The sequence below is a fragment of the Peromyscus leucopus genome, chromosome 7, assembly GCF_004664715.2.
Source record: "Peromyscus leucopus breed LL Stock chromosome 7, UCI_PerLeu_2.1, whole genome shotgun sequence".
Classification (NCBI taxonomy): domain Eukaryota; kingdom Metazoa; phylum Chordata; class Mammalia; order Rodentia; family Cricetidae; genus Peromyscus; species Peromyscus leucopus.
In genome coordinates, this window is record NC_051069.1 from 95,156,753 (window position 1) to 95,274,463 (window position 117,711).

Below are 117,711 nucleotides of genomic sequence, written 5' to 3' on the forward strand. Positions count from 1 at the left end.
GGATGGTAAGTCTGGTGGCAGCTAGGAGAAGCATATCCTCACTCCTCCTTCTTCCTCTCTTCCCCATCTCTGTAATCCAAGGCCTAGGCTCAACTCATTAGCTTTCAAAGAGGGCACTGTCGTTTTTTAATGGGGCATTCATGGGGACCCAGCAGATGATGGACACACGTGTCCCCAGTAAGGAACTTGTCATATGCTAGAAAGATAGCTCAGAGGGTAAAGGTACCTGAGTTCAATATCCAGAGCCCACAGAGTGGAAGGACACAAGTGTCCCCTGCAGGCTACCCTCTGACTTTCACGTGTGTACCATGGCATGTGCATGTGTATACACACACTATAAATAGAGAAATGTAATAAAAACCCTCTTACAAGGTTGTCATCCACCGGGCCGTGGTGGCGCACACCTCTAATCCCAGCCCTCAGGAGGCAGAGGCAGGTGAATCTCTGAATTCAAGGCCAGCTTGGTCTACAGAGTGAGTTCCAGGATAGCCAGGGCTACACAGAGCAACCCTGTCTTGAAAAACCAAAACCAAAACAAACAAACAAACAAAAATTGTCATTGTTTGTGCTCACGTGTTTACTCCTCACTGAGTCAACTGTTCAGTTGTTGTTCTTTTTTCTTTTCTCTTTCTTTTTTGACAGAGTCTTACATAGTCCAGGCTGGCCTCCAACTCTCGATTCTCCTGCCTCAGCTTCCTGAGTGCTAGGACTGCAAGCATGTGTCACCACGTTTGGCTGTCCAAAAGCATTTGCTGGACCCTGCTGAATGCCCAAGGAGGGAGGAGAGGCAGAACAATGCGGGATATTCAGACAGCTTGGGGTTGATAGCTTCTACCCGGGCAGGAGGACCCTAGAACTTCCTCCACCTGGTGGGTTTGTCCTAGCCTCTGCCAGTCAGTACCCAGGACCACGATGGACTGACAGGGGTCCACTCTGGCTTGGAACACTTCTCCAAGTGCCCAGCCTTCAAATTCAAATTGGTTACGTGTAAGAGATGTGGCCTGGGCCTGGTGAATTTAATCTGGGCCCTGTCCGTCTGCTCCAGACCATGGTGGGAACCGCACAGAGGTCACCTGAGTGTATATAGTTAAGTGCCCAGCGTTAGGATTCTGTACATGCCCAGCTCGGGGTCTTGTCTGGCGCCTTATTACGTCGTCAATGGACAACTGCGTCCCAGCCCTAAGCCGGACTGAACCCCATGCTCTCTCTCTGCGCCTCTCTGTTTCCTCTCTGCCAGGCCTGGCTTCTGCCATCCCCTCTTCTCTCTAATAAAGCCCATTCTAACTCTGGTGGCCATGGCTCGTGACTTCCGCCAGACAACCAGCGCCATTTATCCCTTCACCTAGTAAGTAAGGTGTTTCATGAGTTTTCTTCCCTCCCACCCTGTTCAGCAGGGCAAAGGGCAGGCCGTGGCACTGTGTTGGCTTCCTCTGCTCAGAGGAAGCCAAAGCCAGACTCTGTCCCTCAGTTTCCCATTTATGTCAGTGAGACAGAATCACAGGGGTCCTGCTATTGCAGAATTTAGCCAAAAGGAAACATGCATAATCTGCATGGGCCAAAGCAGCCTATTCACCGAGGACCAGGTGCCTGTGGCCTGCAGTTGCGGGAGCAGGCATTCACAGCGTGGGGTGGGGGTTGAAGTGGGCCCAGGGCGGAGATGTGATTCCTCCTATGACCTCTGAGTGACCCTGGGCAATCTCCTGCAGACAGCTCCTTCCAGCTCCGCTCTCTGGCCACTGCTTATCTCCCTGATAAATGGCCCAGTGTCCTTGCAGAGGCAGAGCTGTGTGTGTGTCCTTTAGAGCCTTCCCTGCCTGGCCTGGGCAGAGCTGGGTGAAGACCTGGGCCTAGGCACATGGCCTGTACTCCAAGAGTTTGCCAGGTAATAATAGTGCTCTGCATCTAGGGAGGTTAGCTCTCCCCAGATTGTCCTCATGACCACGGTCTGAAAGGAGAAGCAAGGTTTGGCCTTCCAGACTCTGAAAGAAGCAAGGTCTGGGGCTAGAGAGATGGCTCAGCAGGTAAGAGCATTGGCTCCTCATCCAGAGGACCAGGATTCAATTCCCAGTATCCACATGGCAGCTCACAGCTGTCTGTAACTCCTGTTCCAGGGGATCTGATGCCCTCATACAGACATGCATGTAGGAAAAACATCAACGTACATAAAATAAATAAATTTTTTTTAAAAAAAGAAGCAAGGTCTGGTTCTTCCCAAAGACCCCTCATTCTGTCTCTGAGTGCCTATTCCCTGCATACCCCAAGACATACATCAGATAGTCTTGGGTCCTCCGATGCACAGAGCATTGGGCTGGTGGTAGGAGGAACTGGGCATTGCTTTGAATTGTGACCTGTACATGACTCTTAGCAACCATGGCTGGGGACTGGATCCCATCAACGGGGCCAGAGATAGGGCATCTGTAGAAGAGGGAGGACTGTGCCTGTCTCTGTGGAGTCTCTTGGTCCTCACAGCTGTGTAAACACATCACTGGAGAGTCAGGACCAGGCCCCCACCAGAAACAGGAAGGTTCCAGAAGCCTGCAGACCCCAGCCAGCCTATCTATCTGTCCGCAGAGGGCAAACAGCAAGAGAAATAAATGTCTTCCCTTCCCTTTGGTCAGAGGACCAAGCAAGATCCTGCTTCTCCTCCTGGCTTTAGCCTGATGCCCACACAGGCAAAGGCAGGTTTGTCTGTCTGTCCACATGCACAGTGCTCATCCAACCAACAGCATAAATTGCAGCTGAAGGAAATCTATTGATGGGTGGATGCTGGCTCCATATGCTCGGGTATCTGAATGTTTTCATTCAGAAAACTTTTTTGAGTTGTGAGATGGGGTCTTATAAACTTACTATGGAGCCCAGACAGGACTTGAACCCCTGATTCTCCTGCCTCCACTTCCTAAGTACTAAAATTACAGGTGTGTGCCACCATGCCCGACTGCAAATAGGTTATTTTGTTTAAAAAAAAAAAATTCTCTCTCATTTTGTAATGAAGGGGCCACCAACTTAGCTGGTACCACTGCTGTTGCCAATCACTTCACGGCTGCCCCTAAAGCAGCCACGGGTGACACCGTCGAAGGATCAGAAGCATACGTCTTTCCATGGGTTAGTGCTAGGTTATCCAGCCAGTGCCATATGGCAAAATTCATTTCTGTACCTTCCAGTCTCGAACGGCCCCATTGGAAGTAAAGGTGGAGCCCACAGCCAGATTTTAAGGACATTGGGAGGACCCTAAAATGGCTTCCTTTTATATTCAAATCTTAACTGTGTCTTATGTAAGTTACTTTGCCATTGCTGTGAAGAGACACCATGATCAAGGCAACTTACATAGGAACGAGTTTATTGGGCTTATGATTTTCAGAGGGCAAATCCATGACCATCATGGCAGAGAGTATGGCAGCAGGCAGGCAGGCATGGTGCTGGTACAGTAGCTGGGAGCTACATCCTTAGCCATAAGCACGAGGCAGAGAGAGCTAACTGGGAATAGCGTGGGCTTTTGAAACCTCAAAGTACCTCTCACTCCAATGACATACGCCCTCCAAAAAGGCCACACCCCCAATCCTTGCCAAACAGTTCTATCAACTGAGGACCAAATACTCAAATATACATGTCTATGGGAGCCATCTTCATCCAAATACTATAAACCACCTCTGCGGATTTTCTCAACATGTGGATATGGACTAACATTGCCACTCTTAACAGCTGGGTGCACCTGAACTTGCATTTTTGTTCTAGAAACACTGTGGTTTCTACATTCATTTACTCAGTAATCACGTATATTTATTAAGAACACATTCTGGACTCAGTCTGTGGGTAAAGTAATGAGATAGAGCCAAGAAAATCATGGTGTATTTCCTAGAGTGGAGTCTGTTATCATCAGACTCTCTCTCTGTCTCTCTCTCTGTCTCTCTCTCCCTCTGTCTCTCTGTCTCTGTCTCTGTCTCTGTCTCTCTCTCTCTCTCTGTGTGTGTGTGTCTCTCTGTCTCTCTGTCTCTCTGTCTCTCTCTCTCTCTCTCTCTCAAGGATCTGAAGGTGTTGAGTGCACCGTGGAACAGCGCAGGGGGCTGTAGGCACAGGGACCTATCAAAGCCTTAGGAGCCTAGGAACTGTCCTGGGAGTGTTATTAAACAACAAAATGAGCCAGCACCTTTAATCCCAGCACTCAGGAGGCAGAGTCATGCAGACCTCTGTGAATCTGAGGCCAGCCTGGGCTACCAAGTGAGTCCCAGGACATAGAGAGACCCTGTACCAAAACAAAAAACAAACAAACAAACAAACAACAACAAAAATAAACAGAAAAGAAAACAAAATGATTCACAAAATGGAGACGCTCCTGCTCAGCATCCTGACGTCATCAGAACATGCTGACAACAGAAGCAAACACCTGAGCGTAACCAGCAAGACCCTGGGAACAGTCAGCCCTCACCAATGAGGAGCAGGCCAAAAAGTCTGCAATTACAAGATGAGCCTCAGAAGACTAAAACCAAGACTCCAGGCAGCTCAGCAGACTGGTCTCCAACGTACCTTAACACACACTCGTCACGTACTCTAGCAACGAGGGACCCTTTCAGTGACTAAGTCTCCCATAATATCCTGACTCTGGCCTGGTTCTCACTTTGGGACCACTGAGTGTTTAGCACCCTGGCTGACCTGGCTAAGTGTGACTGAGGCCATGACCCTCAGGCCAGCACCCACTCACTGTCCCTCTCCTGCCAGTGGACGAGGACACGCTGGCTGGCTGTGTACTGGGCTATCAGACTGACAGCCCTCTTGGCCACCTCCACCTACTGTCCACGAGTCCCGCCTCCAGATACTGCTGGAATCACTTAGAACTAGATTGTTACACTTATTTGTTATGTGTAGCAGGAATCTTAAAAGTTCTTGTTAATTAAATCAAACCCGAGGCCAGTTATTGGGGTCAATGCTGGTAGATCAGAGAGACAAAACAAGCCACAGCTAACCTCACCTGGCCAACTTCTCAGCTGGTCCTGTTTCCTCAGACTGGAAGCTTCTGTGTCCTCATCCAGAATGAATCTCAGCTGAACTGCTGCTCGAAAGCCTGAAGCTTAACCAGCCACATGCTTAACCAGCCAAATGCTTCTAGTTTCTGGTCCTCACACCTTATATATCTTTTTGCTTTCTACCACCACTCTCTGGGATTAAAGGCTGGCTTTCTGGGATTAAAGGCGTGTGTCACCATGCTTGGCTTTTTCCTATGTGGCCTTGAACTTACAGAGATCCAGAGGGATTTCTATCTCTGGAATGCTAGGATTAAAGGTGTGTGCTATCACTGCCTAACTAGTGGCTTTTCTGTTCTCTGACCCCAGATAAGTTTATTAAGGTACACGATATTTTGGGGAACACAATATCACCACAGTTATGAGTTGTGCCTCCCCCCTTTATGTGTGAACAATAAACAGTGCATTTGAAAAGGACACCTGACTGTGACTCCAAGGTCAGTTTGAGAGAGCTAGGGACTGAGAAGCTGGCTAAGAGCACAAAGTGGCAAACCGGAAGGGAAGACGGGCCTTGTGGTGACACTGGGTTTAACCTCAGGACTCAGGAGGCAGAGGCAGGGGGAGCTCTGTGAGTTCAAGGCTAACCTGGTCTACAGAGTGAGTTCCAGGACAGTCAAGGATACACAGAGATCGATCCTGTCTCAAAACAACAAATCAACAAAATAACAAACAAGGAAGGGAAAAGGTTCCAGACGGAAAGACAAGCCTGGCAGCGCCTGATGGCCAGAGGGACCACTGAGGTGGAGGCAGAGAGAAGGTGGAGCCAAGCCTCACACAGGGCCCCATGGAGAGCCGTGGCAGGCCGACCTGAAGGAGCAGGAGGCCAGTGGTGACTTTGACAGGCTCCTCTCTGGTTGCCAGATGGAAAGTGGATTCTGAAGGGTTTTGCTCCCAAAAGTCTGGGGCAGGTTTACTACTGTGCCCGGGATTCATTGTCACAAGCTGCCTCCCTTGTGGCTGTCTAGACTGAAAGCTCCAGAGGGCAGACATCAGGGTTGAGTTTGTATTTAATTCTTTTAGCTCTTCTCCTTCGCCCTCTCCCTCTCTCTTTGACATAAGGTTTCATTATTGTAGCTCAGGTTAGCCTTAAACTCACCACCTAGCCTAGGTTGGCCCTGAACTCATGATCTTCCTACCTCAGCCTCTCAAGTGCTGGGATTCCAGGTGATTAGAACTATGCTAGGCTGGCACCTAGTAGGTTTCTAGAAGGCCAGAAGCATTACAGAGCCAGACACACAGCAGGGGCTGACAGAGGGGCTCACTGATCAAGTATTCATCTATCTGATGATGCCCCTGAAGGTGTCTGTGTGGCCCGGCCTCTACCTATGTATGGGCTGGTATCCACAACTTGGTCAGGCACCATTGGATCAACACAGGCAGGATGTATCCGGTAACAAGCTAGGCATTCAGAAAGCAAGCTGGGTACTTCCCATGCCCACATGCTGGCTGTCAAGTGGAGAAGCTCTCACCTGGAACCCCACAGCCATATGGTCAGAACTGCCGGCACCATCCATCAAGACAAATCAGTCTGGCAGCCGGAGCCACACAGGCTGTGGGATTCAGGGTCCTGTCCGGAGTCGTCTGTCCCCAGGCTTTCTCAGGCAAAGGAGGTAAAGGGACGAAGATGGGAGCTGGGGGTGGCTGCAGATTAGCTTCCAGGGAGCCATGGCTGAGAGCTTAAGGAGAACAACCCCTCATCCAGAAGGATGGCCCAAAGCTGGAGTTGGGCAAATCCAAACTGGTGAGCAATGAGCCGCCTAGCAGGTGAGCTGTGTAAGTCAGAGCCACGCTGGAGGAGCCTCTAGCTCCTCTCCATCCCTTCATGCATCCTTTGTCCCACTGGGGCTTGAGAAACCATGTCCTCCTGCCCTGCAGCCAATTCCTGTGATTGTGGTATCTGTAGAGGAGGGTGATGCGAGACATCCCAGAGAGCCCTGCTCTACCGCCATACCTCTTTACACCACACACACACACACACACACACACACACACACACACACACACCCCTCTCCCATTGTGGTCTCTTCCCCCTCCCTTCTTTTTTTTTTTTTTTTTTTTTTTTTTTTTTTTTTTTTTTTTGGTTTTTCGAGACAGGGTTTCTCTGTGTAGCTTTGCGCCTTTCCTGGAGCTCACTTGGTAGCCCAGGCTGGCCTCGAACTCACAGAGATCCGCCTGCCTCTGCCTCCCGAGTGCTGGGATTAAAGGCGTGCGCCACCACTGCCCGGCTCCCCCTCCCTTCTTGAGGAATCAGATTCCTACTCCCACCCGACCCCACGGCTAATGGACAAGGTCCTCAGATCTGAATGCACCAGTAAATGCTTCCACCCACTCCTTGTGTCTACACCCCAACTCTGTTCCTCTCGCTTGTGCTCTGCTCCCCTGGAATGGTCTTCCCCTTGGTCTCAGTTCATTTGCTTCTTCTTTCTGGGAGTCCTCCCTAACCTCATCTGGAGTTCCCACCACCTCTTGCTAGTCCCCTACCAAAGTTACCCCATCCTGTAATGGTCTGCTCACATGACTGCCCCTTCCTTGCCACTCAGTGTTTCAGAGTCCAGCACAGGATCAGAAATGACCTCCGAAATGCCTTTGAACTTGGGGTTGGTCTTGACTGGACCTCTTTGGCTTCAAGCTCACTGTCCAGTGCCTACAGAGCACAGCCTTGACCTGGATACTGATGGGGGCTCGGGACTTGGGGACCCCTGCACTCCGAAAGGGAGGGTACATGCTTAGAACTCTTTTGTAACATAGTCCTCATTTGGGAACCGGCCAAGTGAGGGCATTTGAGAGCCGGAAACAGGAAGGCAACTTGGCTTCTGTTCTCCTGCCCAATCTCCGATTTGGAAGAGGTGCACCCTGTAATTTGGAAGACTAATTTGGTGTAGGGTTAGGAGAAAGCACTGTGTACCAAATGATGCTGCCAAGCTGGTGGAGAGCACTTCCTCCCGCTGGGGACCTGAGATCTTCACCTTCAGTCACAGGCCACGCTGCTCCAGGACCCCTCGGAGACCTGAGCTGGGACTCCAAAAAATGTGGGCAGCCAGGGCTCAGGCATGGAAGGGGAGAGAAGAAGAGGCCCGGCCCCTGCGACGCGGTGCTCTGCAGGCATTATCTCCACCTGGTCAAGGGCACATTAAGGACCCAGCATTTGATCACTGACTATCTAAACGGGGGCTTCCTAGGGACAATGGGTCCCAGACATCAATAACCTGCAGAGGCAGGGCTGGAGAGATGACTCAGCATTTAAGAGCACTGGCTGTTCCCCTGGAGGACCTGGGTTCTGTTCCCAGTACCCACATGGCGGCTCGCAACTGTCTATAACTCCAGTTCCAGGGGACCTGACACCCCTCTTCTGCTCTCCTCAGGCACCCCCTACATGTGGTGCACAGACACACGAGCAAAACGCACACGCACCTAAAAAGAAATGAATCTTAAAATAACCTGCAGAGGGTCTCCAGAGAGCAAGGGCCATTCCCAGGCCACCCACCCAGAAGATGATGTACTTTTAACTGCTGGGAAAATGGACGAAATGGGCACTGTAGTAACCTGCCCCAATAGTGTCCTCCCTAGACACCCCGACTCTAATTCCCGCCACTTTCCCAAAAGCACTGGAAACATTTAGTGTCCCTTCCACAAAGTCACACTTATTGAAGGCTACAGGCCACCATCACACTTCCTCCAACATCTCTGTTGTTTGAGACAGTGTAGTAGGCCCCGGGCCTTAGCACAACTGACTCCATGATGGAGGCACCATTCGGGCTGTAAAAACCAGCACATAGACACCACCACCTACCAAAACTAAAACAAAGACCTAACCTATCAAAGTCCATAGCTCTGGGGAAATCTCTAAATGGACTAACCTCACTTTCTGGCTTCTCTGGTTCCTCTTCTGGCTAACTGTTCTTGTTAACTGAAGTATGTCAACCCAGGACATGGTTTTTGAGCTTAAAAGCTCACCCTGAGAAAGGCTCAGGGCTCCACTGGGATCCCAAACACCCAGGGTAGTCACCAGCTGGCCAATAAAGACTTTCTATGGGCCTAAACCCATGTCCAAGCAGTCTGCTCGGGTAGATACCCCACAACAGACAGGTTCTTCTGTGTAGCCAAGGCTGATCTTGAATTTGGGTCCTTCCTGACTCAGCCTACTGGGATTAAGTCATGCATCACTGTTGTGTAGCTTTCAGCATTAAACGTGTTTCAACCTCTTCCCCTGTAAAGTCCTCTGTGACTGGCAGGCTGATTCCGGTCACCTGCCTTGTAGGGGCCTGGTGGCCTTCTCATCAGGACACGGACTCGGTGAGCACGATTGCTTTTGTTTTGGCCCAGAGCCCTGCCTAGGGTCTGGCTTGGCATAGCTGTAATATCTCATAGACAGAGAGGCCGCTCCACTCATGACTGTGTGGCCCTGGGCCAGAAGTGGTACTTCCCTGGGCCTCAGTTTGCTTGTCTGTGGGCCAGATACAGAGCACTCATTAGTGAGCACTCTGGAGTGAGGAGCTGGCTTGGTCTGGGCAGTTCCTAAGCCTCTGACAGCTCAAGCCCTCCTTCCTCACGGTGCAAGCCTCCTAGCCCAAGCACAGGTCAACCAGTGTGTGTGTGTGTGTTGGGGGGTGGGGGGTATCAGCCCTTGTATGGCAAAGCTGGGCAGTTGCCTGGAAGCGCAGGGCAGGTAAAAGCTGAAAACCGTGACTCTGATAGGGTGTCAGGTGACAGGATCAGTCAGAGTGGGACAAAAGACTCTTCAGAGAGCCCTCCCCCAACGTGTATCAGCTCTTTTAGTTGAAAGACCTAGGTATCCCGGGGTAGCATATCCTCCCCATGCTGTGCCCACCCCCCACCCCCCCAGTTCACCCACACCCTAGCAACTCTGAAACTCCTGCTAACTGGGCTCAAACCGTCTGTCGCTGGCGCTGGTGATTCACACGCTCCGCTCTTCTTTCCTCTTCCTGACTAATTATAGCTCTTGCGTGTTTTTCCTCCTGGAAAAATGTCTTCTTGAAAAAATATATTCCCCAAGCCAGAGGTAATTAATTTGGTGAGCCTCACTGTATATATTTCTGACTGACTTTGAGGACAGGCAGGTTCCAGGTATGGGGGTATATACTGAGCCACAGAGGAAGGACTGCTGTGGAATGTGAGGTACACGCACATGAGGGTAAGTCCCAGGAGCTCAGCCCATCCCTCACGCCCCCTCCCCCAGGTCCCATCATGTCTTTAAGGACCCTGAAGAATAGCAGTCACAGTAACAGTCATCTCTGCTGAACACTATGTCCTGAGCTTGAGAGCAAAACACCTGCCATATGCGTAGACATTTGTACCCTGGTCCTTGCTCAAGCATGCCTGGATATAGCTACAACTCTTCAGAAGAGGGCCCGCAGTCATCACACCACAGTCATCAGTGACCTCAACACAGATGGACCCCAGGGAAATTAGGCCCTCCAGATTAAGCCTTTCCTCTCTTGCCTCTGGGGAATTACAGCGACTGTCCTGGGACAGGTCACCACTGGCACCTTCCAAGCTTCTCCAGAGCTTCAGCGGGTGTCTGAGTGGGCAGCCTGGCATGGAAGGAGGGCCCAAGAACAATCGCGAAATGGGCAGTCTGAGTCTGGATCAGAGAGCACCAGGCAGAGGCAGAGAGGAACAGAGAGCATGGGTACCATCGGAGACACAGGGACAGAGAGCATGGGTACCATCGGAGACAGAGAGGGACAGAGAGCATGGGTACCATCAGAGACAGAGGGACAGAGAGCCATGAGTACCATCGGAGACAGAGGGACAGAGAGCCATGGGTACCATCAGAGACAGAGGGACAGAGAGCCATGGGCACCATCGGAAACAGAGGGACAGAGAGCCATGGGCACTATCGGAAACAGAGGGACAGAGAGCCGTAGGGTACCATTGGGGACAGAGGGACAGAGAGCCATGGGCACCATCGGAGACAGAGGGACAGAGAGCATGGGTACCATCAGAGACAGAGAGACAGAGAGCCATGGGCACCATCGGAGACAGAGAGGGACAGAGAGCCATGGGCACCATCGGAGACAGAGAGACAGAGAGCCATGGGTACCATCGGAGACAGAGAGGGACAGAGAGCCATGGGGTACCAGCGGAGACAGAGAGGGACAGAGAGCATGGGTACCATCGGAGACAGAGGGACAGAGAGCATGGGTACCAGCGGAGACAGAGAGGGACAGAGAGCATGGGTACCAGCGGAGACAGAGGGACAGAGAGCATGGGGTACCATCGGAGACAGAGGGACAGAGAGCCATGGGCACCATCGGAGACAGAGGGACAGAGAGCCATGGACACCACCGGAGACAGAGAGGGACAGAGAACATGGGGTACCAGCGGAGACAGAGAGGGACAGAGAGCATGGGGTACCAGCGGAGACAGAGAGGGACAGAGAGCCATGGGTACCAGTGGAGACAGAGAGGAACAGAGAGCCATAGGTACCATTGGAGACAGAGGGACAGAGAGTCATGGGGCACCAGCAAAGACAGAGAGGAGGCAGAGAGGGAGCCTGAACCAGAAATAGGTTTGGGCCCAACTCTGAAACATAAGAATAAAACCTAGACAGACAAGATAGGAGCTGGAACCCAGTGAAGAGAGAAGTTGGAGTCCTGGACAGAGTCACAGGGACCACTGAGATGGGTGGGAAGCCCAGATCCTGTGCAGCGATGTTGTGGCTTCTACTAAAAGCCCAGGGGCTAGGATAGGGCCCAGGCTGAGGACCACTGAGAAGAGAGAGGAGAAGGAAGACTCAGGCTCAATGCCTTTATAAGCTTAGGGCTGCTGGTAAGGCTTCTGTAGGGCGTCTACCCACCAACCCCACAGCTCCCCAGAGTTTTCTTGAGTGTGAGCAGCAGGAAATATTAGATAGAAGGATTTATTGCGGAGATGAACAGATAGAAAATAAAGGACAGCCTCGAGAGGGCCTGGAACCTATTCCAACGGGCCCCAACTGTCTCTGCCCCAGGGTTTTTATAGAGATGCCAAGGGGTGGAGCAAAAGACCTCCTCCCCCAGCACAGCCAAGTGCAGACCATCTCAGACACGTGCACTCAGGCCGGTGGTCCTGATCATCCTCTATGCGGACCTGCTGGGTAAAGCCATGAGGAACCCGAGAACGGGCTCCCACAGGCTTCAAAGAGAGACTTCAGCTATGAACACAGTACCTTCTGTCAGTTCAGGAAGACTGCTGGAGCATCCCCAGGGCAGGATGCACTCTGGCCTAGGGTTTAGGAGAGCAAATGCTAATGGAGCAAGGGAGCCAGAGGAGGTGGAAGCAATCCTATTCCAGGACGGAGTCCTCTGAGCCATGCTCTGGACTGTCTTCTCTCCACTCTACCACAGAGACGAAGACTGGCCTAGGGGCTTGGAAAATCCAGGCAAGGCTGGACACCTCATTTCCTGCATGGGGAAGTGCAGTCAGGCCCGGACCTCCTTTCTACCCCATTCCCCAACTGTCATTAAGAAATATATCATCGACCAGGTGTGGTGACACATACCGTTAGTCCCAGCACTCAGGAGGCAGAGGCAGGCAGATCTCTGTGAGTTCAAGGCCAGCCTGATCTGTGTAGCAGGTTTTAGGCCAGCCAGGGCTACTTAGTGAGACTTTGTCTCATAACAAACAAAACCAAAATAGAAATATGTCCTCTCAGACAGGGATGGTGGCATAGGCTATGATCTCAGCACTTGGCAGGCTAAAGCAGAAGGATTCAAGGGCAGCCTGGGCTACACAGTAAGTTGTAGGTCAGCCTAGGGTACAGAATAAGAGTCTGTCATTTTCTTTTTGTAATTAAAAAAAAAATTTTTTCCTGGGTGGCGGTGGCACATGCCTTTAATCCCAGCATTCAGGAGACAGAGCCAGGCGGATCTCTGTGAGTTCAAGGCCAGCCTGGTCTACAGAGCAATCCAGGACAGGTACCAAAACTACACAGAGAAACCTTGTCTCAAAAAAACATATATATATAAAATCTTCCTGGGTGTTTTGCATGCATGAATGTCTGTGCCAGGTATATGCCTGATACCCTGAAAAGGGTATCAGATTCCCTGGAACTGGGGTTATTGGCAGTTGTGAGCCATCTTGTGGGTGCTGGGAATAAAACCCAGGTCCTCCAGAAGAGTAGCCAGTGCTTTTAACCACCGAGCTACGTCTTAGCCCTAAGATTCTGTCTTAAACAAATAACAAACACCTAGTGTGGTGGGGCACACCTACAACCCCAGTTTTCAGTAGGCAGAGACAGGAGGATTACTGTTGAGTTTGGGGCCAGCCTGGTCTTCATAGTGAGTTCCAACCCAACCAAGCCTATATAGCAAAACCTTGTCTCAAAACAAAACAAGACAGAAAAGAAAGAAAGAAAGAAAAGAAAGAAAGAAAGAAAGAAAGAAAGAGAGAAAGAGAGAGAGAAAGAAAGAGAGAGAGAAAGAAAGAAAGAAAGGTGTGTATGTACAGTGCTTACATATATATATGTATGTATATGTATATATGCATGCATACATGCATGCATGTATAGCCTCTCTGCCAGCTCATAAGACCAGAAAGAAGCCTATCCTTTCTTCAGGTTCCTTAGGCCAGATAGTCTTCCTTACCATTGTGTATGACTATGCTTCTTTCCCTGGGCCCATGAGGCAAGATCTGTGCCCTGCTTAGACCCCTCAGCACAAAGCCTGTCAGATCCCCAGGACAAAATTCGATGCCCTTCTCAGACTTCAGAACAGGGTCACCTCCTCAAATTCCTCAGGACAGGACCTGCTGCTTCTTGGACTCCCCAAGAGTCCCCAAGGGCTTATCTCCTCAGACCCCTCAGAATAGAGCCCTGATGCTCGTTCAGACCCCTCAGGGCAGAGCCCATCAGCTCCTCAGGTCCTTCCTCAGACCACCCAGATCAGGGAAAGACCCCTCCCCCAGCTCCAGGCCTGCAGGCTCTCTGGCAGCTGAGGAGGTGTTGACAGCTTGTTAACCACAGGCAGACTGCCTCCGACTTCAGCTATCACCTCCCCCAACTTCTCCGGACACCTGACATGGCCTCCTCCTGGCCCGGGGTCAGGGCCCAGTGCCCAGGACCTTTTAGCCAGGCAGCTGTCAGGATCTCCGGCACGAGGAATCTCGCAGCCGCTTTCTTGTCTGGAATCTCCTGGCCAAGTCTGTGCTCTTCTGGGGTCTGCGTCTGAACTTTGGAGCATCTGTCGTTAGAAAGGAGAGGGATACAAGAGAGAGCAGGTGGCCTTTGGTGGCCTTTAGCCCAGGAAGTTCGAGGACAGTGCTGAGTCCCAGGAATGGGGGGTGAAATGGCTGTTGAATCTAGGTCAGGGCTTTAGTCAGCGCACGAGTCAGGAGGGCTGTGAACTGCTCACTGGTGGTCTGGGCAGCCCACTGCAAATACACGATGGCCAGGGATTTTTTTAAATGGAAATGGTTTTTCATGGGCCTGCAAAACAAACCAGAAAACTTCCTTTTGTAATAACTAGACACAGCACAGTTAGATCAATCCAGCTCACACTGGTAGACCAATGCCACCCACCTCAGCGTCTTTATCTGTAAAATGGCCTTCAGTAAACCCTTTTCCACAGTGTTCTGAGGACAAGGTTCTCACCTGCAGCGGAGACAAAAATGGGCAATATACTCTGGGCAACCCAGACTCCCCCTCCTGGCTCCAAACCATTCCCTACAGCCGTCTTGCTCCTGCCCGGCACCTAACGGTGTAAGCTGATAGGCAGCCCTTAGTTACCATCCTAACCCACTGTAGCCCAGAGGACCACACTGAGCTCCTCGGGAAAGAGAAGCCTGGATGGGCACTTGGAATCCAAGACCTAGAGAAGAATCCCCGCCTAGAAGAAGCATGGTCAAGCCCCTCCCTCCCAGCCTCTGCAAAACTGGGGGACTATTGCCTGCGTGCCTGCTTCCTCTGGCGTGGAAGCCACAGGCTACGGCCAGAGTTCTTCCCTCTTCCGTATCTTCACTCTGCTTCCCTGCCTTCCAAGCTCTCCTGACCTTTGGCCCCAGCTCCTTCAACAAGATGAGAGGGAGGAGAGATGGCCACCCCCCATCCCAGACCGTTTTTAGCCCCCTGGGAACTCGGCGTCCTCCCAGCAAGGGTGCGTGGGTCGTAGTGGGTATTAATAGCTTGGCTGGAGGAGGTGACGGGGACTCTCATAACCAAACTCGGGAAGCTTCACATACTAGGCAGGCCAGACAATCCTCTTGTCCCCATCTCGCCTATGGGCTCTAAGCTTCATCATTTCTGTCCCCCAGGGGCTCTCTCCGCCCCACCAGCTCCCACCCCCTCACACATGCCTCTAGCTGCCCCTTGGTTTGAACCTTCCACAGTCCTCTTGGGCCAGAGCCCTGGTGGGTTGGTGGCTTGAGGCTGCTCTGTGACCTGCCCGTGGGAGATGAGAACAGAGGGGCCTGTGACAAGGCTTTTGCCTGCACCCTTCCCTGTCCCCTGGCTGGCCGCTCATTCCTGCATGCCTCCTCCACCTCTGGTCCTGCCGGGGCTATGATGCCTAGGCCTCCCATGTCTGTCCGTGCTCCGTGGAGCATAGGAAAAAGTGGGGAAACTGAGGCAGAAGAATGAGAGTCTGGAAAAAGAGCCTGCACATTGTTCAGGTGGGCAGCTCGGCCAAACGAAAGGTACTCTGGGCTGTGACTGGGGACAGTGTGCTGGCCCGGTGTTGGTATGGGGTAAGCACAAACCCACACCTGTCGGGAGCACTCATCCGTCGAAGGGATTGCAGAAGCAGGCAACACCAGAGGAACATGGTCAGTGATGGAGGTGACCCACAGTTCAGCCACCAGCAATGGAAGCCTGGGGTAGTGGGTATCCTGAGGGCAGGAAAACAGAATTGGAACCTCTGAAGTGGGGCTTTGGTTCTAGCCCTTTCAAAAGTTCAACCCCTGGAAGCCCCATCTGGCTTAACCCAGCAGCCTCTCTGTTCCCAGCCCGGCTGGTTTATTTCTAGGAAATGGGACCGTTTCGGGGTCTCTGAGGGCCTCCTTCTCAGGCAGCAGCAGTGGACTAACATAACCACCTGACCCCTGACCTCTAACTCAACCTTAGCCTAAGTCCTAACCTTGACCTCTGACTGAGCTTACACCTCCACCCTCATCAGATCTGAGTAGCATTCCTGCCCTCTGACCCCTGACTCCAGATCAACCTCTGGCTGCCAAGCAAGATAAAAACTTGAAACCTCTGACCTCTGACCTCAGCTCCAACTGAAGCCTCATCCCTGCAGCTAGATGGATGCAGGTGACCTGACCGGTGACCTGACTGAGCCTCAAACCAGTGCCAGGCTTAGGGAGACTGGTCTCTTTCTCCCTTCCTGAACCCCTATCCCTGGCTTGCCCAGTTCCCCAGCTCTGGGGGAGCCTCTGTGCTCCTCACAGCCACCTCACCCTGAGCCTTGAAGCAAGATGACACTAGGCATCTTCATACCAGGTGATCTGTGACTTGGGAGAGCAGAGGCTGGAAACAAAGGCCATTTCCGGGATGAATCTTAGTGCTTTAGACTGAGGCCAGCAGAACCCAGTGGGACAGAGGGAAGGAGGCAGACGGACCCTCAGACACACAAGTACTGCACGATGGGCTATAGAGGCCCTTAGACAACCTGAGACTAGGACAAAACTCCCCTGGGGCAAAAAGGCAGACACCCATACCCCCAACCAGAAGGGAACAAATTATAATAACACACACACCCTCAACTCCTACACCTGTTTTTCTTTCTAGTAAAGGAATATGTATTCCTGGTGGCTCAGAGTAGAAAGTGAGTCCTGGTTCCCCTTCCGAAGAGCAATGAACTGAGCCAAACTGCACAGCTTCAGCCTGTAGTAGCCTCTGTATTCCCATCTGTAAAATGGGACCCAGTGCTACCTTCATTTCAGGACTTTACAACTTCCAAATGCAATTGTGGAGGCAGTGAGTCTCCGCACATGCCCGGCACACATAGAGAGCTCAGATGAGCTGCTTAGGTGTGGTGGTGAGAAGTGAGGCCAGGAGGGTCAGTTTATGTCCAGCCTCAACTACATAGTGAGTTGAGGCCAGCCTGGACTACATGAGATCCTATCTTAAAAAAAAAAAAATCAGGCTGGGTGGCAGTGGCACACGCCTTTAATCCCAGCACTCAGGAGGCAGAGGCAGGCGGATCTCTGTGAGTTTAAGGCCAGCCTGATCTACAGAGCAGGATCCAGGACAGGAGCCAAAACTACACAGAGAAACTCTGTCTCGAAAAACCAAAAATAAACAAATAAATAAATAAAAACAAAAAAAGAAGGGAGAGCTAAAATCAACTCGGATTATGAGGCAAAGACCCCACCTGACGCCTCACCTCTGGTACTTGACTCGCCCTCTGAGCCAAGGGCTCCTGAGAGACACTCTTTGGAAACCCTGAATAAGATTCTTGGCCTGCAGCAGAAGCAGAAGCTGGCAATTACAGGAGCTGGAACAACATGGAATTTGTCAGCATGGAATTAGGTCACAGAACTCTTAAAACCAAGAAACTACAGAAGTCTCCCAAACTCAACATCCTAGGGGACAATGCTCATCAAATTTCCTGACCAAGCAAGAATGGCACAAACTGACCAAGAAAATATGATTCCTGCCTTGCATCCGCCTGGGCACTCTCAGATTCTCCCTGAGTGGCCTGAACACAAAGAGAGGGATAGGGCTCCCTGGCTTCACCATGGTCTTATTTTTTTTATATTTCATTATGTGTGTATGTATGCATCTGTGTAGGGGTATGTGCACATGGGTGTAGGTGCCGCAGAGGCCAGAAGAGGGCATCAGATCCCCTGGGGCCAGAGTTACAAACAGTTGTAAACTGACCAACGTGGGTTCTGGCGACTGAACTCAGGTCCTCTGCAAGAGTGGTATGTACTCTTAACTGCTGCTCCGTCTCTCCAGCTCACTGCTATGGATTTGAATCTCATTTCCTGGGGATTATTCTTCTCTGCCGGCTCAGGTGCCCTGATGGTCCAGCTTCTTCTGCACCACATTCCTAGCCTGTCCACCCTCTTCTGACTCCTAGGATACCACACTCATCTGGGTTAATCCTCGGGACTGTCCCTGCCGCCATTGGCCTTCAGGATAGTATACTGCAGGGTGGAATTCTGACACACATGTGACCACAAGCCCTATCCTCTCTGGCCCCCCTCACACATGCAGGAGGTATTGGCCTGTAGGAAGACTGTGAGCACTGGCAATATGTGGGGACATGTGAGGACACCTACGGTACACCAGGGTTTCACATACATAACTGCTAATCCAGGAACCCCAAGGACCAGGTATGGGAGTTACATACCCAAGACCACTTTGCTGAAAGTGCCAAGGGAATTTGGAGAGGAAAGGAGGTCTGAAGCTGCTGTTAAGCAGGTGAGGATTTAAGGGCCGGCAACAGACACCTGTGGCCTGATCTCTGGAGCGTGGGTGGGGGCGCTAGCCTCCACGATGGCTGGCTGAGCCCTGCCCCTTGGTACCAGTCCCGCATGACCTTTCTAGGTGGTTAATGAGGGCCCAGACACCGCTCAGTAATTGGCCTCATTAGGCAGCTAGGGCTGCCCAGGGGATGGGGTGGCGGATGCTGGGGCCCTGTGGGGACAGGCCAGACAGCAGCCTGTTAATTACCTGAGAAATCAGACAATTAGGCTTTCTGCCACCAGAGCGCCCGCCTGTGTCCTGCTGGCCCCTAATTACTGAACGGCTGCTGAGCAGACCAGGAGTGACCTGGATTTGGACCCGGGGCCAGTCCCTGCAATTTCCCTACCTCCACTCTCTGCCTCCACTACAGGCTCCGGGACTTGGTATCTTTTTCAGGGACCGACCCCTGCAGACCCCTGCAGACCCCTGACCTCCACTCCCTTCCCAGCCCTGGACCCTCTTGTCCTATCTCTCCTGCCAAAGGCAGCTCGGAAAGGGAAGTGATGGATGCCGAGGTGCCTTACTGCGATGGGCTGAAGTGTGTGGGCTGTGGGAATAGGACCCATGGCTGAAGGTCCCTTTGTATGACTTCCTCGGGATAGAATAGGTACCAGACTGTGCTCAGGAGCAGGAATGTCTGAGGAGGTGAAGTTGAATGCTCTCCTGGGAGCTTGGATGCACCCCCAGGAGCTGTGTAGGTGGGGCTGGACCTGTCCTTGGGGATCCCTTCTATACAGAGGGAAGATGGACTTGAAGAGAACAAGCCTGTGGTTGGGGAGGTATGAAGAGAGGGCCATGTTGGGAATTTCTGAAAACCTACCAGAAATGGGGTGATGAGGCTGAGTCAGGTAAGGACAGTGTAACAGCACATTTGGGAGCCTGGAGGTGGATTCTCAAGCAGCTGTGTGCACTAGGCAATTGCCTGGAGAGAGCCAGATGGACTCTGCCCTGGATTGGTGAGTGGGAAGCTGGGGTTGCTCAGTGGGCAGAGCAGAGACATGGGCTGTGCCTCATCCTGAACATAGGAGCTGCTGTCTGTCAGGGTCTGAAGGAGGCTGTGTGATCATAAAGAACCAGCTTGCTGGAAATACCTGGGCTGCTGCTTCCCACACTGAGGCTTTTTGCTGGTTGGTTCTATTGTGGAACTGAAAAATCTCATCCACTGTCTCCCTGGAGGATTGGGGGAGGGGGGTGTCCCAAAATTACAGGCTACTGAGAAGGGCACGCCTAGCCTGCAGAGGTCAGGAAGCTAAGTTGATCAGGCTAGGGATGCCCTCGGTTAATAGTATGCATGAAGCCCGAGCATCCTGGGCCCCACAGAAACCCAGGCACTCTGATACACATTGTAACCCCAGCATGCAGGGTGTGGAAGGCAGGAAGATCAGAAGTTCTAGGTCATCCTCACCTACATAGAAAATTTGAGACCAGCCTGGGCTACATGAAACCCTGTCTCAAACAACAAGAAAAAGAAATAGTTAAGATCACCTGGCCAGCTGGCTGGAGGGAGCCCCAGAGAGGCACCCGAGGGCCATCCTGGCCCAGCAGAGGCAGCGCCGTGGTAACACGATAGGAGAGACAGGTAGGAGACTAGACTGTAGTGAGAGGCTGGACACTGGCATTTGAGAGCTGACGAGAGCCACGTGCATCCTTGTCTCTAGGTGCAATTTCATGATGGGGGGCGGGGGGAGTCACCTGGAGGCCTTGCCCCCAGCATCCTCCAGAGAAAGGGGATAGATAAGAAGGCTTGGTGAGCTTCCTCTACATGGAGGCTGGATCTTGAGACTGGTGGTGGCCCAAGCCAGAGGCTGAGAGCGGAGTCTGGAGCACACAGCCACTGAACTCGCCTCTGTCCTCCTCACTGGCTGGAGGGCAATCCCTGTATAACCACACTGTGCTTTGCAACCCTAATTGCTTAGGTACCCAGGTATTTCCTGATAAACACGTGCAGCACTGACCTCAGAGATGTGGGACCTCAAGGCTTCTGCCAACTGTTTCCCAGAGAATCAGCCCTGGGACACACGGACACACACAACCTGTAGCCCTAACTGCCTGCTGGCTTCCGAGCTCAACGGGGTGGAAACATCATTATTCATTAGAACAGTTCGTGCCCTTGTACCTTCAGGGCTCCATTCCAGACACTACAGTCACTGTCTCGTTGATCTTATTCAACTGGCCACATGTTTTCACCTATCACCGCCGAAGGCAGGCAGGGCCTTGCTCGCATCATCTCCTTATGGCGGCTGGCTTGGCGTACAATACACAGAGGGAGCCCTGCGAGTGTATGTTAGGGGAATAGGATGCATGTGTATCGGGGTGGGGTGGGAGTGGGACAGTGTAACATACCAAGGACTTGAACCTAGGACCTGCACTTACAAGTGCTGCCTATCTTCTCCGGCACTTAGTCAGAATCCCCTGAAAGATGTTCTGTACAATGGAGCATCTTTGACCTGTGCTCTCACAGCTAGCTGACACTGGCCAGGGTGGACCACCAGGTCCTCTGTGCGTGCGTGCGTGCGTGTATGTAAGCGTGTGTGTGTGTACATGAGCGTGTGTGTGTGTGTGTGTGTGTGTGTGTGTGTGTGTGTGTGTATTCTGTTGTTTTAGTGCCTGGCCAGAGACCCACCAAAAAGGTGGCCTGGAGAAAGATGATACTGCAGCCGGGCAGTAGTGGTGCACACCTTTAATTCCAGCACTCGGGAGGCAGATGCAGGCAGACATCTTGAGTTTGAGGCCAGCCTGGGCTACAGAGCAAGATCTAGGACTGCCAGGGATACACAGAAAAATCCTGACTTGAAAAACAAAAACAGAGGAGGAGGAAGGAAAGAAGGAGAGAGGGAGGGAGGGAGGGAAGAAGGAGGAGGAGGAGGAGGAGAAGAAGAAGAAGAAGACCGTGATGATGATACTGCCTAGTCCAGAAGCTCCCACGTGATGTCACTTTTAGGGTCCACAGCTGGCAGGGAGCCAGCTGGGGGAAGGGCAGTTTAGTGAGAGGGGTAAAGGGAGGGGGAAGTCAGACAGAGCCAGAGCCAGACAGCATAATGCTTTCAGAGCCTACAAACACCCACCCCAACTCAGCTTCCACCTTCTCCATGCCTCAGCTCACAGTCAGCCAGACCTAGGTACAGCTTGCTTCTGCCAATCACTGACTGCACTCAGACAACCTGCTTCCTGTTGAATCCTCCGCTGACTCACCCCGAATCAGGGGAACAATGAGATAAATCCACAAGTTCTCTGGCTACAGATTCCAGGCCTTGCAGGTGTTCCACCAATGATGGCTACTCTGCATTGCCCCCCTTTCTAGAGGAAAAACAGAAGCCCGGAGAAGGGTAAAATCCTGAGAGCACTGACCGGGCCAGGACTAACACTTGGACCCGCTTGGACCCATGGCAGCATGCTGACCACAGTGAGTCCTGGTGGGAGAAGGTCTGGCAAGGCTCAGCCGCTGAAATCTGTGGTTTCATTTGGCTGTGTGGAGAAGTCGTTCATGATCAGGGACTCTGTCTAGTGCCCCATAAACAGGGTGCCTAGTTACCCTCACGAGGACTACCCTGAAGGGAGACTCTGCCCCACACACAGTCTGTCTCCAGTTCTCCCCGGAGCACTCCGAGTTCCTTCTTGACGCTGAACCCTGCCTCCCCCTCTGCACACCAGGCCTTCCGGATCAGCTATCTTGGGCCCCACTCTTGGCCTAAAGCATCTGCTGGATGTGGCTAGACACACGTCTTGCCTTTGAGGACATTGGACCAGGATGGCCAACACCTTCTTGGCTCATTCTCAGAGCCGCACCAAGGTACAGGCTGTTCCTGGAAGACTGTAACATGAGCTGGACCTGGTGGTAACTGTGCCCATGGCCCACACGGCCTAAGGCAGCTCTCCAGCCAATGACTGCAGGCTGTGATGTGATTAGGCTCTGCAGGGTTGGGCCCTGGCAAGTCAAGGCCTAGACCTCAGGGATGGTATTAGAACCTTATTCTTTCCTCACAAAAGGAGCTAAATGCCATTAGCCTTACCCCTCAGCCTCATGGAGCATCACAACTCTGTACCTCACTTATAGTCTTCAGTATCACCTTTCCCAAGTGAGGGGTTGTATATCCCAGGGCTTGAGTCGTATGGGCTTCTGTAGTGGTTTCTCTCTGCCTGGCCTGTGACCCTGGGAGAAGGGCCATGCCATCCTTATTCTCCTTCCATAGATGAGGTTGTGAAAATTCAAGAGAGGATGGTCCATCGTCTGCAATCACACATCCTTCCAACTAGGCTCAGCCTGACCCTCTGAGCAGGCAAGTGCCCTAGCTGCCACCAATGAAACAGAAGGGCACAGCCACCGCTAGCAGATGGACTAGAAGCCTGGGGAGCCAGGCTGAGTGGTCGGGCAGTCAGAGGCCTTGCACTAGGGAGAAAGGCGTAGACATCCTGGTTGGACCTATCCCTTTGCCTACTCGCCGGACAGGGTTAAGAGCTCTACATTCTCATGGGGGTGACGGCAGAGGCAGCAAGGACGGTGGCCGCAGCAGACAGCCCTCAGGAAAGATGCTGGCTGCAGAGACTCACAACTGTCTCGCAATAATCTGTGTCTTGTTGCTGTCACTAAGAACTGACAAGTCGTGGATGCTCCCCTAATCCTTTCCAAATGCCTCACTCCTACCGTCAGAGTGGAAAAGATCCCCAGCCGGAAACCCTGTGTCCGCCTCCCCACTGGATGGAGAGCTTGAGGCAGGTAGTCACTGTTCTCTGTCATAGTTTGGCAGCTAACACAGAGACACTCAATGTATGTGTGCTAAATGCAGGGGTGGTTGGCCGGATGCGGATGAATCGATGGTGTGTGTAGTTCCTACAACTGCTGTAAGGGGTTATCACAAAGTTAGGGGCTGGGGCCGGGTGGTGGTGGTGCATGCCAGTAATCCCAGTACTAGGGAGGCAGAGCCAGGCGGGTATCTGTGAGTTCGAGGCCAGCCTGGTCTACAGAGCGAGATCCAGGACAGGCACCAAAACTATACAGAGAAACCCTGTCTCAAAAAACAAAACAAAAATGTAGGGGCTGGAAACAAAGCAAATTTATTCTGAAAATGGTGTCTCCATGGGCTGAACTCTGCCAGGGCTGCAGTCCAGACTCTCAGGGGGTAACCATTTTCTTGCCTTTCTGGGCTTCCCATTTTCCTTGTCTTCTGGTCCTATTTCTTCATCTTTAGACTCAGACATGTTGGCCAGGTCCTTCTCACACCGTCAACCTCTCTGGACCTCTCTTCTGAGATCCTCTTCTCCTCCTCAAGACCCCTGTGATTACATTAGGCCCACTCGGAAAATCCAAGATAATCTCCCTATTTTGACTCCAGATAATTAGCAGCCCACATTCCATCGGCCACCTTAATCCCCTTTTGCCATGTTAAGCAACAACCTGGGTTCTGGGGACGAGGACATCTTTGGGGAGCCATTATTCTGCCACTCACACATGTTAGTTGTATGACTTGTGCATGGTGGGTTAAATGACGGACGGTTGTCAAACTGTGCGCCTGCGGTGTAGATGAGCAATTTAAGACAGACTGTTGCCTCCCATCTTCTGTTTTCTGTTCAAGCACTTAACGAGCCGTAGGCAGCCGAGGGAACGTGACCAGGCCCTGCTCCCCTTCCATTGCATTTTATCTCCCCATCTGACCCTGGCACCCTCAGACCTAGAGAACGCTAGTCCACCCGCCAGCTTGGCCCTCCAAACTGTGTCTGGATCTACTCCTAGTGCGTGAGAGAACACGGGACATTCGGCTGGGGAGGGTCCCGAGGAGTGTGGTGGTTTAAATGGGAAGTACTCCACATACGCTCAGAGAGTTGAGTACTTGGGTCCCAGTTGATGCCACTGTTTGGGGCAGGTAGTGTAGCCTTCATGGAGGCTTCGAGCGATCGTTCACAGCCTGACCCCACATCCAGTTCATTCTCTCTGCTTTAAGCATGCGGCTGAAGATGTGACCCACCACTGAGGTTGCTGCCATGCCTCACCATTGTGATAGTTTCTCATCCCTCTGCAACTGCCAGCCCAAATAAACGCTTCCTCCTGTAAGGTGTCTTGGTCACAGTGTTTTGTCCCAGCAGCAGGAAAGTGACTAATACAGTCTGGAGATGGAACTCCTGGTGAATGGGATGGAGTATACGCATGAGCTCAGTCCTCAGAACCAACTCAGCGGTGAGGGACCTTGTACTGGGGAGAAGGAAGTCAGTCAACTATGTGTCTCTGCCTCGTGGACCTGTTTAAACGTAGCAGGCTTGACATTACAGAACTCCTGCAAAGGGGCAATGGATAATATAACAGACACGCGCCATCCACCACGGACCCGCCCTGCCAATGCACAAGCTCCCTGAGGTCTAGGACTGGCTCCGTCTTGCTCACACCTGTGTCTCCCCAGCATGATGAAGGGTGTTTGGCATCTGTGCACCCTGACAAACGGCCACAGGTGGAAGCTTCCTGGTGCACCTCCTTCACCCGCCCAGAGTGTCACAAACTGTCCTTTGTCACTTCCTGGCCTTTTAACAGTTCTCTCGTGTTTGTATCAACCCCTCAACCTGCATCTAGTTCTGTGGGGGGCTTTGAACTGAACGGAGCCCCTGCAATTGGCTTGTTTCATCCCCACTGACATGGTTTAGGATTTACCCATGTGGCTAGGGGAGCTGCAGCTGATTTCTGAATTCTGCCACTGCTATTCCTGGAGTTTCTCGTTTCTGCTTAGGAACAGTGCTGCTAAAAATGTCCCCAGGGCTGGGCTCGGTTGCTGTTCTTAGAGTTATCCCTGGTCTTGTTCCCATTCAGGTAGGTGCACACCTTCTCTTCCTTTCCCTGGACCCCTGCATGCACCACCTGGTGCTTTTGTAAACTCAAGCCAGCCACCGGTGAGGGCTGGGGGCAGTCCAGGTGGAGACGCAGACGCAGGGAATGTCTCATATCAGAATCCATACCTAGCTGTGAGGTGGTGTCATATGCCTTTGATCCCAGCACTCGGGAGGCAGAGGCAGGTGGATCTCTGTGAGTTCGAGGCCAGCCTGGGCTACAGAGCTAGCTTCAGGACAGCCAGGGCCACACAAAGAAACCCTGTCTCAAAAAAACAAAAACAAGTAAGAAAAAAGATCCATACCCGTGCACGCCGCCTCCAGTCCTCCACAGACACGTCAGATCCCACAGGCCCTAAGTTCAGAACAGGAAGAAAGAGTAACACGAGACCTGATGCCGGATGGTGTTGGGTTCAGATGCCCAGCCATCAGGTCAGGTGAGTTCCTCTTCACCAGCTTCGGTGTCCTCCTGAAGGGAGGACAGATAACCTCGGGACTGTCCCCTTGGGGCAGTAACAGAGCCCCAGACGGTGCTCCGGGAAGGCTGGGGAGCGGATGTTAGGTTGTGGCTTTCCCCTCATGCTTTGACATTCCAGTCAGCCACCTCTTTTCCTGCCCTCTTGCCTTCCAGCCCCCTGTGTCCTGATGGGCCTGGTAAGTGGAGCTGGAGATGGCAGGGAGGCGCTGATGGCGTCCCTGCAGGCAGACCAGTCTCAGCAGCCACCGCGTACCACGAATGTCCCATCTCCAGCCATCACCGTCTACCCCCCACAAACCCCTGGACCCTCCACGCTCCCCACCACCCTTCCCTATCCGGAGAACTCCGGGTCTGACAGAGCTCCCACTACGCTTTGAAGGGTGGCCGCAGGGCAGCCCCTTCAGCTGGCACCAAGGTTTGGGCGGTAACCAGGAGCCTAAGGCACTAAGGACAGCTGAGATGTGACCTGCCCAGTGAGGACTGAGTCCAGTGCTCAGTTTCATAGTCGCACCTAATTTTCGGATGAGGATGCCGGTTTCAGTGTCACACACAAGGAACAAGACATAAGTCCAGATGCACGCCTCTGCCTGATGCCTGGTAGGCCTGCATTCCAGGCCGAAAGCCAAGGAAAGAGCAGGAGGGGGGGGGAGGGAAGGGGCTCCTGCTCGGAGGGAGAGAGGGAGGGGGAGGAGAGAGAGGGAGAGAGAGAGAGACAGAGAGACAGAGAGACAGAGAGACAGAGAGAGAGATCCTGTCCACACAGTCTGTGCTGTTGGAAAGATCCCCCATGCCACACCTCAGCCAGGCTAGTCAGCCCCCAGTACAAAGAGCAGGGGTGAGTGCTGCCTGCCTCCAGCCCCGCGGGTCCGGGGAGTAGACCTGGAGGCCGGAGGGGAAATGAGAAGGGACCAGCTCCCTTCCTCAAACTACACCCTTTGCCACCTGCCAGCACTCACTCTTCTCTGCTTCCTTTCAGGGAACCCCCTCCTGGCTGCGGCCACATTCCCTCCAATGCCGCCCCCGCACCCCCAGGCCCCTCCTCTGCGCCAGGGTGGGAGCCGCAGCGATTCAAGTTATTTTTAGCCAAACTGCCTCCTCCAGGAGATTCAAGTCAAGGGGAAGCCGCCCCCGCGCCTCCAGGAGCTGCTTGCGGAAAGCGACCGATTAAAACCAGTACTGCGCGGGCTGGGTGCCAGGCGGGCAGCGGGCGGTGAGACAGTCCTCTCCCCCGCTGGCTCCGAGTGCTGGTGTACGTCGTTAAGAGTGCCGGGGGTCCCCAAACGCCCTTTATTGCCACCTCTCAGCCTCTGGTCTTCAGACCAGCCCACAGGTCCTGCTCTAGCTCCCCCTCCCGCGCCCACTCCTAACCACACCCACATCCCAATCCATTCTAAGCAATACACTAAGAGAGCAGGCAATCTCGCCTCCCATCAGGAGGGATTTGGGGGTAGGGCAGGGGAACCTCTATTTTGCCTGTCTGGCTTTCTGCCCCGTCCATCCATCCATCCATCCATCCATCCATCCATCCATCCATCCATCCATCCATCCTCCCTCCCTCCCTCCCTCCCTCCCATCTCTCCCATCTCCTTGTCTCTCTTCTCATTCAGCAGGGTCTCTTGTAGCCCAGACTGCATCAAACCTACTGGTAGGCTAGACTCCTTGACTTGTGATTTTCTTGCTCTTAGCTCCCGAGTTACATTCTGGATTTACAGGCTCTAGTGCCGACAGATTTTGCCTTTTCCTCTTCTCCCCCATTCCCTCTGCCTTGCTAACCCATCGGATTTGCATTCCTAAGGCTGCACACCAAGGTCTGTTCCCTTAGTTGGCCACTTCCTCCTCCTGAGGCTGACCACCAAGGTCCAGCTATCAAAGTATTGAAGTCCAGCAATCAAAAGTCCCCTTTTGGCTATCCTAACTAACATGGCCAGTGAAAATTAACCACCTCATCCTAACACGGGGATTCCCTCTATAAACTGACAATTGCCTGTGGGCCAGGTCTGTCTCCTCTCTGTCCAGAGGCGTCCTTTGTCCCTCCTGGGCAAATATCCCTTCCCCTGCTCCCTTGTTCCTTTACCTTCCCCCTCTTCCTCTCTCTCCTGTCTTTGTCTCTTATTCCCTGTCTTCTGTCTGTCTGGGACAAGTAAATCTCCTTCGTGCTGAGAACTTGGTCTTGGGGTGTCTTGGCCGATACTGTTTCTTTCAACAGGTGCATACCGCCATGCATGGCTCAAGTCACCCCTTGTCTTTTGGGTGAACATCAGTCAGGAAGAGAAGGCGTCTCGCTGGAAGCTTCTGGTCTTCAGGAGTTACTAAGAGACAAAGGCCAACGTGTCAGTCAAACGTAAGGGGCAGGAGAGTAGCCCAGGGGTCAACCATGGCCAGAGAGCCCCTGTGTGAGCAGGTCATCGGGTCAGGGTCCTATAGAGGCTTGGCACGAATGGGTCTGGAGACCTCACCCCAACCCCCACGGTGGGGTGGGGGTACCCGCTCAAGGTGACAAGCTGCCGGAGAAGGAGTCTGGTCAAGAGAGAGTGCCTGAGAAGGTGGAGATTTTCCCAGCACAGCAATGGGAGGACATCTTAGGGACGAAGGGGCCCTGTATCTCCCAGCTCCCTCTGCCTGGGAGCCCTTTCACAGGAAAGACATCAGCTTCCTTCCTCAAGCGGTCATCAGTGTCCAGGCCCAGAGATCCCCCAGGGGCAGTTTGACGGAAGAGAAAGGCTGGGTTCTCTTTCCTCAACCTCAGTCTTCTGCATCGTGGGATTTCCGAGAGGACTTGGTGAGACTGCAGCAAGGTCGGGTCATAACCATGCCAGGCTCCCTAGCTCCTGTCCCACCGGAAGGCTCTTTTCCCTGCCTGACCCTGGGTTAGGACTGAGTTCAGGGGAGGTATGACACCCCCCACCCCCCACCCCGCACCCACACACACAATGCCAGGTCTCAGGAGCTTCAGAAGCGCTCTGACAGTTAAGGAAGTCCGGATCAGCTGGGAGAGCTGTGGGACACACTTGGCCCGTGTCCTGTCCAGCCTGCGATGTCCTTCCTTCCCGTCTGACAGGCCCACAAGGCCGGCGGCCTTTTCCCAAGAGGGTTCCCAGGCCTCTCCTCCACCCCCGCCCCCGCAGTCCTTTTCTGCTCAAGCTCTCCACTCTGGGTGCTGTGTTCCCCAGCCCCCAGCACTCTAGGTGGTGGCAGCAGTGACCTGGCCCTAACAGACACAAGGTTGGGACTTGACTCTTTCGAGGATGGCCACCGATCTGCCGGGGGTGGGGGTGGGGGGTGGGGGTGGAGCCTGAAGCTCACCCTGGGTCTACAACATCCCACCCAGGAATCTCCCCAGCCCGTGTGGGAGCAGGCTTAGCAGCCCTCGGGCAGTTAGTTGAGGCAGCATGGGCTGATGGTGGAGGCAGGCACCTCTCAGAGCCCAGGACCCGGCGGGGGCAGGGCAGGCTTTCTGGGGATCCCTAGGAGGAACTGCCAGACACTCCCCCCCCTCCTGTGGCCATCCTTGCTTGGCATGCCTCAACACTCTCTTCCCTCCCTAACTAAGCCACATACTTCCCTCCTGCCACTGGACTAGGTCCTTCTCCCCAGCCTCAGTTTCCCCATCCATAAGCCTGTTGATCTTGGCAAGAGGGGCTTGCAAGCCTCAGACTACTGGAAGAGGCTGGGGACTCAGAGAGTCAGGGCCTGAAGTCTTTGGGCCATGATAGCCCTCTCATCCATTCAGAGGAATTCTTTGAAAGGTCACCTCATCCTGCCCTCTCTCCCGCTTTAAGAGCCTTCCAGAAGATCCCCAGGGAGGGGCGGTCCTGGGAGGCAGTCAGAGCTTTAACCCCGGGGCTGCATGGTGAGCAGAGTCCTCTCTCCCCAACCCCCAGGCGCTTCTTTAGCCTGGGCTGGGGGCATGGGTGGGGGGGCAGCAAGAGGGGAATCCAGACAAGAAGGGGTTACAAGAGAAAGGGGAACTGGAGGGGGGTTGTGGTTGCCTAGGCAACAGCATTGCTGGGGCCAGTGGAGGCTGCTGGGGAGGGAAGGGAGAGGGGTGTCCCTCTCGGCCCTCGGCTTTCTTCCTGTTCTGATGCTCTTTGTTAACGCCTTAGCCTCCTTTTGTGTCTGGGGGTGGGAGTGGGGAGCCACTTGAGGGGTTCGTTCTGCCCAGTGCAGCTCACCTATTCTGTCCCTCCCCCCCTCTCTCCCTCCCCCCTTCCTGTCTGCTCAGTCTTTCTAGATTCTCACCTGCCAGCTTGTCTTCCCAGACCAGCAACATGGCCCTGACCTGAGCAGACCAGGACGGGTCCTCCTCCCAGGGACACACATACCTCCTTTCTGAGCCCGCTGAAGGTTGACAAGAAAGCCTGAGTAGAAAAGCCACCTCCTCTCGCCCCCCCCCCACTACCCCAGACATTCCAAGTGTCTGTTGGCCAGAGAAGCCAGGGACTTTTATGTCACCTGGATGTCGTTGTTATTGGTATCTTTGCATGGTCTCGTGGAGGACAAACCATCCCGTGTCTCCCTGGATCCTAGTGTGACGTGACGAGGATGCCTCAGGGCGGTGGGACCTCTGGAAGGACCCTGCTTTCCAAGCTGTGATGTGGGTGACCAGAACATCGTTGACCCTCAACTGCCTCTGGAGCTGACCCTCAGCCTCCAGGACACACCGCCTGGGCTCTGGCTTCCTGCTCCTTCAGTGGTAGATGCTGCAAACTGAGGTTCAGTGAGGGGAAACGCTCTTCTGGCCAGTGGAAGTCAGAATTTAAACCTAAGTGCAATGGTGCTAAAGGCTGTCCCTTTAACCACTGGAAGGCATGGCTTTGGGAAACCTGGAAGTGGCCCAGAGAGGCTGTGCCTAGTGGTGCCCAGAGTCCCCTTCTCTTCTCTGGGGGAAGACATTGCAAAACCATCCTAGGAGTCTTTAGTCCAAGGACCTGACATAAGAACCAACCTAAAATCCCGGGACCGTATTTGCAGATTTGCCATCCAGAAAGGAATAAGACGTGGCCTCAGCCTGGGCGGCTACAGACCTTCCCAAGGGAGGGAGCAGAGACGCCTGCTGCCACTGAACTCCGTCTATGGTCCCATGCTGCCCCTTGTGGATAGTCTCACATTTCCCTTTGGGACACATCAGCCCTGAGCAGAGGGAATTCAGTGGCCTGGAGCGGCAGGGGTCTGTGAAGACATAGCAATGGACTGGCCTGCACCTCCCACTTCTGCTGAAACTGAAGATCCTGAGCCCCGGGGTGATGTCCCACGCAGCACTTCTTTCTCTCTCCCCGGAGCTTTGAAATCCAGGCTCTCAGCAGGAAGGAAACATAAGAATTGTATTTTTCTGGGCTGTAGAAATGACTTCGTGGTTAAGAGTAAGTGTTGTTCTTCCAGGGGACCCAAGTTCAATTCTCAGTGCCCATGCCTAGTGACTCACAACTGCCTGTAACTCCAGCTTCGGGGCATCTGATGCCTCTGGCTTCTGCGGGTCTAGTACACTCGCAGAAATCCACATGATTTCACATTATTAAACATAATAAAATAAGGGACTGGAGAGATGGTTCCGTGGTTAAGAGCACTGACTGCTCTCCCAGAAGATCTGAGTTCAATTCCTACATGGCAGCTCACAATTGTTTGTGACTCCAGTTCCAGAGGATCCAACACCCTCACACAGACATACATGAAGGCAAAAACACCAATGCATTAAAAACAAACAAACAAACAAAACCAGGCAGTAGTGTCGCATGCCTTTAATCCCAATACTCGGGAAGTAGAGGCAGGAGGATCTCTGTGAGTTGGAGGCCAGCCTGGTCTTCAGAGTGAGCTCCAGGACAGCCAAGGCTACAAAGAGAAACTCTTTGTTTTGAAAAGCCAAAAATGAGTAAACAAATACATAAAACATTTTTAATTGTATTTTTTAAAAGATTTATTTATTACATATACAGTGTTCTGCCTGCATGTATCCCTGCAGGCCAGAAGAGGGCACAAGATCTCATTACAAATGGTTGTGAGCCACCATGTGGTTGCTGGGAATTGAACTCAGGACCTCTGGAAGAACAGCCAGTGCTTCTAACCTCTGAGCCATATTTCCAGCCCAAAAATTGTATTTTTCACCCTTCATTCCCTGTTCCTGATGTTTTTTCCTCCAGCCTCAGCTGCCGTTTGCATAGCTCTTGTATTAGGACGGTCTCTATCCACAGGAGCAGACAGACAGTGCCTTGGAAACAGTTTGGGGGGTCAGGGTCTCTCCTACTCCAAGCTGACCTGGAATCCCACATGTAGTCAAGGATGGCTTTGCAGGTATGAAATGTGTGCATTCAATTCTTCAAACATTTATCAGGTCCTCACATACACCTAGTACTGTGATACCACTAACATAACCCCAGCTGCCTCCAACCATGTTACTTTGCTGAGCTGCCTCCGTGGAAGCCCACTTAGATTGAGATGTGGATCTGGAGAGGTCAAAGAAGGCTGTGTGGTTTAGATAGCTGGCATCTGGATCGTTCAGTCCAAGTTTGCCTTGTCACTCAGGCTTCCATCCTTCTCCATCCAGGATGAGACTGATTGATCCATGCTCTGCTGAGTTCAGCCAGCGTTCTGCCCAAACACTATATATAGCTCAGAGAAAGGCAAGATGGTCCTAGAACTCACTCTGTAGACCAGGCAGGCCTTGAACTCAGAGACCTGCCTGCCTCTACCTCCCAAGTGCTGGGATTATAGGATTAAAGGTGTGTGCCACCACCACCCTCTCACAAAGGATTTTCTTTTTAAAAAAATCTTTTTTTTTTTTATTTGTATGAGTGTTTTGCCTGTATGAGCACCACGTGTGTGCCTGATACCCATGGAAGTCAGAAGAGGTCATTGGATTCCCCTGGAACTGGAATTACAGATAGTTGTGAGCTACCGTGTGGGTGCTGGGAACCAGGTTCCTTGCAAGAGAAACCAGTGCTCTTGAACAGCTGAGCCATCTCACTAGACCTGTTACAAAGAATTTTCATGACATAGAAAAATGTGTACGAATTGTACACATTGTAACAAGATGTAACAAATTGAAATGACAAAAGGGGTCCCAATAAGATTTCCCTTATGAAGACACAGAGGAGCAGAGAACGAACCGTTCCTAGAAAGAAAACTATCCTTCTGCTCCAGGCTGGCCTTAGCACACCCCACACCCTAAAAACTATGGCCGTGCTGGATCCGTGGTTAAGAGCACTGGCTGCTCTTCCAGAGGATCTAAATCCTGTTCCCATCACCCGCATGGCTGCTCACAATCATCTTTAACTCTCGTTCCAGGGGACCCAGTGTCATCTTCTGACCTCTCTGGGCGCCAGGTGCTGGGATTAAAGGTGTGTACCTGGCATATATATAAAATTAGGAGAAAGAAAAAAATCGTGGCTGGCTGGTGGCTCCAGGTCATGGGTCCCGTGGACAGGTCTCACTGAGCTGTACTCAGGGAAGGTCTTCACTCCCTGCCTTCTTCCAGGCTGGTAGTAGCTGGTCTTTCAGCCCTGGCCTCTTCCTCTCACAGCTCAGGGGTATTGCAGAGTCACTCACCATCTTTAATCTGCCTCTCTGTCAGACTGTGGCCTTTCCAGACTGTTCTTTCTACAACTGCCAATTTTGAAAAATGATTTTTCTTATTTTTATTTTATGCACATTGGTGTTTTGCCTGCAAGGCTGTATTAGGGTTTCAGATCCCCTGGAGCTGGAATTACAGACAGCTGTGAACTGTCGTGTGGGCGCTGGGAATTGAACCTGGGTCCTCTAGAAGAGCAGCCAGTGCTCTTAACCACGGAGCCATCTCTCCAGCCCCCAATATTCACTTTTTAAAGAGCTATTGAGGGCTGGAGGGATGGCTCTGAGGTTAAGGGCACTGACTCCCTTCCAGAGGTCCTGAGTTCAATTCCCGGCAACCACATGATGGCTCACAGCCATCTATAATGGGATCTGGTGTCCTCTTCTGGCCTGCAGGCAGGACACTATATACATAATAAATAAATCTTTAAAAAAAAAAAAGAGCTGTTGAGAGGAACAACTGCTCACCTGGAAGATGAGTGTGGATGTGCATATGCCAGAGGGCATGTGTGGAAGCCAGAGGACAATTCCGGGGCGTGAGTTCTCTCCTTTCACCATGGGATCTGGGCTTTGAACTCAGGTCACTGGGAATGGGCAGCAAGGGATTTTACCTGCTGAGGCATCATTCTTACCTGTTCCAGCCTGGTCCCTTTGAAGTCGTCAAAATTCCCTTTGCTAAACCCCACCCGAAATAGTTGCCTTTCATCCCTCCATTCCAACCTCTGGCCTGGTTGCTAGGGACAAGGTACGGCTGCTTCTTTTAAAAAATGTTGAGCTGGGTGGTGTTGGGTGGCACACGCCTTTAATCTCAGCACTTGGGAGGCAGAAGCAGGTAGATCTCTGTGAGTTTGAGGCCAGCCTGGTCTACAGAGTGAGTTCCAGGACACCCAGGACTGTTACACAAGAGAAATCTTGTCTCGAGGAAAAAAAAATGTTGATTAAAACAACAACGAACAAACAAAAAATGGCTGGGCAGTGGTGGAGCACCTTTTAGTCCAAGCACTCAGAGGCAGAGACAGGTGGATCTCTTAGTTCAAGGCTAGCCTAGGCTACAGAGTTCCAGGGCAGCTCCACAGAGAAATTGTCTCAAAAATACAAAACGAAACAGGAAAAACAAAACAACAACAACAACAAAAAAACTGTTGATGTCCAGATGTGGTGGCACACACCTTTAATCTCTGCACTTGGTAGGTAGAGGCAAATAGATCTCTGTGAATTTGAAGCCAGCCTGTTCTACATAGTGAGTTCCAGGACAGCCAGGACTACATAGAGAGATTCTGTCTCAAACAAACAAACAAACAAATAAATAAAAATGAATGAAAAGAATGTATTTAACGTGTATTGGTGTTCTGCCTGCATATAGGTATGTGTACTACATAAGTGTGGTACCTACTGAGGACAGAACTAGATCCCCTGGGACTGAAGTAACAGATGGTTCTGAGCCAAAATGTGGGAGCTGGGAATTGAACCTGGGTCTTCTGGAAGAGCAGCCAGTGCTCTTAATTGCTGAGCCATCTCTCCAGCAGCTATTTGGTTTTTGTTTCTTCCTTTTGTTTGGATAGATAGGGTTGGGTCATGGATGCCTGTGGTCGCTGTGCATGTTCTTCCCCATGGCGTATTTGTTCTTCATTACATGCATATCCCATCATGCAGAGGCACAAGATGGGACATAGGAGCATTCCCTAAAAATCCACTGTACTCAAAACCAGTCCACGCACTGCCTCTAGTTCTAGGACATGTTTCAAGATGTTTTGACCACAAAAGAGGAGTTGCTAAGAGGTTGCTAAGGAGCTATTGGAGCAGAGAGCAGTTTAGAGAGGACTGTGCATGGAGCCAGTGCAGGTTATGTGCTTTGTTGGGAAGCGGGCACAAGCCACGTGGAGTCCTGAGCCGACAAGCTCGCGCTATCCTTGCCGGTCACAGGCATGGCTGAGCCTGTGAGCTGTAGCCAGGCATCCTACCCCACCTCCTCAGCCCTACCTCTGCTCACAAGTCCTTCGTCCACGCTTAGCACTCCACAGGCTTCCTGTCTGGCCTCGACCGTTTCCGCTTAGCGCTAAGTTATCTGTCAGCCCATGAGCTTGCTCTTCACTCTCCCAACTCACCTCCCTTTTCAGGAGTGCCTGGGTGAGCTTTCCTCTGCGTGTCCTGCCTCCACAGTCTCCTTTTCCATCCCTGCCTAACATCTGCAAGTCCATGAACTTGCCTTCCCTGGGAGCATCCTTTAACAGATGTTGACCAGGTCACTACTCTCCACCGGTGCCGTCAGGCAGGAACAATGAAGGTGGTAAAAACCCAGTGCCCACCTCACCACTGTGGCAAGGGACACACGCGTGGGTAAGGAAACAATGTACCAAAAGCTCTTAACGATGTGACCAGAGATCAACGTTCTCCACAGAACGAAACAGGCAATACATGCATTGCCCTGAGTCACAAGTTTTAAGAGTTCCACTTAATTCTCTTTAACTTAACTCTCTCTTCAGAAATCCTGGACCCATGTGACCTGGTTGAATGAAGAACAACTGAATAAAATAAAAATAAAAATGTATTTAAATAAAAATTGTTTATTAAATAAAAATTTATTGTTGGCAATAAATAATTTTGTCTAGTTTTATACATTAAACTAAAAGAAAACCCTTTACACAGGGCAGGCAGATCTTGTAGCGAAGTCAGCATGAGTTCAGGAAACAAAATAAAAAAACGTCTAAAAAAAAAAAAAAAAAAAAAAAAAAACAAAAAAAACAAAACAGATGTATAATTGAGTAAGAGTCCAGGGAAGTTCCATGAAGGAAACCATTAGAACTCGAGGGCACTCTGGGGAGGTGGTGCCGAGGCTCTCCATTTGACACAAGTCCAGGGAAAGACCACAGCAGGCAAATGCAGGGGAAGGGCAGAGGAGGTAGAGAGAAAGGCTCAGGCTGAGGTAGACCGGGCATCTGTGCCTGGCAGGAAGGCCAGGTGTGTGGAGACAAGCACATGACAAGGAGAGTTGCCAGGGCCAAGCAGGTAAGGGGTTTGTGCAAGGCATGAACTTGGAGGATGATTTAAGAGAGCGTATCTGGTACGAATCTTTAAAAGAGACAGTTCTCAGAGGCTGAGGATGTAATTCAGTTAGTACAGTGCTTGCCTAGTGTGCGTGTTGCTCTGAGTCTTGATCCCCAGCACTGAATAAAACCAGGTATGGTGGCTCATCCTGAAATCTTAGCACTCAGGAGGTGGATGCAGGAGGATCAGAAATTTAAGGCCATCCTTTTTTTTTTTTTTTTTTTTTTTTTTTTTCCAACAGTTTTCTTGTGTAGTTTGCTTTCTGAATCACTTGGTAGCCAGCTGCTTGAACTCACAGAGATCCACCTGCCTCTGCCTCCCAGCTGTGCTGGGATTAAAGGCGTGCGCCAACACCGCCCGGCTTAAGGCCATCCTTAGCTACATATCAAGCATATCAAGTTTGAGGCCAGCCTGGAACACTTGAGGCCTTGTCTCCAAATAAGTAAAAATGTAAAGGTATAAAACATACCCAGCCCACGATGGTTCAGTGGGTAGAGGCACGTGCCACCATGCCTGACAACCTGAATTTGTTCCCCAGGACCCACATGGTGGGTAGGAGAGAACTGACTTCCTGGACATTATCCTCCGCCTTCCATATTCCTGCCATGGTGTTCTCTCTCTCTCTTTTCAAATTAGATTGTTTGAAGAGATAGCTTGGTGGCTAAGAGCACTCAATGCTCTTCCGGAAGACCCAGATTCAATTCCCAGCACCCACATGGAAACTACAACCATCTGTAACTCCAGTCCAAGAAGATCCAGTGTCTTTTTTGGCCTCCCTGGGAGCCAGACATGCACATGGTACAGACAAACACGCAGACAAAATATACATAAACAAATGAAATTTTAAAAACAGATATAAAAAGAACCTCAGGCCTCACTGCACATGGGACATGAACTGTAGGGCAAAGAAGCAGAAAGCAGCTGAGTCCCTGGGAAGCAGCACTTACTTGACTTTGATCTCCCCTTCTCTGCCTCTGTTTCTCTCTCTGGTACAGTGATTGAACTTAGGGCCTCCTGCGTATTGTACAACCATGTATGATACTACCACACAGCTATATTACCACGGTAAGGAAAAGTATCAGCTCAGGGCTCCCAAGATCGAGTTCTCAGTACAAAAGAGATGAATTTGCCCCAGTACAGAGGGCAGGGATAAGGGACCAAGACAAGAGACAGAGGGAGAAGGGGAAGGGAACAAGGGAAAGGGGACAGGGGGATTGGTCCCAGAGGGACAAAGGACTGTCTCTGGACAGAGAGGAGACAGACGTGGCACATAGGAAAAGGGCAGTTTATGAAGGTCCAAGAGGAAATCCCGTGTTAGGATGAGGTGTTTAATTGTAATTAGGCATATTAAGGTGAGTCAAAGGGGGTTTCTGATCGCTGGACTTCAATACTTTGATAGCTGGACCTTGGTAGTCATCCTCAGAAGTAAGTGGTCAAATAAGTCAGTAGACCTTGGAGGCTGGCTTCAGGAATGTAATCTAATTTTTTTTTTTTAAAGCAAGATAGAGGGAATAGGATAAGGGCAAGGCCCACCAGAGACACACGCTCCAGATTAGTGTCCTTTCAACCACTGTAACTTGTTCAGTCTTTAAACTTTATTTTCTTAAAATTTTTTTTTTAAAATTACTGTTGTTGTGAGTCTGTATGTGGGTGCTAAAGGCGATCAGAGAACAACTTCCAGGGGTCTGGTCTACCCTTCCACAATTGGATCCAGGCTTCGTTCAAATTCAGGCTCAAGCAGCAAGCTTTCCTACCTACTGAACCATCTAGCTCACCAGCACATGGTTTTGCATGTAGAGACAGGGTGTAGCCCTGCCCAGCCTGGTCTCAGCTATGTAGCTAAAGATGACCTCGAACTCCTGACCTTCCTGCTTCTGCCTCAGACTTTGGCTCAAAGTGCTGGGTGGATGGTGTAAGCCACCATGCCTAGGGGGAAGATTTGTTTGTTTGTTTGTTTATTATTTATTTATATATACATACATAGCCCTGGCTATCCTAGAACTCACTATATAGACCAGGCATGGAAGGATAAAGAATTTTTTGGAGGCAAGGTCTAGCTGAGTTACTCAGACTTCAAACTTGCAATTCTACGGTCTCCAAGTAAAGTAGCTGCTATTATAAGCCTATGTCACCTCATCCAGCTTCATCCCACATCTAATGCAGGTAAGAAGAAACCACAAAGCTGCCTCTTGTCCTCATCCCGTGAAATCAGCACCACCATCCACCCAGACTTTTGAACCAGACTTGGCCTATCGTTGCCTCTTTTCACTCCCTCATCCTCTGCACCCCAAGTCTGGTCTATTCTCTTTCCCAGTTCATTCCTCAGTATCCGCAGGCAGCCAGCACCCTTGTATGACGGTCTGCACAAATCTCACCGCTCTTCCTCTTCTCTGCCCTCTACAGTTCACTGGACACACAGGAGCCAGGTGAAGTTTTTAAGAGCACAGATTCGTTGCTCCCTAACCTTCATCCCTCAAAGACTCCCTTGGCTTTCGGGGTCTCTCATGAAGACAAGCCCCAAGAGCGAAGCAGGCATTGGAGGAAGAGAAGAGGACAGATACAGGGCTGGCCCGCGTCGTGGTCCATGCCTGCACCACGCTCTTAACCCCAGGAGCACAAAGCTGCAGCTGGAGGATGGAGCGTTACAGTCCAGTCTAGGCTATAGAGCAAGAAGGACCCTGTCAAAAAGAGTGGAGGGGAGGAAAGAAAAGAAAGGAATCTGTGACGCTAAAGAGGGCGGGGCCGGGCTCAGACCGTACCGGGTCTAGGATGGAGCCCTTCCTTTCTGATGGCGGAACCTTTCTTTCCCACCAGTACTGAGGAAAGCTTTTCCGTGGTTCCTTCCGGTGGCGTCGGCCCTATTTCCCGTGCTGCACTGCGGGCCTTTCTCTTTCTCTTCCGGTCCCAGGCGCTTCGGGAGCGGCGGGTTACCGTGAGTGTTGGCCGGGCGGCATCCGATGCCATCCGTGACTCGTGGGCGGCGGCGGGTCGCGGGGCGTGCCACGCGGGCCGCGGGAAGGACAGGGCGGCCCGCGGCGTGGCGGTGGGGCGTAGACGCTGCGGGCCGGGAGTGGTGCCGCCGTCCTCGGGGAGTGGGTGGTGGGGAGAGCCGCCCCGCGGGCCGGCAGAGTTCATTTCAGGACCCGGTGCCCGCGTTTGAGAGCTGGGACCGCGGTCTGGGGCCGCTGCGAGGCCGGCGGATGTCGTCAGTCGAAAGCGTCCGCTGCAGCCTTAGGCGGGCTCCTTCGTGAGTTTCCCCAGTTCAGGGTGACAGGTGGCCCAGTCCGGGCAACCCCGGCCCTGATCTCATGTCTCTCCTGCAGGTTCCGACATGGCCAAGTCCAAGAACCACACCACACACAACCAGTGTAAGTTCCTGGGGCTCCAGCCGGTGCCTGTACCCTAGCCAGGACTGGCTGGGGGTTGCTAGACTTGAAGCTGGTGGTGTGTTAGCCATTTTCGAGATGACAAGTCTGGGAGCCAGAAATCCGCTTTGCACTCGGTCCTGAGTTTTCCCAAAACAAAAAAAGGACCATGACCGCTGTGATGTTAGGTCGGTGGTTCTCAACCTTCCTAATGCCGCGACCCTTAAATACAGTTCCTTGTGTTGAGGTGACCCGCCCCCCCCAACCACGAAATGATTTTCGTTGCAAATTCCCAACTGTGCTTTTTCTACTGTTACGAATGGTAAACATCTGTGTTTTCTGGTGGTCTTAGGCCACCCCTGTGAAAGGGCCCTTGGATGCCCGAGGGTCGAGACCCACAGGCTGAGAACCACTGTTAGACGGTCTTATTAGACGATCCCTCCTTTTGATGTGTGGATATTTATTACCTTACAGCTCGAAAATGGCACCGAAATGGGATCAAGAAACCCCGGTCACAAAGATACGAATCTCTTAAGGGGGTGAGTAAAATATCCCTTGACTCGAGGTCCACAGCCGGGCCTGGTGTGTTCTGTTTTCTCTTTTCCTGGGTTCAGCCTCTGGCTACTCTTAAGTGCCCTTTGGCTTAGTGGTTTTCCAGTAGCTTCTGTTTCCTTGACCTTCCTATCCCTGGTGTGACTTGTTCCTGAGAGCAAAAGAACTTCCCTCGCCCAGCCTTCGAGGGAGGGAAGGGTTTTTGTGCATTGGGTACCTTGTGGTTTGGGTCTTGGCGCTGACTAGTTGTATGTACTTGATCCCACCCAGTACTAGACCGGGGACCACTTTGCTGCATGGTAGGTGCGTCCTAGGGGCTAGCTGAGTCTGCACCTGGCCTGCTCTATGCCTAAAGTCTTGCTCTCTGAAGTGAAGCTGATGGACTTGGTGTTTAATTAACCCCCTCCCCTGAGGTGGGGAGGGCGGCCCTAGGGGAATTTCACCCCCTCCAACCCTCTCATGGCTAAGGCTAACTTGGTATATTTACGGTGTCACCCTTGTGGATAGGGGCTCCAGGAAATGACTTGGGGCTGTAATATGTTACTACATACATCTTTTCTGTTTTCCAGGTGGACCCCAAGTTCCTGAGGAACATGCGCTTTGCCAAGAAGCACAACAAGAAAGGCCTGAAGAAGATGCAGGCCAACAACGCGAAGGCAGTGAGTGCGCGTGCAGAGGCCATCAAGGCCCTGGTGAAGCCCAAGGCGGTGAAGCCCAAGATGCCAAAGGGCCCCAGCCGCAAGCTCAGCCGTCTCGCTTTCATCGCTCACCCCAAGCTCGGGAAGCGGATTAGAAGCTACATGGCCAAGGGTCGTAGGCTCTGCCAACCAAAGCCCAAGGCTCAAACCAAGGCAGAGGCCTCAGCTCCAGCTCAGGCTCCCAAAGGTGCCCAGGCCCCTGTGAAGGCCCCCTAGAAAAGGTTTCTGTCTGCCAGACAGATGGACTGGTGTGACACACCTACACACTATTTGCAGATGATCAGGACCCCATGCTGTTTTTACAAATAAACTTGAGGCAGGATCTGTTAACCTGTGTGCCTTGTCATGGGACTAGGGTGAATTGGGTACCCTTGCTGGAGTGGGGCAGGATTGCAGCTTTGGATGAAGAGGGTATGGGTTGGAGTCAGGAGATGGGATCCTGGACTACAAGAGAGTACCTTTTACTAGATGCCATTTACTAAATGGCATCTAGACAGCTCCGTAAGGCGAGAAGGAAGAAACCTTAGACATCTTTTGTTGGGTAGGGAAGGGCCCTACTCTCCACCATGCTCTGGCTGACATCCAGGACTACAGCTGTCATGGGTGCACCTGGCTGGGGTCCACTGCTGGCTTGTGCTGGTTCTGGGACGGGAGGATGGGTGAAGACTCCACCTTATATCTTATGGCATAGCCCTATCACTCCAGGTGTGTGCTGTGCAGGTAAAGACCTTTAAAATCTGGGTGGGGATCCACGTAAACTCAGGACAACTTGTGGAATCATGGGTCCTGGGGAAATCAAACTAGTTTGATGATCAGGCAAGTGTTTACCTGCTAAGATGTCCTGCCAACCCCAAGGGCCTTTGTTAGCCTAGGCTGGCATTGAACCTTTTCTTTCTTTGTGTGGAAAGTGTACAGGTGCCATGGTGCTTATGTTGGAATGTAGGTTAGAAGACAACTGGGATCAGAACTCACAATGATCAGGGTTGGCAGGCTGAAACAACCAGGCAGCCCTGGCTTTCATGGTTCTGGTTTAGCCTCCCAGGGTGTAAAGAATGAAGCTGACTGCCAGCTTCAGGAACTCAGAGCAACCAGTAAGTGATTTCGTGTTGGAGGCTTTCTGTAGGACAGTGGATCCTTTCCTGAGTACACTTAACCTTCAGAACTAGCCTTAATCCAACCCTGGACCCTTTGGTGACTGATAGGGATGCTGTAATGCCACAGGTTTAGCCCATTTTAAGGTTGCTCTGAGGTGTGTTAGTATTCTTGCTACCTGTGGATGGAAATGGATCCCATGGCTAGGGAGGGCAGGAGAGGCAGCCTTGCTGCTGTGAGAAAAGTAGTCCCTTTAGGGAACTGCTCTGCTTGGGGAGCCACAGCTCTAGTGCAGAATGTGAGGACCTTAAGTGCAAAAACTGGCAGGGTTGAGGGTGTGAGCAGTTCAAAGTGCTGGCCCTTACTGTGAATAGGGGGCATTATCAAAAACACCGGGTAGGGTACATGCCAGGGTTTCCATTTTCTGTCTACAACTAGGTGCATAAAAAGCTCCATCTCCCCTGTCCTGTACTCGGGATTTAGGTGAAGTTCCTGAAGCCATGGCTGATAACACTGTTGGGGATGCCCAGCCTGTGTCAGGAAAACCACAATACTGCCTCTCCAGCCCCTTTGTGCCCTTGTGATGGGAACAGTATCTTGTCCTTGTAGGTCCAGTGTGCTGGTTCATAGGAACTAGGGCCTCCAGCCAGGCACAAATGTGACTGTGTGGTACTGGATGGTGTGCCATGCCAAGAGTCAGAGCAGTTTAGGACAGTTAAAAGGGGGCCCAAAGGCTCAATTTTCCCATCTGTGAAATGGCAGATGAGAGCAACAAATCCCCAGAAAAAAACACAAATTTCTACTCCATACTGTCCACAGTATGAAGAAAGTCCCATCCAACACTGGCTTTATTGCTGGGCAGGGGCAACCGATCCTTGGCAGTGCTTGGGCTGAAAGTCGCAAGGGTTGGAAGGCAGGGGGCTCAGCTTTCACCGGGCATGGCAGGCACACTAGCAAGTGCAGAGAGTAGGCGTGTGTAAATGTCAACCCCACGTAGAAACACGGCCTCATGCAGTCGTTCGTTATGGTCATGTAGCAGCACAGGGGTGTGGTTCATGGGTGAGAAGCCCAGAGCTGGGATCCCCACCTGCAGGGATGACAGACAAGGTGCTGTCAGGGGGAAGGCAGCCTTCAGATCAGCCCACTGCCTGGCAGGCCCTGTGAGAGAGTAGCTCACCGCTCGGACATAACGGCTGTCAGTGGCCGCAGGGAAGATCTGTGGCTCCAGCTTAAGGTTCCTGCAGGAGAGGAGCCCGGGAAATGGGGAAGAGGGCGGGAAAAACCAGAGGGGCACAGGACGGTGGGAAAGACAATGAGGAGAGGTTCTGGGATCTGGGCTGTGGGGAGAGGACTGGTCAGTGCTCACATTTCCTTGCAGGCCCCGCTGAAAGCTGCCCACCAGGGATTTGAATCATCAGTGCGTGTTATTCGGGGCTCTGTGAATTTCTGGGGAAGGGGAGGGATAACAGGATAAGGACCAGGACTTCAGGCTTCACTACTCATACAATGTGCTGTGCTTGGCACAGGGCACCCCCCCCCCCATCTACCAGGCTTCCAAGTGGTTAGGGAAGCCCAGGTCCTCTTCGAGTCCTTCAAATGCCCTAGGTCTGGGGCTTTTCCTAATTCCTCCCCATCTATTTCACATTTTTCCTTCATATCCTAGCCCAAATGCTTGTTGCCCAGGTGCCCTGGGCCTCAGATGGGTAGAATACATATTCTCTGAATACAAGGTCCCACTTTCCTGGACCACATGTGTGCATAATCATATAATAATATCACAGTATTATTATTATTATTATTTTTCTTTCTTTCAAGAGTTTCTCTACATAGCCCTGGCTGGCCTGAAAGGATACTGTGTAGACCAGGCTGGCCTCAGACTCACAGAGATCCGCCTGGCTCTGTCTGTGCTAGGATTAAAGATGTGCGCCACCACCGCCCAGCTTATTTTGTTTTCTAAGACAGGGTCTTAGGTAGTAGCCCTTGTTGGCCTTGAGCTCACTGTATGACCAAGGCAGGTCTTAATCCTCCCCCATGTACCCCTGAGTGCTGGGATTATAGGCATTTGTCACATTCCTACTTTATGAGGTGCTAGGGATCCAACCCAGGGCTTCAAGCATGCTAGACAAGCACTCTACCAACTGAGCTACGTTCCAAATCCCCTATCAAAGTACACACACATGGGGCAAGACCCCCATTTTATCCACCATTCACAATGGTCTCTATTGCTTACCAGGTATATGAAACATCTTTTACAGCTAAGGGAAGAGCCAGATGTATGCAGATGCACCAGGCACACACTCCTATGTTCTCATCCTCAGTAGGACAAGTCCCCAGTGGCCCTGACGCTCCCTCATCATAGGTCCCAAGTCAGTACCTGAGCAAACTCAAAGGTGACCCCCTCGCCCGCCTCCCGGCACCAGGTCTCCAGCTGCTTCTCGAAGGCCTGAAAGGAAGGGAAAAGAGGTAAGCCTCTAGGACAGGACTGAGAATCCAGGCTCTCCCTCAAACCTGGGTGGAGGCGGCACCTTCATGTCAACATCTGGTGCCACTCGGAAGTCAAAGCTGGCACTCATGGCAGCAGGTACCACGTTATAGGCCACACCACCTTCTAGCTTAGTCAGATTCACAGAAGTCACAGCCCCTTCCTTCAGGTGAGGGTTCGCCTGCAGCCTGCAATGGTGCATGGCAGGGGGGAGGCAGAGGGCAGGAGAAGCAGGCCAAGGAAGGTTACACAAGTCTCCCTCCCACCTTGCACAGCCTTCCAGAGCCACCCCCACACCCCACCCCTTCCTAGGCTGCCTTACCTCTGCTTTTCCTTCTCCCGGAATGCCAAGATGGAGCTTATAACCTTATGCTAGGAGAGTATGAGGTGAGATGTGAGGGTGGCCCTGGGACAGAGCCCCGAATGCCCAGGCTCCCCATGGGCCACACACCAACTTCTCTGCAGCTGTATCCTCAATGAATCGTGAGGCGTGGCCTGGCTTCCCCGTGCTGGTAACCCGGATCCCTGGGAGGAACAGAATTTTCAGCATGAGAGAGCTGGAGACACAGTAAGCCCTAGAGTGGACCCAGGTCTTTTCCACATTCTGAACTCTGAGCCCGTGGCACAGTGCAGGATCCTGGCAACAGATGAGAGCTTGCTCTCAGAACCCAGGAAGGAAAGAGCTGGGAGGCAGAAGTCTAGATGTCTCAGACATCAACTTCTAAGAGACCCTGTGCCGTGCAAGCTCTAGCCCTTTCTGGCTGAGTTGACACCTGGCTGGGGGTGAGGGGAAGCCATTCCTTAACTAGCTGCCAGTAGTAAGCACAGGAAGGTGTACAGTGTAGGGAAAGGGTGGTGCACAGTGGGACCGGATGCCTTGGTCAGCTGACCCAGGGGACGGCCATAAAGGAGGCAGCAGAAAGCGATTCCCCCACTCCAAGTCCATACTCACACCAAGGGCTCCGTTCACTATAAAAGACAGTGAAGGCATCAGTGGGGTTGGCCAGGCCTGAGGGAGAAAGTGGGTACACAGAGTGGAGTGTGACTCAGCTTCCCCTTGCAGCCTCCCCACACCTGGGAGGCTTTGCCAACCTGCTCACCCTCATCCAGGGCAAAGCCTGCCTGCAGAGCCTGGAACTCAGGCCGCTTCACAAACAGTTCCATCCCTTTGTGACCTCCGACCTCCTCGTCTGTAAAAGTGTCAGGGATGCGACGTGAGATGCCTCACAACACACTTTCGTTCCCCTTCTCGAAGATGCCCCTCCCCAAGCCACTCCTACCAGGCACAAAGGTCAAGTGGATGGTTCTAGGGAAGCGGTGGCCCTCACTCTTCAGTCTCCTCACAGCCTCCAGGTACCTACAGGAGCAGAGGCCGAGTGTGAAGGGTGTACAGGGTGTAGTCTTGTGCACCAGACACTTCCCTGCCATGCATTTTAGGGATGCCAGAAAACTCCCTGTCCCTTCCTGGGCCTGTTTCCCCACTCATAAAGCATCATGGCAGCAATTTCTGCTTTATACAGAAGGTCAAGATGATCCTCGCTTGGCCTGGGGTTTTTCAATCACATCTCTGTGTTCCTGCTGAGTCCAGAAGGCCAGCAGGGGACTGGGGATGGAGGATACTCACTGGATGCTTACACACTTCATGTCCTGGGCGCCCCTGGCATAGATGTAGCCCTCGGAATCCTTGAAGGCTTCAAAGGGGTCATGATGCCAATGTTCCTGAGAGCAAAGGTGGGAAGAGGGGCCCGCCATAGAATTGGGGTGGTGAGAGGGTTAGGAGAAGGCTAAGAAAACAGTTAGCTGATTTCCATCCCCCATCGTTTTCCCGTCTCCACCCCCTCCCTAGCCCAGCACCCTCACTGGACAAAGGCTGCTTGTCCAGAGCCGTGCCACATGAATGCTAAGAGTTAGTGGTGGGTAAGCCGGGCATAGTGATGCACACCTTTAATCCCAGAACTCAGGAGGCAGAGGCAGGTGGATCTCTGTGAGTTTGAGGCCAAGCTGGTCTACATAGCAAGTTCCAGGACAGTCAGAGCTACATAGTGAGACTCTGTCTCGGGGGTGGGGGGGGGGGGGAGATACACGGACGACAAATCAAACCCAAAATAACAGCAACAAAAAAGTGGTAGAATCAGCGCCATGGGCCCCTGGGAGACATCCTGAAGTCTACACTATGTCTGTCCTCCAGGCCTGCACACACCCATCTATACATACCTTAAAGACAGGTACCACATCTGTATGGGAGTTTAGCAAGATGGAGGGCAGTGTAGGGTTGGTGCCAGGCCAGGTCAGCACAGTGATCACAAAGCCAGGTGCCACCTGCAGAGAGTGAGGACAGGAGCCAGTCAGCACCAGGTGACAAGGTGTCCCCAAGCCCTCGTCCCCACCCTGCTCAGGGACCCAGGCTCACCTCTACTTTCTGACAGCTCAGGCCCAGCTGGTGGGCTCTCTCCTCAAGGAAGGCAATGGCAGCCCCTGGGGAAACAGAACCTTGGCACTGTTTTTGCTGCTACCCAGCAGCCCAGAGATGTACAGCTGCCTTCCCAACACAATTCCAAATCCCCAAAGACACCTGCGCCTGTGTCCCCAAGAAACAATATTCGTGGCCCATAAGTGACCCTCTGTGAAGATTGAGTGCTATCTTTCTTAAAGATAGAGACGTCAGAGATAAAGAGACTCACCCAAAGTCTCTCAGCTCGTAAATCTTACAACAGCGTTTGGACTCATGCACAAGATTCCCAATCACCAAGCCGGATTCCCTAAGGGCTGTGGCCTTTGAACGACTTTGGTAGATTGGGAATTAGGTGTCTCTCTGTGGTCGCCCCACTCCACTCTGGCCCTTGAGGAGCGACATGAAGCCACTCCTTAACTAGCTCAGGGAGAGGGTGGTGCGCAGTGGGTCCGGTTGCCCTGGTCAGCAGATACAGAGGATGGCTACAGGAGAGGAGGCAGCAGAAACAGCAGAGTGGGGGTTCCCTGGGGTGACAGGTGTCGGAGATAGTGTACAGCACACTCCCAGGCCTTGAGGCCCTATCACAGGCCGTAAGCCCTGCGTTCTCACCATAGTCAGGATTGGGCTGCACAGTTCGGATGCGCAGGTACTGGCGGAAAAGCGTCACGGAGGGGTGCTCAGACTCAGGGCCCTTGGTGGTCATGGCGCCGCGTGCTGGCTTGGGCAAAGTCAGTAGTTAATTATTACTCCCCTCTCTTGCTCCCAGCAGCTGGGGCCCGGTGGGCTGCACCTGCACCTTTCCAACGCTGCTTCCACGGCGAGAGGAACACCTTGGTTTGACTCCCCCATTCTGGGCTGTGCTAGTAACTTTCTAAACATTTCCTCATTTAATCCCCAGGAGAGTGCCAAGGAAGTAAGTTTGTGCCCACTTGACAAAAGAGAAAGCTGAGGTTCAGAGAGGTTCAGAGCCAGCTAAGGAAGCAGGAGAACTTGGTTTGAAAGAGACATTGACTCCCTACCCCTCCTCAAAATATTTCTCCCAAAAGCCGGGCTTTCATGCCACGGAGCCCCATACCCCTCAACGGCTCCCTAAGGTGTCCCAACCTTGCTCTCTCCAGGTTTCCGTCCTGCACTCTCCTCTCTCAGGGACCTCTCGGAACTGTAGCCAAGACTCAGGGTCCACCGAGGTCGCAATCTCAAAACCGCCCAGGTACGCCCACCACGTGGCCAGGGAGGGGTGGAGGGGCGGAGACCGGAGACTGCAAGGGCCGTCCCAGTTTCCGTGGCGTGGCGGAGTCGTCGCTGTTGTCCCTGCCTGACTCAACGTGGGGCCTGCGCCGGGTAACTGGAAGCTTGGATCCGGGATCCACCCCCTGGGTCCGCCTCACTGCGGCCAGCTCCGCCCTCCCCATGCCCCGTCCCGGAGCCAGGACCGCAAGCTCAGGCTGGCCCCGCCCCCAGACGACCCTCCTCCCCCTGCAGCCTCCGGATAGGGCGAGAGAAGAGGGCGGGGCCTGGCGCTAAAAGTCGCCGCCGCGGCGTTGGGAACGCGGCTGCTCTCTAGGTGTCGGGCTGCAAAGTGCATCTTATCCCCTCTGTCCTTTCTGCCCTTTTCTTGCCTCCAGTCCTCAGGGAGGCTCTCCCAGATTGCCTCATCCCTTGTGTAGTGAGGTTTTTGGGTTGGTTTTGGTTTTTTTTTTTTAGCGTCTGCTCTCCCCACCCTGTGAGTTCCAGGATACCGATGTGCCCAGGGAATTCTAACCCTGGCCAGGCAAAGTGGGAGTCTGGGCAGGGTGACATAAATGAAAAGTAAATGCCCGAACGGGAGGACATGCGGCTGTGAACGTGTTACGGTGTGGCCAAATCCGTGTCACGGTGTATATAAACGTATGTGTGACACGATGAGTCTGAGATGGTGGAGATGCCGAGCGTCACGTGCAATCCTAGGCATCAGGTACAATCATGACACCCACCAGTATGGGAGATTGGGAAAGAGCACCTTGGCTGACCCTACATCGAACCCTAAGCTCTTCCGCCCCCAGCAGAGAGAGAAACAGAGGCATGGCTGTTCCTCTGGCCACCAGCAAGCTGTTTGTAACTGTAGCTGCCCACTTTGCACCTAGCTGCTCTTTGTACTCCCAGCAAGTTCTGCCCTCTGTTCCAGAGGCTGAGCCAGCTTGGGGAGGGGGAAGGGGCAGAAGACTTCAACCTTGGGACCAAGGGAGCAGGCAGGGAGGATCAAAGAGGGGGCCATCCCACCCTCTTGGGGTTGAAGTCTCTGCCTGTTCACCCATAACAAGGGAGCAAACCGGTCTGGTGGTTCAACAACACTGTTTTAATTCTTAAACCACACACCATTTCCACTTTCACGGACTCACGCAGGTATTTCATCTACCTACATTCAACCCCACAATCATTCCCCCTGCTACTGTCACCATGCCCATTTCACAGAGGAGGAAACTGAGGCACAGAGAATGAGGAAGTAGTGCACTCACTTAAGACTCCCAGGAGCACCGCTTCCAGCCTCCCCATCCATCCCAGAGCAGTCTGAGACTCGCCTCCCACTCCCAGCTTCCCCCACACAATCAGGAAACACAATGTCACTCTCCAGGCGGGACAAAAGGGCTTTTCTTTATTGTGCCTGTGAAATGAAATCAAAAGTCCTGGCTGGGCTTGATGCTCTGTCCCCAACCCCACTCAGGACTGGCCTCCCTGGAAGAGGAGAGAGAGCGTTTGGACCCTTCGAGGTCAGTTCTGGGAAGTGAGTCCATTCAAGGCAAATGGTCAAGGAATGCAAGAAGGGCGAGGTGGAAGGCCTGCGGATTGTGGAGGTAGCAGGCATGGCCCGCGTTGTGTAGCTTCACCACAGAGTGGTTGGGCAGGTGGTGGAGCTGCCGAAGTGATTCTCGAGCCAAGGTGTGGTCCAGTTCCCCATACAGGATAAGAGTTGGGGTCTGCAGGGCAAGGCCAGAAGTTGTTGGTCCTGGGGGCTTGGTGAGGATCCAACCCACAAGCTATTCTTTGGGGAGCCTTGCCCCCACACTCCACCCCTTCCATGCAACTTCAGGGGCCAACCCTCTAAGACCACCCCCATGTGGTACAAGCCAGGGACAGGGACAGGGACAGGGACAGGGACAGGATCTTTGCAGACCATTGTCTAAGTACCTTCACAGCCCAGAACTGTTCCTGTGTGTAATTCCGTGTGGAGGTGGGTGCAATGGGCACAAATCCACGGAGCTGGTGGTGGGTTCGCATCAAGAAGGGCAGGGCATAGCTGCCACTCAGGGACGGGCTCACCAATACAGCATTCTGCACCTCTAGGTCCCGCAGCACCTGCTTCAGCAGCTCCGCTCGCCCTGACTCTGTGCTGGCTTCCTTTGAAGGTGCTGAGTTCCCAAAACCTGGGAACAGCAGCAGGCACTACCTGAGAGAAGCTAGGCCAGTGGTTCTCAACCTGCCTAGTGCTTTGGCCCTTTAATACAGTTCCACGTGTTGTGGAAAAATTATTTTTGTTGCTACTTCATTACTGTAATTTTGCTAATGTCATGGATCACAGTGTAAACATCTGATATGCAGGACATTTGATATGTGACCCCTGTGAAAGGGTCATCCAACCCTCAAAGGGATCCTGACCCACAGGGTGAGAACTGCTAAGCCAGGAACTACTCAGGACTTCCTGCCCATCACAGTGGGGGAAAGGGATGAGGGTCAGTGGCCCATAGCAATTCCAGCCCAGCCATTCTCAGAAGCAAGTTCTCATACGATAACAGGCCCATAAGAAACGCAGTTTTCCAGCAGGTGAGACCGCTCGGTGAATAAAAGCACCTGCTGCACAAACCTGGACGACTTGCACCTGATCTCTGGAACCCACGTGATGAAAGGAGGAAACTAACTCCCATAAAATGTCCTCTGACCTCCACATGTACACTTTGTCATGGGCACATATGCACACACATGTATACACACAGTATCAACCAACTAGCTAATAATACATTTTCAGAAGGAGAAATATCTTTCAGTCATTATATTGGCTAAACTTTCAAGCTGATAACCAGTGTTAGGAAGCTCTAAGGAAAGGACACCTACCTGACTGAGGGAAGGATAAACTATACAGCCTTTCTGGAAGGCAACATAGTATTTGTCCAAAAGCTTAAAAGTGTATCCTGACTCATCAATTGTCCTTGATAGTTACCCTAGAGAAACTATTGCCTCTAAATGTTTCTTTTGTTTGTTTGTTTTTTGAGACAGGGTTTCTCTGTGTAACCCTGGATATCCTGGAACTTGCTCTGTAGAACTCAGAGATTCACCTGCCCCTGCCTCCTGAGTGCTGGAGGCATGCGCCACCACGCCAAGCTCTCCTATACTTAAAGAAACATGTCCAAAGAAGCTTGGGTTAGATATTTGGGTATTTCAGGTGATACTGAAAATGTTAAATCCACCAACTGAGGAATGAACAAAGCCTGCCCATGCCTCCCATGGCCCACACAGCAGCACTGACAGCAGAGGAGGTGTGCAGGATCTGGCTTGACCCACAAGTCATGGTGTAGCCAGGAAAATAAAGGTGTAAATACATTCATTAAGTAGGCAGAATGCGGAGCTGGAGAGATGGCAGATGGGGCTGGAGAGATGGCTCAGAGGTCTTATAAGAGCACCGACTACTCTTCCAGAGGTCCTGAGTTCAATTCCCGGCAACCACAAGGTGGCTCACAACCATCTGTAATGAGATCTGGCGCCCTCTTCTGTATACATAATAAATAAATAAATCTTAAAAAAAAAAAAAGTAGGCAGAATGCTCATGCTCCCAACCCCCACATACAACCTGCATGTTGTCAGCCTCTCTCTCTGCCACTGTCTCTCTCTGTGTATGTGTGTGTGTGTGTCTGTCTCGGTCTCTCTCTGTATAGGCAGGTTGAGCTCAGGGCCTTCCACATGCTAGGCAAGGACTCTACCACTGAATTATATTTTCAGGCCTTTCTTACTTTTTATTTTAAGACAGGGTCTCTACTAAGTTGCCAGGCTACCCCTGAATTCACTCTGTAGTCTAGGCAGGCCTTGAATCTGGGATCCTCCTGCCTCAGCCTCCTGAGTAGCAGGGATTACAAGTCTGTACGACCAGGCCCACCTATGTGTGTCTCCATGCATGGAACAGCTTGAAAGTGGGGATGTCACTCTTAGCTGTGGAGAGGGGAGAGAAGTGTTATTGGCTTCTGGACTTTTTTTTTTTTTGAGACAGGGTTTGTAATAGTCCTGGCTGTCCTGAATCTCCCTCTGTAGACCAGGATGGCCTCAAACTCACAGAGATCCACCTGCCTCTGCCCCCCTGAGGGCTGGAATTAAAGGTGTGTGCCACTGTGCCTGGCAGGACTTCATATTGATTTAGCTGGGTACAGGCCTTTAATCTCAACACTCAGGAGGTAAAGGAAGGAGAATCTCTATGAGTTTGAGACCAGCCTGGTCTACAAAGCAAGTTTCAGGACAGTCAGGGCTGTTACAGAGAAACCTTGTCCCCCCAAAAAAAGATTTTATTTTTAATTTATATGCATATTTCTGTATGTAGGTTTGTGCGCATGAATTCAGGTTCCCGCAGAGTCCAGAAGAGGGCATTGGATCCCCTGGAGCTGAGTTATAGGTTATGAGCTGCCTGACATGGGTATTAGGAAACAAACTCAAATCCTCTAAGGAACAGCTCCTGCTGAGCCATCTTTCTAGTCCCTGGGCCATCCCCAAACCCCAACCCCACCCCCACTTTCATTTTTAATTAGAAGAATGATAGCACGAGGCTGGAGGTGTAGCTTAGTGGTTGAGTACCTGCCTAGCATTCTTGAGGTCCTGGGTTCGATCCACATTACTGGAAACAACAACTAACCCAGAGGGTAGCATAGTCCATGTGTACCGTTAAAAACAGAACAGGGCTTGTCAGTAATCAGCAGAGGCAGAGGAGGATCTGTGAGTTGTTACCAGTGAGTCCAGAGCGCAAAGCCACGAGTCTGTCGCATACAGAAAGAATTGCATGACAGAAACTCATAAGTCTGACAATCTGAGTTTGATCACAGGAACCCACAGGGTGGAAGGAGAGAACCAATTCTCTGCTGTTATCTGCTGACTTCCACAGGTGTGCAAAATTTAGAGAGAGAAAAAAAGCCACAAAAATCACACAGTCACAAAAAGCACAGTGAAATCCCTCCAGTGGGACCTAGGATGACTGTGGCTTAGAATAAGTTTTGGTTTTACTCCAAATAAATAAATAAATTGTAAAAAAAAAAAAAAAAAAAAAAAAAAAAAAAAAAAAAAAAAAAGAAAGAAAGAAAAAAAAAAAAAAAAAAAAAAAGAAATCCCCCAGTGGTTGCTCATGAAATAATTGCTTTTCTGTTTTCTCTGTGACATACAATAACTCTCACACTGTGGTTTTTCAAGGTAGAAAATAAAATTAGGCTTTTATTGTGATGCCTTCTTGTGACCTGCAACTGGTTTGTCTGAACACAGGGGCCTACATGGTCCTGCTTTACCTTAGGGCTTTGCTAACTAAATTCTCCCTTCTGGCAAGTGCTCCTTTGTTCCTGCTTCAGCCTACTTTCTCTGAACTTGACCGTGGGGGTACTCACCTGGAAGGTCAATGGCCACAGCCCGGTAGCCCCTCTTAGACAGCAGCTGCAGTGTGCCCAGCTGCTCCCATATGTGGGAATTAAACGCCTTCCCATGGAGAAACACCACTTGCACCCTGCAGACACATGGGGGAAACATGTGGCGTGGGACCCGGGCAGCCACCATCCTTTCTTCCCGGGCATCTTTCGCTGCCCTCCAGGCTCCTGAGCCCCACTGAACTTTAGTGGAGTTGGACTGGGGTCCCTCCACTAAGCCCTGGGGTAATCACTCACCTGTGTGCTGGCTGGATAGGCAACACCTCACGGTAAAATATCTGAGAGTTGCCTTGGGTGAGACCAGCCAGGACTGTCACATTGGGGCCCCTCCAGAGCTGGGAAGTCTGCTCAGGCAGGCCAGGCAGCCCCACATACAGGAGAAGCATGAGCAGCAGGCCGAGCCCCAGCAGGGTTGCCTGGTACCGGCTCATGAAGGTCTGTGCCACACAGCCTGGAAGAGAAAAAGGGGAGCGAGAGGCTGAGGAAGACCTCCAGCCCTCCTCCGTTCTCTTGCTCTGCATGACTATCTGGTTGCTCATACCCAACTACTCCTCAGGCCCGGGCAAAGGCCTGGGACACTTTGCTATGTGGAGAAGTGCATAGGTGTCCCTCTGGCACAGGCATGTGTAGTGGTCACCATCATTGCGGTGTCAACTACACCAGCTCTTCTGGCCGCTGCCTTCAGGCCTGACCTCTGCATTAAGCACTCGGAGGCCACAAGAAAACACAGAGAGCACATATGACCGTAGTTCTCTGGCACGAAAGAATCCAGGCTCACAGGTGAATTCTCCACCGCAGCAGAAGCAAGGGACCTGGGACCTGGGACCTGGGGCTAGTTTCCAAAATACCAGGCCACGTGTGTTCTGGAAGAAGATGGATGAACTGTGTGTTCATTCTGGCAGGAGCTGGATGAACTGGAGACTCAGTGGTGGCTGCAGGACACCGATAAAGCTCAATGTGTGCAAAGAGACCTCCACTGAGGGCATGCCTGGAAACGGTTCTCTTCCCTCACAATGACTAGAACACTGCTAAAAACAGAATGCCCTGTGCAACAGGGGACCTAGTTCATGGTCACACCAGCCATTACAAGCAGTTCACAGAGAACGTTGGGGATAACGCTGAGGTCTGAGATACGGGGGCTGGGAGGAGGGCAGCTGGCCTAGAAATGGGCCAGCTTTCACCCCATTTCTGCCAAATGATCTGCTTCATGAACTCCTCCAGTATGGTGCCTTTGTTAGCCCCGGAGGGGACTCAAGCAGAGCCGGTGGTCTTGGTTTGAGAATTCCCCTCTGCCTCGAGTTGAGTTTGGTAACTCGGGATAAGCTCCTGGGACTTGACCAAGCGTCTTGTACAATTTACATACTACAATCCACCTAAGCAAGCGGGGAATGGGCTATCCCTATCATCATTTATTGGGCCTAAGATGAACATGCTTGTCTTATTTCTAGGATTCTGGATGCGTTCTTGTTTTGTTTTTTTTGTTTTTTTTTTTTTTTTTTTCCGAGACAGGGTTTCTCTACGTAGCCCTGGCTGTCCTGGAACTCACTCTGTAGACCAGGCTGGCCTCAAACTTACAGAAATCCACCTGCCTCTGCCTCCCAAGAGATGGCACTAAAGGCATGCACCACCACTGCCTGGCTCTGGATGCTTTTTTTCTGAGTGTAAATTGAGTCTGTGGTAGGCCTAGGAGCTGCAGACTGCATTGGTTCACACCCACCTCTGCTGACTCTGTGGAATTCTTCTGGAACTCTCACTCTCTAGCTCCGATGTCAGGCAGTGTGTGGGCAGCAGCAGATCCTCCAGTGCTGATGGAAAATCAGGACCCAGGCGGAGAAGAGCACGCTCTTCTTCCTAACCTGGAGCAGCCAAGGATGTCTGCCTCCAACGCAGCTTTAGCTCAGGTTCCCACGGGGCGTAGCATCTGTGAAGGACCCCTCTTAGTTAGGGACAACCTGTGCTTCTTTCAGGGTGAAGGGGTGGGGCTTTATTCGTTGCCATGGCAACCCAGGGTGCCCAAGACTAGACAATTGTAGGGGTTCTGATGCAGATTGCTGGGCAGGTGGAGGAGGAGAGGCGTAAACTGTGCTTGCTTTGTTTACTGGAAGGCCTCTCTACCGTGACACACAGATGTATACACACTCATACGGAGACAAGTGTCTTGCTTCCACACGTTTTAAGAAGCTATCCTTAAATGCACAGCAGCCTCTTTGCACACACATTGGCCTATGCACAGTCAATCTCTTACAGGAACATCCACAGAATCACATGCACAGTTGTGTTATCAGTCTCCTCTGAGGTCAGAACACTCCATGCTGCAGGGGATCTCCGTGAGCAGGGAGGTAAACAGCCAAAAATTAGCTCCAAGAACTCCCTGAAGGGCTAGAGAGATGGCTCAGAGGTTAAGAGCACTCGCTACTCTTCCAAAGGTCTGAGTTCAATTCCCAGCAACCACAAGGTGGCTCACAACCATCTGTAATGAGATCTGGTGCCCTCTTCTGGCCTGCAGGCATACACGCAGGCAGAACACTATACATAATAAATAAATACATCTAAAAACAAAACAAAACTCCCTGAAACTGATCCGATTCACTAGGCGTCTCCCTACCTGAGTAAACAATAAAGGGTGAGACTCTTCCGACTAAACAAAGGTAAACTGCAAAGAAGCCTCAGACCAGAGCAGGTCTCTGAAGAAGTGGAAACCAGGTGAACTGCCTGGAAGAGTTTTAGACTGAGTGCCTTGGAAAGGACACTCTCCATCCAACCTGCTGAGCTGCCTACAGGCTGTGCAGTGTGTTCCACGTTTCCCTGCTTTTGTGAACGGTCACCCATGCTGGGGTGGGCTTTGGTGATGTAGCTGTCTGTGAGTCCTATAAGAAACCCCTTATCCATATTCCTGTTAAGTAGCCCCAATAAAGCTCATTGGCTCACCAAGTTGGGCTTGGGTGGTATCCACACTTTGGTCCGCCATGGCTCCCTATCTGGGGTGAGTAGACAAGTGTGTTTCATCTCCCAGGTAAAGTTTTATCACACAACAGTCAGTGAAAGACCCCCACCAAAGGCCCAGACAAAGTTCCCCCAGAAACCCAAAAGAGCTGAGGAAAGAGATAGCTTAAAATAAACAGAACCGAGTCAGTTCCCCCTTCCTGGAGAGGGTGAAGTCATGTTTTCAAAAGAACAAAGTCAGGATGTCTGGTAGTGACTGTAACCAAGAGATGCCCCTCTCCAGAGATAACATGACCAGACCCTAAAGATGGGTTGTAAAACTCCTGACAGGGCAAACAGATAAGCTAGAATAAGACAAAGTCCAGGCCCAGGAAAAACTGGACCAATCAAGGATAGACCCGAACTAACCCCCTCCCCTCTAAGAAATTTTGTGGGTTTTGCCTATAAAACTAACTTCCCCAAGAAAGAGTAACTCCTCCCTGCCTCGCTGTGCTGCGGCCAATGAGTGCTTGAGATGAGTTCCCTGACTCGACTTGTAGAGGAAATAAACTTTGCTTTTGCATTCTGGTACGTCCTCAGTGGTCTCTCTGGGGGTCATGAACTGGGCACAACATCAGTTATTGGGAAGGCAGAGACACATGTATTTCAAGACCATATATATACAAGCCTAAAGCTTTAATCGCAGCACTCAGGATGCAGAGGCAGGAGGATCTCTGTGAGTTTGAGGTCAGCCTCTAGGGAGTTCCAGATCAGACAGGGTTACATAGAGAGACACCTTTTCAAAAAACAAAAACAGAACAAAAAATCCAACCTATACACAGGGGCGGAAGCTAGAGAGACTGAGACAGGAGGATTATAGGTTGAGGCCAGCTGGGCTGCTTGGTAAGACCCTGTCTCAAAGTAAGCAAACAAACAAAATCAAACACCCACAAAACCACATGCAGACCCTTGGAATATTCAAGCACAAAATCATACCCAACCCTTAAACCACACATAAACACACAGTCCTGGCCTCAGAGTGTAGTACTCAAGGAGAGGGGGGGATCCATGCAAATTGGAGAGCTAGAGCTACAGAGTAAGACCCTGTCACAAACAAAAAGAACAACAACAAAAACCCAAAACAAAAACCCAGCAACAACAAAGACAGACCAAAAGTGCCCAAACTCAGGAGCACTGGATGTTCAAGACCTTCCTGGGCAATGTAGTGAGACCCTGAATTAAAATAAATAGGGGCTCGTGTGATGGCTCAGTGGGTAAAGGCCCTTGCAGACAAGCCAGACATCCTGAGTTCAATGTCCAGGACCCATAGAGAGGAAAGAAACAATTACCCAAACTGAGCTCTGACCTCCATACACATCCTATTGTATGCGTCCCCCCGCCCCATAACATATTAAAAGGGACAGGGTTACAGGTAAAGGCACTTGCTGCCAAGTCTGCCAATCTGACTTTAATACCTGGAACTCACAAGGCGAAAGATGAACGGACTCCAGCAAGTTGTTCTCAGACCTCCTGCACGTTCCCAAAGACCCAGGGAAAGAAAAACTACCTAGCAAGCAAGGACCTGGGGGTGTGTGGGGGGGGCAGGCATGAGAAGAAACGCACCAGCAGAGAGACACACACAAACCTTGAGAAATACACAGAGTCAGATGCAGACATAAATACAGAAAAGAGACATACAAGCAAGCAGGCAGACCCGTGAACACCCCCACCCCACCCCACCCTCGGCAAAAGCGAAGAGAAAACCCAGACACTCAGGAATGCACACGCAGACACTCGCGCACGCACACAGCACGTGCTGCCCGGCGCTTGCGCCTTCCGAAGGACTCTGCCCCAAGCGGCGGGGACAAGGATGGCGGGTCCCCGGACAACCTGCGGGCCTCCTTCCCGGGAGACACTCACCGCGCTAACAGGGGTGACGAGGCGGGATCCGGTGAGGCGGGGCCCGGCCGAGGCGGAGCCAACAGCCAAACAGCCCGGCGAATCTGGTACGGTCTCCGGCTTGGTAACCAGCCGGCCTAAGACGGCCACCCCTGCACGCTTGCGCAGTGCAGTACGCAGCTGCAGGCTTTGCCTGGTTACCAAAGGAAGATTTGGGGCGGTGCCCTAAGGCCCCGAGGCCCGCCTTTCCCGGCCCAGATTTTCGGAATTGTTATTGGCCTGAGGCCTGAGAGCCTGTGGACAGCCACCGGGTTCTTCACTTTTTATCGTTTTGTTTGTAAAATGGAGTTTAAGATAAGACTCACCGCATGGGGATGTCGTAGGACTTAAGGGCAGGTCAAGCCTCGGAACACCGAGGCCTCCTGGCTCCGAGGTCTCCTAGTGTAAATGCCAGATGATGTTACTGTTATGCAGCAGCTCCAGGCTTCTGCCCAAGCACTTTCTTTACTAGCTCCATTCCCCTGCCGGGTCAGAGCCTTAGGGGGACACCTATTATTGCTTGGCAACAACCTGTGATCAACATCTGGTCTACCCTAGGTTCAGGCCTCTGTGTTGCAACCAGGCTCCGGGGTAGGGAGGCCATGAAGGGCGCAAAAGGTTCACTACTTGTTGGTACTCTGCCAAAGTTGGCATTAACCAGACCCATTCTACAGGCTCGGAAAATACTCCCATGCCACCTGGCTGAACTTGGGCGGAGCCTTCCACGTTGATATGTAGGATGTCAGCTTCATGACAGGTGCACAGCTCGTCCTGGACTGTCCTGACTCGGGGTGAGGGCGGTTTAGGGGGGCGGACAGCAAGGATACCAGGAATAGATTTCCTCCTTAAGGCAGGCCACTTCCGTGTGGGGCAGACAGCTGAGGGTTTCAAGATCTTCAACCTGGCTCTTGGGGCACATGGGGGTGGGGGCGGGCTTGGGGAAACAGGTTCGGTTGGAGAAGAACCAAGGGTTAAGGTGCGGACGAGCCTAGTGGTAGTTTGTGACCAAAAGAGGGCGCCCGGAACCCCCAGCCCTGTCCCCACCTCCTGCCCCGCCCCTTTCCTACTTCGCTCCCCACCCGCCCCCAGCACTCACCATTCTCCTGCTGAAGACCACGCAAATTCCCAGGTACCACTCTGCACTCTCGACTCTTCCTTTGCATCTCCACTCAGAACCCACCTGCCCCAAGTCATCTGATCTCGGCTCTCCAGGTCACCTCTCTCTGGGCTGCCCCTCTTTTTCGTACTTCCTTCAGACAGACCCAGGAATCCGGAATTGTGGGGCGCCATGGACCGAGCGCGGGTGACTGCTGCTTCAACCAGTTGGGCTCCAGGGGCCAGCGGGCTGAGCACCCCGCGTCCCTGGCAGTCAGGAACTCCAAAGTCCTTGCCGACCAGTGCATGTGTTTCTGCCTCTGGAAAATAGGCTTTCATCCCAAACAAACTTGGTCTCAATCCTGCCTGTATTGCCAGTATTGCTGGGTTAGATGAGGCTAATCAAGATAGTATTTAACCTCGACTGAGTGCATATGCCCAGGCATGTATCAAGCTTTTTTTTAAAAAAATTTTTATTTAATGCATAGCTTCATTTAATCCTATCCACTGTCTACGAACTAGTATTGAATAGTCCATGTACCAGTTTTTACTACAGGCAGATACATTAACTGATGGTGAGACCCATCAGGATGCAGACTTTTTCTTTTTCTTTTTTTCTTTTTGTTTTTTGAGACAGGGTTTCTTTTGTGTAACAGCCCTGGCTGTCCTGAAACTGGCTTTGTAGACCAGGCTGGCCTCGAATTCACAGAGAGAGATCTACCTGCCTCTCTCTGCCCCCCAAATGCTGGGATTAAAGGCATGAACCACCACCCAGCTTTCTTTCTTTTTTCTTTTTTTTTAATTTTTTGAGACATGGTTTCTCTGTGTAGATCCTGGAACTCAATCTGTAGTCCAGGCTGGCTTTGAACTCAGAGATCCACCTGCCTTTGCCTCCTGAGTGCTGGGACTAAAGGCTTGAGCCACCACTACCCAGTTTGCATAGTTTTTCTTAATATTTATTTGTTTGTTTGTTTGTTTATTTTCGGGTTTGGGGGGGTTGAGACAGAATTTCACTGTGTAGCCCTGGTTGTCCTGGAACTCACAGAGATCTGCCTACCTCCACCTCCTGAGTGCTGGGACGAAAGGCATGTGCCACCATTGCCTGACAGTTTCTCTTAAATTCTTAAGTGACATTCCTAATTCTGCCATATTTTAGTTAAGTCAGTTGAAGCCCAATATCAAATAACCGAGTGGGAGAGGCAGAAATAATACTTGCTTTTCCTGACTGTAATTCAGATCCTAAAGACCTGGTAGGCACCTAACTGCTCCAAGCTGCCCCCCTGCCCCCCCCCTCACCCCCAGCAGGGTGTTCTTTTCACCACTCATCAGGCTGACTTTGAACTACAGGCACATCACCGTCTAGCATGGCCAGTGTGGAGCAGCGTGAGGGCACCATCCAGGTGCAGGGCCAGGGCCTCTTCTTCAGAGAGGTTCGACCTGGCAGCGGGCAGGCCGCTCGCTTCTCTGTGCTGCTGTTACATGGCATCCGCTTCTCCTCTGAGACCTGGCAGAAGCTGGGTACTCTGCAGAGGCTGGCTGAGGCTGGCTACAGGGCTGTGGCCATTGACCTGCCAGGTACTTCTGGGGTGGGCTTTGGGGCCAGGGTTGGGGAAAACTTGAGGTTGGAGGACTGGGAGGATTTAGCCAGGCAGGGCCCTGAGCTTGACAGTTAGGTACATAGTGCATGTACCTTTGAACTGGTCTAGTCTTGCTCGGGCAGGATCGATACACTGCTCAGCTGCTTTTCACTGTTACTGAGCTTGTGTCTCGATGTCTCTGGGCTTTACTTCCCTCATCTGGAGTGGTAGATACCACACTCCTGCTGGTGACTGTCCCTAGTGAGCACAGAAGGAGGTTATCAGTGTGAATGTATTAGCTAGTACTTGAGAGGTCGTAATGGGTGCTCAGCTGATTGGAAGTAAATAAAGTCCCTTGGCCGAGCCACATTCACAGGCTGGTGGAGGCACTGACAATAGCCTTCCAGAGCCTTGGGAAGCATGGCAGGGCCTGATGGATGGCTAAGTACCTGGCCACCTATTTGCAAGCAGAGTCTTGGCACTGAAGGAGGTGGGAACTGCTTCCAGATTGCCTGTCATAACCTGGATCACCAGGCCCCACCCATTTTAGTGTCTCGTGAGGAATTGGAGGCATAGCCTGTCTGACTGGATCTAATCCCCTCACAAGCTAGAGCTGATCTAGTCTCAGGTTTCAAGGGCAGATCTCCGGCCTGGCCAGGCTTGTTTCCAACAGTGGGTTGGGCTAAGCTTCAGGGTGAAGGTCTACAGCTAATGTTGTTGGAGGTGGGGACTGACTGGTAAGTCCCAGGGCAGAAGCACTGTCTCAGGTCCCATCCTCCAGGAGGGCGAGGTGCCTTCTAAACAGTTAACCTAATTTTCACAAGTTTAAATAGCAGGATCATTTCCCATCCCCTTTAAACAGAGAGGGGAAACTGGGCAGCTGAGGAGGGCTAGGAGGCCTGACCTATGGTCATCTTTATAGTAAATGGAGAACTGGGACTCAGACCTAGCCCTGATAGACTCCAGAGCTTGATTCTTCTCAGGACACTGTTAGTATGAATGCAAACATTGAAAGAAATATCTCATTCTTGCCACAAATATAATACACCGGGCTGTGGGTGTGAGTGAAATCAATCCACTGGGTGTTACATGAACCCGGGCACAGAGAGACTGACCTAGGAGAACTTGCTGGAAGAAGGGGCCCTTCCCATTCATCACCCTCGTCTCTCCCACACCTGAATCCCTGCAGGTCTTGGGCGTTCCAAGGAAGCAGCAGCCCCTGCCCCTATTGGGGAATTGGCCCCTGGTAGCTTCCTAGCAGCTGTGGTGGATGCCTTGGAGCTGGGACCCCCAGTTGTGATCAGCCCATCATTAAGCGGCATGTATGCACTGCCCTTCCTCGTGGCCCCTGGCTCCCAACTCCGGGGCTATGTACCAGTGGCTCCCATCTGCACAGACAAAATCAGTGCTGCTGACTATGCCAGTGTGAAGGTAACCTTTCACGCGTGCGTGTGCGTGTGCGCGTGCGTGTGCGTGTGCGTGTGTGTGTGTGTGTGTGTGTGTGTGAAGCTGAGATGGCATGTCAGGAGCAAGGTGGGGTCCATCCCTGGGCCTTCCTCAATTGGAAGCTGGGAAACCAATGGGGTGGTTTCTGGGGAGATGTGACCACCTAATTCCTTTTGGTTGACTTGGTAGATTACTATGCCAAACCCTGTACAAACTATGTACTTGGGAAAGTACAAATTCATGTCCCCACCCACTGGATCCGCTTATCTCTCCTCCTAAGGTAGGCAGGAAGAGACTAATATGGTGAGGGCTGACGATGACCTTTAGAAGGCTGGGGTTGGTGAGGCAAGCCCCCTGATTCTTTCCTCTTTTCCCCTTCTCCCAGACTCCAGCTCTGATTGTATATGGAGACCAGGACCCCATGGGTTCCTCCAGCTTTCAACACCTGAAGCAGCTGCCCAACCATAGAGTGCTGGTCATGGAAGGGGCGGGGCATCCCTGTTACCTGGACAAGCCTGATGAGTGGCACACAGGGCTGCTGGATTTCCTGCAGGGGCTAGCATGAGACTCCGTCCTGCTGATAGGGGTGACAGCCTGTCTGCTCTGGGATCTCTCACTGTCCTCTCCTGGTCTCTGGCTTGTGCCTCACCCGCAACAGGTCTGTCTGAGTTCCTGACATTTCTGCTTTTCTCTTGCAGTGACAGATCAGATCAAGGAGGTAAAATCACATGGAAAAAGTCTCGGATTCAAGGGGAGAAATCTGATTGTGGGTAATCCGTGAGCTTCTCCTACAGGCTTCCCTGCTTGGTTTTCACTGCCTTACTTTATTTTCCCTCCATCTCCTTCTTAGCTGCCCTACAGGCCAGACATTCCCTCTCCTCCCCCGCCCCTCTTAGGCCACAGATAACATACCTGTATGAATGCTTGTTTAGATTCACCCCACACCCAAACAGAACCCTTCCCTTGGGAGCACATGGGTCCACAAGACTGGACTGATACCCACATTCTTGTGCATCACATGCTTGCGCAGGTCCATGTGAAGGTACAATTTCCTGTGAACGCAGGTGGGAACCTCCTTATGAGACAGTCTCTTTGTAAGAGACCCACTTGCCAGGAGGAGGACATGGCCAGCCCTAGATTTCTCTCATCTACACGTTGCAATTGGTCCCAGACCAGAATTGCCTCCTCCGAAAGGGAGGTGTACCCCTCTGCCTTTCAAATATCCCTGTTTTTCTTTTTTCCCTTCTTCTTGGGGGCTGTACACCTCCCCTGGTCATCAAGTCTGAATCTCAGCCAAGCCTGTTTCCTGCTGTGAGGTTTGGGGGTGGGGTAGGAGGGGAGACCGACTGCAGAGGTCCCTGAAATAAAGTGATGCTATTAGACCTCACATGCTTTTGCTGTCTCTGGAGCGCCGCCCCTCCCCCTTCCCCTTGGGACTGCCACTGTGGGCTCCTCCCCCACTCTGGCGGGACCAGATGGTCCCCCTGCCCTTTGTCCACTAGGCCAGATGGAGGGAAAGGGAGATTGGATTCCCCTCCCCACCCACACACACCCAGGTGCCAAGAGATTCAGCTTAAGGGGGGAGGTGGAGGTCAGTGGGACCAGCATGAGCCGATTACCGAAAGGGGGAGAATATCTGCTCTGAGATGGAGGAGGGGCGGGCTCAGTATCCCCCCCCCCACCCCACCCCCCCACTCCTATCCCATTCCTAGTAAAGGATTTAATGGCGCTCTGTCTCTTACAACCCTAGGTCCAAAATGAATTTGGCAGTAGACTTGGGGGATCACGGGACAGGGTGTTTAAGGGCGACACGGCTCTCAGGCCCCTCCTCCAGCTGGTTGGGTAACCTGTCCTGGGCGGACTAGGGCCGGGGCGGTGCGAAAGCCGTAGGTGGCCGGTCTCGTGGGGCTGGACCCAGGCAGGAGTCAAGGATGGCGAAGAAGCGAGAGCCGGGGCAGGGCGGGGGGCCGCGGGACAGACGCCGGGAGGCGCGGCCCGGGCTGAGACGAAGGCTGCGGGATGCTGAGCAGAAGCGCTGGGCGGGAAGGATGGGCCCAGTGAGAGCCGCCCTGGGAGGATGCCGAGGCCTGGTGAGCCGCAGGGGAAGGGTCGGTCGCTCCCTCCCGGAAGCGGCGGCCGCTCGGGACGCCGGACGGCGGCGCGGAGCGGGCGGGGCCGCGGGGCGGGGCGGGCGGGGCGGGCGGCTGCGGCACTGGGGCTGCTGGGGCGGGCCCGCCGCCGCGCTGTAATCGGATCCGGGAGGGGCGGGGCGGGGCCGGGCCAGGCGGGCCGGGGGGTGGGGGTGGGGGGCGCGGAGCCGGGCTCCGGGCCGGCCGGGCTCCGCGCCTGTCAAACCCCTCATTGTTCGCAGCTGATGTCACTCGCAGTTGTGAGCGGCCGCCTTTCCCGGGGACAATGTGGGACTGAGCGGCCCAGCCGCCGCGCCGCCGCCGCTGCCGCCGCCGCCACCGCCGCTGCCGCCGCAGAACAGCCCCAGCGAGGTAAGGCGCGGGCCGGGCGGGGCACCGCGGGGCCATGAAGTTTGGGGGTTCGCTGGGGTGGGGGCGGGGAACCCGCGCCGTTGTGCACCGACCGTGGTCCTGGGGGGCACTGCGAGGAACACGGTTCCTGTCCAATACGGCTGCGGCCTGCACAGGTGGGGGGCGTTGGTTTTCCAGGGGAACACCCCACTTCAGGGAGGGGTTTCTTGGACCTTAGGTACCAGGTTTGAGGCTCCCATCCTATTCGCTGTTTCTGTCCTTTGAGCTTGCTCTTCGTTCTGGACCTCATGCCCTAGGTTGGGGTTCTCGACTTCGTCTCTGTTCTCCTTTGCCATTCTTTGCAGCTCCTGGCTCACACACACCCCTTCCCATTCTCCGCAGTCCTTGGAGGAGCCAGACACAGACCTCCAGGCCACGAGCACTAAGTGGTCCCTCATTCCCTGGGGCTCTTCCTCTCCAGCTCTGACCTAGCTTCTTGGCCTGGGTACTGTGGTGGGGTGGGGGGGTGAAGGGGCTCTGCCCCTTCCTTCAGCCTGGCCCTCATGCATGCCTGGTCAGGAGAGGGAGGTGCCCACCTCCTCACTCTCCTAAACCAGGCCCGCCATCTTGAGACCTGTGGCACCCAGGGCCCCGCCCCACCCTGGCACCCAAGGGAATGGTCCCCAAGGGGATGTCCCTTGATCCATTCACACCCCTTCCCTCAGAATGTGTGGTTGTGGCTCCCCACCAAGCCCGGATGGTTGCCTTCTTGCGGGACCAACAAGGCATGTGTCCCCAGGGGCCCTTCTTCCTCTTGTAAAGCGCTCTTAGACCCCAGGCATTGGTCAGGAGTTGATCTCTGGCTCTCGCTGTTCAGTGGGGTCACCCTGGTGGCCTCAGGGCCAGCACGGGGGAGGGGTCTATTGTTTCTCCATTTGAGGATATTATCCCTCTAGGTCCTGGAACCCCCTCAACTTTCAAAGCACCCCTATCCCAGCCCCCACCCCCTAGCCTTCATCAGCATGCAGGCTCAGGCTGCCCAAACACAAGGGGATTGTTCTCTTTGCATGCTCAGGGTGGGGGGCTGGGAGCGAGCGGCCCACACACCCTGGCAGGCCCAGGCCGCAGAGAGGCTGGCCTGCCCCACCCTGTGTCCCCAGACAGGCTCTGTCCACCCTCCTACTCCCATCACTGCCCTCCTCCAGCCTCCATCACCATGACCTAGCTCTGGAAGGAAAGGGCTCCGAGCTGTACAGGTGGGCCCATGGTTCTCCTGGCCTGCCTGGCGCCTCCGATGCAGTCCTAAACGACTCCCCTCCTCCCTAGGCCTCAGGTTCGGCTCTTGATTGGTGATCCTTGTCTAGTTGTGATTGGCTGAACCCACCTTGACGCTGTGAAACCTATCTCGCACTACAGCGTTTCTACCAGCTCCTCTTCCTGCTAGGGGACCCACTCAGAACTCTCAAATTCCTCACTTCAGCAACATGCCCAGGGAGCCCCTGGGCCTGCAAACCAGCAGGAACAGGCTGGGATGCTGAGCCGGAACTTGGAATTCTGACCAGGCATGTCCTGATTCTGCCCATGTGCTTACAGCCCCAAGACTCTGAGGTGTGATGGTCTCTAATGTTCTGAGGTCTGTGAGCCCTAACCACCCCCTCCCCAGGGCCAGGCAGGCCCTGTCTCAAATTTCCTATTCTTCTGTAGCAGAAAGACAGGCTCAGAAATGCCCACTGGGCCTTTTTGGACTTGTAGCCATCTTTGGGAAGCACAGAGGCCAGAGGAATTTCATCTGATTTGAAAGGTTGGAGGGCTCCATGGATGAGGAGGCATTTGAGAAGAATTTTGCCCGAGAGTGAAGGGGATAAGTATTTCAAGCCGGAATTGTCAGCCAGGCAAAGGCTCTGTCTGGAGCCTGGACGTTCTAGACCTATTTTGTGGCCTGGTGTGTATGAGGGATGGGATAGAGATGCAAGAAGAGGAGCTGGTATGGGCTGGACCACGGAGGCCTCCGTTGCTGGTGCATAGAAGTCAGGTTTTATCCCTTGGGTCCTGGGGATCCATGGATGGTTGTTCAATAGCAGAATGAGCATATGGTCTTGAGCATGAAGAATGGTATCTAGAAAGCCTTATCAACTTGGATAGACAGTAGCACTGAGCCTGCCTTGGAGTTCCTCAGCTGTGAAGACTCTTGAGCGGCTCTAAGGAGGGTATGTATAGCATTTCTGGCATCTACCAGTTTGTCAGCTTCTAACCCTTCTAGTTCCTCTTCCCTGGCACTTTACCAGACAGACTTGAATCAAGAAACTAGAGTCTACACCTGCTCCCCTAGTCTCTGTATCCATCCCCCCTCTCCACGCCGTCTCCTCCCTCTAAACTAGGGATGGTTGGCCATCCTGGGAGGCCGAAAGGCTGAGACTGGGCCCATGGGTCTGAGGATGCTGGACAGTTTTGTGGCAACCAGGCTAATCAACAAGAGTGAGCATGCCCAGAGTACGGGATGGACAAGGGAGCCAGGAGCCCTCAAGGCTGTCCACCCCCTCCCCAAGGCCCAGTGGCCACCCTCCTGCCACACCCTGCCACACTTGATGCTTAACCATTCCCCAGCATCATTGGGTGTGGCCAGCATGACTGTTTTTGGAGTGAGGATTGAAGGAGACTGCTTAGGAGTGTGCTAAGGTGGGCATGAGATATGGGGTGAAGGTGGAGGCTGGATTCCCCCAACCTTCTGCAGCCCAGGTGAGTCCACAGTCTCTAGTGGTCCAGACACATTGGGCAGTAGAGCAGAGGGAATCCCCCAAGGGGCGGGCCAGCCTACTTGGTTCAACTGGCCCCAGGAGCCTCCCCTTCCCTGGATTGTTCTTGCACTAGAACAAAGCCAGGGAGGACACTTGATCCCTGCATGGGGGGGGGGGAGCTGGCTAAGCCCCCGGCCCTTTGATTGGGCAGCTGTCATAGGAGAGAGACAGCTGGGGGGGAGGGGCAGGAAGGGGGCAGCCACCATCGCTTACACAGCTGTCACCCCCACCCCCAAACCCCTCCAGCCTGAGTGGCAGGAAGCCAGGTTCAGAAGGAGCAGGCACATGGCCTGGGGAGGGGGCCTGGGAAGCAAGAAGGAAGGCCCGGGGTCAGGGGATTGGTCTGAGTGTGGGATGTTCTTTCTGCCAGGGAGCTCTGCTGACCGGAGGGGGCTGGGCACCCTCAGAGGTGAGCTGGAGGTCAGTGTGGCATGATGTGTGGCTGCCACGTGGGTGGCCCAGCAGAGACCTGGGGCCCACCAGACTGAAGCAGCAAGATACTCCTTAAAAGCCCAGGGAGAGCAGGGCATCTGGTAATGAATGCCCAGTGTGGCTACGTATGCTTAGGCTCTGAGAGAAAGGCCTGGAGGAGGGTGAGGAGCCTCATTCTTTCCAGAAGATAGGAGAAACTCAACTGTCTCTCAGAACAGGGTCACAGAGATGCCAGCAGCTCTCCCTTACCCCGACTCGCCAAACAGTGCAGGTGGGTAAATCCGGATCCAGGCCAGGGAAGAGCTAGGTCAAGGTCACCTATTGAATTTGGGGCAGTGGGTCTCTGCTGCCAGTCCTAGGCGTCTTCATAGCAAGACTAACAGTTCCGCCCACGTTCCATTTTTCCTGGGGGTCACCAGAAGTGAGGAGATGAAAGGATGATTGCTTTCAGGTCTCCCACTGTTTATCACCCAATGAGAGTCCACGGAATTCTGGAGCTTAAGATTATACGTCCTCAGATAAACAGTCACTGTTCTCCTAACAGGATGAACATCCACTGGCCAGGCAGAGGCTCCCCGGGCCACCGAAGTCTAAACCCCACTTCAGAAAAGGCTAAAGGCTGAGACTAGATCACAGGTGGAGCCCGGTCCGGTCCTACAGTAGCTTGTTGCGCCCTGTTCTTCCCGCTACACCCTTTCTTTCTGTGACCTTGGGCAGGTTACAGACCCTCTATGTATTAGGTTCCCGTTCTGTGGAGCAAATTCATCTGCTACCGTCACTGGTGTGTCTGAGCACCCTCTCTAGCCTGGCTCTGAACTGAGCCCTGGGGACACAAGGAGAAGGTGGCAGCTTTGGCTCCTGTTCTAAGGGGCTCCCGGGCTTGGCTGTCCAGGGAGACAGAAAGTATGCACGTCATCACAGACGCTTTGATGGGGGAAGTGCAGGCAGCCAGGGGAATGTCCAGCAAGGGCAGCCAGCGTGAGGCTGGCCAGGATGCCCAAAGAACACAGGCCCCAAATCTACTGCTGGTCGCCGCCCGCCGGTGAGTCTGTGGCAGAACTCAAGCGGAAGAAGCGGGCACCCGGGAAAAAGCACTTAGGAACAAACCCCGCCATCCCGATTGTCCCCATTGCAAGGAGGAAAGGAGACTGCATTTTGGTACAGTGGCTCACTCAGGTATCCAAGAGAAAAGCGAGCTTGGGAATCCCTAACCACTCCATACCCAAACTCTGGCTGGCACAAGACATCCAGAGGAAGGCTTTGGGAGAGCTCTGAAACCTTGACTCTCATGTCCAGATAGGACAGAGGACCAGCAAAGGTGACCTGAGTCCTCCAAAGTACTCCCACTGGGGACCACTTATCCTTTGTCCCAACACCCTCCTAACAGGATTCCTATGGTTAGTGATGTCTGGGTCCAGACTCTCTGTTGGCACCAGTGGTTCCACTGCCTGTCCTCCTTGAGTTCTGGTCCCCAATGAGTTCACCACCAAGGCTGGGCCTTGGCGGGAGACAGCCGCTGCTGAAGGATTTCTGAGGAGGATTAAGGTTCGGGATTAAGTTGAGGCATGGAAAGGGGTCGGGTGGGGAGGGTTGGCGGCTAAACTAATCCCAGGAGCTAATCTCAGCTCAGCCTCGCTCCATGAGTTAATGGCCTTGACATTCCTGCAGCCCACCAAATCCTCCTCTTACCCATTACCCAGATCCTCTCTGATGTGTGTGGACATTTAGCCTCAGAGCCCCAGTTACATGTCTCTGGTTCTAGGTAGGGTAGTATGTGGCCAGTCTTCACACTTCTTACCGCTCTGTGCACAGGGCCCTTCTGAGAACTTAGGAAATGCGTCAGAGACACTGTAGAGAGAGCCTCCCTTTCCCCATGTCAGTGTTGAGTGGATCATGCCCAGAGCTGTCTGCAGTGACCCTCTCCTCTAATGACCCCGAAGTCCATGGGAGATCATCTCATGGGGCTCCATGCCCCAAACCTTTGCCAGGCTCTAGCCTCCTCCTTGGCCTCCTTTCCACCAGTGTTAAGTCAGTCAGCTAGCCCTGGCCTTTGGAAGCAGGTACCTTCTATTTAGAGTAAAGTTTTCTTTCTTTTTTTGAAACAGGGTCTCCCTACAGAGCCCAGGCTACCCTTGAATGAGAGCCTCCTGCCCTAGCCTGGGTGCATCCTGGTTTATAGGCATGTGCTGCTATGCCTGGTCCAGAGTAAACTTTCAACCTTAATTCCACAGTGGGGGCTCAGTCTACAAGGATCCTCCCTTCCAAGTGAAGGAGGAAGCTGTCTTATGGTTGCTCATAGCTGACCTCTCCATTAACGCCCCCTCCTCCCGTGCTGGTGCTCAGGCCTAGGATGGCATATGTTCTAGGAAGCATTCCACCACTGAGCTCTAATCTCCTGCCATCTTCTAATTCTTGGGAGGAAGGGAACAAGTCAGGGACATCGGGTATCTGTCATGTGTTTGTCTCATTTTTTAACTCATGAATTTGGAGGGTAGGATTCGGTAATTATTTTCTAGGTTGGGGCCCTAGAGGCTTAAATGACCAGGCTTACTCAGCCAAGAAGGTGCACCCAAATACACTGGTCAGAGGGACATTTAGAACTCAAGGCCCATGCTATTCCCTTCTCTTTGAGTTTGGGTGGCCTGGCTCTGGGGTCCCCGTGTAAGAGCAGTGGAAGGGTAACTAGGGCTCCTCTCAGACTCTTTTCTGCTGCCCTGTCCAGAGCCAGCTGAGCCACAGCGTGGACACACTCCCAGGCCACTGTGGCCCCAGCCCCGCCTGACAGGATGAGCAGTTCAGATGCGGGGCTGGAGGAGGAGCCAGAGCTTAGCATCACCCTCACGCTGCGGATGCTGATGCATGGGAAGGTGAGTGGGTGGAGTTGGCATGCCCAGTGATGGCACATGTCTGGTCTCAAGGCTGCCCTCCTGCCCGAGGGACAGGAGGAGCTGGGCCTGGGCCATTCATACCCATCTGAGTTCACTCTTGTTATCTCTGCAGGAGGTGGGCAGCATCATTGGGAAGGTAGGTGTCCGGTTCTGCTCTGTGTATTCCCCTCAACGTGAGCCTCAGCCCTGGTTAAGAGGTGACCACTTTAGGAATCTTGGTTTTGTCTCCCACAGAAGGGAGAGACTGTAAAGCGAATCCGGGAGCAGGTAAAGGTGGGGTCAGGGGAGGAGCCCAGGGCCCTGGTGTTGAGGGGAAGGGAGGTGGCCGTCCTTTGCCCTGAATCACTGCACCTGGGATAACGGAGTGCCCAGAAGAATGCCAGTTTCTAGTTTTGGCTGGGGCCTAGTGAGTGGGCCAGGCAGACAGATCCCTGGCACCGCGGTGGGGAAAGCCGCCTGCTGCCCAGTCCCTTGTGCACACCTGCAGAGCAGTGCCAGGATCACCATCTCCGAGGGCTCCTGCCCTGAGCGAATCACGACCATCACTGGATCGACAGCCGCCGTGTTCCATGCGGTCTCCATGATTGCCTTCAAGCTGGATGAGGTTTGTGCCTGCCTGGGGTGGGAGTCTGAGGGTGGCTGCCTGTGAGAAACCTGACCCTGTCTCCAGATAGTGGCTATGGGGGAGGGAAGGTCAAGTCCAAGGCCATGTTCTCTTGGAGGAGGTCTGGGGAGGAGGCACTCTCCTTATCCCTCTTCAGGAAAGGACTTGGGGGAGGCTAGGAGAGTCGCGGGGCGCACCTGGCCGACTCACTGTCCCTCTGTCCCAGGACCTCTGTGCAGCTCCTGCAAACGGTGGCAGTGTCTCCCGGCCTCCAGTGACCTTGCGCCTTGTCATCCCTGCCAGCCAGTGTGGATCACTGATTGGGAAGGCAGGTACCAAAATCAAGGAGATCCGAGAGGTGAGCGCATATCTTCTACCCGCCAATGGGAGAGGGAACTAGAGCTCTGGGGTGCTCTAGGACCTTGTGGCCTTTGTCTGGGCGCTTGGAGTCGACAGAAGTGGACACTGTTTTCTGTTTGTAGACTACGGGAGCCCAGGTACAGGTGGCAGGGGACCTGCTCCCCAATTCCACAGAGCGTGCTGTCACCGTCTCTGGGGTGCCTGACGCCATCATCCTGTGTGTGCGCCAGATCTGTGCTGTTATTCTGGAGGTGCTTCCCGGAGTGAGGGGCCTGGGGGAGGAGGGCAGTCAGGGGGAGGGCAGGAGAGGGTCCCAGGTGCTTGTCACCCTCAGATCTGATGGCTGTAATATCAGGTGGGGTGGAGCAGGCAGAGCCACAGCCATGGACTAATTATAAGCTTCGGGTACTCTGGGATACATCTCCATGGGAGCCGTGGGAATGCCTCAAGGCCATTGGGTTCTTGGGGAGGCCTGATCCTGACAAAGCTTCCCAATTTGTGCCTTCTAGTCCCCACCCAAAGGAGCCACTATCCCGTATCACCCAAGCCTCTCCCTAGGTACTGTCCTCCTCTCCGCCAACCAGGTGAGGAAGCACCAGGAGGGGCTCGAACCCTTACTGGAGAAGGGGGGGGGATCAAGATGGAGGAGGGAGTGGAATAAAGAGTTGGGGGGTCTGAGGAGGGTACGGGGAGTGATCTGGCCAAGCTATCCTGACCTGTCATAGCAGCTCCCTTTTCAACCACTTTGTCCCCACAGGGTTTCTCTGTCCAGGGTCAGTATGGGGCAGTGGCCCCTGCAGAGGTGAGTGACCCCCAGCCTGGGATACCCCTTCCTGAATTGCCCCCCCCCTAACCTCTGACCCTGTTCTCTGGCCCAGGTCACCAAGCTCCAGCAGCTCTCAGGCCATGCAGTTCCCTTCGCCTCACCCAGTGTGGTGCCAGGTAAGCAGTTTCTGCTAAAGGAGACGGGGAGCTGGGCATCCCTTGCAGTGGACGTGGGAGGCCCATGGAAAACACGAATCATGCTCAGTCCTTTTCTTCTGCCCCAGGACTGGATCCCAGCACACAGACCAGCTCGCAGGAGTTCCTGGTTCCCAACGATGTGAGCAGAAGGTGGGGGGCTGGAGGGTGGTGCAGGGATCCAGGGGCCTAGACCTTGCTCAGGGTTAAATTCTGCCTCCCCCTAGCTGATTGGCTGTGTGATCGGACGCCAGGGCAGCAAGATCAGCGAGATCCGGCAGATGTCAGGGGCACATATTAAGATTGGAAACCAAGCAGAGGGTGCTGGGGAGCGGCATGTGACCATCACTGGCTCACCGGTCTCCATTGCCCTGGCTCAGTACCTCATCACTGCCTGGTGAGCATGGGGTGGGCTGTGGAAGAACAGAGGTGGGGGGAAGGGGTAGCCTCCTGTCACTCGGGGCCAGTCCCCTGCTGCTCCTCGGCCCCCTTCCTTTCCCTGCAGTATTCTAAGTCGTTCACGTTGCCTCATTACTACTTCTGTATCCACCCCTCACGTCTGTCTTCCCATGGTGGTGTTTCCTGTTTCTCCTCTTAACCCAAGTTCTGTCTGCTTGTGTTTCCTGTCCTCCCTCCCTTTCTCCCTTTCCTATTCTTCCCCCCAAACACCCGCCCCATGCCATTGCTCTCCAATCTACTCCTCGCCTGTCTTTTGGCTAACCTCATGGCCCGTGTCTCACCCCTACCTTTCCTCCATGTCCCCTCTGTGTCCCTCTCTCCAGTCTAGAGACGGCCAAGTCTACCTCTGGGGGGACACCTGGCTCAGCCCCCGCAGACCTGCCCACCCCTTTCTCGCCACCCCTGACGGCCCTGCCCACAGCTCCCCCAGGCCTGCTGGGCACACCTTATGCCATCTCCCTCTCCAACTTCATCGGCCTCAAGCCCGTGCCCTTCCTGGCTCTACCACCTGCTTCCCCAGGGCCACCGCCGGGCTTGGCGGCCTACACTGCCAAGATGGCAGCGGCCAATGGGAGCAAGAAAGCTGAACGGCAGAAATTCTCCCCCTACTGAGGCCGGCTGAGGCCCAGGCAGGGGCAGGCAGGACCGCCGGCAGGGGCTGCCTCCACATCCTTCCTGCCCAAGGAGACTCTACCATGGGGTCTCAAGCGCCAGTAATGCCAGACGCATGGATGCACCCCCTACCCTGCCCTGTCTTTGGGTTCCTCCTCAGAGAGGGGACAGTTTCTGGCCCAGGTTTCTAGGAGCTATGGCAGCCCCAGAGCGGGGGGCTCCACCCCTTCAGACCTATGCTTGGATGCCGGGAATGTCCGGGGCCTCCCTAGTGCCCCGCCGTGGGAGGCCCCTCATGTCCTCCATCCCTTCGGGCTTTCAGCCTACTGCCCCCCGTGGGAATTGGAGGAGAGTGAGGGGTGGCTGGGGCCAAGCTTCTCTTCACCCCCTGCAGATCATGCTGCTTCCACTGATACCCTTTTGACTGGAATAGACTGGCTGGGCTTGTCGGGGGCAACCCAAAGAGAGGGCTCTGCCTGTAGCCGGGGGGAGCGGCCTGGGGCAGGGGCCCAGTTCTCAGCAGCAGATTCTCTGTACAGTTTTTTCAATCCCTGTTTTTGAATAAATATTCTCAGCGACCAGAAAGCCGTGAAATAATACTGGTGTTGGGGTGACAAAACTTCCAGGGACCGGGTGTAGCTGAAACCCCGCAGGACCCCAAACCATGAACCCACCAGTCCTGGTTGGTCCACCGCCCCTTCCACATGTCCGTTCTGGGATGAAATCGCAGGACCCTTTCATGGGTCACGTGTTCCGTCTCCCGCCTTTAGCACCAAACCATTTAAGTAATGACTTCGAGTCAAACTGTCCGACGTCTCCGTGGCACAGATGGCGGGGATATCTTCTGAACGTCTCTCCACTGCTGTGGCTGTAACCCAGACCCTGTCCCGCTTCGCTCATTCTTTGGCTGTGAGCTCTTAGGCCCCTCTTCTCTGTGACCGTGCCTGCATCTCTCCCCTCTGGGCCAGGGAGTAGCTATGAATTTAAAAAGCCTGCCCTGGGGAGGTCCTTAGGAAATGGGATACAGGATACAGATGGGAAAGACCGAGGCCCCGGGAAAGGAACACAGGTAGTATTCCTGTGTTCAGGAATCAGGAATCAGGTTCCTAAGACTGAGCACCACCCTCTCTCCGGTTTCAGAGCCAGCAGTCCGGGTACGGTGCCCGCCATAGCCTGTACAGGGGGGAGATGTGCCCCTCTGATCCCACCTTCCTTTCTCCAGCTCAGGAGAAATCTCTCAGGTGGCCTCTGACACACTCGAGCTCTGTCCTGCCAATTCTGGGGTCTGCTCTGGTGCCTCGGAAGGGCCTAGGGCAGGGTCCTTGCGCAGTCCCTGGAGGCGCTGAAGGAGTGTCCGCGGGTGCCAGGCCTGCGGCATGCGGACTTTCGGGGGCCGAGGCAGCGCCCGGCGAGTGAGGCGGCCCAGCGCCAAGCGCACAGGGCGCTGCAGCAGGCCATAGAGGAAGGGGTGAGCGGCGAAGGCGGAGTAGGCTACCCAGGTGACTGCCGCCTCGGCGGCTGCAGCGCGCGCCGCGGGCGCCAAGCACGCGCAGCCATAAGGCAGCCAGCAGGCTGCAAACTGGCCCACGGCCAGAGCTGGGGCCAGGGCCGCCTTGCCCCCGAGTAGACGTGGCCGGAGGGATGGCAAGAAGGAGAGGCGGCTGTCCAGAGAGTCGGAGCGGAGCCGGGTCCCTCGCGGGGGCCGGAGGGCGGCGCGCCGCGCCACCAGGAAGATGCTACCGTAGGCGGCCAGCAGCAGGAGGGCGGGCAGTGCGAAGGCCAGCAGCGCCCAGAGCGGCCGGAAGGGCCCGAGCCCCCCGGCCAGCACGGAGCAGCGAGCTGGAGCCGGAGGCGGCGCGGGAGGTGGCCCGAGCAAGGAGAGCGCGCCCAGGAGCGCGGCCGCCGCCCACACCGCGGTGAGCACTAGCGCCGGTGCCGGTCGCGCGCCTGGCCGCAGCGGGTGCACTATGAGACGGTAGCGCGCCAGTCCGAGCGCAGCCACGCCGAGCGTGCAGGCGGGGAGCAGAGCCGCCGAGAGGAAGCGGGCGGCGCGACACGATGAGGGGTCCAGGGGCACACTGCCCAGCCCGGGCGGCCCGGCCAGCAGGCCCAGAGGCATGATGGAGGCGGCTGCCAGCAGGTCCACAACGCACAGGTGCGCCAGGTAGAAGGCATCTTGCAGCCCGGGCGTGCGCAGCACCACCACGAGCAGCGTGCCGTTGCCCAGCACGGCCCCCACTTCTACGAGAACCGCCAGGATCAACCCCACCGAGCCCGCGAGTTCGGTGGCGCTCATCCCCGTGTTGTTAGCCGTCTGAGCGCTCAGGCTTCACTGGGGCTGCTGTAGGGAGAGCGAAATGGAGCCTCCAGCGCCAGGATTCCCATAACCTGTCCCGTGCTCCTCGGGGGGGCCCCTCACCTCGTAGGTTGCCCAGGAGGTGATTCCGATGCCCAGGCTGCCATCTTCTTCTGGGGTTTGGTGGGCCCTATGGATGGATGCAAGGCTGAGCCTGGCTGGGCTTTCTCCCCCTGCCCTAGCCCAGCTCCAGCAACTCAGCCTCTGCGGAGATGGTACCGGCTGTCACTCTGATGCTGCCCTTTGGAGACACACAGCTAGTAAGGGAGGGGCAGGGCCTGGCGCCAACCCCCTTGGTCCTAGCAGCTGCCAGCTGGAGACTGGAGGCTCTTCTGTGAAACTGCCCAAGGGTACAGCTTACTGAGCCTAGACCCTTCCCTGCCTTGTGCCTTGTGCGTGGGGGGGGGGGGGCGTAGGAAGGTAGAGAGGGAAACAGACAGACTTGGGGTAGTTAGGTCAGGCAGTACTTTTCTTGAGGAATCAGTCAGGAGAACTTTTAGGCTTGCTTGGACCCCCCGGAGTTTCTGAGGGAAGGAGAGAAAAATCTCAGGGCATGGCACCTAGTGGTTGCTCAGCCAATGTTATCTTGGCATCTATCTCACCTTGTAAATGTGAGGCCTTAGCAGAAAACGGATGCTTGGCTGATCTAGTACTGGGTGGTCTAGTGCTTTCACTGCTGGCAAACCAGTTGTCTTCTAAAAAGCACCCTGTGTGTGCATTAGGAAACGACCCCTTCCCAGCCTCAGGACTTGCAGCTTGAGTGAGTAAAGGTCTCTGAATAAAACTCAGTCCTGCTGGGTGGTGGTGCCTTTAATCCCACACGGCAGAGGCAGAGAGGTCTTTGTGAGTTTGAGGTCAGCCTGGTCTGCAAAGTGAGTTCCAGGACAGCCTGGGCTGTTTCATAGAAAAACCCTGTCTTGGAAAAAGCTAAACCAACCAACCAAACAAACGCAAAATGCTCAGTCCTGGCCAGTCAGTATGTATCATTCCTCCCCCTCCCCCCCAGGTAGGTGGCTCCAGGAAAACCCTGCAACTCCAGCAAAGCAGTGGGTCACATGCTCAGGTTACAGTCACCCAGTCCCATGGCAAAAACCTGCCTAGACACCGAGAACCTATCAGGTGTCTGAAGGGCCTTCTCCCTTGACCCAGACTTGAGTCTCCCTAGGACTTTGATTAACGGGCATCTCAAACATGTTGTGTCCTGAACAGAACCAGGACTCTTGAATGGCTCCTTGCAGAATCTTCTTGGAAAATTGCTTCTCATGATAGAGCTTCCTAACTTTCTAGCTTTCCTTTCTCCTACACCCATCCAATTCACCACCAAGATCCTGGGAATCCAGCCAGGCGGTGGAGACACATGCCTTTAATCCCAGCACTCTGGAGGCAGAGGCAGGTGGATCTGTGTGAGTTCCAGGCCAGCCTGGGCTACAGAGTGAGTTTCAGGACAGCCAGAGCTGTAACACAGAGAATCTCTGTCTTGAAAAACCAAAATAATCAATCAATCAATCAATCAATCAATCCTGGGGATCCACTTATTTCCTATCAGTCTCTCCTCCCTGCCACTGCTGCTGCCCACCCAGCACCCTCCTAACTGGTCTGGCCTTTGCTCCCGCACCTCAAGCTCCACATCTGATTTGCCCTTAGTTCCTTCTCCACTCTACCGACCTCTACCTGCTCTGTCTTCCCAGGCTTCTCTGGAGGGATGAATAGTCAGCCAATGGAAGTGAAATCAGCAGAACACTGGAGAGTGGGAGGTAGGAGGAAGCCAGGATGCTTTTCCCTCTGGCGCTTAGCCTGGCCCTCCGTGGAAGACAGCTTCTCACCCTGTACCTTTGAGCCTCCTCTGTGCTCTTGTGTCTGCAAGATGAACCTGGCCCCTTAGCTGTCTCCTCCCATCCCCCCCAGCCTCCGGGGTGGTGGGCTGTGATGGCTTCCTTGCTGTTGCTGGATCACCTCATCATCTCCTGCCTGTTCTTTCTCTGCATCCAGCTCCCCTGGTCTTCCATTATCTAGTGTAGTTCCTGTCTTGCTGGCTGGATTGTTCCAACTCGTTCCCTACAGTCCACTCGTAGCAGTGGCTAAAATGGACCCTTTTAAAAATAAATCAAATGGCGTCGTGAAACCTGTTCCTTTCCCTCCACGAGCTAGCCATTCCCAATGGGAGCTCTACTGTGCAGTGAGGTGGCCTCCATCAGCTGTCTTCTGCCCACCTCCCACCTCTTCTCCTCCTTCCTGCCCATCATACTTCCAGGCCCAGAAGTCATCTGCTCTTTGTGCCTCTCACCTGGCAAGCGCTCTCCAGGATCTTTGCATTGCTGCTCTCTCTGCTTGCCCATGACTTGCTTTCCTACGGTTTGCTTGTGTTTTATTATTTTTGAGGCAGGACCTAATGTAGTCTAGGCTGGACTCACACTCATCATGTGCTAAGGATGACCTTAAGTTTCTAATCCTACTGTTTTTATCCCCTGAGTGCTGGGATCGCAGGCATATGCTATCAGATCTAATTTTTCTTTTTCAAGACAGTTTCTCTGTGTAGTTTTGGTGCCTGTCCTGGATCTCGCTCTGTAGCCCAGGCTGGCCTCGAACTCACAGAGATCCACCTAGCTCTGCCTTCTGAGTGCTGGGATTAAAGGTATGTGCCACTGCCGCCTGGCAGATTTTTTTTTTATATAATTTATTTGATATTACTTCACATGCATTAGTGTGAGGGTGTTAGATCCCCTGGAACTGGAGTTACAGACAGTTGTGAGCTGCCATGTGAGTGCTGGGAATTGAACTCAGGTCCTCTGGAAGAGCAGTCAGTGCTCTTAACTGCTGGGCCATCTCTCTAGCCCCCCCCCCATCTATTTTTTGTTCTGTCATTTATTCACTTCGGTTTTCTACTCACAAGAGAGGCCCGCCTTGCCCATCTCTTCTAAAAGCATTCCAGCTTTGGCTCCCGTGAATCCTTTTACCCTGCTTTAGTTCTCTCGCAGGCACTTTGCGTCCCTGATATTCTGTTTCATGTGTATGCCCATGGTTATTTGAAGCCTCTTTTACTGGGATGAAAGAGAGGGGGCCTTGTCTGCCTCTTGCTTGGACCCATGCCTCCAAGGTCGTCACAAGAACAAGGTCAGTATCACTTCAGCTCTAGAGATCAGGCTCCAGCCTCTTGCTCTGACTCATTCCATGATGGAATTGATAGGTCAAATTTTCCATCATTCAGATGGGAAGGTTGGAGTCCAGAGAAGGGAGGCACGTGCTTCAGAGCACACAGCGGGAGCTCTGGTCGCCTGCTTCCTGGAGCTCGGTCCACATTGACACCCCTTTCCATTCACCTTGATGTGGGTTCTGGGGATCAAACTCAGGTTGCCAAGCTTCACATTAGGCAGCTCATACCATCTGTAACTCCAGTACCAGGGGATCTGATGCCCTCTTCTGGTCTCTGTGGGTACCAGGCACACAAGCAGTACAGAGACATACATGCAGGCAAGACAGCCATACACATAAACTATAAAGAGTCATTATATGAAGCAGCTCTCCTGCACTCTTCCGAATGTCAAAATGAGCTGGATGTGATGACACCCCCGCCCCCCATAACCCCAGCGCTTGGGAGGATGAAGTAGGAGGATCAAGAGTTCAAGGGCAGCCTGGGCTATATAGCAAGACCCCATCTCAAAAAAGAAAAAAAAAAGTCAAAGTTATAAAAAGAAAATGGTTGAGAACATTTCCTGAATAAAAAAGATACGACAGAAAGCAACATACAACCCACAGAGGGGACCTTGACCTTGCTTTCCGGCACTTGCACCCCAGGCTAGGACAGGGATTTCCAGGAGACAGCTGTCGATCTTGAGGATTGCAGAGCTGTACCTCTCTGACACAAACTCAGCTTGTTTATAATGTCCAGACGTGAGACACACGGGGATGCTTGGTTTACCTGGCAATGCTTAAGCTATGGAGACAGGATCAGGTGGGTTTCCACATGACAGTTTCTGAGTTAGTGGCGAGCCTCCTCTTTGGACCCTCTGTTATTAGAAGAGATAGGCGCTACAAGGTTGGCTTTGAGTGGGTAGGAGTGGGTGTAGCCGTTATCGGCTCATGGGAGCACTGACTTCTCAGAGTTCAGCTGGAGCTGCCTTGTGTACGGCCACCATGGAGAGCAAGGAAGTCTGTGGCCACTGTTTCACAGAACGAGCCGAGGCTTTATAAACTCGCCTGCGGGGCTGGGATGTAGCTCAGTGTTGGAGCACTTCCCTTAATATGCCCAAGGCCCCTTTCAGTCCCCAACCACAAAAACTGAAATAAAATATAAGAAAAACCCCAAGTGGGCTGGAGATGTAACTCAGTTGGCAGAGTGCATGAACTCAGGTTATGGGTGGGATCTACGCCATTTTAGCCTGTGTCCCTTTAAATATCAGTTTAGGAGGCAAGGTTCTGGGGCCACAGCCATGACCATTGGAGGGTACTGGGAATCATTCTTTGAGATACAAGGGGGTCTGGCAGGAAGAGGTGAGATGGATCCAGCAATCCTACTTCTCCAAAGGAAATGAACCCAGTAGGTTGATTTTTTTTTTTTTCAGCACTGTTCACAATAGCCAAGATACAACTTATCCTGAATGTCCCTTGACGGATGACTAGGCAAAGAAACTGTGGTGTAAACATATAGTGGAATACTATTCAGCCTTAAAAAAGGAAGGGAATGCTGTTGTTTGGAGCAACATGGAGAACCTTCAGGACATTATGTTAAGTTAGCCAGGCACAGAAAGACAAATGCCACAAGATGTCACTTAATGTGTGGAGCCTAAAAATCTTGAACCCAGGAGCTCAGCATTTAAGAGCACTGGCTGCTCTTCCAGAGGACCCGGGTTCAATTCTTAGCACCCACATGGCAGCTCACAACTGTCTGTAAATCCTGTTCCAGGGGATCTGACACCCTTACATAGATATGTATGCAGGCAAAACACCAATGCACATAAAATAAAAATAAATTATATAAACAATTGAACTTGTGAAGGGGCCTAGGAAGATGTGTATACAAAATTCAGTCAGGAGAAGTGGGTTCAGGAGTTTATTGCACAGCACAATGCCTGTGGATGATGACAATGTACAGTCATTTTCTACTTCACGATGGTGACACATTCTCATGAATGGACCACTAGGTGATTTTGTCATTGTTGGTGGACTATGTTTCCACAGACGGAGGTGACAACAGTGTCGTTAGGTTATATAATCTTGGTATATGCAGCCCATCATTGACCAGAACATTAGCTTTCATGTTTTTGAGGCAGGGTCACACTCTGTAGCTCAGGCTAGCTTGGAACTCATTATTTAGCCCAGGCTGACCTTGAATTCACAGTGAATCTCCTGCCTCAGCCTCCTAAGTACTGGGATTACAGGCATGAATCATCCTTGCCTACTTCAAAACATTGTTATTTGGCTTTGTCTCATGAATGCATTTTTTTTTTTAAAGACATGTCTTACTATGTAGCCCAGGCTGGCCTCCAACTCCCAGGGTAGTATTTTTCTTGCCTATATCCTGAGTTGATGAGGCTGTAGGCCTGTGCCAATGTGCCTGGCATATATTACATTCCTGGGAGGCCAATGGAAACACAGGAGCCAGCAGAGGGAATGAAGATCAGGAAGATGGCCAGCCTAGCAGGGCCTGGGAGGGCAAGCAGCTCAGAAGTGGATCTCCAGCAGGTAGCGCAGACGGCACTGGCTTTCCTTGTATATGAGGTACTCACTCTGGCTGAAGCTGGAGGTCTTGAACGATGGGCATGGCAGAGGTGGACCTTGAGGCACCACCACCTGCTGCCCATCCAGCTCTAGTTCAATGTCCTGGGTGGGATCTGTAAGGGGTGGAGAGCCAAGGGGGTCACTGGTGCCCGGTGCTACCTATGTCTTGCTCCCTGTGACTTGCCACTTGCTACAGGGAATGTCACCTTATCCCCCATTTTCCCCTGGGAAAGCCCTAGGCTAACGCTCAGTCAATGGCATGACTTTTTCAGCCCTCTGGACACCCTGGAGGGATCTGTTGGCCGACACACAGGGAATCAGTCCCTTCAGGGATTGCATGTTTTTGTCTTCTTTCTGAAAAATGCCCCCAGTCCCACCTGCCTGGACTGAGTCTACCAGGTTGATCGCAGTCCTCGGGGGAGACTTTGCCCTGGAGGAGGTGGGAATGGGGGGTGGGCAGGGGGTAAGGGAGGGAGTGGGAGGGGGGAGAACAGGGGAACCCATGGCTGATATGTAGAACTGAATGGTATTGTAAAAGAAAAGAAAAAATTTAAAAAATACCCCCAGTCCCTTATATCAACCCCACATTTATCTATAGATCTACCCATATCTGGGGCTCACCAGGCTCTGTGTGGCCTCGGGCGACGACACTGTCAAAGCCAGGGGGTGGACTCTTCAAGCTGGGAGCATCCAAGGTGATGTGGTGCTCTTTGCCTAGGGCCACCTCGCCCAGGAACATGTAGCCCACCCGGTGGTCCCCACACAGCATGGAAGTAACTAGAGGATGCAGAGGCTCAGTGGCAGGAGGAAGGAGCTCCGGTCCCTGCCCAACTCTCTCCTGCAGTGGTCATGTTATCTCCACCAGGTTGCAGCCCAGGGAAGCACTTGCTGCCATCTTCCAGCCCCTCTCATCCTGGCCTGCTCCCTCCCGCTTCAGCTGCCTCTCTGTTCAGCCCATCCCCTTCCCTCACCTCCCACAGGCTCTCAGCTACTGAGTCAGTGAGGTATCCCAGCCTGGGAGCTGGGAAGGGGCACCTCTCCGGGCGCTCTTCTGAGCCCTCCCACCCCCAGCCAGTCTTTCTTGGGGTACTGTCCTCTCTGTAGACCTCTTTGTCCACCAAGAACTTAGCCCCATTTGTTCTTGGTTAAAACCTTGCTTTCTTGGACTGGCAGGTGATGGCGGCCTCCAATGATGTGTTCAGCCTGGGCTGATGAGGTTACTAAAGTGAGGATACCCTGACCATGAATTTGGAAGTCACTGGAGATGCCTTTGGTCCTCTCCCACATGCTGCCACACCTCTGCCTCACTCATATGCTCTGTTCATGGATGCTCTCATTTCTGTAGCCCTGGGGCCAGGGCCAGTGTCCGTGGAGAGGGAGAGGGAGAGACAGAGACAGAGATAAGACACAGACAGAGACAGAGAGATGGACACAGAGAGATAAGACACAGACAGAGACAGAGAGACAGAGAGGGGCAGAGAGAGACAGAGAACCCACCCTCGATCCCTCTGCCATCCTGTCCACTGCTGCGGCAAGAGAGTCTTCAATGTGCACATGCACCTGGGCTCTGTGGCTTTCCGGTCCCATGTCCCTGCCCCTCCTTCCTCACAGAACACGCTGGCAAGGCCTGGCCCACACAGCCTCTCCCCTGTCCTTCAGGATCTCTCTTTCACTGCTGAGACTGATTGCTGCTCGCACCCTTTCTGCCTCCCCTCTTCCAGGGTAACATGCCCCGACTGCCAGATGCTTCTCGAGTCCTTGAGCCCTAGGGCACTTCACAGTGTACTCTGGTCAGTAATGCTTTCAGGACTCATCTCTCAGGACTGGGCCTAGTCCGTCTTGGTGCCTCCACCCCCTGAGCCAGGTCTTAACCCAGGGGCATCTCACCATAGTTAGCTGACTTGCTGTTCTCCGAGGCAAAATAGATACCCTTGCCAACACGGCCACCAGAGTGCGGCATGATTCGGAGCCCACTGGTGAGGATAGCAGCCACCACGGCCACGTTGGTACCATGCCACAGCAGTCTCCGGTTGCTCAGCTTGGAGTGGGCCTGGAACCTGTCTCCCTGAGTGGGGGAAAGGTGGGAAATGGTCATGCGACGTCACATGAAGGATGGTTCATGTGTCCTCCATCTTCTTGGACAGTGACCCCACAGGTCACTGGCATACACTAGCATGGTGGCTGTGGATCAGTGGCTGAGCCGGCTCAGCAAGGGGCAGGTACGTGAATGTTATCCCCTCAGGGAGGGGGTGGTGATATAGGAGCTGAATATCCCTTACCTCCCCTTCTCTGTTCACTTTCCAGATGTGTTGCAGGGCTGGACAGCTGTAGCTGTTGCTGGTCTGTTCTAGGTAGGTCTTTATTGCCTGTGGAGAACGGGCCGGTGACTCAGAGTAAGAGACTGGGGACTAGTGCCCCGTGCTCCTCCCACTCCAGAGCTCTCCTTAGGTCTGAGAGCCAGGGCTGCCCAGGTCCCTCAAGGGCAGGTGGGCAGAGCTCACCTTGTACTCGGGCTCTCCAGAGTCCAGCAGTTGAAGCTGGCACTTGAGGACCTGGTAGTCTCGGTCCAGTGGGTGTGGCACTTCCTCCAGTTTCTCTTCCTCCCCAGGGGCTGCCTGCAAGGTCTGGGCAAGCTCGATGTCCGCTAGCACCTAAGAATGGGCACCAGAGCTCGTCTGCCTCGTGGACTTCCACTTTCACCCCCAGCCTCTCCCGTGTGACAGACACCCCACCTGTCCATCCCCACCCCATCTCTCTGTCTGGCTTTCTCCTCTCTTGGCCCTCAGCCTGCCCATGGCAACCCGGGCCCCATGACCATCTGCTCCTCTCGTCTTTGCCCAGTCTGTCTGGTGTCCTCAGGGTCTGCCAGCCCTCACCAGCAGCATGTCCTTCTTGGCCTGAAGAATCTCGGGGGAGTTGATGGGCGGGGGCCGGCTGCGGCCGAAGTTGTGTGGGATGATGGTGTAGAAGCGGGAAGACAGCTCCTCTAGGCTCTGGCCACCACCTGTGGGCTTTTTTATGGCCTCCTCCAGAGCTTCCAAGGCCTCAAAGCCCTTTGCAATCTGCTGCTTGCTCAGCTTTCCCAAGGGCATCTTCTTCACATCTGGGGGATGAAGGGACAGTCTCAGCCCTGTACCCCCTGATATCGGGTCCCTGCCACTCCACTCAGAGCCCCTCTTACCCAGGTTCATGGAGGTCATCGCGTTCTTGAACATATCTTTGCTGAAGATGTTGGTGATGAGCTTCTGGGTGGCGGGGTCTAGGGAGCAGGGCTTAACCACAGTCCTCACTGGGCCTCCGTCCACCTGCAGAGAGAATGCCTGCATGGCAGGAGCAGTTGGGCAGGATGCCCACACGGGGAGCAGGGCAGAGCCTTAGAAAGGGCCCAGGCTGAGGCCAGAGAGGGAGGCCAGTACTTGAGGGTGTAGTGCCAGGCAGGCAGTCCCCTTCCTCTGCCCCCCACCACCCCACCCCCTTCACCTTGACTACGGCCTCTTGATCCTCGGCTTCTCCCTGCACTTCGATAAGCGTGTACTTGCTGGGATGGGCCACAAAGTTGTTCCGCTCCTCCCATTTGTTCTTAGTCTTCTCCCGAAATTTCTTCTCAAAGTCCTTCTTTGCATCTTCCAGGCAGGTGAAGTGGGTCATCTTGGTCTGCCCGATCTCTCCCTGCAAGTGACATCTTTCAGGGGCGTGCCCATCTGAAATGTTCTCTGATCTCTCTCTGGCTGGGCTGATTGCCTCTGAACAGCGGAAGGTGAAGCGGGACCGTCAGCAACAGTGGCCCTGTTGGGGATTCTTGAAGTTTGTGCAGAGGAGTTGGGGGAGGCACACGGGTCACGCGGGTCACTCACCACTCGGCCCCAGCGGTTCCAGCAGCTGAAGCGACCCTCCTCCTCCAGCAGCTGGATGATGTAGAACTTATTATTGTTGTTGCCAATGTTGGTCTGGTTCAGGGTACAGTCATAGTCCTCGTAGACCTGTGCGGGGTGAGACCAGAAGGCAGCTCAGGTAGGCATGGGCTGGGTGTGCACCCTGGGGGACATCCGAAGGGGTCCTACTTTGGCACTTGGTATAAAGGCTCTGCCCTTAGGGATACAGTCTAACTGGATGTGACTAAGCTCTGCTTTGGGAGTGGGAATTTGGAGAGGACGCAACTGTTTCCTAGGTGGGGGATCTGAAAGAGACCTAGCTCTGCCCTGAGGGGTGAGTTTGAGGGAGCACTGTGAGTCCTGGGGAAACTGAGTCAGATCTCTTCCTTGAGTGTGATGCAAGAGGCAACACCCTAGTGTCTGATAGTCAAACATGACACACTTTGACCTGATAGAATACAGTCACTTTTGTTGTCTTAAGAAGACATGTAAGCAGGGGGCTGGAGAGATGGCTCAGCAGTTAAGAGCACTGAGGTCCTGAGTTCAATCCCAGCAACCACATGGTGGCTCACAACCATCTGTAATGAGATCTGGCGCCCTCTTCTGGCCTGCAGGTATACATGCAGACGGAATTCTGTATACATAATAAATAAATAAATTAAAAAAAAAAAAAAAAGACATGTGGGGCTGGAGAGATGGCTCAGAGGTTAAGAGCACCGCCTGCTCTTCCAGAGGTCCTGAGTTCAATTCCCAGCACCCACACGGTGGCTCACAACCATCTGTAATGAGATCTTCTTCTGTGTACATAATAAAAAAAAAAAAAAAAAAAAAAGACATGTAAGAGACTTTGAGCCACTGGGCTAAGAACGGAGAACGTAAGGGGGGAGAAGGTGTGGGCTGAACATGGGTGCAGCTCACCTGAATTTTGGGGTTGCGGCTGAATGGACATGCAGGGTCCACACGGATGATGCGCTGATCTGCAGGAGCTGCTTTGAGAGCCTCGGCAGTGGAGCGGAAACTGTCCTCCTCCCCTGTCTCCAGTCGCCCTTTCTTGGAGCCATCCGTCTGCACTGAAGACTTTCGTTTCGGAGCCATGGCTATTCTGGGGTGAGGGGTAGGGAGTGTTCAGGCTCGCCTTTTAGGGGGCTGGCCTCTTCCGACTTCTTGCTACACAAATCCCCATTTCTAAAACTGCACTTTGTACGCACACACGCCCCCTCCCCCAAGCTGCTAGTGTAAGGCTACAGCCTGTCCGATCTGCCACCCCGGGCTAGGAACAAGTTGGCTCCCTACCCTCTCCAGCTCTCCTGCGTGCCCTGAGGCTGTAGGAAAAGTGAAAGCAGACCCGCCCCTCCCACCAGTTGCCATCGTCCTTTCTAGAAGCATTTCCTCCTCCTGTCAGTAAGGTGGATCTGGCAAAGCTGCTGCGCTGAATCAGCTGAGCGATGGGGGTGGGGGTGGGGGCGGGGGAGGGCAGGGCGCTACAAGCTGCCCTTCTGCCGCCAGATCTACCTCTCTAGAGCTGAGGTATAGAAGCCTCTTCCTAACACACAGAGTTCTGGGGTGCCAGCCAAGGTTTCAGATAAAGTGGCCTTCAACTGCCAGAGATAAGGAGCCACTTTTACCCACCCTCCCCTGCCCGGCAGAGGACGCCAGGGCAGGGCCACGGGACACTCACCCAAAAGAAACAGGATCCTGGAAGAGGTGGTTGTCACCCAGCCTGGTATCAGGAATGCCGAGTGCGCCTCCCAAGAAACAAGTTCTAAGTCTGGGCTCCGGTCTGGTGACCCTCTGTGAGCCTTCCGCTTGTCTTGCGTAGGGACTTCCCAACAACCACCAGAGGAGGGGAAAGAGCAGAAGAAGGGGTGGTGTTGAATTCCAGCTATTTGGCTACTAGTGGGGTGAGTCAGAGACTGGGCAGAAGTTGGTGGGCCGTCCTGTGCCCAGATGAGAGGTCACTAATCCAGACACGCCCAAAGCCTCACAGACTGATACACCCCTTCATGCTGCTTTGACTGGGCGCATGCAACATGTATCCGCTATTTGCCCGGTGACTTTGGCCCTGGGTTTGGATCCTGTCTAACTCTCCAGGGCTGCCTGGATTCCATTCTCTGTGTTTTAGAGCCTGGCTGGGTTAGCCTTGTCCCCGCCCCAGACTGGAAAATGGAATCACTTTCGGGAACGAAGAACTCCGCATCTCTGGCTCCCCCGAGTGGTCATGAGGCGCAAGCACAAAGAATGTCCAGACTCCTGGCCCCACCCCTCCCTGTAAGTCGGGAGGCGGCAGAGCGCAAGCGCCACGGGCCCAGGCCGGAAACAGGAAAAGAAACTTGCTTTCTCCTCCAGCTTGGCGCGGGAGCTTATAGGAGCTCTTGGAGGCGTGGCCAACTGGTCGGCCCAATAGACGGTTGGGGGAGTGACAGGGCCTTCCGGAGGGTCCAATGGGGCTGCGGAAGGCGGGGCCCGCCGCTCCGTAGGAACCTATCAGGGCTCCGGGTCTTGCCATGCGGCCGGGGTTTAGGAGCCATGTGAGTTCCCCGCAGCCGCGGCAGCACACCGGTGAGCATGTCCACCGCCGTGGCAACTCGTAAGCGGGCAAAACTGGCCCCCCGGTCCGGGGCCGCTGCGGGGGCCAGCAAGCGGCGGCGAAAGGTGAGCATGAAGTTCCCTCGGGCACGACCGATCTCGCTACTGGCACAGCCCATCATTCCATCCCAGGGCCCCCATCGGGGCTCATACCTTCGCCCGGGGCCCCATCCCTTTGCTCAGGGTCCCATCCGGATCCAGCCTCGATCTCTTTCTTCCACCCTCCGAAAGCCTTTTGCTTGGCCAGGGACAGGAGCCCCTGACTTTCTCAGTCCGGAGGCTCTTGACCGAGGAAGGATCGTATTATTTCCAGGTCGACTCTGCTGGGGACAGGGGCAAAGCCAAGAATGGCGGCAAGATGAATGAAGAAATCTCCAGCGATTCTGAGAGCGAGAGGTGAGCATTTTTTCCACCGAGGGGAAGGGGTGAACTTGAGGCTCACGGTGAATGGGAGACTCAGTGAACGGAAGACTAGTAACAGAGCTGGGTGGAGAACTCAGGATTGCCTTTGGTTCACAGATCTTGGGGCTTTCCTCTGATACCTGGTTGTGAGATGTCTTTTATCTCTGGTGTGTCTGTGAGGAGGACTCTGTGTGAGGTCTTGAGACCTTTTTTTTGCCTCATGACAAGGACGCAGGCACAAGACTGGATTGCGAGGCAGGGGGAGAAAGTTGCAGAACTCATCCCATTTTCACACAGCATCACAATTACTGGTGTTCTTGGACTCCTTTTTGAGATGGGGTCTCTGCTGTATTCCCCAAGGTGGCCCTCGCCTCCTGGGCCCAAATGATCCCACAGCTTTAGCTTCCTAAATAGTTAAAGACACAGTGTTTATGGGCGCATATCTAGGCTTCCCTTGACAGTAGGGACTGGTTTCACTGTTGGGGACAGAGGTGGGCAGCAAGTGGAGAGAGGTGTGGTAGGGAGGTGTGTATCTTGCAGGTATGTGTTCTGAGAACAGAAGCTTTTTAAAAGTAGGGTTTGGGGAGATGAGGAGGAGCCTCATGGAGAGGGAGGGAAGGCATTCAGGAATCAGCGACTTCTGGGGTGTAAGCATGCCAGGGTGGAAGACAGAAAAGATGAAAGGTTTGAATACTTCCTCATTTCAGCAGGTGATGGGGCTGGCTACAAGGTTTCAGAGGACTGGGCAGGGTTGTCAACCCTAGGGGTGGAGCCTCTCAGTCCAGGGAATCCTGATGTCGTGCTTATAAACAGGACTTAGCAATTCTGTGTCCCACTCTCTCCCCAACAGGGTTTCTCTGTGTAGCCCTGGCTGTCCTGGAACTGGTCCTGTACCCCAGGCTGGCCTCGAACTCATAGATCCACCTGTTTCTGCCTCCTGAGTGCTGGGATTACAGGCCTGGCTAGCCATTCTGCTTCTAAAAGTGAATGGTGTTGCCTTAACTTGCTCATAGAAACATTCTCTTTTGAAACAAAGTCTTTGTATGTAGCTCTCCTGGGACTAGCGATATAGATCAGTTTGGCCTCAAAGACTTTGCCTGCTTCTGCTTCCACAACCTGTGCTAAACACTTTAAGGTTTTTGTTTCTGATATGTATATATATACATATGTGTGTATGTATATGTGTATGTATATGTGTATATATGTATGTATGTATGTATGTATATATGTGTACATGCGTGAGTTTGTATGTACTACTGTGTGCAGATGCTCCAAGAGGACTGAGGGCATGGGATCCCTCGGAGCCACCGATGTGGGTGCTGGGCAGTGAACCCAGGTTCTCTACAAGAACAGCAGGAGCTCTTAACTCATGTGCTATCTTTCCAGCCCGCTTTGAAGTTTTTTAAGCAGTTGTATTGGGAAATATATTAGCTATAGAAGCACCTCCCAGTTTTCTTCTACCGATCCTCTAACATGGGCAAAAATAAAAACAAATGTGTACACATATACAGTTCAGGACTGAAATATCTTTTCTTACAAAAGCTACTTTTTAACAAAACATGATGCCGGATGTGGTGGCACACGCCCTTAATCCCAGCACTCGGGAGGCAGAGGCAGAAGGGGATCTCTGAGTTTGAGGCCAGCCTGGTCTACAGAGCAAGTTCCAGGACAGCCAGGGCTATATGGAGAAACCATGTCTGGGAAAACCAAAAATATAAATAAACAAACAAACAAATAAATAAATAGGAACCATGTCTGGGAAAACCAAAAGTAAAGCTACATAAATAAATAAAGTAAGCAAGCAGAATTGGTAAATCCAGTTTCTAAGGTTTGGCAACTGGTGCCGTTACCCTGAGACTGTCTCCTTGCCGCCACTCTCTAGTTTTCTGTGTGTGGCCCTTAAATAACTGACTGGTTTGGGTAAACTCAGGAAGGTCAGAACTCCCTGGCCTGGCCTTGACCTTCCTGAAAGGTGTTTTGGTTTTGAGGTGGGTGCTTACTTTGTATCTCTGGCTGGCCTGAAACTTGCTATGTAGCCCAGGCTGGCCTTAGACTCGGAGGGATCTGCCTGCCTCTGCCTCCCAAGTGTGTGGGGAGGGAGGGACTGAGAGGAGGGGGGGGAATTGTGGCTGGGATGTAAAAGAGACAAATTTATTAAAAATTTTCATTAAAAATAATTAGATTGAAACAAAAAGGCTTACATCATCACACTCGGCTTCCTGACAGGTTTTGTTTTGTTTTGGTTTTTTGGTTTTTTCGAGACAGAGTTTCTCTGTGTAATTTTGATACCTGTCCTGGATCTCACTCTGTAGACCAGGCTGGCCTCGAACTCACAGAGATCCACCTGTCACTGCCTCCCGAGTGCTGGGATTAAAGGTGTTGCCACCACTTCCCAGCTTCCTGACAGGTTTTAAGGTCCCTTCTGGTGGAAGTCCTGGGCAGAGTCTTGAGTGGGTGCTGGAAAATAAAGCAGCTAGCAGACTGGATGTCTGAGGGCTTGTGATCAGAGGGACCAGAGCCCTGGACGCCCTGTTTGTGAGTTCATCACCCACCTCAAGCTCCCAAAGCCTTTGAGTGAAGGGAGTGTCCTCAGCTGGCCCAGGGACTGGGGCTTAGAAGAGATAGCAAGAAATTCATCAACACGGCTAAGTCAATACCACTTAGGGTTCACTTGGAACCTAGTCCTTGGGATCCAAGGAGGATGCTGGGGGCAGCAGCCTCATCCAACATGTCTGTCTCTTAGGTTCTGCTGGTAACTCGGTGCCCCATGGAGTGGTTGTCACCCCGGCATTTGCCTTTTCTGTTCTGAGTGCTGGATCTCCTGTTTCTAGTGTCTGGTGCCTTTCTCCTTCAGTTTGGAAAGCTCAGGAGAAGGAAGGGACCAGTTCTGTGTCACTTTGTACGTCGGACGATGTTCTTTTTAGCAGAGAGTCTTGTTCTGTCTTGGGCTGACCTTGAACTTGTGGCAGTTCCTGTCTTCCGAATTCTAGGATTTTTGGGTATGCCGCTGTGCCTGGCTTGCCAATGTGATAGGATGGTGATTGAACTCAGGAGCTTGTGTAGGCTAAGCCCATGGTCTGTCACTGAGCCATACCCATTGCAGTGTCTTCATTGGTCACTCTTTTATCTAGGCGGCACCTCTTCCTCCTCTCTCTCTGCCTTCTCTCTCATCTTCTTCCTTCTCCTTGCCCCCCCCCTCATTGGCTGTTGAACCCAGGGCCTCAAGCATGCTTGTCTTACTTTGCCACTGAGCTAATTCTGCGGACCCGCCATTTTTAGTTCTCCTCTTTTGTAGACAACCTGCTTTCTCGTAGAAGCTTGTGGACCCTTCTCTTTCCCTTATTGTTGAACTTTTATCATCATTTCTTGGTGTTGGGGGAAGTTGGCCATTTTCACATTGTGCTGGATGGACACTGAGTGGGATCTTTCAGTTGGTCAGGTCACATCCTGCAGTTTTCTGCACACGGGTCATTGGCCCTGGGGCTTGGCGGGGCCAGGGTTGGCTTTGAGAAAACACAGTCCTAGGGGCCAGATGAGTGAGGCCAACCTCTTAGACCCAGCCCCTTCTTCCCAAAGCGTGGCTCCAAGGAAAACAGAGGAAGAGGAGGAGGAGGAGGAGCTGGAGGAGACTGCGCAGGAGAAGAAGCTACGCCTGGCCAAACTCTACCTTGAACAGCTCAGGCAGCAGGGTGAGCCGGGGGCGCTAGATGAAGGCCAGGGTCTCTGCCAGAGCCTACCTGCGGTCCCTGATGCAGCCCCAGCCATGGGATGAGTCACTCACAGAGATCCCCATTGTCTGCACGTGCTGAGATGTTGGCTACGTGTGGAGGGTGGCGAGGATCTCTAGTGGGCCAGTATTCCCCGGACAGACTAGACCTGAAGGGAGCTAAGCCCAGTCTGATAAACAGAGTCAGGAAGGGCCTGTTTTCCCTTCCCTCTGCTGAGGCATTGGGAGCTTCCTATAAGATAGGTAGGCACCTGTGACCCAGCCCTGGGGCCGAGGACTAGGCTTGGGATGGAAGGAGGGAAGGGGACCTCACTGGGCCCTGGATTATATGGACTGGTCTGTCCTGCACAGAGGAGGAGAAGGCTGAAGCCCGCGCATTTGAGGAGGATCAGGTGGCGGGGCGCTTGAAGGAGGACGTGGTGAGTGTGGAGGGCAGGGTACGAGTGTGGTGGGCGGCTGGGCCTTCTCCCAGGTCCTCACTCCTCTTTTCTCCCCTCTCTGCAGCTCGAGCAGAGAGGCAGACTACAGAAATCGGTGGCAAAGGAGGTGAGTGCTGAGCGCCGTGGTTTGAGGTTAGAGAGTCAGTGCACTCACCTGGGTGGGCAAGCAGATGACTTAGGGCCGTGCAGGCTATTGGAGTCTTTTTGTGGAATACAGCGGACACCTAGGCGGACGTGGCTAGGTAAGGAAGGGTCTTATTGTAGCCTTGGGTCCTGTTTTCCTTCTGGCTAGGGTGGGTGAGTAAGAATGGCTCTGGCTGGGGAGTGTCATCATGGTTCCAAGTGCAGTGACCCCGTCCCTGTCTGTCCAGATCCAGGCCCCAGCTCCCACCGACATTCGAGTTTTACGGGGCCACCAGCTCTCCATCACATGCTTGGTTATCACTCCCGACGACCTGGCCATCTTCTCCGCCGCCAAAGACTGCACCATCATTAAGTGTGAGTGAGACCTTGAGGGCATGTGTGGAGCCCTGATGAGGGAAGCTTCTGAGGCAGGTTTTCCACCAAGGGGGTGCTTTGTGAGTGACAGTGGAAGGTTCTGAGCAGCTCCATGGGGCAAAGACAGGGTGAGGATGGGAACTGAGGCCTCAAACGGGAGAATGGACTAGAGGGAGGCTCTGCACTGACTGATGGAGTCCTTGGTCCTAGGTTCCTAGCCCTCCACACCTTCCCACCTTCATCAGAGGAAGGGCTCATGCTCTCTCTCTCTTTCTCTCTTGCTCTCTCACTCTCTTCTTCTCCCCCTCCTCCTTTATCTTTTAACTGCTTTTCTTTATTTTGTGTGTGCGGTGTGCATATATGCCACAGCTCACATGTAGAGACGTCAGAAGACGTGGGAGTCGAGTGGGTTCTGGAGATTGAATTCGGGTCCATGCACATTGCACGTGGTCCTTACTGAGCACGCCTCCAGTCTCCAGGGCGTTTTTTGCATGCTTCCTCTTTTGGGGGTCATGGCTGCCCTTGGGGACCAGTACCCCCATTTGGCAGATGAGAGCGATTTGTGCGGAGGCTCACAGCAGCTGAGCTGGATCCTCTGACCCAAGCGTGGGACTCCTTTCATGACCCCTTGTCCATGCCGCTCTTTCATACTGGGGGAGGGGAGGTTGCTAAGCGGCCAGCGGTATCCCCCATCCCAGTAACCTCTTTCTTGTCTTGGTGGCAGGGAGTGTAGAGAGTGGGCGGAAGCTGCGTGTGATTCCTCGAGCCAAGAAGGGGACCCAGGGGCAGCCTCCAGGCCACAGCAGCCACATCCTCTGCATGGCCATCTCCTCTGATGGCAAGTACCTTGTAAGACTGGGTTAGCCCGGTAGGCAGGTGGAAGATTTGGGTGTGTAGTGTGTGCTTGTGGCTACTATCGTCTTTCCCACAGGCCTCTGGTGACCGTAGCAAACTCATCCTGATTTGGGAGGCCCATAGCTGCCAGCACCTGTACACCTTCACTGGACACCGGGACGCTGTGTCGGTGAGGCTCTGGTATTTAGCGGGCACCTGCTGAGTGGGCTAGCCCCAGCTCATCTTCAGGGGACCTCCTTTCTGGGTAGTGAGTCTGCGTGTCAAGGACGTGAGTGACAGGGAGCGATGGAGGGAGGTTAGGTTCATCTGGTGCAGGGCCAGGGAGGGCCTGAGGGGTGTCCAGCCATGTGAGGACAGGCAAGCGTGTTCCCGGCTCCACACAGGGCCTCATGTGGTCCTTAACAGTGCTCTAGGGGAGCAGGCTTCCCATATCACGTGACTTGCTTCAGGGAGCCTCTCTGGGCCTGCCCTCTGTTTCCCCTGGTGGGGTCCTGACCCTTTTGCCCCTCCCCATTCACTCCAGGGACTGGCCTTCCGAAGAGGTACCCACCAGCTCTACAGCACTTCCCACGACCGCTCTGTGAAGGTGTGGAACGTAGCAGAGAACTCCTACGTGGAGACTCTGTAAGTGTGCTCAGGCCGATGGCGCGCGCATGCAGGTTCACGTGTAGTGTTGAGTTCAAATGTGACCCCACCCCCACCCCGCTCTGTTCTTCCCTCCAGCTTCGGGCACCAGGATGCTGTGGCTGCATTGGATGCTCTGAGCCGAGAGTGCTGTGTGACGGCCGGGGGCCGGGATGGGACTGTGCGGGTGTGGAAGATCCCAGAGGAATCCCAGCTTGTCTTCTATGGCCACCAGTAAGGCGGTCTGCTGTGGTGTGTGTGTGTCAAGGCTCTATGGGCTGGGGAGAGGGCTGAACCTTGCCCCTCACAGTCTCTTTCTCTAGGGGCTCCATTGACTGTATTCATCTGATCAATGAGGAGCACATGGTGTCCGGTGCGGACGATGGGTAAGAGTTATCTTTCTGATTCCTATGACCACTGCTGCCGCTTATGACCATTCCTGCCTGCCAGGGCCTGGGCTTAACTCATGGGATCATTTTGGACCAGTGACCCTGTCCACATGCCTCAGCTGGTCTGTGTGCTCGGTTCTCCCTGCTGTCTGCCTTCTGTCCTGCTCTGGCCCTCAGACTTACTTCCCCACCCACAGCTCCGTGGCCTTGTGGGGCCTCTCCAAGAAACGGCCCCTTGCCCTCCAGCGGGAAGCTCACGGGCTGCACGGGGAGCCGGGCCTGGAGCAGCCCTTCTGGGTGTCGTCAGTGGCGGCCCTACTCAATACAGATCTCGTGGCCACAGGTGGGTGCTCTGTGAGGAGGGGAAGGGGGGGCGCAGGGCGAGCTGGTATAGGGGTTGGTTGCTCACTGACCTTCTGTCCTCCAGGCTCCCACAATGCCTGTGTGCGGCTTTGGCAGTGTGGAGAGGGCTTCCGGCAGCTCGACCCTCTTTGTGACATCCCCCTGGTAAGTGGGAAATGCGTGAGCCTGTCTTTGCCAGACTCTGGCGGCCCCTGGAATGAGCTTTTTCTGCTCTTCCCACCCAGAGGAGTCACTTCAGAGCAAGGCCGCTTACTACCACAGATCCCGGCAGGGACTCCCTCTTCCTTCCTTCTCCATCCCCTGCCCCTCCACCCTGTCCCGTCCCGTCCTGTCCTGGCTTTGAGAGTAGCATGGGCAGAGGGTTGGAGGCCTGCCCTGGGGTTTGTTCTGCGTAGCTGGCACCGGCTTGAGAACCAGGCTGGGCTGTGTGGAATTGATTATCCACACTGGGGTGACCTCTGGGATTGTGGCAGGATATGTCAGTGACAGCTTGGGTCGGGATGACTTTCTTGGGGTTCCTCTCACCCCCGCTGCCAGGAGCCAGGCCCTAGGCAGCTCTTGACACACTTGATGGGTACTGTCTCCTTAATCCATCTCCTGCTAGGCTGCTGCTCCGCTTCTGGCTCAGATTAGGAGGCTGAGGCTGCAGGGGGAAGGGGTTGGGCCACCCGACCAGGGGCAGGAGGCAGCAGGTTGTCACCAGGCTCTGGGCTGGTGTTGGCAGCTGTGGTGAGGAGTGTCCGGATTCTTACTGTGTCCTCTCTGTCAGGTTGGTTTTATCAACAGCCTCAAGTTCTCCAGTGCCGGGGACTTCTTGGTGGCTGGCGTGGGACAGGAGCACAGGTACATACATGGTGGGAGGTGGAGTTGGGGGCGCGGGGGCGCTGGCCAGATGGGGACAGGAGAGGGCGGTGTGGGCCTGCCTCAGCTGGTCCTCTCATTCCCCTCAGGCTTGGCCGATGGTGGAGGGTCAAAGAGGCTCGGAACTCAGTCTGCATCATCCCACTCCGAAGAGCCCCTGCGCCCCCTGTTGCTGGCTCCTGACACTCATCCTTATTTAAGTACTTTCCAGCACCCGCCCCTGTTTGTATTAAAACCTTCTGTTTTAGACCTTGTTCTTCTGGCTTGGGGGTGGGTGGGGGTGGCAGAGACCAGGAGCTGGCCTTTGGTTTTTTTCAGAGGACTGTGGGAGGGAACCTCAGCAGGCTCTTGCATGACCTCATCAGTCAGCTGCTCTCCAAGACTCGCGGCTGACGGGTCAGCGTCCGCTCACCCATCAGCCAAGAAACTATGGCTTTCAGTTCTGTGTAAAGGCTCTAGCTGGCGTCTGAGGGTCAAATGGAATAGCAAGACCTACAAGTCAGGCTGACCCCACTTCCCACCCATTCCAGCTCAGGAAGCTGGAAGGGATAGACTGCCCCTGAAGTGGGAGTCTGCCATGCTTGGGGACAAGGCCTTCAGTCTGATGGAGCTAGGCAGGGACCCTGCTGGAGAGAGGTATCAAAGGAATACTTGCTGCTTTTCCATATTGGGTGGTTCACTCCTGTCCTGGGGGTGCAACAGTGGAGGAGGGGAGAGGAGGGGGAAGCCGAGGAGCAGGACAGGTGGCCAGGTGCCTCCAAGGCTCTTTTGAGACGTGACATTGAGATGTGAAAAGTGGTGGGGAGAACCCCCACCCAGGACAGTTTGTGCAAGGCCAGGAGGTACCAGAGTCCTGGGTCAGCTGGCAGAAGTACGGTGGGAAACCGCGAGAGGGGTGGGAGCTAAGTGACCCATTTTAGGTCCCATTCAAAAGATGACCAGGTGGTGAGATGGCCCAGCGGGTGGAGGCACTCGCTGCCAAGCCTGACAACCTGAGTTCCGGTCTCAGAACCCAGACGGCGCAAGGGGAGAATTGAACCCCAAAAGTTGTCCTCTGACTTTCACATGCCATGGTACATGCCGTCTCGATGAATAAATAAATAAAAAAACAATAAACAGAAAACATAACCATCTAGCTGGGGTGGAGTGTGGGGGGGGGTCGTCGTCATCGAGGAGGGGTGCTGGTTCGGGGTGGGAGTTGGAGGAGAAAGGGAGGCCAGTTGGGAAGCCACAGTACTGTCACAGGTGGGATGATGGGGTGGGGAGGGGCTTGCAGCAGGCAGGCAGGGACAGCTGTGTCTGAGGTGGGGCTTGGAGATGGAGCTCAGGGATCTTGGTGATGGATGGTGGGGGTGATAGCAGGGGTCAGTGATGACTGGAGATGATCAGGTGGAGGTGGAGCAGGCTTTTAATATAATTTTAAAAACACGGGTGAATAGAATAGCCAGAGCATAGAGTGCTGAGGAAGACTATAGGTAGATAACAGGATTCCAGGTCAGATGGGAGAGGGTCCCAGGAGCAGCCAGGCTACACTTGCTTGGGAAACCGAGAGAGGAAGGAATCAGAAAGAAAAAGGTACGTGTGTAGGTCTGCATGTGGGTGGCATGACTGGAGGTTTGTGTGTGGGTTTGTGTGTTCTTCACCTCTGGCTGTTGCGTAAACATGCTCTCCCAGGACACCGACTCACTGCCAGACCTCCAAGCTTCTGGTAGTGACTAGGCGCTTTCCTTAGGAGGTGTGTCCGTGGCGTTTGGGGTTGAACATGAGTACTGACCTGTGACAGGGAATGTGGTGGGCCACAGCTCTCTCCACTCACTCCACCCTGGACACACGGTCTTGCAGTTGGGCTCTCGATGCAGGGAAAGCCAGCCCTGCCCTCTGCTCCTCCCGGACCTGCACGGCTCCCCCACGTTGCCCTTGTCTTGGTTGAAAGAGCACTCCCGGGGTGGATGACAGATTGTATTTTGTCTGGTCTCACTGCCCAAGCTCCAGTGTCCTGGGAAGTGAGGGGAGAAGACTGATTGTTTAATGTCCAGCCTGTGCTCCTCACCACAAACTCCACGGTTTTTCCTTCCCAGTTTGTAAAATTTCCAAGAATGTGCAGGATTCCCCCTCAAAAGTGGTTTTCATTACAACGAGGTTTAGTAGATTCCTGTCTTTTTTTTTGGTTTTTCAAGACAGGGTTTCTCTGTGTAGCTTTGTGCCTTTCCTGGATCTCGCTCTGTAGACCAGGCTAGCCTCGAACTCACAGAGATCCTCCTGCCTCTGCCTCCCGAGTGCTGGGGTTAAAGGCTTGCACCACCACCGTCCGGCAGATTCCTGTCCTTATGATTTCAAGTGTAGACTGGATTATTTGTGGCGCACCAGTGAGGGATCCGAAGACTCCATGGAACATAGCGTGTGGCTAGGTACCTGTGCTGGCTGGTGTTGGAGAAGACATTTTCTCTTTGGCCGCCCCTCAGCGCTGCTGCTTCCTGCTACCTGGTCTCCCAGTCCTCTGCGTCCTCCAGGGCTGTGTGACTGCCTGCCTTCATCTGTGTCAGCGCCTTCTCCAAGGCCTGCGAACACAGCCTCGAGAATGCTCTGTGGCCTGTCAGCGAGAGAACATGGTTTTCTTCTGTAATCAACCCGCGAAGATGCAGACATCAAAGTTGGAGCTCCATCAACACAGTTCCAAAGACCAAACTGCAGAGTCCTAGAATTGAGAGGACGGCAGAGGTAGTCAGTTCATCGTCACACACTTTCAGAAATAAAACCGGGGCTCGTGCCGTTTGGAAAACACTGTGCGTGCGCACACATCTTGTTTTTGTTTTTTCAAGACAGGTTTTCTCTGTGTACCCCTGGCTGTCCTGAATCTCGCTCTGTAGACCAGGCTGACCTTGAACTCGAGATTCACCTGCCCCTGCCTCCTGAGTGCTGGGATTAAAGGTGTGCACCACCATCTGCTGGCCACATATATTTTACTATTATTTTTATTTATGTGTATGCCTATATGTGGATGTCATGTGGGTGCAGTGCCCTTGGAGGCCAGCAGAGGACACTGGTCTCTTGGAGCTGGAGTTGACAGGCAGTGAATTGCTGGGTGTGGGCTCAGAGAACCAAACTTAGGTTCTCAGCAAGAAGAACAGGTGTTCCCATTCCTACCCAGAATGACACCAAGGTATATGAATCACATTAGGCAGATATTTCACCCTGGACGACGTCCCTGTAGATGTCTTGATCATGACCTCAGTGTTTTCTTAGAACGTGCGATTTCTCTGTTGTGTTAATGTAGCTCATTGCCAGTGTCAGCTGGCTGACCTCTGGTGAGGCTCTGTGGCAGACGGCAAGAGCATATGTGAAGGAGAGAGATCATATCACATCACCCAACAGGAAGCCAGAAATTCAGGGGTAAATCTGCAACAGTTCTTTCCAAGGGTAGCAACTTCAGTCATCCAAGGATCTCCATGTAGACTCCAGCTTACCTTTTAAAGATCTTTTTAAAAAAATGCCCCCCTCCCCGTGTGTGTGTGTGTGTGTGTGTGTGTGTGTGTGTGTGTGTGTGTGTGTGTTGAGAGATTTAAAAAAAAGTCACAAACACCTGTACATTCTGCTTTCCAAATAGAGGCTAATGTGTCTTTCTGCCACACCACACCCACAACCTGCCTCCTGCATCTCCCTCACCCTGTTAACTCCACACTGACACTTCAAGCCTCACACGACCCCCTCCTCCTTAGATGACTCCCCTAGTCTGTATTAACCACATACATTCTGAAAGCGCTGCCCTGACTCTTGGGACTGTAACTGGCCAGACTCAGGACCTCATGCTGTCAAGATAGGTCTTGGGAGGTCAAATCAGCAGAAAGGGCCCCCCTGGTAACAGCCGCCTTTCACCTGTCTGGCATTTTGACGGGCAGAAGAAGGAAGAGACCACTGAACCCTGAACTGAGATGGAGCCCAGGGGTCTCCTGGGCACTGAGTGGGTAGGTCGGATGTCAGCCACCCAGTACCTCTGTCGTCACTGACGGTTTGTGTAAGTGCCTTTCACCTCTCGTATTCATGTTCAGATGTGTGCATCCTTAGGTTCTTAGTTTCCAGAAATGCAGTCACGGTGGTCAAAGTGCCTTTAATTACAAATGCATTTCAGTAGTATAGATCAACTTATCATTTTTACTTTTTGAGACTAGCTCAGGCTGGCTTTGACGCCAAAGCAATCCTCCTGCCTCGGCCTCCTAAGTGCTGGAATTACAGGCATGAAGCACCATGTCTGACTTAACTCACTACTCTTTAGTATTTATATAGTATTTGAAGGTGTAAGCAGTCTACTGCCATACCTCCCTGATACCTCCGTGCCCGATCTTGTCTGAAGTTATGAGCAGACTATAAATCATTAAATAAACCCTCCACTGATTATTCAAAAATGCGACTGAAGTGTTATTACCAATAATTCATTATACACCTTTATGTCAATGGACCAGTAATTCTGGTGATCCAGCTTTGAAGCCAGGGCTTTGGGCATTTACAGCAGAAAAAAGAAAAAATGTGCGGACCTGCCCCACCGGGAACTTAAGTCACCTGTGAAGAGGTGGCCTGGAACCGAGGAAAGGCAAGTGGGCGCCGCTGGCCCATTTCCCAGTCTCCCTCTTACCCTGAGACAATCAGACGCAGTGGAGAGTCAAGTCAAGCAAGAACTCCTTTATTGATAGGCAGTAAGCCTCTTTTATACCAGAAAACCTCAGAACCCTAGGAGAGGGTGAAGGAACCAACCAATCATTTTAAAGGGCACCCTATTTACAAGTTGTTTATGTCCTGACACTATCTCTTGTTTTTTAGTATCTTATCTTAGCATAAATAACTTGAGCTAACTTTCTTTCTCACCATTTATATCCACTCTGCGTAAACACCTCAAAGCTTAAGCTCTATTTATCTGAATTTCTCTCAGCACCCTCTTTGCAGCCCATGTATGCCCCACAAAAAAAGACAGCACTCTGCCTTTTCCTTAGAAGGGACTCAACTGCCGCCTGAGTCACAGCTGCCCTTGTGACATCATGAGTCACTCTCCTCTGCTCTCTGCTCATGCCAACGCTGGGGCAGCACAGACCTGAGGGGATTTTTAACCATCAACACCCAATCCATGTGTGAACAATGGTAAGCAAGAGACGACAGAAACATTAGGCTTGTTATATATATTCCCATAAATCTCACAATGACAGACCCTTCTGATAACTCTAGAGTCTAGGAAGCAGCCAGGCAGTGGTGCTCTGTGTCTTTAATCCCAGCACTCAGGAGGCAGAGGCAGGTAGATTTCTGAGTTCAAGGCCAGCCTGGTCTACATAGTGAGTTTCAGGACAGCCAGGACTAGACACCCTATCTTGGAAAACCTGAGCTGAGCGGCGGAGGGGAAGAGTCTGGGATGCTCTGGAAGCTGGGGATGCGTGGGGTACAGAACAGTGAGCGAGAGATGGCAGCCCCACTCTTCCCCAATTGCTGAATACAGGATGAGGACAGACGAAGCCTGAAGACCTTAAAGAATCTACTGGCTGTGTTCCTCAGGAGAAGCAGCCAGTTGGTCTAGCCTCAGAAACAAAGAGGGCAAAGGTGGGCATCTCTGGTCCCTGTTCTTCACATGGTACTGAGCTAGGCACAGGAATAAATGATTTGCCCGCATTCCCATTTCATTTTCAGCCTGAAACTCTGGTTCAGAAATGGAAAGCAGGTAATGTTAGTGTGAAATTGGGAAAACCATGACCTCTCAGACCAAAGGCCTGGGGCTGAGTCTGGGAACGTGTTTGTGGAATAGAATAGCTAAGATGTAGGGAAGTCAGTTTGGAATTGTATCAGCCGCTTGTGGTAGGGCACACCTTTAGTCCCAGCACTTAAGAGATAGAAGAAGAGGGTGGGAGGAGGGAGGACGGGGGAATCGGTGGCTGATATGTGAAATTAAGTTAGAGAGAGAGAGAGAGAGAGAGAGAGAGAGAGAGAGAGAGAGAGAGAAGATGAATCTCTGTGAGTTTGAGACCAGCCTGGTCGAGGGCTGTCACACAGAGAAACCTTCTCTCAAAAAAACAAAAAACAAAAACAAAACAAAACAAACACCCCACACCAAAACAAATAAAAGAAGACTTGTGTGTGCATGTTTACACTTCTGCACCTATGTCTGCTTGTCAGTCAAGATGAGAAGTGGGAAAGTCATGAGGAGGAGGACAAACCAGCCTGATGATGCGCACCGATAATTCCAGCACTTGGGGGGAATAGGAGAGGGAGACAGAGGCCAGCAAAGGTTACAAAGACCTTGTCTCAACACACACACACACACATACACACACACACACACACACACACACACACACACACACACACACACACACACGCGATGAGGGGCAGGGTGGGAAGAGAAGAACAGAGAATGAGAAAGAGAAAACGAGGGATTGGAATATGAGCTGGGGGAAACATGAGGATTCAACAAGAGGGAGGGAGAAGGCCGAGAAGGGGTAGAGTCAAGGAAGAGAGGAAGAGTGAGCGAAGGACACCAAGTCCCCAGGGGGTCTGATGGGAAGGGACACGGTCCTGGTTAGGTGGGCAGGCTCGCCAGGACATAACCATTTGATATGTATGTGGGTCACAGGTTTTGCTCTCAGCCTGCTAACCTGGTCTCTGGGAAAGCTGGAATGCCAGGGCAGGAGAGACAAGCTCGAGGAACTAGGGGAGCTGCTAGGGGCCTGAAGCCAGAAGGTGACAGTGTCCTGACCAAGGCTGTTCACTTCAGGGGGGAGGGGGCAAGAAGGTGACAGTGTCCTGACCAAGGCTGTTCACTTCAGGGGGGAGGGGGCCAATTATTGACAGGGAGTCAGGGCCTTTCTTGGCATAGCCTTGTGCTGAGGTGGATGAGGAAAGTCACTGAGTATCCATCCCCTTTTTCCCTGCAAGTTCCAAGAAAACCAGGAGCTCTCTGAAAAGACCCCAGCTGTAAAGATCCAAGCCTGGTGGCGTGGCACGCTGGTACGACGGGCGCTGCTGCATGCGGCCCTCAGGGCCTGGATCATCCAGTGCTGGTGGAGGATGATACTGCTGAAGATTATGGAGAAGAGGCGTCAGGCGTTACTGGATACCTTCCAACAGGAGCAGTGGGCAGTGGTCAGGCTGCAGTCCTGGATCCGAATGTGGCGTATCTACAGGCGTTACCACCAGGTGCTTAAGGCGGTCCGAGTCATCCAGTCTTACTGGAGGTGCCATGCCTGCGCTTCACGGGGTGTCATCAAAGGCCACTACCGAGTTACAGCCAGCCAGATGCATCTCGAGCTGGAGATCTTGCTGGGCTCACAGCCGTGTATCGTGTCCGAGTGTATTCCCCTCCCAGTAAAGGAGTGAGGCGGTCTTATGCAATTTCTCTCTTTGACGAGTTCCCGGAGGGTACAATGGAAGACACTTGGCATTTTGTATACTACCTCTGAGGAAGTGGCAACCCTGGGTTCTTGTCTCTCTGCTGGATTGGCTTTTCATTCTCATCCTCAGCTTCTTCTTTTTTTATTACTATTAAGAAATTTTCGCCAGGCGGTGGTGGCCCACGTCTTTAATCCCAGCACTTGGGAGGCAGAGGCAGGCGGATCTCTGTGAGTTTGAGGCCAGCCTGGTCTACAGAGTGAGTTCCAGGAAAGGTGCAAAGCTACACAGAGAAACCCTGTCTCGAAAAACCAAGAGAGAGAGAGAGAGAGAGAGAAAGAAATTTTCTACTCACTCTACATACCACATCCTTAGCTTCTGAATTGTAATCAGACACCCAAACAGGAAGCTGTGAAGAGAGTCTGGGTGAATTCTTATTCCCACTTCTCCCCTGAACCCTCAAAAGAGACTAGGCTCACTCTTCTCCACATCTAGCCAATATGAGAGGTTCTATAGCATTCTGCTGCAAGTGCATCCTCTGTGAGCAGCCAGGCCTCAGGTGACACAGACCCAGGAGCTGAGTCTCAGTTTTCTTGTCCTCTTCAAGGGATGTCCAGGCCGTGCTGGGCTCTCTGAAAGTCTCTTCCTGTGGCGTGTTATCCCACAGGGTGGGTCAGGGCCAGATGGTAGTTAAAGGTCAGTGGCAGCCTAGGCTAGGCTGCCCCTCTTCCTGTCTGGATATTGCTATTCCAAAGACTCTTAACAGAAAGGGAGTGTCTCGGAGAGCTGGGTCTTTGCCGACAAGATTGTAGGCTGGGAGCCCTGTGTCCAGCTCTACCTTACTGACTTCTCTGGCCAGCTGGTCCTCATAGAGGTTCTGAGCTGCTTCCCAGAGATCTCGGGCACCAGCTGTCTGTCTCATACGCAGGCATGATCTCTCTGTTCTCTTCTCTGCCCTGCCCTGTGTCTTTTCAGAGTCCTGGTGTCTCATTAGCACTTGAAGGACTTCCCTGTTCCTGCCTTCCTCTGTCTGCGAGTTTGAGAGTTTGTATGAGACCTTCAGTCCCAAACTCAGCTCATTCTACTACTGCTCCCCTTTCCAATTCCCCCTCCTCCTCTCCTCCTCCTCCTCTTCTGCTTTGCCTCTCCGGGGTGCACCCATTGCGGCTGTGCTCTCCAGGGAATGCACTCCGTAAGCTCCGTTGCTGACGGCAGCTCCTCTGACATGGCCACCACCAAAGAGTGAAATTAATATCCTGGGTGGATGGAAGGGGCTTCGTTAGCCAGAGATAACAATCATCAAAGAGCCATTAGAGAGGAACACGATAGGCCACTAACTGATGGGACAGGACATGATAAGGACAGACTGGAGCATTTGACATGAAAGACCCCCTTGGGTTGCAGTTCAAAAGGGCAGAGAAATGCAAAGATTGGGAAAAGCCAAACAAGGGACACAAAGTGAAAAGGTTCCAGGCATGTCTGAGTGCCCAGGAAAGGAGAGCAAAGATGGAGAGCATGGGCAAGATTCCTGAAGGGACCCACTGGCCCTTAAAAGATGAAGGGAGACAGATGGCGCGCCACACAGGTCACAGGGCAGTGTCATAACGGAGGGAGAGAAAACAGTAGTCAAGAGGAAAAGAGATAAGCAGGTTACCTCGGCATGGGTGCTCTTAGTAATGCTGTGTGGAGGAAGAGTGTGGAGTAAGTGCAGTGCTCTGAAAGAGATCAAGGAGCCCTGAGCGACCTATGACCCCCAAATATCACCAAATAGGAGAACAAAGTGCAAGTCATTCCTTTTTTTCCTTTAAAGATGAGGTCTCATGTAACTCATCTTAAGAGTAGCTATGACCTTGAACTTTTTTTTTTTTTGTTTTTTGTTTTTTGTTTTTTGAGACAGGGTTTCTCCGTGTAGCTTTGTGCCTGTCCTGGATCTCACTCTGTAGCTCAGGCTGGCCTCGAACTCACAGAGGTCCACCTGCCTCTGCCTCCTGAGTGCTGAGATTAAAGGCGTGCGCCACTACCGCCTGGCGACCTTGAACTCTCGGTCCTGCTGCCCGCCCTCCTCCCCAAGTGCCGGGATTACAGTGGCACACCACCACACCTAGCTGTCTTATGTGGGTTCCGGAGCAAAGCTCAGGGCTTCATGCTTGTGCAGAAAGCATTTTACAGACTTGGGCTGTCTCCCCAGCCCTTCTGTGAAAGCATTTCCGGGGAGTAAATTCAATGACAAGAGCAGATTCAGGAGCGTGACACAAGAAGCGTCGATGAACAGGTGTCACTAAGATTTATTCTCGGGGCTGGAGAGATGGCTCAGAGGTCAAGAGCACTGGCTGCTCTTCCAGAGGTCCTGAGTTCAATTCCCAGCAACCACATGGTGGCTCACAACCATCAATAGTGAGATCTGGTGCCCTCTTCTGACACACAGACATACTGTATACATAAATAAATAAAACAAACAAACAAATCTTAAAAAAGATTTATTCTCACAACTGAACAAGATTTTTCTATATGTGGATTTCTATAACATAGGAGTGTAGTCTCAGATGATGGCAACACAGGAGGCTGCTGGAGGCGGGGGAGCAAGGGGGAGCGGGCTGAATGTGTGTGTGTGTGTGTGTGTGTGTGTGTGTGTGTGTGTGTTTCCTGAGACAAGGTTTCTCTGTGTAGCCCCCAGCTGTCCTGGAACTCCATCTGTAGACCAAACTGGCCTTGAACTTAGAGATCCGTTTGCCTCCGATTAAAGGCGTGCACCACCACCACCACCACCACCACCACCACAAGGCCAGGCCAAAGTTCTTGCCTGATCATAGATTTTCTATGATGCAAAGTAAAATGTGCTAATATTTGTTTATTTTAAGTAGTTTGGTTTCAAAGGCCAGACCTTATTCTCTCTCTCTCTCTCTCTCCTCTCTCTCTCTCTCTCTCTCTCTGTGTGTGTGTGTTGAGATAAGTTCTTGCTATGAAGCCTTGGCTACCCTGTGTAGACCATGCTGGCCTCGAACAGGAATCCACCTGCCTCTGCCTTCCAGAGTGCTGGGATTTAAAATGTGCAGCAGCATGCCTGGTCGGAGTCTTAATATTTTACATGTACGGGTGTTTACCTGCGTGTCTGTCTGCATGCCACTCTGTGCCTGGTGTTCAGGGAATCCAGAAGGAGTTGTATTATCTGGAATTGGAGCTACAGATGGCTGTGAGTCACTATGTGGGCTCTGGGAATTGAACCCAGGTCCTTTGGAAAAGTATCAAGTGCTCTTAACTGCTGAGTCATTTTCCATCCCTGAAAATGTGCTAATGTTTAGTGTAAGCATGGGAAGAAGGAACAGGCATCTCTTCCACACAATTCAGAGGCTATGTTCCCCTAAAGCAGAAATCTAAAGGACGGTAAGTCACACAGATTGGGTGTTTGTTTTTATATCACATACAAGAGCCCAGGAGTGGACAGTGCGGGCCTGCTGTGTTGGTTCCACAGTGTTATCAGGAACTAAAGTATCCACTAAGTTCTCCCCCTGCCCTCCTCCAGCACTAACCATCAGGCTTACAGCTTCGGAAAGAAGAGCATGAAGGTAGGATGGTAAAAATGTCCATTTGGTTCTAGGAAGCCATTAAGAGCTGTTCTCATCAGGTAAGGCGGCTCAAGTCCAGAATCCCAGTGTTTGAGAGGCTGAGGCAGGAGATGAGTTTGAGGATAGTCTGGCTTACACAGTAAGCCAGGCCAGGCTACAGCATACAACTCTGGCTCAAATACACAGACAGACACAGTCACAGACACAGACAGACAGACACACAGACACACAGACACACACACACACCTTCCCAGAAGATCTGCCCTACAGCTCCTGAAGACACTGGCTAGCAAGTATCCTGACATTGGAAACAAAGTTGGTTCTTTTGGTGAGCAGTGTGGGGTGTGGACATGAATAAACTAACAAGAGCTGACTCAGTTTTGAGGATGGTTGAAGGGCAGCATTCACCAGACTTGAAACTCATGGACAAGCCTATCAACCTGACAATGGAGAAAGAAGAGCAAGAAGAAAGGAGACACAGAATGAGATGGCAGTATGTCTGCACATATTAAGAATAAATGTAAATGAATACTGGAGAGAGGGTTGTTGGTCCCTGCTGTCCAAGCAGGAGGACTTGAGTTCAGACGCCTAGAGGTGCTCATCTGTGACCCCAGTACTGTGGGGGCAGATACAGGTGGATCCCTGTCTCAAAAAATAAGGGACAAGGTATCAAGGAAGACATCTGATGTCATCTGGTCTCTGCAGGAAAGATCACCTGCAGACACACCCACATGAACATGTAGATACATCACACACACAAACTGTAAATGTCTACAGACCTGGGACTCTTGCCCTGCCATGGACAGTGGAGGGTAGAGATGTGGGCTCTGGCCAAACATCAACAATGCACTTGCTGCCTCAGCTCCTGGGGTTTCTGTGTGCGGCTGTCTGCTTCTACAGGGCTTCAGGGCTACTGTGTAGCAGTTTCCTCCAGGACAAAACTAAAGTGTCCATCTTGGAGGGAAGCTTGTCAGTCACAGGAGGCTCAGGTCAGCCAAGCTGCCTGGGAGATGGAGAGACCCTCTGAGCTACTTGGAAGAGCCAGAGCCCAACCAGCTGCCTGGGATGAGCTGCTTGAAAGAGAAACGCTCCAATCTGTTGAGCGGCTGGCAGGCTGTGCAGCGTGCTCCAGGTTCCCAGCTTTATCAGCCGTCACCCATATTGGGGTGAGTTTTGGTGATATCACGGTCTTTGAGTCATTTCTGCCCCTGTAAATAACCAACCCTCACCACTGCTCCTGTAAGTAACCCCAACAGAACTCACTGGCTAACCAGCTCGGTCTTGGGTGGCATCCTTACTTCTGTTATCTGTTCACTGTCTGAGGGAGCAGACATTTATTCACATCTTTCCAGGAATAGCGTCACACACAGTGGCAGAGGGCAGTCCCAACCCCAACGACTGAGCCAGGCGAATAGCTAAAAGACCTGCCCTTTGCGCTCACTCTGGGGCAGTTCTGCTGGGCTGTTTCTGCACCAGAACCTCCCATGGCCCCTATTAGCAGGGGAATATTATAAATAACTGAACATAAATGAACCTGATAAAATGAATCAGTTCTGTGAACTCCAAACTACCAGACCTTCCTGCTTATTTATGGGATAACTTAAATAATCTTATAGTTTCTGTAAAAATTGAAATTGTAGTTTAAAACCTTCTAGATAATTTAACTGGTAAACTCTACCATTTATAAGTAAACAATACCAATTCTGCACAGCATTTTTTCCATAAAACAGAAGAGGGGACACTTTCCCAGCTGGTTTTTTTTTTTTTTTTTTTTTTTGAGGTCACCATTACCCCGTGACTTGGATGTGGCTGTCCAAAGTCTCCTGTGCTAAAGACTTGATCCCGATGATGCTTACTGGGAGGTAGTGGAGCCTTTGAAAAGTGGGGCATTGTGGAAGGTTCTTGGGTTGTTAACTTAAAAAAAATATGTGTATGGGTGTTTTGTGTGCCTGATGCACACAGAGGCCAGAAAGGGTGTCAGATCCCTGTGGTGGTATTGTGTTCCCCAAAATATTGTGTACTCTAATAAATTTATCTGGGGTCAGAGAACAGACAGCCACTAGATACAAAGGCTAGAAAATGGTGGCACTCACACCTTTAATCCTAGCATTCCAGAGATAGAAATCCCTCTGGATCTCTGTGAGTTCAAGGCCACATTGGAAACACCTTTAATCCTAGAAAGCCAGCCTTTAATCCCAGGGAGTGGTGGTAGAAAGCAGGAAGATATATAAGGCGTGAGGACCAGAAACTAGAGGCATTTGGCTGGTTAAGATTTGGCTGGTTAAGCATTCAGGCTTTTGAGCAGCAATTCAGCTGAGACCCATTCCAGATGAGGACTCAGAGGCCTCCAGTCTGAGGAAACAGGACCAGCTGAGGAATTGGCAAGGTGAGATAGCTGTGGCTTGTTCTGTCTCTCTGATCTACCAGCATGGACCCCAATAACTCGCCTCGGGTTTGATTTTATTAATAAGAACTTTTAAGATTCATGCTACAGATCCCCTGGAACTGGAGTCACAGATGGTAGTGAGTCACCATGTGGATGCTGGGAATTGAACCCAGGGTCATCTAGGAGAGTTAGTGCTCTTAACCACTGAGCCATCTCTCCAACCCTGGGTTGATGCCTTTGAAGGGGATTGTGGGATACCTGCCTCTCTCTCTTCCTCTTTGTTTCAGCATGTCTGACACTTCAGGCATCATGTGCTCCCTGAAGGGACTCTACAGGCCTGAGCATGGCAAACACAGCTCTGGCAGGCCTTGCCCTTCTCCCCCAGCCCCTCTGCCTTACTAAAAACCGTTAGACTACATTCCTGAAGCTAGCCACCAAGGTCTATTCCCTTATTTGGCCATATCCTCCTCCTGAGGCTGACCACCAAGGTCCAGCTATCAAAGGATTGAAGTCTAGCAATCAAAAGCCCCCTTTGGCTCACCTAATTAACACATCCAATTAAAATTAAACACCTCATCCTAACACGAGCTTACCTTTATAAGCCACTATTTGCCTATGGGGCGCAGCTGTCTGCTCTCTAGCCAGAGACAGTCCATTTTCTTCTTCCCCTGCCCCCGGACAAACATCCCTGCCCCCTCTCCCTCATCCTCTATCTCCTGTCTTTGTCTCTTGCTCTCATTTTTTTGTTTCTTGTTCTTGTTCTTGTTCTTGTTCTTGTTTTTCTTCTTCTTCTTCTTCTTCTTCTTCTTTCTTCTTCTTCTTCTTCTTTCTTCTTCTCTCTCTCTCTCTCTCTCTCTCTCTCTCTCTCTCTCTCTCTCTTTCTTTTTTTGAGACAGAGTTTCTCTGCATATTCCTGGATGTCCTGGAACTCACTCTGTAGACCAGGCTGGTCTTGAACTCAGAGATCCAACTGCCTCTGCCTCCTGAGTGCTATGATTAAAGGTGTGCACTGCCACCTGGTTTGTCTCTGTCTCTTACTCCTTACCCTCTGTCCCTCTCGGGCAAATAATCTCCTTTGTGCTGAGAACTTGGTCTTGGGGGTCCCTTACACTCCCTGTACCAGAAGCCTAAAGAAATGGGACTGCTGGATCCTGGCAGAACCCACAGACCTGTAAGCCCAAATAAGGATTGTCTTAGTGTCTGAGCTATAGCTCTGTGGTAGAGTACTTGCCAAGCATACACAAGGCCCTAGGTTTGATCCTTAGCACTGCCAAAAAACCAGATCCAAACCAAATCCAACAGCAACTAAACTAAAAAACAAACTTAGCAAAATCTTGATTTTATTTTTATGTCGACATGTGTGGATATGAGCATGTGTATGCAGGTACCCACAAAGACCGGAAGAGGCAGTCAGATGGATTGCTGGAGCCAGAGTGACAGGCATCTGTGAGCTGTCTTCGGTGGGGTATTTGGAAGGGCAGCAAATGTTCTTAACAATTGAGATACCTCTCTGGACCCAAACAGACTTATAAAAATAAATAATTGCTTCAAACATATTATATTGGTGGGAAATTAACTAACACAACCTTCATACCTAGACCAAAGAAGGATAATACAAAAATACAAAATTACCAATATACCTCATGAACACAGAAAGAAAAAAAAAGTCAATGAAGTATTAGCAAATCTAATTTAACAAACATTTACTAAATCTAAAGTCTATTATATATTGCATGTCAATACATACACCACGACTAGATGGGCTTATATCAGATACACAGTTTCAATATTTGAAAAACAATCTTTGTAATGTACTATAATATTTGAGAACATTCTATGTGTGTGTGTTATGTAATGGAAGCTGAAAGTTAATATTTCCTCTGGTCATAGTCAATTGCAAAGTTGGATGTGATGACTTATGCCTGTAATTCCTTCCAGAGCTGGGAATCTGGAGGCACGAGGGTCAAGAGTTCAATGTAGCAGCTTTTTCTTTTGGGCTGCCACCCAGCTCCCAATCATGACATGGAGACTTAATATTAGTTATGAACGCTCAGTCTAGTTTAGGCTCATTTCTGGCTAGCTCTTTTTAACTTACCCTGTTTCTCTTTATCGACCTTTTGCCTCAGGGCTTTTTTCTTTTCTTTCCTTCTGTCTGTCTTCCTTTCACTGCTTCTGGCCCAGACATGTCCCTCTCTTTCCCCTCACTCTCTTCTCCTCTCTCTTCTCTTTCCTCTCAAGCCTAGAGTTCTCCTCCCATTTATTCTCTCTGCCTGCCTACCCTGCATATCCTCCTCCTGCCTAGCTATTGGCCATTCCAGTTTTTAGTAGACCAATCAGGAGCCTTAGGCAGGCAAGGTGAAACAAATGCAGCACATCTTTACATCATTAAACAAATGTAGCATAAACAAATGTAACACACCTTTACACAGTTAAAGTAATGTTCTGAAACATAAACAAATGTAACCCATCTTTTTTTTTTTTTTTTTTTTTTTTTTTTTTTTTTTTTTTTAAGGATTTGCTTTTTATTGTGTACACAGTGTTCTGCCTGCATGTATGCCTGCAATGTATGCCAGGCCAGAAGAGGACACCAGAATGCATTATAGATCATTGTGAGCCATGAGGTTGCTTATGATCTCTGGAAGAGCAGCCAGTGCTCTTAACCTCTGAGCCATCTCTCCAGTCCCAAATGTAATACATCTTTTCCTAGTTAAAATAATATTCCACAACAGTTCAAGGTCATCTTTAGCTACATAGCAAGTTCAAGGCAAGCCTAGGCTTCTTCACTCTGTTCCCAAAAAGAAACAACAAAACCCTAAAGCAACAATGAAAAAAATCAATAAAAAATGCTTGTCTTGAGCTGGAGAGGTGGCTCAGTGGCTAAGAGCACTGGCTGCTCTTCCAGAGGCCCCGAGTTCAATTCCCAGCAACCACATGGTGGTTCACAACCATGTGTTATGAGATCTGGTGCCCTCTTCTGGCATGCAGGCAGAACACTGTATATATAATAAATAAATACTTAAAAAAAACATAGAAGAAAATGCTTGTCTTGAGGCCCAAAGGGTGGCACACACCTTTAATCCCAGCACTTGGGAGGCAGAGGCACAAGGCGGGTGGTTCTTTGTGTTCCGGGCCAGCCGACAGAGCAAGTTCCAGAACAGCCAGGACTACACAGAAAAACCATGTTTCAAAAATAAATAAATAGAATAAATTTCTAAAGAGGAAATGCTTGTCTTTAATGAAATGTTACATATTTCACCTTTGAAATTTCCTTTTCACAATACAGCTACTGTGTAAAATCTTTGGCACCTCCAAACACTGCTACACATCTACGAACATACTCTCTTTATTGAGAATATTTATCACTTGGGAGACAGTTACAGAGTTCTGTTAGGTTTCCCTCTTGATATTTCCCTTAAATGTGTCATCGTACCACGGATTATTCCCATCTGAGATGTGGGTGGTCGCTCTTCAGTTTCTTGATAAATACATCTGGACATACGGAAACCATGTTCATCTTTGCATGGAAAAACTGACAGACAGTGGCTGCTGTATCTGAAACACGAGCTCAGAATATCTCGGTGCAGATTTGTGTATGAGTGGAAGTCTCCTGGTGGCACAGGAAGTATGCAGCAAAGCTCAGCATCACTTAGGATTCAAAATTACTGCTTTGTGCCACGACTTTGCCAGAGTACAAATGTTAGCTGCAAGCCTCACAGTTTTGCTTTTTTATGTGCTTTGATGTTTTACCTGCATGTATGTCTGTGTGAGGGAGCCAGGTCCCCTGGAACTGACTGGAGCTACAGACAGTTGTGAGTGGCCATGTGGGTGCTGGGAATTGAACCCAGGTCCTCTGGAAGGACAGCTAGTGCTTTCACCCACCGAGCTGTCTCTCCCGCCCCTATATATAGTTTTCTTTTTAATTTTGGGTTTAATTCATCAAGAAACAAGAAGACATATGAGAGGAGAAAAATATATTATGATTTTATTTTATGTGTGGGGATTTTGCTTGCATGTATGTCTGTACCTGATACCCACAGAGGTGAGAAGATAACATTGGATCCTCTGGTATTGGAGTTGATGGGTGGTTGTGAGCTGCTGTGTGGGGGCTGGGGATAGAACCTGGTCCTCTGGAAGAGCAGCCAGTGTTCTTTTTTTTTTTTTTTTTTTATTTCTTACAGTGTTCTGTCTGCACGTATCCCTGCAGGCCAGAAGAGGGCACCAGATCCCATTAATAGATGGTTGTGAGGCGCCATGTGGTTACTGGGAATTGAACTCAGGACCTCTGGAAGAACAAGCAGTGCTCTTAACCTCTGAGCCATCTCTCCAGCCCCAGCCAGTGTTCTTAATCACTGAGCTGTTTCTCCAGCCCCAGAGAAAAAGGCCTCTAAAGGGAAGCGGGGAGCAGGGCGGTGGTGGTGCACGTCTTTAATCCCAGCAGGCAGATCTCTGTGAGTTGGAGGCCAGCCTGGTCTACAGAGCAAGATCCAGGACAGGCACCAAAACTACACAGAGAAACCCTGTCTCAACAAACAAACAAACAAACAAACAAACAAACAAACAAAGGAGAATAGAATGCATGTGACATGAAACCAGAAAGGGTCTATCGGGGAAGGGAAGGGACCAGCAGGAGGGAGGCAGAGGGACTGGAGTGTTGGAAGAGAACAAGAACAAAGACCTGGTGTGGTACATGCCTATAGTTAAGTACTTGGAGGTGGAAGCAAGAGGGTCAGGAGTTCAAGGCCAGGCCCAGCCACAGAGTGAGTTTGATTTTGTTTTATTTTGCTTTACTTTGTTTTTTCAAGACAGGGTTTCTCTGTGAAGCACTGGCTGTCCTGGAACTCACTCTGTAGCCCAGGCTGGCCTCAAACTCAGAGATCCACCTGCCTCTGCCTCCCAAGTGCTGGGATTAAAGGCACGAGCCACCACTGCCTGGCTACAAAGTGAGTTTGAGGGAAGCCTGGGCTACATGAAACCTTGTCTCAAAACAAACAAAAAAGCCCCCCAAGAAAACCAAGAACAGCGTTGGAGCGCAGCTGGTAACGGCTTACTCCTCCATAGCGAAGACTTGACTCCAACCCCTAGCACTCATTAAAAAGCCAGGGGTAGTGACACAGGTTTGTAAGTCCAGCACTGGGAAGTGGAGGCAGACAAATTCCCGGGGCTTGACAGCCAGTTCGTTTAGCTGAATTGGTGAGCTCCAGGCCAACGAGAATCTAAAAACAGAAAGAAGGGTGGGGCCTGTGAGACCGCCCAGTGGGTAAAAGTGTTTGCCGAGCAAGCCTGACAACCTGAGTTCAGTCCCCAGAATCTGTGTAAAAAATCCAGATGCATTGGTGTTCGTATGCAATCCCCGCACTCCGGAGGGGAGGCAGAGAAAGAGAATTTCCTTGTAGCTCATGGGCCAGGTGGCCTAGAGTGTACAGCATGGCAGAAACGGAGACCCGATCTCCACAAGGCGGAAAGAGAGAATTGACTCCACAATGCTGTCATCTGATTTCTGGGAAGTATGCCTGAACACACACACACACACACACACACACACACACACACACACAGAGGTGTAGGGGTATAGGCAGAGTGTAGTGGCCCACACCTCTGATCCCAGCATTTGGGAGGCAGAGGCAGGCGGGTCGCTGAGTTCCAGGCCAGCCTGGTCTATGTAGCAAGCTCCAGGTTAGCCAGGGCTGCACAGAGAAACCCTGTCTAAAAAACAAAACAAGGGGTTAGAGAACTGGCTCAGCGGTTAAGAGCACTGGCTGCTTTTGCAGAGGTCCTGAGTTCGATTCCCAGCACCCACATGGTGGCTCACAACTGTCTGTAACTGTAGTCCCATGGGAGCTGATGCCTCCTTCTGGTGTGCAGGTATACAAGCGGACAAAACACCCCAATACATAAAATACACAAATGAATCTTTAAAAAAACAGACAAAACAAAACAAAACAAAACAACAAAACGCCCAAACAACACGAGACAATAACAAAAAACCAATTAAAGAGCAGGGACACAACGGAAGGCGGACAGTGTCTGAGGAATTGACCTAAGGGTCTAGTGTTGACCTACAGCTTCTATACATACATGTACCTCTGAACACACATGTGCCCCTGAACACACACACACACACACACACACACACCCATGTATGAAATTGCCAAAAGGAAACATTACTTTGCATACTAGTCATCTTTATTTATAGATTTTTATAACTTTAAAAACAAGGTTTATTTATTTTATTTTACGTGTCTGAATTTTGCCTGCATGTCTGTCTGTACACCATATTCATGTAATGCCCATCAAAGTCAGAAGAGGGCATCAGAACCCCTGAAATTACAGGTGGTTGTGAGCTGCTATGTGGGTGCTTGGAGCTGAACCTGGGTCCTCTGAAAGAGCAGCCAGTGCTTTGTCCTCTAAGCCATCTCCCCAGCCCCTTCTCTCATGCTAATTTTAAAAAATCCTAAAGAATAAAAACCCTAAAAATGGAAAAGAAACGTGAAGGTAGGTATGGTAGTTTGAATGTAATTGGTCCCCATAAGTTCACAGGAGTGGCACTATTAGGAGGTGTGGCTTTGTTGGAGTGGGTGTGGCCTTGTGGGAGGAAGTGTGTCACTGTGGGGGTGGGCTCTGAGGGCTCATATATGCTCAAGCTTCACCCAGTGTCTCAGTTCACTTCCTGTCGATCTAAGATGTAGAACTCGCAGCTCCTCCAACTCCACGTCTGCCTGCACACCACCATGTCCCACCATGATGATAATGGACTGACCCTCTGGACTGTAAGCCAGCCCCCATGTTTTCCATTGTAAGAGTTGCTGTGGTCATGGTGTCTCTTCACAGCAATAGAAACCCTAACTAAGACAGAAGTAGAGCACGGTTTCTTTTCAGGGCTGGTCAGGGTTTGATGCTAGTAGCTGCAAATGGTTTTTCTTATTCAGAGATTTTGAACCTTGTTTTCAGTCAAATAGTCTCACTGCTAGGCCAGCGTGGCTGGGCAAGTCAGCTTATCCAGCTTTGATTTTTGACAAACATTCATGGAATGTTTGATGATGTTAGCCATCATTGAGGATGCCGAATGGCTCTCTAGTGCAACACAGTAGATTCCATGGTTTTCCATAACTTACCTATCAACGGATGCGGACACACGGAGAAGCCATAGGCTTTAAGCAACACACACTTTTGTCTGTGGTGCTGAGGTCAAAGCCCCAGGGACTTGTGCATGCTAGGCAAGCGCTCTGTCCTTGAGCCTCGGCCCAAGCCTTTTGTTTTGCAAGCTTGTCTCCTCCCCCCCCCCCCCACACTCTGTTCCACAACTGTTTTCAGTGCCATCAGGCTTTTCACTTCCAAGGAAGAATCCATGTCAAGTGGTGTTGAGTGTTTGTTTATTTTTCCCCTTGACTTCTTCAACAGATATTCTGTTATTTGTTTCATGCATACTATTTATAGCTCATTCTCAGCCACTTCAAAGCTGGTGTTTGCCCTGACAGTAACAACAGCTGGTCTGTATTGGTGCATCTGTCAACTCATTAAGAGCCAAAGAAAACCTCTTGAAAACATTCTCCTT

General features: G+C 52.3%; 9 protein-coding genes across 18 annotated transcripts; 5 read left to right on the plus strand and 4 right to left on the minus strand.

Moving 5' to 3' along the window:
* Positions 1 to 39,182: 39,182 nt before the first annotated feature.
* On the plus strand, positions 39,183 to 41,261 carry Rpl29 (ribosomal protein L29). The gene is made up of 4 exons (XM_028895291.2): positions 39,183 to 39,248; positions 39,640 to 39,684; positions 40,156 to 40,220; positions 40,803 to 41,261. The coding sequence occupies exons 2-4, from the start codon at positions 39,648 to 39,650 to the stop codon at positions 41,145 to 41,147; spliced, it is 447 nt and encodes a 148-aa protein (XP_028751124.1). The 5' UTR covers positions 39,183 to 39,248; positions 39,640 to 39,647; the 3' UTR covers positions 41,148 to 41,261.
* A 1,576-nt stretch (positions 41,262 to 42,837) lies between these two features.
* Positions 42,838 to 48,317, minus strand: Acy1 (aminoacylase 1). Of its 2 annotated transcripts, none has more exons than XM_028895293.2 (15): positions 48,062 to 48,317; positions 47,567 to 47,675; positions 46,916 to 46,980; positions 46,720 to 46,824; positions 46,130 to 46,224; positions 45,786 to 45,862; positions 45,606 to 45,695; positions 45,458 to 45,514; positions 44,957 to 45,030; positions 44,828 to 44,877; positions 44,549 to 44,693; positions 44,398 to 44,466; positions 43,390 to 43,469; positions 43,201 to 43,261; positions 42,838 to 43,110 (listed from the first exon to the last, which is right to left on the minus strand). In XM_028895293.2, the coding sequence occupies exons 2-15, from the start codon at positions 47,658 to 47,660 to the stop codon at positions 42,946 to 42,948; spliced, it is 1,227 nt and encodes a 408-aa protein (XP_028751126.1). In that variant the 5' UTR covers positions 47,661 to 47,675; positions 48,062 to 48,317; the 3' UTR covers positions 42,838 to 42,945. The 2 variants fall into 2 exon arrangements, with proteins under 2 accessions (XP_028751126.1, XP_028751125.1); XM_028895292.2 differs by having other exon boundaries at positions 47,567 to 47,671; positions 48,062 to 48,316.
* A 1,240-nt stretch (positions 48,318 to 49,557) lies between these two features.
* On the minus strand, positions 49,558 to 59,929 carry Abhd14a (abhydrolase domain containing 14A). Of its 4 annotated transcripts, none has more exons than XM_037207898.1 (6): positions 59,552 to 59,929; positions 55,313 to 55,516; positions 53,833 to 54,046; positions 53,560 to 53,675; positions 50,123 to 50,358; positions 49,558 to 49,911 (listed from the first exon to the last, which is right to left on the minus strand). In XM_037207898.1, the coding sequence occupies exons 3-6, from the start codon at positions 54,024 to 54,026 to the stop codon at positions 49,729 to 49,731; spliced, it is 729 nt and encodes a 242-aa protein (XP_037063793.1). In that variant the 5' UTR covers positions 54,027 to 54,046; positions 55,313 to 55,516; positions 59,552 to 59,929; the 3' UTR covers positions 49,558 to 49,728. The 4 variants fall into 4 exon arrangements, with proteins under 4 accessions (XP_037063793.1, XP_028751127.1, XP_028751128.1 ...); XM_028895294.2 differs by lacking the exon at positions 59,552 to 59,929 and adding an exon at positions 58,438 to 58,750; XM_028895295.2 differs by lacking the exon at positions 59,552 to 59,929 and adding an exon at positions 57,993 to 58,431.
* Abhd14b (abhydrolase domain containing 14B) lies at positions 59,495 to 63,960 on the plus strand. 3 transcript variants are annotated; one of them, XM_028895297.2, is made up of 5 exons: positions 59,495 to 59,584; positions 60,898 to 61,125; positions 62,317 to 62,558; positions 62,959 to 63,159; positions 63,272 to 63,960. In XM_028895297.2, the coding sequence occupies exons 2-4, from the start codon at positions 60,915 to 60,917 to the stop codon at positions 63,136 to 63,138; spliced, it is 633 nt and encodes a 210-aa protein (XP_028751130.1). In that variant the 5' UTR covers positions 59,495 to 59,584; positions 60,898 to 60,914; the 3' UTR covers positions 63,139 to 63,159; positions 63,272 to 63,960. The 3 variants fall into 3 exon arrangements, with proteins under 3 accessions (XP_028751130.1, XP_028751129.1, XP_037063794.1); XM_028895296.2 differs by having other exon boundaries at positions 62,959 to 63,960; XM_037207899.1 differs by lacking the exon at positions 59,495 to 59,584 and having other exon boundaries at positions 60,582 to 61,125; positions 62,959 to 63,960.
* A 908-nt stretch (positions 63,961 to 64,868) lies between these two features.
* On the plus strand, positions 64,869 to 74,748 carry Pcbp4 (poly(rC) binding protein 4). Of its 2 annotated transcripts, none has more exons than XM_028895300.2 (13): positions 64,869 to 65,074; positions 71,003 to 71,147; positions 71,281 to 71,304; positions 71,403 to 71,435; positions 71,656 to 71,772; positions 71,999 to 72,130; positions 72,255 to 72,383; positions 72,642 to 72,716; positions 72,890 to 72,934; positions 73,011 to 73,074; positions 73,182 to 73,234; positions 73,320 to 73,489; positions 74,072 to 74,748. In XM_028895300.2, exons 2-13 carry the CDS (start codon positions 71,067 to 71,069, stop codon positions 74,136 to 74,138), a joined length of 990 nt encoding a protein of 329 aa, XP_028751133.1. In that variant the 5' UTR covers positions 64,869 to 65,074; positions 71,003 to 71,066; the 3' UTR covers positions 74,139 to 74,748. The 2 variants fall into 2 exon arrangements, with proteins under 2 accessions (XP_028751133.1, XP_028751131.1); XM_028895298.2 differs by having other exon boundaries at positions 64,890 to 65,074; positions 73,875 to 74,748.
* A 99-nt stretch (positions 74,749 to 74,847) lies between these two features.
* On the minus strand, positions 74,848 to 77,253 carry Gpr62 (G protein-coupled receptor 62). Its single transcript, XM_028895301.2, has one exon. The coding sequence runs from the start codon at positions 76,457 to 76,459 to the stop codon at positions 75,401 to 75,403; it is 1,059 nt and encodes a 352-aa protein (XP_028751134.1). The 5' UTR covers positions 76,460 to 77,253; the 3' UTR covers positions 74,848 to 75,400.
* Positions 77,254 to 81,550: 4,297 nt separating this feature from the next.
* Parp3 (poly(ADP-ribose) polymerase family member 3) lies at positions 81,551 to 87,993 on the minus strand. Of its 3 annotated transcripts, none has more exons than XM_028895329.2 (11): positions 87,785 to 87,993; positions 87,025 to 87,203; positions 86,089 to 86,214; positions 85,715 to 85,903; positions 85,416 to 85,539; positions 85,111 to 85,337; positions 84,736 to 84,885; positions 84,514 to 84,600; positions 84,122 to 84,299; positions 82,856 to 83,011; positions 81,551 to 82,347 (listed from the first exon to the last, which is right to left on the minus strand). In XM_028895329.2, the coding sequence occupies exons 2-11, from the start codon at positions 87,199 to 87,201 to the stop codon at positions 82,178 to 82,180; spliced, it is 1,584 nt and encodes a 527-aa protein (XP_028751162.1). In that variant the 5' UTR covers positions 87,202 to 87,203; positions 87,785 to 87,993; the 3' UTR covers positions 81,551 to 82,177. The 3 variants fall into 3 exon arrangements, with proteins under 3 accessions (XP_028751162.1, XP_028751160.1, XP_028751161.1); XM_028895327.2 differs by having other exon boundaries at positions 87,025 to 87,208; positions 87,785 to 87,992; XM_028895328.2 differs by lacking the exon at positions 87,785 to 87,993 and adding an exon at positions 87,400 to 87,503 and having other exon boundaries at positions 87,025 to 87,208.
* A 576-nt stretch (positions 87,994 to 88,569) lies between these two features.
* Rrp9 (ribosomal RNA processing 9, U3 small nucleolar RNA binding protein) lies at positions 88,570 to 97,100 on the plus strand. Its single transcript, XM_028895332.2, has 15 exons — positions 88,570 to 88,758; positions 89,006 to 89,088; positions 92,671 to 92,783; positions 93,173 to 93,240; positions 93,326 to 93,367; positions 93,633 to 93,759; positions 94,484 to 94,608; positions 94,691 to 94,783; positions 95,138 to 95,238; positions 95,338 to 95,472; positions 95,562 to 95,624; positions 95,825 to 95,970; positions 96,055 to 96,134; positions 96,760 to 96,833; positions 96,941 to 97,100. The coding sequence occupies exons 1-15, from the start codon at positions 88,672 to 88,674 to the stop codon at positions 97,032 to 97,034; spliced, it is 1,431 nt and encodes a 476-aa protein (XP_028751165.1). The 5' UTR covers positions 88,570 to 88,671; the 3' UTR covers positions 97,035 to 97,100.
* Positions 97,101 to 101,891: 4,791 nt separating this feature from the next.
* Positions 101,892 to 104,208, plus strand: Iqcf1 (IQ motif containing F1). Its single transcript, XM_028895283.2, has 2 exons — positions 101,892 to 101,978; positions 103,758 to 104,208. Exons 1-2 carry the CDS (start codon positions 101,976 to 101,978, stop codon positions 104,196 to 104,198), a joined length of 444 nt encoding a protein of 147 aa, XP_028751116.1. The 5' UTR covers positions 101,892 to 101,975; the 3' UTR covers positions 104,199 to 104,208.
* The last annotated feature ends 13,503 nt before the right edge of the window (positions 104,209 to 117,711 follow it).

What these genes read in the sequence shown, in the direction of transcription:
- Rpl29 (XM_028895291.2), top strand. Translation starts at nt 39,648, where the DNA reads ATGGCCAAGTCCAAGAACCACACCACACACAACCAGT. An exon ending in CCACACCACACACAACCAGT is followed by an intron (nt 39,685 to 40,155) that starts GTAAGTTCCTGG and finishes ATTACCTTACAG; the next exon opens with CTCGAAAATGGCACCGAAAT. An exon ending in GATACGAATCTCTTAAGGGG is followed by an intron (nt 40,221 to 40,802) that starts GTGAGTAAAATA and finishes TCTGTTTTCCAG; the next exon opens with GTGGACCCCAAGTTCCTGAG.
- Acy1 (XM_028895293.2), bottom strand. Translation starts at nt 47,660, where the DNA reads ATGACCACCAAGGGCCCTGAGTCTGAGCACCCCTCCGTGACGCTTTTC. An exon ending in GCAGCCCAATCCTGACTATG is followed by an intron (nt 46,981 to 47,566) that starts GTGAGAACGCAG and finishes CTGTTTCCCCAG; the next exon opens with GGGCTGCCATTGCCTTCCTT. An exon ending in ATACAGCTGCAGAGAAGTTG is followed by an intron (nt 44,878 to 44,956) that starts GTGTGTGGCCCA and finishes ATACTCTCCTAG; the next exon opens with CATAAGGTTATAAGCTCCAT.
- Abhd14a (XM_037207897.1), bottom strand. Translation starts at nt 54,489, where the DNA reads ATGAACACACAGTTCATCCATCTTCTTCCAGAACACACGTGGCCTG. An exon ending in CCTATCCAGCCAGCACACAG is followed by an intron (nt 53,676 to 53,832) that starts GTGAGTGATTAC and finishes ATGTGTCTGCAG; the next exon opens with GGTGCAAGTGGTGTTTCTCC. An exon ending in AACAGTTCTGGGCTGTGAAG is followed by an intron (nt 49,912 to 50,122) that starts GTACTTAGACAA and finishes CTTGCCCTGCAG; the next exon opens with ACCCCAACTCTTATCCTGTA.
- Abhd14b (XM_028895296.2), top strand. Translation starts at nt 60,915, where the DNA reads ATGGCCAGTGTGGAGCAGCGTGAGGGCACCATCCAGGTGCAGGGCCAG. An exon ending in TGTGGCCATTGACCTGCCAG is followed by an intron (nt 61,126 to 62,316) that starts GTACTTCTGGGG and finishes GAATCCCTGCAG; the next exon opens with GTCTTGGGCGTTCCAAGGAA. An exon ending in CTGACTATGCCAGTGTGAAG is followed by an intron (nt 62,559 to 62,958) that starts GTAACCTTTCAC and finishes CCCTTCTCCCAG; the next exon opens with ACTCCAGCTCTGATTGTATA.
- Pcbp4 (XM_028895298.2), top strand. Translation starts at nt 71,067, where the DNA reads ATGAGCAGTTCAGATGCGGGGCTGGAGGAGGAGCCAGAGCTTAGCATC. An exon ending in TTGCCTTCAAGCTGGATGAG is followed by an intron (nt 71,773 to 71,998) that starts GTTTGTGCCTGC and finishes CCTCTGTCCCAG; the next exon opens with GACCTCTGTGCAGCTCCTGC. An exon ending in AGTTCCTGGTTCCCAACGAT is followed by an intron (nt 73,235 to 73,319) that starts GTGAGCAGAAGG and finishes GCCTCCCCCTAG; the next exon opens with CTGATTGGCTGTGTGATCGG.
- Gpr62 (XM_028895301.2), bottom strand. Translation starts at nt 76,459, where the DNA reads ATGAGCGCCACCGAACTCGCGGGCTCGGTGGGGTTGATCCTGGCGGTT.
- Parp3 (XM_028895329.2), bottom strand. Translation starts at nt 87,201, where the DNA reads ATGGCTCCGAAACGAAAGTCTTCAGTGCAGACGGATGGCTCCAAGAAA. An exon ending in GGAACCGCTGGGGCCGAGTG is followed by an intron (nt 85,904 to 86,088) that starts GTGAGTGACCCG and finishes TGTCACTTGCAG; the next exon opens with GGAGAGATCGGGCAGACCAA. An exon ending in ATCAAGAGGCCGTAGTCAAG is followed by an intron (nt 85,540 to 85,714) that starts GTGAAGGGGGTG and finishes TTCTCTCTGCAG; the next exon opens with GTGGACGGAGGCCCAGTGAG.
- Rrp9 (XM_028895332.2), top strand. Translation starts at nt 88,672, where the DNA reads ATGTCCACCGCCGTGGCAACTCGTAAGCGGGCAAAACTGGCCCCCCGG. An exon ending in AGCGATTCTGAGAGCGAGAG is followed by an intron (nt 89,089 to 92,670) that starts GTGAGCATTTTT and finishes TTCTTCCCAAAG; the next exon opens with CGTGGCTCCAAGGAAAACAG. An exon ending in TGAACAGCTCAGGCAGCAGG is followed by an intron (nt 92,784 to 93,172) that starts GTGAGCCGGGGG and finishes TGTCCTGCACAG; the next exon opens with AGGAGGAGAAGGCTGAAGCC.